At 36.9% G+C, this 144,179-nt stretch overlaps 1 non-coding gene across 1 annotated transcript; it reads left to right on the forward strand.

Moving 5' to 3' along the window:
* The first annotated feature begins 88,034 nt into the window (after window positions 1–88,034).
* Window positions 88,035–88,141, forward strand: LOC118832413. Its single transcript, XR_005009178.1, has one exon. It is a non-coding gene; the product is annotated as a U6 spliceosomal RNA (small nuclear RNA).
* Window positions 88,142–144,179: the final 56,038 nt, after the last annotated feature.

The raw sequence follows: 144,179 nt of genomic DNA on the forward strand, positions 1-144,179 counted from the left end.
TCTTCTACTTCTCTTACTTGATTTTCCAAATCCTTTTTGAGCTCTTCTATGGCCTGAGGCCAAGTCTTATTTTTCTTGGAGGCTTTTGATGTAGGATCTTTGACTTTGTTGTCTTCTTCTGGCTGTATGTTTTGATCTTCTTTTTCACCAAAGTAAGATTCCACCATCTGAGGTTTTCTTTAAGCTGTCTGCTTTTCCCATCCAATTACTTAACTTTTTATCTCTTTGCCAAGGTAGAACTCTGGTTCCAGAGCAAAGAGAATCCCAAGATTCAGGGGTTTTGCACTGCTGTTTTCAGAGCTGCTTAAAGGCAACCATAAATTTTCAGCTCTTCTGATGTGGTATGATCCAATGAGAGGTGTTTACTCCACTTTTGCCCTATGCTCTGGTCTGTGAGTGACCTCAAGCACTCTTTTCAATCTTGTAACTGCCAGGAGGACTCCCTCACCACAAGTACCACAGGCTCTGCCATACCAGTGTTCCTCCTCCCCCCAGGATCACCAACCAGGACTGAGATGCAGATCCAAGCAGGACAAAGAAAGAGAATCCTGCCTCAGTGCCAGCAAAGAGATCCCTGCACTGCTGCTCTTATCAGCTGCTTGATTCCTTCTACCCTTTGTGAGCCAAGAGCTCTGGAAGCAGCTACCTCCACTGCCCTGGGCTGGGACTGGTCTGCACTCTTTTCTCAACCAGGTCCAACAGTTTTCTCACTGACTCACTAAGTTGTCATTGGTGTTTATGTGTTGAGAAGTCTGGAAACCACCACAGCTCAGTGATTCAGGACCGTGAGGCCTGCGCCCTGTCTGCTCTGGCCTAGTCTTTCCTGGTGTGGCCCACACTGGGCTGCAATCCACTCCAGCGACCATCCACCCTGTCTCAGGCTGGAGACTTGTTTCACTCTGTCATTTCATGGATTATGTAGCTCTAGAATTTGTTTAGAGTCATTTTCATAGGTATTTGGAGGGATTTGGGGGATAGCTGAAGGAAGTCCCTGCTATTATGCCACCATATTAGCTCTGCTCCCCTGAGATGCATTTTAAAATATAATTTCATCTGCTACTTTGCCTTCTGTTGGTAATAGGTAGTTATAGAATCTTTTTGAGCAAATAGCGGGGTTACATAACCAAGTTTTACTTTAGGAAGATTCATATGGGTTACAAATTAGTGGATCAATTAAAGAATGGGAAAATGAAAGATAATGAGTCCATTTGTGGACTTCAAAATTTGAGCAGCATCAAGACAGCTATGGAGATGTCTTGCAAGTGGTTTGAAATGCGGGTCTGGAGTTCAAGAGTGGGGTCTGTGTTAAGAATAAAGATTTGAAAGTCATCCACAATGAGATGGCAGTTGAATCTGTGGGGAGTCAGCAAAATCTCAAAAGAAAGATGATGTAATAGGAGTGAAATGAAGGGCAAGAAGGGGAAGGGAAGAGAAGAAAAAGCAAAGAAAGGAAGGAAAGTATAATGTGGTTGAGAGAAACTTAGGGAAAGTTCACATTAAAGTCTGAGAAAAGGAAGAAGAGTCCGTAAATGTTATATGATAAGTAAATTCAATAGAGGTTTAGGGAATTCAAATTCATAGAGACCAAGGTAAGGGAGAGGCTAGAGTCTGAGGTGTTTCATATAGCAACCAGTACAGTGGAAAGAGAGCTGGGCCTGGAGTCAGAACTGAGTTCAAATCAGGAATAAGAAGCTTACTAGCTTCTTACTAGAGTAACACTGGGCAAGTAACTTCATCTCAATTTCCTCAACTGTGAAATGGGGATAATAATAAGAGATTATAGTAGCACCTATCTCACCAGACTGCTATGAGAATAAAGTGAAATAATATTTGTAAAAAACGTGAATGCAATGGAAAACACATAATAGACACTGTAAAAATGTTTATCCCTTTCCCTTCCAGCCATGTTGAATTCAGTTCAGAGTTTAAGGGTGCCAAGGCTGAGGGGGAAAAAGGCAAAATAGTAATTAGAAGGGCATTGGTAATCTTTGAAAGTGAATTTCCATAGAGGACGTTTGGGAGTATGGAAGTCAGAGCATAGAGGGTTCTTCAATGAATCTTGTGTGGAAGTCTTAGAAAATGAGTATATAGCATCCTTTCTAGAAGTATGAGCCCATAGGAGAAAAAAGAGAAGAGAAGTGAGGCCTTCTTGCAAGGCCTAGAAGGTTACTCTATGATAGAAGACACGTGAGAATGTTTATAGGCAGAGGGGAAGGGGCTGGTAGATAGGGAGATACGAGAAGACATAAAAGAGAGGGGATAATTGAAAAATCAAATATATGGAGGAGAAAGGAGCTAACTTCATAATATAAAAAATAGTTACTGCTGTATATTGAAATTTTAAATAACTTTTTCCTCAAAATTTTTCAATAACATTTACAATGAGACTCATGATAAAATAATTCATTATTATATCAAATTGGTCATAAGATTATCATAATATCCCTGGCTTAATCAAATAAAACAAATTAAAACAGAGTAACTGCATAGAATCTAAACAGGCTATATAACTGATGGGCACTGTCACATAGTGGATAGAGGTCAACCTTGAAATTGGGAAGATCTGGGTTCAAGTCTTGTTTCTTGTTTCTGATATACAGTGACTATGTGACCATAGGCACTTCATTTAACATCTTGGTGCTCAGGGCAGCTCTCTAAGGTTATAAATTACATATGAGCTGCCAGTATTCATTGGTGGAAGGATTTTCTATGAAGTCTAGTACAGTGGAAAGAGAACAGGATTTGAAATCAGAAGAAAAAAGTTCAAATCCTTTCTGTACCACCTGCTATCTCTGTGACCTTGGTCAAGTCAATGTACCTAATCAGGCACCTAACTAGGTGCTTAGCCAGGGAAGCTCTAAAGTCTCTTCTAAGTTCAAAATATATAATCTTACATTATTTAATGATCCTATGCTATTGAAATAATTTTGTTGTTGTGCAGTCATCTTAGTCATGTCTGACTCTTTGTGATACTACTTGGGCTTTTGTTTTTTGGCAGAGATACTGAAATGTTTTCCCATTTCCTTCTCCATTTCATTATACTGATGAGGAAACAGAGGCAAACAGGGTTAAGTGACTTGCCCAGGGTCACACAGCTAGTAAGTTCACGTGGCTGGATTTGAACTCAGGAAGATAAGTTTTCCTGACTCTATGACTGGTACTTTATCTAATGAACTACTTAGGGGCCCTGAATTGAAATCACAGATCCAAAACAAAAACAAAAAACAACCAAATGACAACAAGAAGAGGAACTTATGATTAGTTTGTCAGGGGCTGGATGGGGAAGGGTTACAAAAGTTATATCTTCCAACTTGAGTCAAACTTCCTTTAATACCAAACTCAACTTCCAATTTCAGGTTGACCTGTTCTGGTGCTCTTAGATGCAAGGGCCTCTCCATTCCCCCAAACCACATTGTTACTTTTTGTGTTTTGTGTATATCTATATTTGGGCATAATATACCTTTCATAAAACATATAAAATCCTGGGGGAAGGGATAATTTGCTTTGTCTTTGTATCCCCCAGTACATTCAACATGTGTGATCCATCATAAGTGCCTAGTAAATGGTTTTGTATTTATTTTTACTATAGTCAGTCAATCAACAAGCATTATTTAAGTACTTGCTATGTGCTGGTCATTGTGCCTTGAAAATGCAAAGAAAGACAAAAAGCATCCCTGACCTCAATTCTTTACTTTCCCACCTTGAATGTTTGCTTTCTAATACTTTGTTTCTTCCTTCATGACAACTCTTTTATATGCCCTATATAAAAAAGAAGGCCTCTCCTCTGCCACTGCAACCACTCTGCCTCAGCCCCTCATCACCTCAGGTTTGGACAATTAACAAAGGCTGATAGTTGGGTCTCCCTGACTCAAGGCTCTCCCCATTTCTCAAGTCTCTCCCTATTTCAATCCATCCTGCTCTCAGTTGTCAAAATACTCTTCCTAAAATGTAGGTACAACCACATCATCCCATGTTTCAATAAATTCCAAAAGCTCCTTATCACCTGTGGAGTCAATCAATAAACCTTTATTTATTAAGTGCATACTATGCAATCCTCTGGCTTAAAGCCCTTCATATCCTGCCTCCATTTTACTCTCCCATTTTTGTTTTCACTTTACTTCCTTGTATGTTGTCTATAATCCATAGACACTGGCCTATTTTTTTTTTGTTTCCCACACAAGATACTCCATCTTTGAATTCTGGACATTTTCTGTCATTGGAACCCATGCCTGGAATTCTTCTCATCTCTACCACCCAGCTTCTCTGGCTTCCTTCAAGTCTCAGCTATACTTCTGCCTTCTGGAAGAAGCTGCTAGTCCTCCTTAAATTTAGTGCCTTCCATCTGTGATTATCTACCAATTACTCTGTTGTATGTATCTTGTTTTACATACTTTTAAAATAATTTAAATAGTCTTCCAGATTTTTTTGCTTATTGTTTTTCCCATTTGACTGTGAGCTTCTTGAGAAAAGGAATTTATTTTTTTCCTTTCTTTTTATCCATATCATTTAGTATACTGCCTGGCACTTAGTTGTTCCCTAAAAAGCGCTACTTCACTGATATTCCTCAAGTAGTTTGAATTATAATGAGACAGTATGTAAAGAAATAGATATATACAAGATATATGCAGATTAGATAGAAAGTAGACTCCAAGGAGAAGGCATTAGCTGTTGGGATGCCATGGAAGGGAGGAGTGGAGCTGAGTCTTCTGGGAAAGCAGGGACTCGGAGGGAGGGGTGAGGAGGGAGAGCATTTTGGGCAACAGCTCTTGCAAAGGCACAGGAATATGAAACGGACTGTGAGAGGAACAAACAGACCAGTGCAACTGGATCTAGAGTGTGTGAAGAAAGCTAGTAAAGTGTAAGAAAATCCACTTTAAAGGTACGAAGGTTGTGAAGAGCTTTAAATGGCAACTGAGCCCTTAATATTTGACCCTAGAGGTAACACAGAGCTAGTGAAGTTTGTTAAGGATGAGGGTGATGAAAGTAGATTTATGCTTTTGGAAAATGACTTTGACAGCTGAGTGGAAATGTATTGGAGAGGGGAGAGACTTGAGGCAAGGAGGATAGAAGAATATTACAATTCATGTGAGAGCTGATGTGGTTTTAAACCAGGGTGGTGGTTGTAAGAATGGAGAAAAGAGGGGTATATATGAGAGATGTGGTGATAGAAAAAAAATTCTCTTATGTTGAATACGTAGGGAGAGAGTGAGGTTTCAAGCACATTGATAGTGTGAGCCTGGGTACCTAGGATAGTGGTAGACTCCTGATCCATACCTGGAATGGTGGAGTGAGGGAAAGATTTGTGGGTGAGGGGGGAAGGAAATGAATTGATATTGAATTGGATATGCCTGCAGGATATCTATTTTCATATTTCTAAAAGTCATTTTTGTGATGTGCAACTGAAGCTCAGGATAGAGAGGAGAGTTCGATATATAGACAGAAAAAAATAGCACGTATTTGACAACTAAACCCATAGCAGCTGATGAGATCACAAAGCGAGATAGTATCAAGTGAAAAGAGAACAGTGTATCGGACAGCATTGGGGAATACAACTGTTTAGTGGGCATGAAATAGAGGGAAGAGACTGAGAAGGTGAGTCAGGTAGGAGGAGAGCCAGCAGAGAATATTATCAGGAAAACCCAGAGAGAAAAGAGGATTTAAGAGAAAAGGGTGATTGAAAATATTGAATGCTGTGGACAGCTAAAGGAGGATGAGGATTGAGGAAAGACCATAAGATTTGACCATTAAAAGATGATTGGTCACATTGGAGAGGTCAGTTTCATGTTAATGATGAGGTTGAAAGCCATATGATAAAAAGTTTAGAAGCAAGTAAGAGGGAAGAAAATAAAAATAACTAATCTAAATATCTTTTTTCAAGAAATTGAGCCAGGAAAGTTAATAAAGATTTAAGACAATAGCTAGCACGAAGGGTCAGCTCAAGTGAGGAATTTTTTTATAGGATGTGGGGAAAGATAGGCATATTAGTAGGAAGAAGGAACCAGTAGATAAGGGAAATGAAATATTATATGGAAAGTATGGAAGGTCATGGGAGCAATTTTCTGGGGGAAAACAGTAGAGAATATGATTGAGTTCATGTAGAGGTCTTACACATGTGGAGTGCCCTCATAAGAAGTTCAGATTTATAGTAATTTAACTGACTAATTTTGTTACCTAAGAATCAGAAGTAAAAATGAAAGTTAAATTTTTTTTCATGCAACTAGGAAATAAGATAGACAGTCAATGGGTTGCAGAAATCTATCTTGCCCTACAGGAAAATAGAAGGGTATAAGAGAAGGGGGTGAAGTTGATAGAAGGGAAGGCAGATTGGGGGAAGAGGTAATCAGAATGTACACAGTCTTGAGGTGGGCAGAGGGGAGAGATGGGTAGAAATTTTGGAATTCAAAATCTTGTGGAAGTGAATGTTGAAAAGTAAAAATAAATTAAAAAAATAAAAGCTTTTTTTAATTTTAGGGCTGAGTAAGCCCACACAAGAAAAGACCAGTGCTCATTTATTCTGGGACAGGAAAAAGTAAGAACAACAGCTTAAGGCCTTTCGTCCCTCTAAGGCTCCGAAGCCTGTTGTTGCCTGTCCAAAGGGAAGAATCGGGGACTACTCCTACATATCTTAACCTTTAAAATATTCAGTCATGCCCCAGTGGGAGCTGATGGAAAGACAGTGCCTGTGCATTATTGTAAAGAAACAGGAATACATTAGAGGAAAAGTGATAATTAAGTACAACAATTTCCTTTTGTCTTGGATGGGTGTTTTCCAATGATTTAAAATCAGAATATCTCCATGAATATATAAAATAAAACATCGGACTAAAGATGGCTATTGTGGGGAAATACTGATGAGAAGCATTTGTGCTCAGTATCTGTTTCCCAGTTAATGAACTGACATTACCCATCCCACTTGCAGGCTTGTGTACCAGAACAGTAGGAGAGGGTGTGTGTGGTTGGGCGGAGGTGACAATGCAGTGCTCTTAGTAATCTGAGCTCTCCAGCTGTATGCTTCTATTCTAGTGCACTGTGAAGGTCTGGCGCACAGCAGAATGCAAGGACAATTTCTTTCAAATAAAATAATGAATTATGTCAGACTTTGTGATTTTAGGAGTTCAGTAAGGATATGTGAGCCTACTTTGCCTATACTTTCTGGAGAGATTAGGAAAGAATAAAGAGTTGATTATGGCTTCCATTTGCTTTCAGCAATCACTCACACATTTCTTAGGTGTTTTTCTTCTTTTGCTTTTTCTTGGTTTTCAGACTGGAACTTAGCTTTAACAGAACCTGACAGCAGGTGCCACATCAGATTCCTTTCCTGCATTTTGTGGGTTCACACTTCAGAATGTTTTTCTTGTTCTGTCATGAAAGAGCCTTTGTAAACAGTAGTCCTTCCCTGTCTTAAGTGAACAAGAAGGTATTAATAGGGACATGGTCACAGCTGCTAAAATTAAGAGTTTCAATACTTGATCCTCTGAAAGATATTAAAGCCCCAGAGATTAGCCCTAGTTAGAGTCTCATAGTATTAACATTTGCAATTCACTTTACTTGCCACAAATACACAATGCTTTTCAACTCAAATCTGCATTTTTCCCATTTAAAATGATCATAAATTGTAAAATGGACTTCTTTAATTGGGGGTGACTTTGACTAATGAATTCTCATTCTGTAGCTAATCAGTATCAGCAAGTCTTTTTTTTTATTTTTGTTGCTGTTAATCATGCTGCCTACCAGAGTTTTTTCTCTAACTGCCACGAAGAGACACTAGTTGGAGTGCTTCAGTTGTCAACATGAGATCTATGTAGGCCATTCTAGTTCTAGTCCCAAAGACTGAACAAAGAAACTCAACAAAGAAGTGTTGAAGAACAAAGAGAAACCATAGCAACAATAAGGCAAAATAAAATAAAATAAAAAGCTTAAGACCTGAATCTAGATTCAAAAAGGAGTTTGAGAGTCACTGTTATGAAAGCTTTTCCATTTACTTTGGCAGATGTTGACTTGCAGTTCATTTTTGAGAGGGAAAAATATAGTTAGATTAAATTCACATTTGCAAGTGAACCCTGAAAACTTTGGCACACCTTGATCAGGGTAGTGTATGGATGGGACTGAGCAATGGACTTAAAGTCAGAAACTCCTGGTTCTGAATCCTGCTTCTTTCTCTTGCGTTTGGTAGTTATGTCACTTTGGGCAAATCACAACCCCGATGAACCTGGTTTCTCACCCACAAAGGAGGTAGAAAACTGCCTTCACGCCTTTAGCTCTTCACTTTCAGATCACTCTCAGTTGTGCTCCATCTCACCACCGGCTGCTTTAACCTCCTCAGAATTCTTCTGCCCTGAGACCTGCTCACTGATTATTGAGTCCCTACATGGGCTCTCCATGTCATGCCCTCCCCAGCCACATTTCTCACTCCAGTTCCCTATCCACTGCCTTGCCCACTTGCAGATAGCTGTCTTCCTTTCTAATTCATCCCCCTTTCCATCTCCCCTTCATTTGTAGTCTTAACCTAATAAAATGTAATCTCCTTAAGAATAAGAATTATTTTATTTTATTTTTAATTACACCCCACACAGACCCACACGTGGACACATAGTACCTAGGAGAGATTAAGCATTTAATAGATGTTCTATCTATGAAATGATGACATTTTGCTGAAAAACCTAAAGGGCTAAATAGATATCAATTATCAAAACTTATCAAATATAATTTTATTCCTAATTGTATGCCAATATGTGGTATTTTAAAATATTCTGGATTATCAACTCATTCTCTCATGTCTATATTTCTACTTGCCATAACTGGATTAGAAAATCCGTATGTAAAAATAAAAGACAAAAAAACCCCAGCAACTCATCTTCTCATCTTTTTCTTCTCTTGAATCCTCCACCAATCTTCCTGAAGTCCTATGTACTTAGAGGATATACAAACAGGCATAATACCATAAACATAATAAAATAGACACAACACAAAGTGAGCCAGTTTTTACTATGCTTTTCAAAAGCAACTGCCAACCTACAAGTGTCATATTTAATAAAAAAAATCTATGGATAACATGATTCTATTTGATTTAATATCATTACCACAATAATTTATAACTCGTATACATCTGGAAATATCTATTTCTAGTGGGGTGACTATTAATATTGTTCATCTTTTGGGATTTCTTCCATAGTTTTGGAGTGTCAAAAATCCTTTCAGTCTGGGTGGGGGATTTCCTTCTTTTTTACTATTGACATGATCTCATTAATCCTCTTGTTGATATAAAGTACCCACTCTTCTAGTCCCAGCTTAATTTCTTCCTCCTCTTTCCCTTCCCACTCCAATCCACTGTAATCACTCCCTTCTACAAAATTGCTTATCATCTGAACCATTCATTTGGCACTTAAAATACTGCCTGGTGACAGCCTTTGTATCATTATTTCCTATTAAAAATAATAATACCTTGTATTTGTGTAACATTTTAGAATTTTTCAAAACACTTTCATATGCATTACCTCACGTGGATGTGACAATGCTGAAAAATTGTAAAGGCTGTTGTTGTTTAATTCATAATTAGCAAAAAGCAGTTGAGGGGTAAAGCAGTCTGCAAAATATTGGCTTGAGACCTAGCTAGGCCAAACTATCAGAGAGCATTTATGAATTAAACTAAAAAGGAGACAATAAGCCGATGTGAAATGGAACAGATTTGCAATTGTTTCTCTAATGATTGTGAGACTAGCACAATTCAAGCTCCTTGAGGGGAGGGACTATCTAGTTTTTTGTATGTATATTGCCAATTCCTAAGCATAATGCTGGGCTCATGGTAAGCACTTCATACATCCTTTTAGGTTGATTGATTGTTTGCATTTTGATTCTGCTATTTAATGCATCAAGTCAGGAATACTAGCAGGATTGGGCTAAATACTGTACCAGGAAAAAAAAAATTGTGCAGGAGTGGGTGGGGGGGTGGGGGGGAGTGGGGTCATAAACATAGTTTTGAAGGAAAATAGGTCAAAATATCTCAAAAAGGGAAAGATTCTTTTAAAAGATAAGTAATAACCAATAGTAGACATTTTTACCCAAAAAAGTGAGAGATGACAATAACACATTTTGTCACTTTCTCATCTGCAAAAAGTTTTTTTGGTGAAAACATCCTACAGTAAATACTCAAGTAGAATATTGTTAGTGAAAATATGAGAAAGATGAGTAAAAGGCTTTTGCAGGCAATTTCTACAGGTGACCAAATCTTCAGAGGTGCATGATATTTATTCCTTCCATACCCATTTTTTCTACATTTCATAATGGCCTTTGCCCCAGTGGGAAAAAATACAGTCATGAAAGGTTTGCCTTCCTCGCACACGAGTATCATATAAGAGTCTATTAGAGATGAGTCTTTGCATATATTTGAATATTAATGTCAATGCAAGTTGTATAACACAATGTGGTGGAATTCGTTTGTTAAAGTTTCCGTTGCCTTGACTACATGAGATAGCCATATTCAAGCTTTAAGATTTGTTTCTTGATTTAATCTATGCCTTTTAGAAAACATCATTCTTAGGTCCTTCCCATAGCTTTTGCTAGAGATACACAGGAAGATGACCTCATCTTACCCTTATCTGTGGCCCCAGATACCCCTTTGGAAGATATTCTGCACAAGGTCACTTCAGGGAAGTTGAATCATATACTCATGTTGTCAGTGGCAGGTTTTAGGCATTCATACCTGAATAACAACCGTTTATGATCATGAACGGGGTGATGGACATTGCTACTTAATTTTCTTAAAGTTCAGGTTATAATAATTATAAAAGCAGAAATACTTGGCTTCTGTACTCTTCTGTCTACCTACAGCAAAGTGGGCAAAGGAAGAATATACCTTTCCTCAGTGGCCTATGGATCATTATGTGCATCATATAAATGGCCAATAGACAATAATTGAAAGGTCCTGTGTTTGAGGAAGGAATCCATAAATATGTACTACATAGAGTTAAGAGGACCAAGTGATGTTGTGGATAATTCTTTTTTTTTTTTATTCATTTTAAATGCAATTTATTTATTTAACATATTTGGTTTTCAGCATTGATTATCACAACATTTTGAATTACAAATTTTCTCCCCATTTCTACCCTCCCCCCCACTCCAAGATGGCTTATATTCTGGTTGCCCTGTTCCCCAGTCAGCCCTCCCCTCTATCACCCCCCTCCCCTCTCATCCCCTTTTCCCTTCCTTTCTTGTAGGGCAAGATAAATTTCTACGCCCCATTGCCTGTGTATCTTATTTTTTAGTTGCATACAAAAACTTTTTTTGTTTTTGAACATCTGATTTTAAAACTTTGAGTTCCAAATTCTCTTCCCTCTTCCCTTCCCACCCACCCTCCCTAAGAAGCTGAGCAATTCAACCTAGGCCACACATGTATTATTATGTCTAGCCCTTCCACAATACTCATGTTGTGAAAGGCTAACTACATTTTGCTCCTTCCCAACCCATCCCACTTTATTGAATTTTCTCCCTTGACCCTGTCCCCTTTCCAAAGTGTTTGTTTTGATTACCTCCACCCCCATCTGCCCTCCCCTCCATCATCCCCCCACCTTTTATTTTTTTTTTCTTCCTCCCTCTTCTTTCCTGTGGGGTAAGATACCCAACTGAGTATGTATGGTATTCCCCCTCAGGCCAAATCTGATGAGAGCAAGGTTCACTCATTCCCCCCTCACCTGCCCTCTCCCCTCCTCCCATAGAACTGCTTCCTCTTGCCACCTTTATGAGAGATAATCCACCCCATTCTATCTCTCCCTATCTCCCTCTCTCAGTATGTTACTCTCTCATCCCTTAATTTCTTTTTATTTCTTTTAGATATCTTCCCTTCATCTTCAACTCACCCTGTGTCTGCTCTCTCTCTTTTACATATATATATATATATATATATATATATATATACATACATACATACATATATAAACACATATATATATATACACATACATACACATAGATATATACCTACATACACATTCACTTATATATATATACATAAACATATACATATATATACATACATATATACATATATATGCATATTCCCTTCAACTACCCTAATACTGAGGTCTCATGAATCATACTCATCATCTTTCCATGTAGGAATGTAAACAAAACAGTTCAACTTTAGTAAGTCCCTTGCAATTTCCGTTTCTTGATTACCTTTTCATGCTTCTCTTGATTCTTGTGTTTGAAAGTCAAATTTTCTATTCAGTTCTGGTCTTTTCACTGAGAAAGCTTGAAAGTCCTCTATTTTATTGAAACTCCATATTTTGCCTTGGAACATGATACTCAGTTTTGCTGGGTAGGTGATTCTAGGTTTTAATCCTAGCTCCATTGACCTCCGGAATATCGCGTTCCAAGCCCTTCGATCTCTTAATGTAGAAGCTGCCAGATCTTGGGTTATTCTGATTGGGTTTCCACAATACTCAAATTGTTTCTTTCTGGCTGCTTGCAGTATTTTCTCCTTGATCTGCGAACTCTGGAATTTGGCAACAATATTCCTAGGAGATTTCTTTTTGGGATCTATTTGAGGAGGCGATCGATGGATTCTTTCAATTTCTATTTTGCCCTGTGGCTCTAGAATATCAGGGCAGTTCTCCTTGATAATTTCTTGAAAGATGGTATCTAGGCTCTTTTTTTGATCATGGCTTTCAGGTAGTCCAATAATTTTTAAATTATCTCTCCTGGATCTATTTTCCAGGTCAGTGGTTTTTCCAAGGAGATATTTCACATTGTCTTACATTTTTTCATTCCTCTGGTTCTGTTTTATAGTATCCTGATTTCTCATAAAGTCACCAGCTTCCACTTGCTCCAATCTAATTTTTAAAGTAGTATTTTCTTCAGTGGTCTTTTGGACCTCCTTTTCCATTTGGCTAATTCTGCCTTTCAAGGCATTCTTCTCCTCATTGGCTTTTTGGAGCTCTTTTGCCATTTGAGTTAGTCTGTTTTTTAAGGTGTTGTTTTCTTCAGTGTATTTTTCAGTATTTTTTTGGGTCTCCTTTAGCAAGTCATTGACTTGTTTTTCATGGTTTTCTCGCATCCTTCTCATTTCTCTTCCCAATTTTTCCTCTACTTCTCTAACTTGCTTTTCCAAATCCTTTTTGAGTTCTTCTATGGCCTGGGGCCAGTTCATGTTTTTCTTGGAGGCTTTGGTTGTAGGCTCTATGACTTTGTTGTCTTCTTTAGGCTGTATGTTTTGGTCTTCTTTGTCACCAAAGAAAGAATCCAAAGTCTGAGACTGAATCTGGGTGCGTTTTCGCTGCCTGGCCATATTCCCAACCAACTAACTTGACCCTTGAGTTTTTCAGTGGGGTATGACTGCTTGTAGAATAAAGAGTTCTATGTTCTACGTTTGGGGGGGAGGTGCCAGCTCTGCCAGAGCCGCACTCCTCCTTCCCCAACGACCCCCAGTCCAGACTGGGCTTAGATCTTCAGCAGGCTGTTGCACTCCTGCTCTGATCCGCCACTTAATTCCTCCCACCAGGTGGGCCTGGAGCCGGAAGTAACAACAGCTGTAGCTGCCCCACCTCCGCTGCCCCTGGGGCTGGAAGCCGAACCGCGAACTCCTTCCACTCCTGCAGCTTTTCCCACTAACCTTCTCCGCAGTCTTTGGTGTTTGTGGGTCGAGGGGTCTGGTAACTGCCGCAGCTCACATATTCAGGGCTCTAGAGCCCCCTCCGCCCGGCTTCTGGTCTGGATCGTCCACGCCGCTCAGGCTGGGCTCTGCTCCACTCCGTTCCCAGCTCCCAGCTCCGGGTGGAATAGACCTCATCCAGAGACCATCCAGGCTGTCCTGGGCTGGAGCCCTGCTTCCCTCTGCTGTTCTGTGGGTTCTGCCGTTCTAGAATTGGTTCAGAGCCATTTTTATAGGTTTTTGGAGGGAATCGGGTAGGGAGCTCACTCTAGTCCGTGCTTACCAGCCTCCATCTTGGCTCCGCCCCCCCGTGGATAATTCTTTTTAAAAAAAAATTCAGTATTTTTTTTCAAATTTTCATTGAATTTTTAATTTACGCAATAAAACAAAAATTCCCATAATATAGAATATTCAAAAGATTCCATTTGTTTTTTATGTACAGCTTATTATTCCTTTTAAATAAACTATAAAGTTATCAAATAATTTCCCCTTCTTTTCTTTTGTCTGTATGTGTATGTATATGCATATGTGTAAATATATGTAACTATATGTAAATTATTACATATATGTAAATTATTCACTTAAACCTCTTTGCCTCAGTTTTCCCATCTGTAAAATGAGCTGGAGAAAAAATGGCCAATCATTCCCACATCTTTGCCAAGAAAACCCCAAATGGGGTCAATCCAGACTGAAAAATGATTGAACAACAAAAATGTCTAGAAAATTATAGTCTTCTCCATTTGAAGGAATATATCCCCTGGCCTATTAGAATAATGGATTCATGCAATCTTTCTTTATGTAACTTTTCATGTGTATTTGGTACCTCAAATACATTGTATGCTCCCTGAAAGAAGGAATATCATTATAAATCTTTGTATTCCCCATAGCAATTAGTGTAATTTTGGGCACATAGTTGGTATTTGATCATTGAATGACATGAAACAATATTAGACAGTATATAATCTTCCCCATGTTATACATAGATTAACATACAAGCAACAAACAGCTCATTTTCTAATGATTAAGGACTTAGAGAGCATTGTGGGACTGTAACCATTGTTTCTCAGAAAAGAAATTTGACTGATAGCAATCTTTAGTCTTACTCTCTTCTATTTCAACAACTAATTTTATATTATTTTCTTTATATTCTGAGTTCAAAGGCTGAATTCTAATGTCTTAGATATGAATTGTGGTTAAATCTAGCAAATTAGAGACTAAAGGAGCTTTGATTAAGCAGTTTGTCTTGTAGCTGGCCTTGGGTGAAGTACACCATCTCCTAATAGTTACACTGGGATGAGTTTTTAAAGAGCGCATTATTGCTATAGAATCCCTTCAGCCATATCATCCCCTAGAAGCTGATGTGGTCATCATGCCCCAGGTAATCTGCTCTGTGGATTGAGAGAGCTGAAACTTCAACAAGAACACATGTCTTGTGATAAGAATTTTGAAAAAAATGAGTGATTTATCTTCCCACATTGTACAGAGTGTACCAATCTCTTTCCAAATAGAGGTGAAATACACCTGGTTTATATATGCAAAAGTTATTTTTCTTGATTTGGTTCCCTGGAGAGGGGTGACAAGAATTCAACTAGGAATTCCCTGAAATCTCTATTATCTCTGCATTTATTTCTATCAGAAGTCAGACTCTCTTTGAGATGTTTCAGAAGATGTTTCAGCCTGTTGCCTACAATGATTCCATCTTTGTGGCTATTGGAACTAGTTTTGCATTCAAAGTAATGGTATCCAGAAGAATGTCACAAGGGAAACTTCCTGGTTCTTACAGAAGCATTCAGGGCAAATATATCAATGGAAATACTGCCATCATAGCACTATGAAATTAGGAAGTAGTTTGAACAACCACATAACAACTACCTCCAGGTGAGTGGCTTTTTAAAAACTAAATGTAATCATCATCAAAAGTTGTTGGAGTTTGGAGCTCTCCAGCATGCTGAACTAAGCTTTCCTTCACTGATTGCTTTGGACCAAGAATAACTTTTCACTTTAACTTGTCTTCTTTCATCTATGTCCCCAGCATGCCTAGAGAAGATCACCAGCCATCAAATGAAACAATAATTATTTAATTTTATTTCTTTGGCTGTACATAATTCATCACTGAATGAATATAGTATTATAACAAATGGTATCCTATAGGCAAAAATAATGATTAAGAAGTTACCTATTTGCCTAAAATAGAAATCCAAAAGATTTCAGAGTAACAAGAATAATCCCTCCTAAGGTTCTTCCATTTATGAATCTTGATCAGTAGGAAGTTGCAACTGCAAACTAATCATAATTTTGGAACTTGTCCCATTTTTAATTTAACATCATCTCCACACCTGGGTATAAAGTTTACACTGTTGCATCTGTTAATTATGTTGTACAGAATAGACCACCCAGCATTTACACTGAGTGATTTATTGACACCAACAATGCAAATGTTAGGGTTTTTTCCGCAAACATTTTTGGCTACCTTATGTTAAAGCAGATAACCATTCTGCCTAGAATATCCTGACTTCATTTGTACCTCAGTCATGAGCATGTGCATCCACACACACTCTTGGGAACAATGTCACTCATGTTGACAGAATGACTATCATGTTAGTTATATGATTTTCATCATTGATTGACATAAACAGATATATATTTCTGATCAGAGAAAGAGCCAATCAACTTTTGAAGGAGCTTGTCTTGTACATCTAACATAAGTGATATTGAATGGTCAATGATCAGTTCTCCAAAAAATGTATGACATACTTCCAAGTTTTACCTACATCCTTACATTGAGCTACATTATAAGCCTTGAGAATAATCACGTACACAATTTTACTTCTTACCACCAATTACTGCATGTTGAAGCAAAAATGAATTAAGATAGTGGCAATTGCCTTCTTATCAGCAATCAACAAAACCTCATGTATGATTTTCCTTTTAATTTAAAGCATTGAGAAAATAACCCATTTCCTGAAACCAAGGTACAGAAACACAACCATGATACTCCTCTATTATAGGACATATTATTATGATGAAACTGCCAGTGGATTATTCACACAAATAATTATAATGAGAAATATACTTCTGCCTACTCTATAATCAGGTTCCTCTTCTCCTCTGGTGCTAGGAAATAAAGCCACATATGTAAGTAAAGCCAAGGAAATGATCTCTGCCAACAATTCCTAGATGAATTCATAGTGGCTGAAAGCAGTTAGGGGATATAAAAGTGTATAATAAGATAAAGGTTAGTCAGAGATCTAAATACTTACCAAAATGGGGAAATCAGGAAATTGTGATGATCCCATTCATGAGGAGGCTAGATAAACATAAATACGGTGGTAAAAATATTTAATTGTGGAAGACTGTTCTTAGATCAATAATTTTGGTTCTTTTTTGCTTCAATTTCTTTCTTGTCTTCCATTGAGAGAAAGACAAAAGTCTGACCATATATTTCAAGTCAAGTCCTATACTATTTCACAGAATAAAAGAATATCAGAGCTGAAAAGGCACTTGGAACTCATCTAGTCCAACCTGTAGCTCATAAAGAATCCCTTTTCAACATCTCCAAGATGTGGTTATTCAGGCTTTTCTTGAAGACCTCCACGGAGGATAATCATTCCCCCAAAAGCATTCATTCTGCATGGAAGAACTTTAATTATTTGGAAGAGGTTTTTTTTTTCTTCCTATCAACTTCTATCTTTTACTTCTATATAAGATATATGGAGTGAAGCAGAATAAGTCAAGTGCCTCTTTCACAGAATCATCTTCAAATACTTGAATCCAACCATCATATCCTCCTGAAGACTTGTCTCTTCAGTTGGAACACTACTACATTTCTCTCAACCAAACTTCTTATTATGTTTCTTTTGAGAGTTGTTTTCCCCTCCTTATTAAGGATAATAATTTTTTTTTCTCCACAGATAGCCATTTCCCCTTAAATCTGTACTTCTCATTCCTCAATCTATCACATATTTTTCTTTTCAGGACTATTTCATTTCTGTTTTCTTACTCATATTTTCATGTGCAGGAAGGAAATAACTTTGTTGTAATTCTATGATAATGTAGATTGTTTACCTATCAAAAAGAGACATGTATGTATTCCCAAAGAAAGATTCTCCACCAATAATTGTTTCAGTTCCAAGTGGTGAAAGCCAGATATATCATATCTGACATACCTTAACATTTTGTTTTGTTTTGTTTTGTTTTGTTTTTGCTTTTTGGCAGGGCAATTGGGGTTAAGTGACTTGCCCAAGGTCACACAGCTAGTACGTGTGTCAAGTGTCTGAGGCCGGATTTGAACTCAGGTCCTCCTGACTCCAGGGCCAGTGCTCTACTCACTGCGCCACCTAGCTGCCCCACCTTAACGTTTTAAATATTAACTCTACACTCTGCCAAAATCAGCCTTAAGATATTATTCATTAATCTGTTCCAAGATATTTTCAGAAGCATAACAGAGGTGAATTATGCCCTAGATTTTAACTCAGTTGGTCTAATCTAGTGGCACTAGCTACATTTCCACTTGGAACTCAGCAGGCACTCATCTCATAAGCATTGTGGGGAAGCTAACTGGATAGAAGTACTTTACTAATCTATTCATTTCTCAAGGAATATAATCAGATCTCTGATCATCATGGACTTCATCCTGAATGCAATTACAGTGTCAGTTGGAAAGATGTTCCATAAAAAATGGGGCAAAAAAGATGCAAATAAAGTGATTTGATTTTGGAGGCATTTGAGAAAGGGGGCAAATGAGCAATAAGTTTAATCTTGGTTTGGGTTAATATGCCAACTAACAACTTCAACAAGTTTTCATAGGTATATAAATAGTGTAGATACAGAGTAATGATAGTAACAATCATGATAATATTAATAGTCATAACCAGAGTTTATATAGTTCTTTGAAGAGCTATACAGATGTTATTTCATTTGATGCTCAAGTCAAGCTTAAAATATAAGTGATTTTATGGTCATTATTTTCCTGATGAGGAAATAGAGGCTAAGAGAAATTAAGTTCAACTATGATTTTTTTTTATCTCACATACTAGGCAAAGTTAAGTAAATTATTCAGGGTCACAGAGCTGGTAAGTGTTTCAGGTAAGCTTTGAACTCAGGTCTTCTTACCTCCATTTCTGGCACTTGTTTCAATATGCCATCTACCTACATTTAGGGAATAAAATATGGGATCTACTGATAGGTTTGATTCATGGCTTGTATTATTCCTGAAATAAAGTGATCTCTAACCCCCTTCTTCTGATCACTATTAAGGTAAGATGGTAAGATAAGTAGTTATCTCATACCATACTCCTATAGACAACACTCTTGCCCAATTAACACATATGAATATGAGACCACCTACATAACCATTTTTTTTCTTTTTTTTTATTTATTTAACATATTTAGTTTTCAGCATTGATTTTCACAATAGTTTGAATTACAAATTTTCTCCCCATTTCTCCATATATATACATAAACATATATGTATGCATATTCCCTTCAGCTGCCCTAATACTGAGGTCTCATGAATCATACACATCATCTTTCCATGTAGGAATGCCAACAAAACAGTTCACCTTTAGTAAGTCCCTTGCAATTTCTTTTTCTTGTTCCTTTTCTTGATTACCTTTTCATGCTTCTCTTGATTCTTGTGTTGGAAAGTCAAATTTTCTATTCAGTTCTGGTCTTTTCACTGAGAAAGCTTGAAAGTCCTCTATTTTATTGAAAATCCATATTTTGCCTTGGAGCATGATACTCCATTTTGCTGGGTAGGTGATTCTTGGTTTTAATCCTAGCTCCATTGACCTCCAGAATATCATATTCCAAGCCCTTCAATCTCTTAATGTAGAGGCTGCCAGATCTTGGGTTATTCTGATTGGGTTTCCACAATACTCAAATTGTTTCTTTCTGGCTGCTTGCAGTATTTTCTCCTTGATCTGGGAGCTCTGGAATTTGGCGACAATATTCCTGGGAGATTTCTTTTTGGGATCTATTTGATGAGGTGATCGATGGATTCTTTCAATTTCTATTTTGCCCTGTGGCCAAGATGGTGGCTGGTAAGCAGGGAATAGCATGAGCTCCTTACCGAGTCCCTCCAAAAACCTATAAAAAATGGCTCTGAACCAATTCTAGAATGGCAGAACCCACAAAACAGCAGAGGGAAGCAGGGCTCCAGCCCAGGACAGCCTGGATGGTCTCTAGGTGAGGTCTATCCCACAAGGAGCTGGGAGCTGGGAGCTGGGAGCTGGGAGCTGGGAATGGAGTGGAGCAGAGCCCAGCCTGAGTGATGTGGACCAAGAAGACCAGCAACCAGGCAGAGCATGCCCTAGCGCCCTGAATCAGTGGCTTTGGCAGTTACGAGACTTCTCAACCCACAAACACCAAAGACTGCTGAGAAGGTTAGTGGGAAAAGCTGTGGGAGTACAAGGAGTTCGCGGTTCAGCTTCCAGCCCCAGGGGCAGCAGAGGTGGGGCAGGTATGGCTGTTGCTGCTTCCGGCTCCAGGCCCACCTGGTGGGAGGAATTAAGTGGCGGATCAGAGCAGGGGTACACAGCCTGCTGAAGATCTAAGCCCAGTTTGGGTTGGGGGTTCTTGGGGAAGGAGCAGTGCTGGTGTGGCAGAGCTGGCAACTCCCCCCCAAATGTAGAACATAGAACTCTGTAGTCTACAAGTAGTCGTACCCCACTGAAAAACTCAAAGGTCAAGTTAGTTGGCTGGGAATATGGCCAGGCAGCGAAAACGCACTGAGATTCAGTCTCAGACTTTGCATTCTTTCTTTGCTGACAAAGAAGACCAAAACATACAGACAGAAGAATTTAATAAAGTCAAAGATCCTGCAACAGAAACCTCCAAGAAAAACATGAACTGGTCCCAGGCCATGGAAGAGCTCAAAAAGGATTTGGAAAAGCAAGTTAGAGAAGTAGAGGAAAAATTTGGAAGAGAAATGAGAAGGATGCAAGAAAACCATGAAAAACAAGTCAATGACTTGCTAAAGGAGACCCAAAAAATACACTGAAGAAAACAACACCTTAAAAAACAGACTAACTCAAATGACAAAAGAGCTCCAAAAAGCCAATGAGGAGAAGAATGCCTTGAAAGGCAGAATTAGCCAAATGGGAAAGGAGGTCCAAAAGACCACTGAAGAAAATATTACTTTAAAAATTAGATTGGAGCAAGAGTAAGCTAGTGACTTTATGAGAAATCAAGATATTATAAAACAGAACCAAAGGAATGAAGAAATGGAAGACAATGTCAAATATCTCATTGGAAAAACCACTGACCTGGAAAATAGATCCAGGAGAGATAATTTAAAAATTATTGGACTACCTGAAAGCCATGATGAAAAAAAGAGCCTAGATACCATCTTTCAAGAAATTATCAAGGAGTACTGCCCTGATATTCTAGATATTCTACACAACAATTTTTAACTACCAATTATAACATTTGAAGTAAAAGTTGCTTAAGATAGTTAGAAATGTGTGTTGAAGAAGGAATAATGACAAGTTTCATGGATTAGTTTGAGAATGAACTCTGACCTTTGTCCGCAGATGGACTGTCAGATATATCAGACTCCAATTCTAGCACTTCTTCCTTCCAGATGATCCTATCTTTTGCATTAACTTAGTTTTCTGACTATATTTCATCTTCCCCTAAACGTGATCTCTCAGAAGGTGCTCATCACAACTATAAGAACAGAGGGAACTTCTTTTAAAAGGCAATGTTTGCACTTAAAGGGTTGGATTGAATAGAGGTCACACCCTACCACTCCTCCTTGAATGTAGAAAACAATGAACAGGAAAATGCTCAATAAGTTTGAACACATATTTGCAGTTGAGATGAAAGTGTATAAAGAGACATTAAATATTACAAAATTTTAGAGTTGGAATACTCAATGAAGTTATAAAATAAAATTGATGCTCAATTTCAGAGATTAGAAAGATAGAGAGAGATACAGAAATACAAGAAAGAGAAAGACAATGACAGATAGACAGACACAGATAGAGAAGAAATGAAGCTCTACTTGGGTGAATTTCATAACTTTATGGCTGGTTCTGAATTAGAAATATTAGGAACCATATAGTAAAAGCTACCTTGATGTATTAATATTAAACAATTGCTAAGTGCTTTGAAAGTAGTTCTTTTAGATGGCTTTACTGAATTGAGTCTTATTTATCTGTCCCTGGTGTTCGAAGAAAATCTAAGAATTTGAATTATATGTCAAGAGTCTCAAGCCTGTGAGGAAACAATATTGTATTTCCTTCTTTTCAGAAATAAAATTATATTCATATTAAATGTTTATCTGATATTTTCACTTATATGGTAATAAACTGTAAAACTGTTTGAAAGTCATGACTGGTATTTTACTCTACAATTGAACTGATTATACATTTTGTTCTGTTTATTATAGTATTTACTTGATTTTCCCAAAATATATCTGGAAAGGAACTATGCTATTTTATTTTCTCCACATGATTCCCTCTCTCTCTCTCTCTCTCTCTCTCTCTCTCTCTCTCTCTCTCTCTCTCATGTGCACACACACACACACACACAAGTTTGCATGCACAGATACCTCAAGGAGGAATTAGTAGAACGCAAATTAAAGGCAACACCATTTTGTTCAAAGAGAAAGCATTCTCTACCACTATTATTTTTGTAAAGGTTGAGGGGGAAAGAGGGTAAGAAAGAGAGAAAAGGCAGGAGGGATTGAGAGAGATAGAAACAGAGATACAGGACCACAAAACAAAGAAAGATAAAAATAGAGACAGACTGAGAGAAAGAGAAGCTCTACTTGTCTGAATTTCACAGTAAGCCACTCTTTCATTTACTTCTTTGTACAGCAGCCATGAATAACTTCCATTTCTCAGGTCAAAATTTCCTTCTCTATTATAATGAAAAACTATTGGCTGGTGCTATGGTAGGGCAGCTAGGTGGAGCAGTGGACAGAGTACTGGGTCTGGAGTCAGGAAGATCTGAATTCAAAATGGGTCTGAGACACTTATCAGTTGTGTGACCCTGGGCAAGTCACTTAGCCATATTTTGCTTCAGTTTCCTCATCTGCAAAATGAACTTGAGAAGGAAATGGCAAACCACTCCAACATCTTTGCCAAGAAAACCTAAATGAGACCACAGAGAGTTGGACACAACTGAAAAAAAAATGACTAAGTGTTGTGATATGGAAATATGTACAACATTCAGGTATTTCAATAAGTGAATATAGTATGAAGCACATGCTAGGAAAAGGAGCTACATGATATATAAGTATTTGGTCCTAATGCTGCAGTAGGGGACAGCAACAAATCACTTACAATTACTCTGTTATGCCATCATTAGGGGCATATGGGAACACTGTGTAGTGAGTGGAGCATTTAAGTGGAAAGGGCCCATATCTGGATAAGCATAAACTTTCTGGACTATATTGTCCTAAAAAATTGGGACACAACACTATGCTTATTGGAAAAGGGTATTAAAACTCAGGCCCCAAAGACATCTACTGTCTTATACTATAAAAAAGTTTAAAAGAATATGGATAGAATCATATGGGAGAGAGAGAGAGATTGAGATTGTTTCAAGGAACAATGAAACCTGTGCTGATATTTTGTGACACTACCCCAGGTAGTTATTTAATACTACTATATTTATGAGACACTCTAGCCTGTACATCTGTCAGACACTGCCCCACCAACATCAGGGTAAGTTTGAGACTCACAAATATTAAAAGTTAGGATAGCATGGTATAATAGGATCAATTATGCCATCGAATACCTTCCCTTGTCACTATTTCTAATCTGCTGGTATATTTAATAAATATATTTTCTTATAATAATACTTAATATCATGCCATTATCTATGTCAATATAAACTTATTCTTCCAGTTTTATATCAACCCCTTAACTTTGTTTTTCATCAGAAACAAAAAGGCCATTGTTGTTCTCACAGTGCGTCAAACTGACCTAGTCTTTTGTTCGAACTTTGAACTCATCATTCATGTATGTTTTTGAAAAAAAGATTTTAACGATGATTTAATTCCTTTTGGCACACTTGATTTTAAAGGGGTATGAAATCTTTGCTACCCCTCCATAGGGTTCAGGCATTTTCTGTCTTTGAAACACTAGGCTTGTCTCAAGGGCATCTACCAGGAGATCAGATGAGAAATCTGTTTGTCTTTCAAACAGTGAAACTCTCTTCAGTACGATGTTTGTTAAGTTACTTAAAAAGAGTAAAAATGTCAGAAACAATTTGTTAGAAGCTGGTGCAGAAACTTGGAGTTATTTGAAAGTAAGTCTTACATTATATACAATCAAGTAATTGTGTGCAGAATCTAGCTAAATATGTGTGAATAAGTACATATAGACATGTGACTGTATCTATATATCTTTACACATAGATGTAGGCATGCATATATACAAATATATCTCTGTGTGTATATATATGCATGCATATATATACATATACATATTTATATAACTCAATTTATAATATATTTGCATGATTTAAGTATATTTATATATAATATAATAAATATTATACACATATAATATAAATTTCTGACTACTCATAGGGTTAGTAATTAGAGCTCTGATTTCATTGGTATGGGAAACTCCACTAGGAAACTTCCTCTGGCAATTCACACCAGCACTTTTTCTGTAATTTAGACTAAATCTGCAAATTAGATTTTCAGAAAGTTGCCTAGATCACTGAGAGGTTAAGTGCTATGCCTGGACTCACTTAGCCAGTATGGATCAGAGGTAATACTTGAACCTGGGTCTTCTCAGTTCCAAAGCTGCATCTCTATCTGCTATATCACACTCCTTCCCCTGTTTCATGGAAATGTGAAATGTCATTTGTTTGGAGAACACACTGTTGAGTAAATAAAGCTGTTCTCTTGCTTGGGGTAAAATCCTTCAGGAAGATTTCTGTAAGTTTCAACAAGATCTATGCTTAAATAACCCCCAAATTGGCTTATCAGGTGAGAAATAGCATGCAATTAATTTCATCAAATGTTGTCTGTCTCCCTAGTGGAAGGCACTATGCTAAGCACTAGGGAGAGACAGATAGACATAACATAGGTTCTGGGATGTACCTGCAAAACAGGGGGTACTCAATAAATCCTAGTTGATCAATTAGTTGACTCCTTAAGTTTACATGCTATTGGTGAGGAATTAATTGGAGTAGTAGTAGTAGTAGTAGTAGTAGTAGTAGTAGTCAAAGCAATAGTAATAACTATCATTGACACAGTTTTTTATTATTTTCAAAGCCCTCTCCAAATATTATTCCATTTGATTTTTATAACAACAATAACAAGTAGGTGCTATTATTATCTATAATTTACAAATAAAGAAACTGAATCAGAGGTTAAGAGACTCACCCAACATCAAACACATGGTTCTTCTTATGATGAGAATGTGCTTGAAGGATGAGAAAGACTCCAAAAAAAGGAGATGGGAAAAGTCCATTCCAGACATGTGAGGGTGGTCATGAATAATGTCACAAGGACAGAAAAATGGACAATTTCCTGGAAGACCAGACAAGAATAGAAAGATGGAATGGAAGCTGTCAAATACATATAGTTTCCTCCCCAACACACACAGATACACACACACACACACACACACACACACACACACACACAGAGGAGAAGTATCTAATGCCTTCTAATTAAGAAGACTGTATATATGGTTGAATTGAAGCCCAGTCTCTGAAGAATGATAATAGTGTGACTGAGATACTTATCATCTTAGTGCTTCAGAAACCTTTCTAATAGTGTAGGATACAGTTGACACTGATCTGCATTGGAGAAGGCAGTTTGCACATCCTAAAGATTCCTTTGTGAATGAAATCATAAGTCAGTGCCAGAGTGAGACAGCCAGGTGATGCAGTGAACAGGTAGAGTTCTGGAACTTGAACTGGAGTCAGGATGATCTAATTTCAATTTTTTTTCTCAGACACTTACTAACTGTGTGATTCTGGGCAATCATTTAACCTCCTCCATTTATTTTTTTTTCTCATCTGTAAAATTTAGATAGTAGTACCTGCCTCCTGGTGTTGTTAAGATAAAATAAGAATGTATATAAAGTTCTTTGCAAAATTTAAAGTGTTATGCAAATGTAAGTTACTATGAAACATACAGACAGAGAGATAAAGGTGGACAAGCTAGCAGACTACATCAGTGCGATGTCTGTGACAAACTCAGTAATATGAATTCCCCAATTGCTTTTTTTTTCTGGGTGAGTGGCTAAGTTATGGGTTGTTAATCAGTTAAGGGGATTTCCATGGGAAACCCCTATAGTGATCAGAGATTCAAGGTGATCAGCATAAATTCATCCACAAATACAAGCATTGGTAAAGTTTCTCTGATTACAGAGAATTCCATTTTTATTTGGGACATTGAACAAGAAAAAGGAACTAATATCACCTGTGGATTCAGAATGAATTTTGTTCTAAAATACCATTTCACAGATGAGAATATGGGACCCCAATTATTTTAGGTGAATTGTTTAACATTGTACAGATAATGATAAATAGAACTTCATGACATTGACAGACACATTTAGAGAACACATCTTCATAGACAATCCCCAAGTGAGATGGATAGTCAACATCAGCCCTCAGTCTTACAGAAAAGTGGTGACACCTCTGCCAATAGATGTAATAGATTATGAACAGTCATTAGTTTCTCCTGGGATTGCATTTATTCTTTTATATTTCTTGGAGAAACCCGAAGGCAAATGCCACAGTAGAGTTATGTATGAGGTTAAGAAAGGTACATATTTTCTACATATAATGTATGAAGGATGGCATTTAATTTGGCTAGTCATGATGACTTTATCACAATTTTAATGTTGAGTAATAAAGATGAAACATTTTAGAAAAAAAATGGACCAAAACAGTTTCTGAATTGAAAATAAATATAATAACAGAGAGAGAGCAGTGGAGACATTCATGATTGGGAATGAGTCAAGTGTGACATATAAACAAAGAGAGGGCTTAGAGAAGATAGAAGAAAAATAAATCATTAGGGAAATTTGCAAGCTGATAACTCAGTAGGAATTGAGATAATAGATAGAAAAGCTCAAGTCCTCCACTGGTATCCTTGCAAAGCCATGAAAAAGAGAGGAAGGCCTCAAACTTGGTGAATGGATGTCTGTGGGGAACCTACAGGAGGAAATGTATACATTACACAGGATGGGTAAATGTACATCTGCATATTGGAGGAAATATCCAAATTGATGCAATAATACTGAATATTTAGTTTGATATGATATCATATTTTAATTTATTTTTTATTTTTTCTTCAATTACATGTAAAATACATTTTTAACATTCATTTTGGGTTCCAAATTCTCTCCCTCACTCTACAAATCCCTTCATTGAGAAGGCAAGTAATTTAATATAGGTTATACATATGTAGTAATGCAAAACATTTCCATACAAGTCATGTTGTGAAAGAAAATAGACAAAAAACAAGAAAGATAAAGAAGGGTTAAAAAATAGCTTCAGTCTACATTCAGACTCCATCAGCTCTTTCTCTGGAAATGGACATTTTCAGAATTGTCTTTGATCATTGTACTGCTGAGAACAGCTGTCATTTACAATTGATCATCATGCGCTTTGCTGTTACTACTGGTTCTGCCAGTTTCACTTTGCATCAGTTCATGTAAGTCTTTTTTTTTTTTTCTGAGAGCATCCTTGCCATCATTTCCTATAGTACAAAAGTATTCCATCACGACTGTACACCACAACTTGTTCAGCCATTCCCAATTGATGTATATCCCCTCAATTTTCAATTCTTTGCCACCACAAAAAGAGCTGGTATAAATACCATTGTACATGTAGACGCTTTTCCCTTTTTTGTGATTTCTTTGGGATACAGACCTAGTAACAGCATGGCTGGAATAAAAGGTATAGACAATTTGATTGCTCTTTCACTATAGCTCCAAAATGCTTTCCAGAATGGTTGGATCACTTAACAACTCCACCAACAGTGCATTAATGTCACAATTATCCCACATTCAACTATATTTTAAAGCAGTAGTCACCAAAACTACTTGGTACTGGCTAAGAAACAGAGTGGTGGATCAGTGGAATAGGATAGCTACACAAGACACAGTAGTCAATGACTACAGCAATCTACCCTTTGATAAACCCAAAGAATTCAGCTTCCTGGTTAAGAATTCACTATTTCACAAAAGCTGCTGGGAAAATTGGAAAATAGTTTGGCAGAAACTGGGCATAGACCATTATCTTACACCATATACCAAAATAAAGTCAAAATGGGTTCATGATTTAGGAATAAAGGCTGATACCATAATCAATTTGGGAGAGTGAGGAATAGTTTACCTGTCAGATTTATGGAAAAGGGAAGAATTCATGACCCAACAAGACATAGAGAGCATTACAAAATGCAAAATAGATAATTATGACTATGTTAAAATGAAAAGTTTTTGTCTAAACAAAGCCAATGCAACAAAGATTAGAAAGGAAGCTGAAAACTGGGAAAAATCTTTACAACCACTGTCTCTGATAAAGGCCTCCTCTCTAAAATATGCAGTGAATGGAACCAAATTTATAGGAATACAAGTCATTCCCCAATTGAGAAATGGTCAAAGGATACAAACAGGCAATTTTCTGAGGAAGAAATTAAGGATATATATATACATATATATATATATATATATATATATATATATATATATATATATATATATATATACATATATATATATGTATATACATAGTCATATAAAAAATGCTCTAAATCACTATTGATTACAGAAATGCAAATCAAAGCAACTCTTAGGCACCACATCTCTCTTGCCAGATTGACTAACATGACAAAACTGGAAAATGATAAATGTTGGAGAGGATGTGTGAAAATTGGAACATTGCTACATTGTTGGTGGAGTTATAAACTGATCCAGTCATTCTGGAGAGCAATTTGCAACTATGCCCAAAGGGCTATAAAAATGTGCATACCCTTCAACCCAGCCATACCACTTCTAGGGTTATATCCCAAAGAGATCAGACAAGTTGGAAAGGGACCCATATATACAAAAATATTTATAGCAGCTTTTTTGTGGTGGCAAAGAATTGGAAATCAAGGGGATGCCCATCAATTGGGGAATGGCTAAACAAATCATGGTATATGATTGTAATGGAATGCTATTGTGCTACAAGAAATGAGGAGCAGATGGACTTCATTACAACCTGGAATGACTTATATGAACTGATGGTGAGTGGGGGGAGCAGAACCAATATACACAATTACAGACACACATTATCTATAAGGACTAACTTTGATAGACTTGACTCCACTCATCAATGCAAGGTTCAGAGACAGCCCCCAAAAGACTTATGATGGAAATGGCTATGCACATCTAGAGAAAGAATTATTGACTCTGAATGCAGATAGATGTAAATTGTTTACTCTCTTTTTCGGTTTAATTTCTCCATTCTCATTCATTCCATCGGTTATAATTCTTCTTTACAAGTGGACTATTATGTAAATAAGTTCAATGTAAAGGTAAATATAGAAGCTGCATTGGATTACATGCTGTCTTGGTGATAGCGGGGAAGAGAGGGAGTGAAAGAAATTTTGGAACCCAAAAACCTGTGGGACTGAAAGTTGTAAACTAAAAGTAAAAATAATTAGATAAAAAAACAATTATTCCACATTCCCTTGAATATTTATCATTTTTCTTTTCTGTCATATTAGCCAATTTGATAGGTGTGAAGTGGCACCTCAGAGTTATTTTAATTTGCATTTTTCTAATCAACAGTGATTTAGAGCATTTTTTTCATGTGACTATAGCTAGCTTTGATTTCTTTTTCTGGCAACTGTTCATGTCCTTTGACCATTTATTAATTGGGAGATGGTTGTATTCCTGGTGTTTCATTGCGGATTTTTCATTTGTTCTTTTTCAAGGTTTTTTATTGCATGCCAAACTCTTTGATTTGTTTTTATTTTTGTAGTTTATTGATACAAGTGTTTAGGGAAATATATTTTAGATTAAGTACTATTTTGTCTGCATCCAATAAATTTAGGTGTGTTGTTTCATTGGTATTCTCTTTAATGAAATTATCAATTGCTTCTATGATATGTTCTTTGAGTCATTCTTTAGGATTAGATTATTTAATTTCTAATTAATTTTAATCTGTTTCCATGACGTTTTGTTGAATGCATTTTTGTTGTGTTATGATCTGAAAAATGAAAGAAAAGAATGTTCCTGCTTTTCTGCATTTGACTGCAAGATATTTATTTCCTAATACACAATCAATTTTTATAGGTTCCATGTAACACTGAGAAAGAAATGTATATTTCTTTGTATTGTCACTCAATTTTCCCCAGAGTCCTACGATATCTAACCTTCCTAAAATTCTATTCATCTCCTTAACTTTTTTTATTTCCTTTTTTTGTTAGATTTATGTAGTTCTGCTACGGGAAAGTTGAGGTCCCAACTAGTATATTTTTATTGTCTACTTTCTCCTGTAACTCATTTAACTTTTCCTTTAAGAATTTGAATGTTATACTATTTGGTGTACATATTTTTATTATTTTATTCTCTATGATACCTTTTATTAAAATATAGTTTACTTGCTTATCTTTTTTAGTTAAATCTACTCTACTGCTTTGTCTGAGATCATGATCACTACAGCAGCTTTTTTTTTACCCTTCAGCTGAAGCATAATTGATTTGGCACGAGTCCTTTACCTTTACTCTGTTTCTGTCTCTCTGATTCAAGTGCATTTCTTGTAAACAACATATTATATGCTTCTAGCTTTTAATCTATTCTACTATCTGCTTCCATTTTATTGTTGAGTTCATCCCATTCATATTCACAATCATAATTACTAATTATGTATTTCCCAACATCCTGCTTTTTCTCCCCTTCACCCTTTTCTCTCTTTTATTTTACCATGTCCCTCTGCAAAAATGTTTTGCTTCTGACCACCTCCATATCCAATCTGTCTTCCCTTTTATCAGACTCCCCCACCCTGGCTTTGTTTTATTTCTCACCTCTATTATTTCTCTATATGGTAAAATAGAATTATATACTCAAATGAGTGAATATCTTACACCCTCTTTCAGCTAATCTCAATGAAAGTAAAGTTCAAGCATTGCCCTGTCCCCTCATCTTCCCCTCCATTATAAAAAACTTGGTCACTCCTCTTTGTATGTGTGATAATATACTCCATTCTACTTCTCCCTTCCTCCTTCTCCCAGTGCATTCCTCTTCCTCATTAATTAATTTAATTTAATTTTTTTGACTATCCTCCCATGATGGTCAACTCACACCTATACCTTCTGTATGCACTCCTATGTATACTGCTCAAAGAACAAGAAAGTTCTTAGAAGTTGTATCATCTTCCCATGTAATAATATAAATTGTGCAACCTTTTTGAATCCCTTATGCTTTCTCTTTCCTGTTTAACTTTGATATGCTTTGCTTGAGTTTCATGTTTGAAAGTCAAAATTTCTATTCAGCTCTGGTCTTTCCTTTAGAAAGGCTTGAATGTCCTCTATTTCATTAAACATCCATTTCCCCCCAAAGCATTATACTTAGTTTTGCTGGGTATGTGATTCTTGGTTGTAATCCTAGATCTTTTGCTCTCCACAATATAATATCCCAAGCCCTCTCAGCTTTTAACGTAAAAGCTGCTAAACCTTGTTTTATACTGACTGTGGCTCCACAATATTTGAATTGTTTCTTTTTGGCTGTTTGCAATATTTTCTCCTTGACCTGGAGGCTTTGAAATTTGGCTGTAATATTCCTGAAAGCTGTTTTTTTTTTTTCAGAAAATGATCAGTGTTACCTTTCAATTTCTATTTTACCCTTTCGTTTTAAGAAATCAGGGCAGTATTCTTTGAAAATTTCTTCAAACATGATATCTAGGCTCTTTCTTATCATGGCTTTTAGGTAGTCCAAAAATTTTTTAAATCATCTCTCCTAGATCTATTTTCTAGGCCCATTGTTTTTTTTTTTTTTATGAGAAATTTTACATTGATTTTTTCATTTTTTATTATATTTGATTGATTCTTGATGTCTCATAGAATCATTAATTTCCACTTATATAGTCCTAATTTTTAAGGAATTATTTTCTTCAGTAAGCTTTTGAAATTTACATATCATTTGGCGAATTTTGCTTTTTTACATAGTTATTTTCTTCTTTGAATCTTTATACTCTTTTTTCCATTTGGCCAACTCAGCTTTTTAATGAGTTCTTCACTTCTTTGAACTTTGTACATCTTTTTTTTCAATTTGGCTAGTTTTGCTTTTTAAGATATTTTCCCTTTAGTTGATTGTTGTTCTGCTTTTTCTATTTCTTCTATCCTGGTTTTTTAAGGTCTTATTTTCTTAAATATTTTTGTACTTTTTTTAACCAAGCTGTTGATTTTTTTCATTATTTTCTTATATCACTCTCATGTTTTCCTAATTTTCTTCTACTTTTTAAAATTGATTTTTAAGATCTTTTCTGAACTCTTTCAAGGCCTAGACCAATTCACTTTTGTTTTTTCCTGTGAGGATTTGCATGTAGTTGCTTTAGTTTTTTAGCCTTCTCCTGAATTTGTACTTTGAATTTTCTGTCAACATAGTAACTGTCTTTAATGGGTTTTGTAGTTGCTGTTGCTGCTGTTTGCTTGTTTTTCTAGCATATTTCTTGACTTTTAGCAAAGTTGAGCTGTGTTTCAAGGGTGGACAGAGCACTTCCCCAAGCTTCGGGTTGTTCATGCTGCTGTTTTTGGAGTTAGTTCTGGAAGTACGTACATTTTCAGTTATTCCAAGGTGATATGATCCAAGGTCAGATGTGGTCACTGCTGTCCTGGACTCAACTCTCATCTGTAAGTGACCACAAGCACTCTTTTCTTCTCTGGACTTGTAACCAGGGTCCCTGTCTGCCAAATCTCCTTCTTGTCCTGGGACTGTGACACAGACTTGTGTATTGGCAATGCAACATAATCGTGTTCCTAGTTCCAGGAAAGAGTCCCCTATAATCTCCTTCTCATCACTTGTCTGACCCTCTTGCCATTTGACAGCTGAGCCCCAGAAACCTCCACAACTGATTCAGTCACCCTGTGGTCTGCTGCTGGTTTGCAAGAGTGGGGGCCTATGCTATACTGCACTCCACTTTCACCCCAATGAGAATGACCTTTCCTGCTGACTTTCTAAGCTGCCTTGTACTATAAAATGTTTCACTGTGTCCTTCTGTTGATTCAGCTCAACAAGAATTTATTTTGAGCCATTATTTTGAGGGGAATTTGAGAGAGCTTAGGCAAGTGTCTATTGTTACTCCACTATCTTGGCTTTGCCTCCTGACACTCTATTTCTTGACTCCAGTTATTTTCACTGACTCCCCTCATGCCCCTCATCCTCTACACCCTCCTTTTGTCTCCTCAATTCCTCCATTTCTTTTGAGTTTTAGGTAAACTTAAACCTCTGCAGAAAGTTTTTTTTTCCAATTTCAATTCCCCTTAATGGTACTGCATCACCCTCTGTGATGGCCTCCAGTTTAACTTATGTGTGTCTTGTTTTACATAGTTATTTCCATGTTATGTTTCTCATTAGACAGTGAGATTCTTAAGAACAAAATATTATTTTGCCACCTTTCTATATCCAGTGCATGTCCCAGTGCCTGGCACCTAGAAGATACTTAACAAATGCTTGTTAATGGCTTAACGTACCCTTTAATTGATCATGTTGATGCCCACAATTCAGCAGCATAACTACATTTAAGTATTTATGGTACAACATATATTCTATAAATATTTCAACTAAAATTTCGTTTCTTACAAGCTATGGTTTGTTCTTCTTTGGATGAATTTAAAATATAATGAAAATAGTAATGTTCTTTGAAATTCCTGATATTTTTTTCTCTCTTTATCATGCAGCTCATTTTGGAGACAACTGTCAATAGAGGGACCACAAAACTAAATCAAACTATTTTTAATAATAAAATGTCATATGCATGGGTTATACATTAGACTATTCTGTTGTTTTCTAAATGTTGCTTCTTAAATTATCTGTAGAATTTCTAAAATGGAAATTCCATTTCATCTCAATAATGTGGTAGTAGGAAACAAGTTTTGGGCCATTTCCACACAGCAGAAATTTTGCTCTCTCTAGAATATTTTTAATTAATATATGTTATTATACATGATTGAAAATATTACATATGTTTGAATTATTATGCATGAATATTATTTACTGTATTATAACAAAGTATATAATCATAATACATGTAATTGAAAACTGCTTAGCTGGGTCAGGCAAAACAGTTAAAAATCAAATCTGATTATATTCAGTAACTCAACTAAATAATCTTTTTGTCTGTTTGTTATGGATATATCATTTAAGGAACAGACATTTGTTGAATGCCTCCTTGTTCAAAGATTAAGTAGGTAAAAAGTTTACATAAATCAAGTAAAAAGTCTCAGCATACTTAAATCTTTAATACACACACACACACACATATTATGTTTTGTAAGCTTTGAGGAAAGAAATAATTGAGGATCAGACATATAGCTATTATAATAACAACAACTAGAAATTATATAGTGCTTTAAGGATTGCAACATACTTGACATATAGTATCTAATTTGCTTTTAATAACAACCATGGAGAGGAAATATTATTATTAGTTTCATTTTAGAGACAGGAAAATGGAAGCAAACAGAAGCTAAGTGACATACCCAAAGTAACATAACTAGTAAATATCCGAGGCTTGATTTGAACTCAGTTTTTCTAGACTCCAATTCCAGAAATCTTTCTGTGGGGCCTGAGGAAGAAAGCGTAAGGTGATTCTATGTGGCCCCAGAAAACAAACCTAGGAGCAAGAGTTGGAAACAATAGTTTGTGCTCAATGTCAGGAAAATCTACATAGCAGTTATGCTGTACAAAAGGTAGAATGGGTTGTCCCAAGAGTTGTTGGTTTACAACTCCTTTAAGTTCTTGAATCAGAAGCTGGATGACACTTCTCAGCTATGTCAGTTAGAATAACTTTTTTGTATACATTTGACTAGATGGCTGCTGAGCACCTGTTGTACTCCCCAAATTCTGTGATTGGGTGAAATGGTATCAGGAGGAGAAAGAAATGCCAAATACTTGGAAAAGTCCTGAAGAATGAGGCACATATAACAAAGATTAAAAAGCCCATTTGACGTTACACATATTATTCCACAACTTAGTAGTTGAATATCCATGCATAAGTCTTTGGAGCATGTTTCTTCTATAAAATAGAAAACTCTTACATATGCTTAAGAGGGGGGGTTAGTGTTACTAAAATGCTTCACTTTCAGATCTATCCAGGGTCAGTGTCTTATGACATTCTGACTGAAAATGATCAAGAAATGGTTTGGCATGAGAGATATTTAACCATACTAAGTGAAACATAGGAGAAATTCTCAGATCAGTACAAAATTATGCCAATATAATGATAACACAATTATTATCAGAACTACCTAAATGTATAATAAAATAATACAATTATTTTTAAATTTTCTATGGTAAAGGATTAAAAACCCATAGCTATACCAGGTTCATATGGGGCTGGTCTTTCTTCACAGCCATTAATAATCCCAACTCCTAGAAAAGAGAGGGGGAAAAGGAAGAATGGAGGAAGAGGGCAAAAAGAAAGGGAGACTTTTGTCCCCTTTTGGTCTACCAGAAAATGTCTTCCCTACATAGAAGCCAAAATCTCCTATATTCCATCCTCAGGAAGAGAAAACTATCAGTAAAACTAATCTGCATCTTTACATTATGAGAGAGAAAGAGAAAAGGTAGAATAAGCTCAAGAGGCTATTGCATTTATGAAGGGCTGAAAGAGAAGACAGCAAGTTGGTGAGAAAAATTCCAGAAGACATGGGTCTTGAAGCTTCTTCTACTATTTCCAATCTTTAAATTACATGATCCTAGACATGTTTCCTCTTTCCAAGATCCAAGGTTTCTCCAATCCTACTGTTCCAAAGACAGTTCAATATCTAAACTACCTAATTCCAAGTACTTCTAGGTCAGGGAAAGTGTTGTCCCTTTTCTCAGCAAATAATTGGTTTTGAATAACAAGAGTCCTATAGCATTCAGAAAAATAAAATATTTTCTCAAACCAATCCAGTTTTGAAAACCTACAGTCTGGCCCTATTTTTTAAATTTATTTTTAGTTGTCAACATTCACTTTCATAAGATTTTGAGTTCCAAATTTTTTCTACATCTCCCCCCTCCCCCTAGCCCAAGATAGTGTGTATTTTGATATAGGCTCTACATAACATTCATATTGAACCTATTTTCACATTATTCACATTGTAAAGATAAGTTAGAACCAATAGGTGAAACCATCAGAAAGAAGATACAAACAAAAGAAAAAGAAAAAAAGAAGGAGACAGAGCAAATAATATGCTTCAATCTACATTCAGACTCCACAGGTCTTTTTTGTGGATGTAGACAGCATTTTCCATTGTGAGTCCTTTGGAAATGTCTTGGGTCCTTCCGTTGCTAAGACAAGATAAGTTTATCAAAGTCATGGCACGTTGTGGCTATTATTGTGTACAATGTTCCCCTGGTTCTGCTTACTTCACTCAGCATATGTTTATTCAAGTCTTTCCAGGTTTTTCTGAAGTCTGCCTGCTCATCATTTCCTATAGCATAATAGTATTCCATAATGATATACGCCAACTTGTTCAGCCATTCCCCAACTGATGGGAATCTCCACAATTTCCAGTTCTTTGCCACCACAAAAAGAGCTGCTATAAATATTTTTGTCCTTTTCCATTTGTATGATCTCTGTGGGATACAGACCTAAAAGTGGAATTGCTGGATCAAAGGGCATGCACATTTTATAGCCCTTTGGGCAGAGTTCCAAATTGCTCTCCACAATGATTGACTCAGCTTGCAACTCCATCAACAATGTGGCAATTTTCCCACATCTTCTCCAACATTTATCATTTTTCCGTTTTGTCATGTTAGCCAATCTGATAGGTATGATGTGGTATCTCAGAGGTGTTTTGATTCGCATTTAACCTAATCAATAATAATTTAGAGCATTTTAAAAATTAAATTTATTTTTTTTTGTTTGCAACATTCAATTCTGTAAGCTTTTAAGTTTCAAATGTTCTCCCATTCCCTCCCCTCCCCCCTTCCCAAGATGACATGAAATCTGATATAGGCTCTGCATATACATTCACATTAAACATATTTTCACATTAGTCATGATGCAGAGAAGGATTATAACAAAAGTGATGAACTATGAGAAAGAAGAAACAAGACAAAAAAAGAGATCAAATAGTATGCTTCTTTCTGCATTCTGACTCCATAATTCTTTCTCTAGATGTGGATAGCATTTTCTATCATGAGTCTTTTGGAGTTGTCTTAGAACCTTGCATTGCTGAGAAGAGCCAACTCTATCAAAGTTAGTCATCATACAATGTGGCTGCAACTCTGTACAATGTTCTCCTGGTTCTGCTCCCCTCACTCAGCATCAGTTCATATAAATCTTTCCAGTTTTTTTCTGAAGTCTGCCTGCTCATCATTTCTTATAGTCCAATAGTATTCCATTATATTTATATACCATAATGTTCAGCCATTTCCCTATTGATGAGTATCCCCTCAGTTTCCAATTCTTTGCCACTACAAAAAGAACTGCTATAAATATTTTTGTATATGTGGGTCCTTTTCCCATTTGTATGATCTCTTTGGGATACAGACCCAGAAGTGGTACTGCTGGGTCAAAGGGTATGCATATTTATACAGCCCTTTGGGCATAGTGCCAAATTGCTTTTCTGTTTTGTCATGATAGCCAATCTGACAGGTGCTTTGATTTGCATTTCTCTAATCAATAGTGATTATGAGCATTTTTTTCATAACTATAGATATTTTAATTTCTTCCTCTGAAAACTGCCTGTTTATATTCTTTATTGTTTATCAATTCTGTAACAACTTGTATTCTTATGAATTTGACTCAGTTATCTATATATTTTAGAAATAATGCCTTTATCAGAGATACTGGTTGTAAAAATTCTTTCCCAGTTTTCTGCTTCCTTCCTAACCTTGGTTACATTGACTTTGTTTGTACAAAACTTTGCAATTTAATGTAATAAAAATTATCCATTTTGCATTTCATAATGTTCTCTATCTCTTTTTTGGTCCTAAATTCTTCCGTTATCCATAAATCTGACAGGTAAAGTATCCCTTGTTCTCCCAATTTGCTTATAGTATCCATCTTTATATCTAAACCATGTACCTGTTTCAACTTTATTTTCATATAGGGTATAATATGTAGGTCTATGTCTAGTTTCTGTCATACTATTTTTGAGTTTTCCCAGCAGTTTTTTTTTTACTGCTTTATAATACAATTAAAATCTGGTATGGCTAGGCCCCCTTCCTTAACATTTCTTTTCATTAATTCCCTTGATATTCTGGACCTTTTGTTCTTCCAGATGAATTTTCTTATTATTTTTTCTAGTTCTATAAAATATTTTTTGGTAGTCTTGCCCTATTCTTGATAGAAACTTTCCCCTTTAATTCATGATCACTTAAGGATCACCTCTGTATTGGCTAGAACTAAGTGAGGGAGTTGCAAGCTAATCCATGCCTCCTTATTCTAACAGCTGGAAGATGCCAGGCACTAGTGGCCTCAGTAAGGAGGGATGTGCTGAAGAAGCTTTGAAGTAGTTTCTTTCCTCTATCCATTTGGTGGATTTGTGGTATTTCTTTGTTGTGGTTGTTCAGTTATTTCAGTCATGTCCAACTCTTCATGACACCATTTCGGGTTGTCTTGATAAAGATATTGGAGTAGTTTGGCATTTCCTTCTTCAGTTCATTTTTACAGATGAGGAAACTGGGGTAAGTAAAATCAAATTACTTGCCCAGGGTCACACACACATAGTAAGTGTCTGAGGTTAGATTTGAACTCGGGTTTTCCTGCCTCCAGACCCAGTACTCTATCCAAGTGCCACCTAGCTGCCCCTACTATCATATCAGTCTTGTTATGAATAGTAAGTAAGGTTGAACATACTAGCAGGCAGTCTGCTAACAGTGGGATGGAAAGAGAATGGATGAATTTAGATTTTCCTTTTCTTGAAATTCAAGAATTCAAGAAGTTGGAGAACTTTGTGCTTAGAACCTTGTTACCACATAACATGGGTAACTAGTTAATACTGATCCATATATTGCCTTCTCTGTAGCCCTAAAGGATGGAATGTGGAATGAGGAAAATGAGTATCTTGTCATGGAAACAGTTGTTCGTTATTTCACTGTATTCAGGCATTATTGTATTTATCTCTACTCAAAGCTAAAACTTGTCATATTTAGTATATTGGTCTAGGAATGATATTATCATTAATATGAAACAAATATATTAATGTTTTAATAAAACCTAGAGATTTTGATGTGATTTCAAAAACATACTACAGAGGCAATCATGTGTGTATATGTGTGTGTGCGTGTGTGTATCCCTCAAAGATTAAAACAAAAGATTTGTGAGATGAGTGAAGTATGATCCATGGGCCTTTGCTTCTATTTACTTCTCCTGTTGATTTTTGACACCCTCCCTTTTTTCTGTTCATAAACACCAGCATCAGAAGGCAACTACTGGGAGAGAAAGACAATAAAATCCAAAGAGTTAATTCGGTTTTTCTGTAGCTCTGGTAAAAATTTAAAAAAAAATAGTTTGGTGGAGGTAGAAAATGATGGTTAAAATGAAGTTTTTGAAGTTAAATTTGTAGATTTCAATTATCCTTCTTCTCATTCAACATCATAGATCAGCAAGTACCCTCCACATATCTTATGTTCATCATTTCATTGGCTTTTTTTCCCTTTAATTATAGATAAGGAGCATGGTGAAACCTATGGCTATTTTAGTTGCATTATAACTACATTTCTTGTTTAAAAAATGTTTTTATCAGACTATCTTTGGCTTGTGAAAATGATTAACTATTAATGTCAGTCATAAGTGCCAGGAATAACATGTGCATGAGCTGGGCATTCTGCCCTCAAAAGTTGTGTCAATACCATTCATTCCTGAGCTACAGAAGTTCAGAAATTGTAATCAGTGGGGAAAATTAAGACTTGTTCTCAGGTTGTGTAAATGATCAAATTATGCATCGTTTTTTTCCCAAGTCTTGGCCATGCCAGACTTGGAAACAAAATGATGCAATAAAAAGAATGCTTGATTCATTAAGTATATTAATTAAATGCTTTTGTGCACTTGGGAGAGTCACCTAACCTTTTTGAGTTTCAGTTTCTTTTTCTGTAAAATTGGGTGTCAGACTAGATGTGCTTCAAATTTCTGTTTAGGTCTAAATTTATTGTCCTGTAATAATAGTTCCAAAGATCTGTGATTCATCTTTCAGGCACTTACTCTACTGATACAGATTCTTATTCTCTTCATACCTTACTAAAGAATCTCCATGCATTTTTTGCCAGAATAATACAAAATTTTGTTACCTACCAACTTTCTAGTGATAAGACACTTTGAATTTATTTACATTAGTTCTCAGGGTTGTTGCCAGGTTTGTATTAAAAGCATTTCCAGCTTAATAAAAACTCGCAGACCTTTTGCTCCACAACCAGGCTAACCATGCAAACACTGGAGGTGAGCTTGAGGGGCTGCGAATAGACATAAGGGGATTATATTCATTTTTCATGTAAACAGAACAGTCATGTCACTAGAGGATGCTGTATTGTTAATGGAATGCAAAGATCTTTCCCAGCCATTAATAGGCCTGTGTGACCTGCCTGAGTCACACGAGTCTGAGTCACATGGAGCCTGTGTTGGGAAGAGCTTTCTGAATGGGTGGAGCCAGAAGTTGGAGTAGGTCAGAGCTGGGAGGGAGACAGAGGGAGTTGGAGCTTGGAAAGAGAGGAGGCAGGTAGAGAGACACAGATCAAATAGCATGAGTAAGAGAGGGAGTGATTTTGCACAAGGGAGCTTGTTTCTGGGAAAGCCCTAATGGAGGAAAGGCTTGGGGGTGGCAGTGCTTCCTGCATTGGTAATGTGTATAGACTTCTTGGTTACTATGATGGATTTGGCTTTCTGGTGTTTGAATAAATGTTTTGGTTTTATCTTCCATGGAGAAAGTCTGTTATATTTTGTGATTTAGAAACATGCCAACATATTCATAGCAGTCACTGTGGGTATCACATTGGTGCTACAGATGCTGACTAGTGGTATTGTACCCAAGAAACTTTCCACTTGGCTCAAACATCTCAGCACCAAATACCAAGCTTCATTAATTGAGACTGCCTAGCATAATTCTTTGCATGTTATAGGCCCTTGATAAATATTTGCTATAATGAAATGAAATTTATCATTTTTTTTGCTTTGTATCTTCTTTTACCTCCCCTGCTTAATTCTAATGCTAGTTTATCTGAACTGTTTTGCCCTCTCTGACCTTCTTTCCCAATTCCCTGTGCAGGGGCATATGTTTGTAATTTTATGTTATGTTAGAAAAATCCCAATTTAAAAATTTCCATTCAGTGCATGATAAAACAGCAAAAATAAATTTTGATTTGGCACCATGGAAAACCATTTTTTAAAATCTGATCTCAGAAATTCACTAGTTCTGGAAATATAGGAAATTCACTAAACTTCATAGAATCTTAGATCATCTGTCAAAGAGATGAGCAGGGTGGTTGTGACTAAAACATTTTATAAACCATAAATGCTACTTAAATATTTGCTATTCAAACAATCAAGCAAATTTGTGATCATATCTAGTTTTTTAGTTCCCTTCAGTGATGTTTATTGCAAATTATCCATACCCTGAATATTTGTGCACTTCTTGTCAATGACCTATATGTCCTATATACACACGACAGGACATCTGTCAAACATAATGAGGTCTTGTAGTTTTTTCCTGATATGTCACTGATACCACTGGAACACTCCTGTTGTCCACTTGTCATTTCTTATCTTTGATTATCATTGCCTTCTGTTCCTATCATGCAATGCCTTGATGGTACTTTTTACTCCTCATTGCCTTTGAAGATCTTTGGTTATATCTTACATCTTGCTCACATTTTCCATAATCCTCTTCATTGCTTCTGCATGATATTCAATTTGTTGATTCTTAGGAAATTCTTAGGTTCCATGTCTCATAACCAGGTGACAATGCCAGTGGGATATTGATTTCTGTTAGTTGACAACAAGCCCCAAAATCTGAATTTTTTTAAAAATTCGGTCATTTGGCAAAGGAGAGACCTGGAAAATGATGTGGCTCACTCTGTGAGTCTTTGTGAAGTTGAATTTTAAAGTATTCAGATAAGGGTGTAAGGACATTTGCCTGATTGGCCACAGGCAGAAAGGCAGTTAGGGATGTATAGCAGCAAGTAAGTATAGACATTTGATCTAATTCTGGAACCCCAAACTTAAGCTTTAGATGGATCGCAAAAAAGCACTGCATGGGATCGGAGCATTCCTTACAGCCTTCTGCCTTCCTTGGAACATCTCTAAGGCCAGCCTGGTGTCTATGGTAATCTTTCAGGTTAGAAAATCTCTAGCCACATAAATCTAGGTTTGTATGATATTACTAAATAGTAAAATATTTTCCCACATTTTAATGGAAAGTGTGAGGGCATTAAAAGAGCTTTGAAATCTCTTCTTCTTGTTCATTTCTGAGCCCAAAAAATCATACATACATGTATATATGTATGTATAGGTGTGTGTATATGCATGCATATGCATGTGTATGTATATTTTGTATGTGTGTGTATGTATGTATGTGCATATATGTGTGTATACATATATATACACATATATAAGTAGATAGATAGATAGATAGACAGATAGATGGACAATATATAGGTTGTCCACCTGCATGGGGGAATCTGGGCAGTAAGTATTCTTTATCTATTTGGTCTTTCTAGTGTAGGTATTACAGTGGATAGAGTGATAGGCCTGAGTTCAATTTTTTCCCTCAAAAACTTACTAGATCTGTGACTTTGGGCAAGTCATTTCACCTCTGCCTACCTCAGGCTCCTCAACTATAAAATTAGAAAAATAAAGGCATCTACCTTGCAGGGTTGCTACGAGGATCAAATAAGATATTTGTAGAATGCTTGCATAATTCCTTGAACATGGTACATGCTATATGAGTGCTCATTCCCTCCTCTTTGTAGATGGTCTTGAAAAGCTGTTTTGAGTAGTTACTGGTTTCATCCATAGGGCTCTGAAATGATTAGTGCAACTACCAAAATGAAATCTGCAAATGATCTATATAAATATGAATCACTATTATTACTCAGATCAATGTCTTTTCCCCCACAAACCCACACTAACACCTTTCCCATATGACTGATAAATGTGAAGACATATTTTTGAATTACCCAGGTTTGGGTATATCCATATAATATCCAGTTCCAGATATGTTACATGGTAATCTATCCACATGAGTTATTTCATCATTCTAGAAAGGTGGAGACATTTTAAAAAATAATATTTTAACCTACTTATCATGATTTCCAGGTTAATATATCTATGGCTAGGCAATTGTAATAGCTCAAATAAATAAAATTGTGTATAAATCACCATCACATTCACTCATTATATTTCTAATTCAGAGGATCTATGAGATTGCAGATGGGAGTGTTCTTCTCATGGTGCAGATAGAGAACTATTTTTGCTGTTCATATACATTTCATTCCATACATTGTAAATACAGGGCCCATCCATTGGGCTGGCAGCCTTCTTCTAGATCTTTCAATATCTCATGCATATTAAAGAAGGATTAGAGCTCTCTTAGTGTCATCACTAACTTGGCGTTATACGGCCAGTTCACCTATTTTTCCAATTATGTATTTCTTGAATATCTGTTTTACTGATAGATAATATGTATGTGTTTGTGTGTATGTATATGTACATGTATATATGTATGTGTGTATATTATATCATATACACGTATATATGTGTACATATGTATGCATACACACATACACATACATTCACATACACATATGCATATATTATAATATACGAATGACATACATGTATACATATGCACACATATACAAATGTGTATACATGTACACATATAGACATACCTGCATATATACACACACATACATGCATATACATATATATTTATAAATGTATGCATGTATGTGTGTATATGTATGTATGGCAGAAGAAGGTGTTGCTTCAGTGATCAACTTATCTAGAGACTTTTTGACATTATGAAGTTGGTGGTTGGGATAATAGGGGGAGATGGATTTATCCTCACTGTTTTCTCCTTTCTGTTGTAAAACTAGAACTAAGCCTAAAATACTCCTCCTCCACCACCACCACCACCACCACCACCACCCCCAAGACTAGCTTGTAAAAAAAAGTTTGTTAATTTGCAGAACTTAAACTTTTTTTGAAATATTATCTGTTCTTGATGATTCCATTGTCATTATTATTATAATTTCTCATGCTACTCCTTCCTGATACCCTGCAGCATATACTTGTGCCTATGCTTTTGGCATCGCATTCAATTTTGATTGTTTGGAAATTGTGATATTCCATAAGACTGAAGAAATAACATGCATGTATAAGCAGTATGTGTCTTTATAACCATTCACATACATGAGTGAATATACAAAGAAATGTGGTACATTTTATCAGCTACGTGATCAGTATGATATACCGAGCATTTATTCTGCTAACAGGGTAGGGAGAAAAGAAACATTACACTTGAATAAGAGTGAATGAACTGAATAGCTTCTTATTCCCACTTCTAACCGCAGAAGGGGCACATCACTAATCTCCCATTTGTGTTTTTTATTTCATCTGTAAAATGAGGATTATCTGAATTGATATATGATTTTATGATGAAGCATTGATAAACCAAAATGTGAAAGATTAGGCCCATTGATTGATAAGATGGAAATTAACTTCAAAAAGCCAAATTTGAAACTGAACAGATTTTTTCATAAGAAAAGGGAGTTATACCAAGGATGGAAAGATGATATGTTACCAAGCTGTCAGGCTGTTTAGAGTTAAGAAATAATTCTAAAAATAAATAACAGTGGCATCAAGGAGAAACAACTGGATATGACACTTTTGAGAACAAAATTCATGCACAAAATGAAGAAGATGCCTCAAGGAAAACAAAGGGAAAGTGAATCAGAAGAAAAGGACCACTGCAGAGATCTCTGCCATTGTTAAACAAATGAAAGGTACTTATTTAAGTGAGCTCAGGTGAGGAAAAAGCACAAAACAGAAGAAAAAGTTTTATCTGCAGAGAACTAGGAACCACAGAGAAACAATCAGCTGGGGCTTTGAAAGACCAGATGGACAGTTAATACTGGATCAAAAGTCAATTGAAAAATGAAGGTAGTGTGTGCTTCACATTTGTTCAGAAGAAAGGGAAGCGAGGTAACACACAGGAGGAACCCTTGAGGGCTCCCCACAAAGATTTAATTGACAAGAGAGGAAATTGAGGATTTAGAGGGGGAAAAAGTCTGCAGCAGTAGAAATGATGATCCAGCTCTTGAAGAAAACAGAGTACTTCTCGAACTTATGGGTAACCACTGAATTTTCTATACTCTTCACTGATGAAGCCTTTGGCAGGGGATTTGTCTTATATTTTGTAGAAATATCCTATTAACTAAGTGTTGAAGAGTTAAAGAAAGTAGAGAAAAAAACATTAGGGTTTGGAAGCATTAATCCTGCAATTACACTATAAAGTGCACAATGGAATTGTACAGAGAAGTTGAAACTGAAGAAAAAAACACATGGCTTTAAATGAGATTTAATAGCCAGAAAAAGGAAAGATTCAAGTTGCATTGAGAAAAAATGATGCAAAGAGTACAGGGGCAAGTATCAAAGGTCTTATGGATTATAGAGAAAAGTGAGGATGATGGAAGAAACATTACATGTGGCCACTAATTGCAGACAGAAATGGCACACTGGATAATGGCTACATCAATAAATATTTTAAAATCAAAATGACCCAAAAACAAGTCCAAAAAGTGTGCCCATGGAGAGAGATTAGAATTGTTTGGCTTATACCAATCTGCAAAAGTAAGATGAGTGAATGGAAGCTGGAAAGAGGCAAACTGAGGTTTGATGTAAAGAAAGGTCCTTGAAAATCAAGTTGCTCACATTCCAATGAACTTTCTTGGGAGAAGTAGATTTGGGGGCTTTCACGTAGTGTCACTCAAAAAACATTTACTTAAGCATTTATTATGTGGCATTGTGGTGAATGCTTGGGATAGAAAGAAAGAGGAAAATATATCTATCCGTGTGTGTGTGTGTGTGTGTGTGTGTGTGTGTGTGTGTGTGTGTATGTGTGTGTATCTCCTTGAAGACAGCGGATACACACACACACACACACACACACACACACACACATGGATAGATAACATAAATAACCAGCTAAACACAAGATTCGTACAGAGACTATGGAAGGTAATCTCAGAAGGAAAACACCAGTAAACAGAGGAAAGGGACAGCGAAGTCTCTTGCGGAAGAGGGGAGTTGAATTGGGAGGTGAAGGAAGACAAGGCAGCTCAGAGGCAGAGGTGAGGAGGGAGAAAGGCTAAAAGACTACATGTTAGAAGAATTGTAGAAAGAGTTCTTTGGGTCTGAATTGCATCAGATTTCCCCTGACCTCCTTCCTAATCTGATATTCCCTAACTCTTTCATTCTGCAGATATTCTTTACTCAGAGCCAAAGTACAGAAAATGAGGGATTGGGGAAACTGAAGAAAAGGGGGCATCTAATAAAATGTATAATGGTGGTTATTATTTATGTAGCACTTCTTAAGTGTGATGTGGGAAAGGATAGTAAATAATTAAAGACAAGGAAATGTGCTAAGACTGGTGACACAGAGAATATCAAAATAGAACTTTTATATTTTTAAATGCTTTGAAGATTTTTTCTTATCCATTTGTATGCTGTCCTAAGAAAATTGTTCTCATAAAAAATCTCAAAAGATAAATGAGGTAGTAACTAAGGGTGCTATAAAATTCTGAGAGAGGCCTTATTACAATATATGGAATATAATCTATCGTGGCTTGGAATGCTCGGCTGAATAGCAAATTCTGCCCCTAGTACTAGAATCGTAAGACTTCAGTCCATTTTCTATTTAAAACACTGTGTATTCTCTTACTGGAAATACTTTCAGCTTTCATTCAATTGAGCCAAATATCCTCTGCCAATTGGTTACAAAGATTCATTTCTTTGGTACACATTAGGGATTGTCCAAGCATAAGAAAAGTGTCATAAGTAAAGTAGTCATAAAAAAACAAGAACAAGAAGGAAGCTGCATTATATTCATCCAGGAGAAAACACTTGAAGAGAAAACAAAATCAAAATGATAGAATTTTTGAGCTGGAAATGTAGAACCCAGAAGCAAGTAGGGGTGCCAGTGGATTCCATTGTTCTCACATCAACTATCCAGAGGCTGGAAAAAAAATCTTCTGTGATGGAAAAAAACCAAACTAAAGCTGAGAATTGGTTAGGGAAGGGGAAACAAAGTTAACAACCTGGTACTTCTTATATTTTGGATTTTTAATCTTGTAAAGATTCTTCAAGTTCTAAAACTGCTCAACTTTTAATCTTCCTGACCAATTTGGCTCTGGGATGTGTGTTCCATAGGAGTTCTAGCATAAACACGGAGAAGTTTTTGGGTTTACTTTTCCTCTCTTCCCAATGCAAACAGTAGATCTTTGTTCTCAAATAGGAATTGACTTTCCCCTTTCTTGATGGGTTTCGTAATTACTCATATAGGTTTATCTTGCCTTGGTTAGGATGTAACAGTAAAAGACCTTAATGTGATCCAAACCAGGGAGTTTTGAGGAGGAATTAGTTGGGCCAGTATTTAGTGTGCTCTAGGAAGTGTGGCTTAACTAGTGATACTCAAGGTCATGAAGACAGCTTACAAGGGAAGAGGGGCAAAGGATACAACTGGAATCTTCAAGGAATCTGGGGACACAGTATTGGGATCATAGTTATTGATAAGATTAGGATTTAACTAGAATTTTGAGGAGAGAGACTACACAGAATTCATACTTTAGGTCTTTGTTCGGGAGGATCTTCTTCTGTCTGCCCTCTTCTTGCCAGACTCCTTTGCTGGATCTTCATATCTTCACCTGGGCCAAGCATGGTAACCATGAATGTCACCCCAAGGCTCTGTCCTGGGTCCTTTTCTTCTCCTATAATATCTTGCTTTTTGCCAATTTGCCAAGTCTTGTCATTTCTTCCTTTGTAACATCTCTCATATATTCCCTCTTTTCTTCTCTGACACTAACACCATCCTGCTGGGATTATAGCACTACCCTTCTGGTTGGTCTGTCTACCACAAGTCTCTTCCCACTCTGGCTCATCCTTCATTTAGATGTTAAATTGATCTTTTAAAAAATTAACAGTGCCAGAGGGCAGAACCAAGATGGCACTGTGAAAGGAGGGAACTACTGGAGCTCTTTCACAAATTCTGTCAGATATGTCTAGAAAAGTGAATCTGAGCAGATTTGAAAGAGTTAGAAGCCACTAATAGACTGAGAGGGGCAGGAGCACCAGGCATGCACAACAGCACCAGACCACACCAACCAGAAACAGAAGAGAAACCCAGCCAGCATTCCCATCTGGGAGAGCACTGGGTGAGAAAAACACGGGAGCAGGAACAGGCCCAGGGCAGAAGTACCAGCTATGGGCAGTGTTCGAGCCCCAGGCCACTCAGCCCAAGATGGGAGTCTGACAGAGCTACAGGAGACACCAGCCTGTGGCCATGGGAGCAGCTACCCTGGAGGCCTCCAGCCCACATATAGTCTAAAGGTTTGAAACTCGCCTTCTTGAATTTCCAGGAGCCATAATGGCTAGGTAAATCAGCTCTTCTTCCCTCCCTCACCCAGAGAATACTACCTCAGGAGAAACTGAGGAGCCAGAAGTGGGGCTTCAGTAGTCTTTTACTGAGAGAATTTTGGGAGAGGGCCCTTCTTGTGGTGGCGGAAGTTGACTACTACAGGAAGGGTGTTGCAACAGGCTTCATCTCAGCAGAGCTGCAGGGGAGTGGAACTAACAAACATCAACACCAGGACCCCAGATGTGCCTTTGCACATCAAGGAGGAAGTGTCATACACCAGCACAGACAGCAGCTGAGACCACCATTGTGGTAGAACAGTCCCAGGGAAGAGGAGACTCTGAGCAGCCAGACCACCCCTCCCCCACACTTCACAAACCCAGAGGTCATAGCACACAAAGCCAGTGAACAGGCCCACAGATCCCAACACAAGAAGCCTGAGACAGAGCCCCCAGAGCCCCAGAAGCAGAGATCCACTTTAGAAGCCAGGAGGAAAAAAACACCATGAAAAAACATACTAAAAAGCCAATGACCACTGAATCCTATTATGGAGACAGGAAAGATCAAAATACCAATTCAGAAGAGGACAGCATAGATACTATATCCACATCTGAAACCTCAAAAGGGAATGTGAACTAGTCTCAAGCCCAAAAAGCATTCCTGAAAGAACTCAAGGAGGACTTTAAAAACCAAATTAGAGAGGTAAAAGAAAAAAAGTGGAAAAAAATCGCTGATGAAAAGAAATCTTAAAAAAATAAAATTGGGAAAATGGTTAAGGTGATTCAGAATATAAATGAAGAAAATGCCTCATTGAAAAGTAAAATCCACCAAATGGAAAAAGAGATAGAGAAGCTAAAGGAAGAAAACAATACACTAAAAATTAGAACTGGGCAAGTAGAAGCTAATGACTCTATGAGACCTCAACAATCAGTGAAACAAAATCTAAAGAATGAAAAAATAGAACAAAATGTGAAATATCTGATTGGAAAAACAACTGACTATGAAAACTGATCCAGGAGAGACAATCTAAGAATTATTGGTCTACTGCAAAGTCGTGATGAAAAAAAGCCTGGACAGTATCTTCCAAGAAATCATCAAGGTAAACTTCTCTCAGGTCCTAGAATCAGAGGGTAAAATATCCATTGAAAGAATCCATCAATCAACCCCTGAAAGATTGAAAGCAAAGGTATATGTAGAAGATATATTGGATTTCATGCTGTCTTGAGCGGGGGGGAAGAGGGAGAGGATGAAGGAGAAGAAAATCTGGAACTCAAATACGCAGAATTGGATGTTGTAAACTAAAAATAAAAAAAATCTTAATTTAAAAAAAGAAAAAAGTTAACTGTGCCAATTCTTATTTAATAAATTCCATGGTACCCTATCTCATTCCAGATCAAATATATGCTCCTCCACTTTGTATTCAAACCACTACAAAACTGGTCCCCCTTCTCCCTCCTTCCCCTTCTTCACATGTGGCACTCTAACCCCTGACTCCAGGAATTTTCACTAGCTATTCTCATGCCTGGAATTCTGTCCCTCCTCATTTCAATCTCCTGGTGTCACTGGCATTCTTCAAATCTCAGTAAAGTCACCTTCTATGGGAAGCCTTTTCCAATCCCCCTTAATGCTCATGCTTTTCTTTGCCAATTATCTCCAATTTAATCTGTAAATTTCTTATTTGTCCATCACTGCTTAAGTATCCTCTCCCCAATTAGAATATGAGATCCTCTAAGGGCAGTGCCGCCGCCCCCCCCCACTTTGTATCATCAGCTTTTAGCACAGTATTGGAAACATGGATAGTGCTTCAGAGTTTCTCATTCTCTTGACTTGCTTGTTGAGGAGGGTGAAGGAGTTTCAGTGGTCTTTTGGAGAGGCTGCTCTATAATCTTGGTATTCCCAGCTTCTGGTAACTCTTCTCATCCATGAGGATGATCCCTGGTGTCTTGTCTCCTGCAGTTGGATTGTAAGCCAACACCCCATCAAGAGATTGCTCCTTAGGCTGAGGCAGATCACCTACTGGGATGACTAAGACAGCTCATTTCCTTGAACAACAGTGAACCAAAAAGGGTCAAATTCTCTTTAGAATCATAGAATTGTAAACCTAGAGATCAAAGAATCTTACAGGCCATTTAGTCCAACCTCTTCAGGAAACTAAAGCCCAAAGAAGTTAAATATTTTACCCAAAGTCACATCACTAGTAATTGACACAGCCCAGATTCAAACTCCTATCAGGGGATTCTTTGCTTGATGATGCAAGTTCAATGCTGTTTACACTGACCCAAAACGCTTTAGTTTATAAGGCATGTCTTGTTCTAGATCAGAAGCATTTGATTGATTTTGTCTCTTTGATGTGATAGCCAAGACTGTGCTTATCAATTAAGTTAATTGTAGATGCAGTTTTCTAGCACAGACATTTTCCTGAAGATTCCAAAAAAGAAAGAGGGATACCGAGCAGGAGAAAGGAATGTGCCTAATGCAGAGACAATTTGTGTCAAGAAAGAGTAGGTCACAGACTACCACAGAAAAATGAATCAAAGAACATAAGAATATTGGGTCCCACTGAGTTACTTAATGGAAGGGAAGGGGAACAGAGAGAAAAGGAAGGCCAGAATTGGAGACAATTTTCTCCTACTTCAAAATGTTGCCTATGGCCAGCCTTCAAACACAGTATGACTTGTGATTCCTTTATAAAAGCAGTTACAAAGGAAAACATTACATAACCAACATAATAGAAAAGGAGGGTAAAGAGTCATCACACTGTCTTGAATGAACAGTGCCTGAGAGTCATTTCTAATGTGCGTAATAGATTTATACAATGTATGTCATCACTTTAGAGCTAGCGCATTGCAATAACACAAGCAAAAAAAAAAAAAAAGCTTAAGAGTGGCCAAATTGGGTTTCCCTTTCTGGTCTTTTCACATCCTAATTCAGTAACCATTGCCATGCTCTGTGGACACCTATTATGCATGGACAAGGAAAATGACCCTGGCATCTAGTCACAAAATAGCCTTGTTCTGTTCTCTTTGCTAGTTGGTTCTTTATTATGTGTTATCTATTGTGAGGACTCTATTTGGGAGGCAGAAAAGAAAATTCTATTTTAAAAGGTAGGAGAAGGGGAGAAGAGAGGAGAGTATTTTTCATCTGAGGTTGTCAGCTTTGGCTTCTAAGAACATCAGATAAAGAAGAGAATTTTTTTTCCACTTTTGCTAGATAATATATCACTGTCCCAGTGCCCAATTCACCACCATTACAATCCATCTTCAAAAAAAACTATAGGCAAATTAGTTCTTCTTGCTCTGAATTCCAATAGAAATCCTTTGTAAACCATAACAGGTGATATGAGGAATAGAGATTAGTCAATTTATTAAGTCCATTTTATGGGCCAGTCATTGTGCTACACAAAAGGAAATTCAAAGGGATTCAAAGAAAAGAAAAGCATGTTAGCAAGCAAGCAAACAAACAAATAATTTCTCTTCTCAAAGAGCAAACATTCTAATGGGTGAGTTGGGGTAGGGAGAGTTCATTTAGCCTTCCTAAGTTTTCTCATGCTCCCCTCCCTCTCACCTGCATCAAACACCAGTCCAAAGCTTTTATTTATTTATTTTTCCACAAACCCTTTTTCTAACCAATCATTTCATGTCCTGATAACACAGACTCTGAGTTGAAGGTGACATCAATTCATTTGAATTTTCAATTGAATAGACACACTTTCTATTTTGACAGTCTTTAATTGAAGACCTCTAATGAAGGGGAGCCACATTACATAAAGCCCATATTTACTTTATGGAAAATGAGTTCTTCTTTCTCTGAACTCCAGTAACACTTAAGTTGTCCTTTATAATGTCATATTAATTAACTCTTTGTTGTATGAGTTATTGGTTTATTTTTGCCTGTGCACAAGGCTTATCTTCCTGGGTTCCCAAATGGAATGGAAAAGCCTTAATGGAAAGGAACTTATGCTTTCCCTGGTTGAGATAGCTCTCATGGCACCTAGCACAGTGTTTGGCATGTGGTCAATCCTCAGTCAATAAGAAAGGGACAGGGAACAGACCTATGATGGCATTGACAAATGCATCTCCTAGATGAAGATATACTCTCTACCAATACTTTGGTTACTGAGAACCTAAGTTCCACCTCATTTGATTGTGGGTGGTATAAATAGGTTAGGCCCTATATAAACCTTTCACTTCTTTGTCTTCTCACCCTGCCTGCCAAAGAGTAGAGCCATTTCTGACTATACTATATGTGGAAAACTAGCCTGGGTTCAGGGCTATTCTTCATGTAACCTAGATTGTGGTTATAGTTTCAGCTTAGCATTTCCAGAGCCGGAGAGACAGCTTTTCTCCTCTCAGTGCCTAAGATTGTGAGAGGCCTGCAATCACTTAAGCTCAGTGGGAAGACTTGGGGGCACTACTTTTAGACATTAGTTGTAACAACAATACAAATCTCTAACCCCCTGGACTACAGAAGTAGGTGGATGCTAATACACTGGAAGGCATAAACATTATTTGCTCCTGAAAGAATGGCATGCAAAGATCAAAGATAAATATAAGATGTTTTCTGGGCTTTTTAAAAGTTATTTTTTTCATGGACAGTAATTTTGGGCAATTTTATTACATAAGAAGTATCTACTTAAAAATACAAAAATCAAAAAGATTCCTGGAAATAAAGGACAAAATCAACGCAAAAACTAGAAGGTTCCTTCATGTACGCAATAGCACAGTATTTGACATATGCTAAGCATTATATAAAGGTTATGTGTATAAATCTACATTTATATCTAAATTATATACCATAATAATAGTTATCATTTACATAGCACTTTAAGGTTTATAAAGTGCTTTGGAAATGCTATCTTATCTGATTCTCACAATCTGAGGTAAATACTTATTATCTTCCCTATATCAGAGATGAGGAAACTGAGTCTGAGAGGTTAAGTAACTTTTCCAAGAATCACACAGCTAAGCTTCTGGCACAGGTCTTTCTTTGTCAGAATTCACGTCTTCTTGACTCCAACACGTTGTCATCTGTGCCACTTAGATTCCTGTGAAAGTGATGCTGGCCAGCCTCATTGAAGTGGAAGCAAGGCTTCCAGGATATCAGCAAATCTTCTTTGGATGTTTGTGAGATATCAACTTCAATGGAACTCCCTAAAACATATGTCAGCATAAATATGGGGCCAGATAACCTTGCTTAGTAGCCCTCATTAAAAATCATATTCAATAGATTAAGAAGGATCATTTTCCTTTATCAACAAATTCACCTTTTACTTTATGGAGTAAGCTTTTATTTATGGTTTTTATCACTGTTTTAAAAAAAACCACTTTTTTTTTCTTTTTTAAAAGGCACCTGTAGAAGAGGTTGAGTAATTGCTCATACATGGAGATTTGATTTTGCTTTAAAACAAGAGGTAATCTTATAAAGCAATCCTTTGATAATAGAGGAGATGAGAAAATGTGTGTGTCCTTTATATTCAACAATAATGATTCTGCCCTATTCAAAATATTTTTATATAGCTAAGTGCATTAACACTTTTCATTTTTAAAGTTTAATTTATTTAAATTAATGAGCATTTCTTTTCTCTCCTCCCATCCCACCCCAACCCCATAGAGAAAAACAAAAGAAAATTCAACCCCTTCTAACAGATAGGCATCAGCAAGCAAAACAAATTCCCATATCAACCATAAATACTTGTCTCTTTTCTACATCTTGAATACATCATTTCTCTCAGAAAGTTAATCATTACATTATGACTTTTTCCCACATCTTTATCAAAATATGTGATGATAACACATGGGAAAGGTTGACTGAGGTGAATAACTATTGCCGTAAAAAATATGGATGGTAGTACTAAGGGTATAATATCCCAATGCTTTCTTGATGCAGTGAATCCATGATCACATTTATTTGAACATATTCTCCAATGATTCTGTCCAGAGGCCACCCATTTCTGAACAACCTGTACAGCTTTCTACCATGTCCTCCCACAATTCTGGAATAGGATCTCTAGATTTCCTGTGCCTTTCTTTAGATCTCTTGACATTGAACAGCTGCCAAGGACCACATGAGTTGTCCCCTAATTTTTCCATCATTCTTTAAAGACTAGCCATTTGCTTCTTTTCCTGATCATGTATTTCTCACTTATAATGTGTTCTAGCTTGCTAATGCCCACCATGGAAATCTCCATTGCTGTTTCAGTGATCCTCAATTTCATTTTTTTGGAGACTTTAATTTTACATGTGGCACAGTCATACATCACCATCAAAATTATATTGGTGGTAAAAGAAGAAATGGTAAAATAATAAGAAGAATAATACTATTTAGTTTGAAAATGGCTAATTATAGAGAAAGTGATGAAGATAGAAGATGAGTTATAAAACTCAATTCCTAATAATTTTGTTAAGTAATGAATAATAATGAATTAGTGTTTATGGTTACAACTACAAAGAAGGTTTATATGTTATTCCCTGAATAGGCAAAGGAGGATCACATCACTTTGGAAAAGAAGACTATGTCTAAATTTTCAGCAGTAAAGTTCAAACTTTCTAGGGCAATGGGCAATTGAAACCAAGATAACAGGACTCATTTTAGTCAGCTTTCCTGTTATAAGTTAATGCTCTGAGCTGCTGACAAGGGTTATAAACTAAATAATTATATTTTAGGTACAAAACAAACAAACAAAAAAAATCATTAACGAAGTTCATGCTGAATAATGTGGAATAACTAGTATGAAATTACCAGGATAAAAGAAACAGACATAACCATCAATATGGAAAAGCTGATGACAATTCAAATAAAGGATGGTGTGAGAAAGTCATGCCAAATCTATCCATTTGTGCTCTATTTAGCAAAAGTGAGAAAAGAATTGAGAAAATATGCTGTGAGGAATATTTGAACAACAGCAAATGCATCTTTTATCCCTTTGCCTGAATACTGATGATATATCCTTTCCCACTGTTTGTATTTCACAGGGTCAGGTGTATTGTAAAGGCAGTGCCTGCACCTAAGTAATGTGCCAAGAAATCTACTCTAAAAGCAGAAGCAGAGTGCTCATCCTGAATTTCCTCTGGGTGACTCTGATCCTGTGCCAACAATATAGTCCTTGTCTATTGCCCATATTGCTATAATTAATTTAAATAACATGTAAATTTTGAAAAGAAATAAAACACAGGAGCCTTGAGAAATGTCTACCACTTTACCATGGGGCTCAGTGTGAAGTAAAACTAGGCTGACCTATTAATAGATTTAAGTATTTTGAAGAAACATCACTTCTACAAGCTGACTACATTTCCCACTTGGGGAGAGAAACTAGAACTGTCATGCTTTGAAACCTCATGTTTCTTTTTCTTGTCCCAAACTAGATGTTAAATTCCTTGTTATAATCAGAGTCCCAGGACTTAAAACTGCAGGGGCCCTTTGAGATCACTAATGCTTTTGTTGTACAAATAAGGAAACCGGATTGGGGAGAAGGGTTGGGTTAAGTAACTTAACCATATGTACAAGTGGATAAAATTGTTGTTGTGTGATTGTCCTTCGTTTTTGAAGAAGACCATGACATCAGGAAAATGATGACATGACTTGCAGTTGATTTTGATTTAGTGAAGGAGGGCTCTGCAAGGTCACCAGCGTCACTTTCTCCTCCAGCACCATCTGGGTCAGGTGTCCTAATATTCATCAGGATGACTGGAGATGATCCAGGATTCAATGGGAGACCCTGGCCCTTTTAGGCTAAGGTCTTTTCAAGTACTCACTTAGAGTGAGGTAAGGCTCATTCAATGAATAGGCCTCTTTAAGAAGTGAGTCAAGGGATGGCCCCTTTAATTAAAAACAAAAAGGAAAAAAATCAAGCTGGGAGGGGAAGATGCTCAGGGTTGCTGTTTCAAAGAGAAGTAATTACTATTGACACTCACTCCAAGCCAGGAGGGCCCAAAATGCAGCCATTAAGTGGAGCTTGGGGAGGGACCTATTCATAAGATTCTGAGTGAACTGGGTTTAAGGTTTTGTGGAAGAAAAGAAGAAAGGAAGGAAAGAAGGAAGGAAGGAAGGAAGGAAGGGAGGAGGAAGGAAGGAAGGAAGGAAGGAAGGAAGGAAGGAAGGAAGGAAGGAAGGAAGGAAGGAAGGAAGAAAGAAAGGAAGAAAAGAAGGAAGGAAGGAAGGAAGGAAGGAAGGAAGGAAGGAAAGAAGGAATCTAGCCACTAAACCCCAAGTTAAGTGGGCAGTTTCTGGCCATCAAAATTTACCTTCCTTTGAAGAGGACAAGGAAAAGGACAGGGAGAGGAAGAGGGAGAGGACAAGCTGAGTTACCTAAGTAGCTGGGTCCCCTTTCAGGCAGCTCGGTTTACTCACAGATTATGTTTGTCCTTCCTTTTCAAAGAGGACCATGACACTGGATCCAGATGGCTCTAGAAGAGAAAGCGAAGCTGGTGACCTTGCACAGCCCTCCTTCACTCAAATCAAAGTCAACTGCAAGGATAGAATACTGGACTTGGAGACAACTGAGTTCAATTTGAACTTCTGTCACTGGCTATGTGACAATGCAAAAATGACTAAACCTCTCTGAGCCTTAATTTCCTGGTTTATATAATAGAAATAAAAATAGTACCTAGGAGGTGAGACAAAAGCAAAATTATGAGTAGGAAGTGCTTCATAAATGTTACAATGCTATATGAATTTCAGGTATAGGCAGCTAGTGGCATAGTGGACAGAAGAATAGGCCTTGATTCAGAAAGACCCAAGTTCAAATTTGACCTCAGACACTTACCAGATGTGTTAAACTGGGTAATAATGGCACCTATGGTGAGGGGTCGTGGTGAAGATCAAATGAGATAATATTTGTGAAAAGCACTTAGCACAGTGCTTGGCCCATGGTGGGAACAATATAAATGGTGATAAATGTGTATTCCCTTTCTCCTTATTCAGCTAGTAAGTTGTCAGGATTTAAACTCAGGTATTGCAATTCCAAATCCAATCTTCTTTCTCCTACCCCATGATCATTCTCTCCCCATTGTAAACACACACTGTGTATTTTATCTCTTGTATTCCTCATATTGCAAAGTACTATGCTATGCATATAGTAGATTGTCAACAGAAATTTTAGATTGATGGACAGACCATTTTTGTCTCCAAACCAGGCCAATGGCAGTGACATCACAACAATGATGCTTTATGGTTTTGAATGCCTAGAATTTCCATATAGCTATTAAATTTCAAAACCACCTGTAACAAATTGAGGTGTGCGCAAATGTATGTGTACAGTTGATATTGTCAATATTTGAAAAAAGTATTTTATTCTCAATTGAACAAGATCTTTCTAGATGCTTTTTATTTCTCAATTATGCTGAAAAAACCCTTAAGTTGATACACAGTCATTGTCATATAAGTACTAAATTATAAAATGATTACGAGGTGAAATCTTTCTAAGAAATATGATGACTGGAGGTGAGAGCATTCCACCTTTTCAGTATGTGGATGGTATGTAAACAAACAAGGCTTTCCAGCTCAATGTGCATTCTAGAACAATGCCTGTCAGGAATTGTGGAAGAAAGAAGTGAAGTTTGCCCAGCATTAATGCAGTAGAAATTTTTCTGCCAATAAAAACTCATCTGGCCTGATCTTTTCCCTTACCAACCTGGTCAAGTGATGAAGGTCAAGTTAGAACCTATGTCTCCAGACAAAGCTGTTTCTGAACCAAACTCTGCTTAAAGGAAGGCAAACTTCAGGCACAGATAAATAATGGTTAACAAATACTGGCTTTATTTCCTGAATAATTTTGCATAGAAAAGCAAGACAAGTGTTCTTTTGAGTTTCTTATTTGAATAAATGATGCACAGGATACTGACAGATTACACATCTAGGATTTAACTTTAGGTGCATCTTTTATTTTTGTAATTAACAGTATGTTTCTATAATGCATAGTATCAGTAATGATGATGATGATGATGATAAAAAATATGAGCCCATTTAAAATATAACAAAGAAAAAGTTTCCTTCCACCTTTCCTCTCTTCCTCCCTACCTCCCTTCCTTCCTTAACACTTTCCTTTCTTTCTCACTCCTTCTTTTTCCTGTTTTCTTTCTTTCTCTCTGTCTTCCTTTTCTTCCTTCTTTTCATCTTTCCTTCCCCACTTTCTTGCTTCCTTTCCTTTTCTCCTTCCTTCCTTCCTTTTCTCCTTCCTTCCTTTCTTCTTTCCTTCCTTCCTTCCTTCCTCTTTTCCTTCCTTCCTTCCTCCTTTCTCTCTCTCTTTCTTTCTTTCTTTCTTTCTTTCTTTCTTTCTTTCTTTCTTCCTTCTTCCATTTCTTTCTTTCTTTCTTTCTTTCTTTCTTTCTTTCTTTCTTTCTTTCTTTCTTTCCTTCTTTCTTTCTTTCCTTGGCTATTTCTTCCTTTCTCTCTCTTTATTTTTCTTTCTTTCCTTCCTCTCTTCCTTCCTTCTTCCTAACTTCCTTGTCCCTCAGTTTCTTCATCTGTAAAAGGAAAGTACTGGTTGATATGACCTGTATGGCTTCTTCCTGCAATAGATTTATTATCTTATGTTCACGTCAATGATATAATTAGTGTTGAGTATAGATGTTTTTAACAGATTTTTAACAGTTTTTAACACTCCTGTCATTTTTCATCCAATGTGTTTGGTATCATTGAGGAAACATTGCTAGAGCAAAGTCTTATAATTAATCATACAGCATATACCATCAATGCCATGCCTATCACAGATTCTTTAGCTGTATTTAGATTAAAATATGCACCTGGATGAACTATTTTTGTGTTGAACTATGTAGCTTTGCTTTCATAAATATCCATGTTAAGATTGTAAAATAGTAGAACTACAAGAGACCATATGAATCATCCAGTCCAATCCTTTCATTTTATAGATGAGAAAACTGAGGCTCTTAGAGCTCAAGAGAAGAACATTCGGCTAGTTAAGTCGAAGAGGCAGCACTAAGAGTCAGGTTCCCTTGATCTTGTCTAGTAATCTTTGAATTACACCATCTAGGGCAATGTTTATACTTTTTTAGGGAATACATATGTGCACGTGTGTGTATTTTATATTATATATATATATATATGTATATACATAATATACATATACAAATACATACATCCCTATATGTGTGTATATCAGCGTTTTGAAGAATAACTATTTGGTTTTACATTTTATAACTGTACATTTGACAATATCACAAAAGTTTTGTTGAGAAATTTATAGTGAAATAGCTAATTTAAAAACTTGCACAAAATAAAGTCAACATCAACCTCATTCCATTAATGTAAAGATGCCAATTTAATTCATATGCATTATATAAGGCACTACCAAGGAAAACCTTTCAAATAATTTTCTTTCCCATTTACCCAATTAAAATAGCAGGAAAAAAAACTAATACTGATGTGGGTACTGAAGAGTTAAGACACAATCAAATGTCATTTGGGAAGCTTTTAAAATCATTTGAAGCCTTACAAAACTGAAAGTTTGAATAGCATAACAACCATCAGTGTTTAATAAAAACTGATGTATTCAGTCCTAGTATTAGAGTGAATGAATAAAACATTCCATTCCCCCTAAGGTACAGAGTGATCTGAGATATTCGTGAGGACTTAATAAGGTTCTTTAAAGACTAGGTGGCCATGATGGTGAGGGTGAATCTTATATTTGTGAATTTAGAAGTACACTCAATAAATACCAGCTTTAAAGAAAGAAGGTGGAAATTTGTTTCTGTTTTTGCATGCCTTGAATGCCAGGAATTGAAGTGTCTCTAATGAAAACAGGCACACATTTGTCCTACATCATCCAAGTAGTCACTTTCTGATCTCCAAATTCCAACAGAATTATTTATAGCTTTCAGTTATGAAATATTCAGGGAAAATTATCCAAACTATGGAATCTCTCCTAAACAGTAACTCCACTTTTATTTTGGTGGGCTTTGAGGGGGAAGGGCAAGGGAATAGAAGGGTAATTTATTTTGCCTTTGAGGGGGGAAAACAGTGGTACTTCATTTTCAAATGCTTGTTAATGCTGACATGCCATTATTCCTTTTTTTATTTATAGAGAAGTTCCACCAAGTAGTTTTTAGTCCTGCAGCAATTTGTACCAGCCTTCATCATTTCTTCAGAGATCATGATCCCCATTAAGATCATGAACTGAAGTCCTTCAACATCAGTAGATTGAACAAATAAAGGGCTAACCTGTGAGTCATCTTTATGTTATCCATCCTCGTTTTGTTTTCCCCTGAGCTTATTTTCAACCTGGCCTAGTTTCCTTCAAAGCTTACATATTCATTTTGTAATTCTTTCTCATCTTCCTCAGTCCCTTAACGGGGATATAATTACCTTAATCCATTTGTTTATTCCTTCTGATATAGCAACATGATATACATTGTTGTGCTTTCCTCTCCTTCTTCATCCTGTTCTTGTATTCTCTAGCTGGTCTTCAATAATGAGGTAAGGACAGTGTGTGATCCTCTAGCTGCCTGAGCTTATCAAACTTGTAGATGACGTCTTCTTCTCATCCACATATGTATTTTATTCCAATGGATGAAGATTGCCACCATAGCCATGATTGCTCATCCATTGTGACTCTTTTCCATGTCCTCTCAAGTTGTTCAGAAATGCCTAAACATTGTGATTCTTCATACTCTCAGTCCTTTTTTATAACACTTTGCCAACATCTCAGCAGAAGTAAAAGAGGCATACAACATAGTACTGGAGAACATGTTGTATTTTGTTTCTTTTTCTTACTTTCCTGAGTTACCATGAACAAAGGAATCATCACAAGATGGTCAGTCCATTCGTCATGAACTCTAAAACGCTGTTCTTTCCTTGCTTTCAGAAAGCAGACAAGGTTTGTTGCTGGAGTCAAAGTCTTTTGAGCATGGCAGATCAGAACAGAACTTATAATCATCTGGCATAACCTTCAAGAAGCCAGTGACATCATAATGTAGGATTTGCAGAGTGTCAGGCATTCTAAGTGTGTGCTAAAAGGTGTCTGTTCTCTGTATGTGCCACCTATCTAGATCTTCTTTGCCAATATCTATAGAAATGATGTTTAAAGTCTCAGGTGACTTTTAATAGAAGAAATGGTGTAGCTATCTCTTCTGTTCCATCATACATTTTCTTAATGTACAGTGATTCATCACAATATATTTTAAAATGCTATATGCTAAAGGAGGAGTGTAGAAATTATAGCTCCATGCAGAACTCTATGATCAAAGATTGACCTATTCAGAACATCTAACTTGTGCTTCTAACTTAGAACATCTACCTAATTTAAATCACTAGGTAATGGCATACTTTTCTTTTTTTACAATTACAGTTTTCAACTACCACATGTTTCTTTCTTTCTACTCCCACACTGCCCCTCAACTGAGAAAGATAACACAAACTAAACCCTTATAGCAAACATGCAAATCAGATCCCCACATTGGTCATATTAAAAAATGTATGTGTCTGTCTATACTGTGAGTCCCTCAGGAGGTGGGTATAATTCTTCAGCATGGGTCCTCTGGAATTATAGTTCATCATTACCTTGGTTAGAATTCTTAAGTCTTTTAAAGGTGGTTTAGTTTCCATTATATCATCCATTGTTGTATTAATTATTCTTCTGTTTCTACTCACTTTACCCTGTATCACATAAAAAAGTCAGGTTTCACTATCCCTTTTGTCATTTCTTGTGGTCAAATAACATTCCTTCATATTAATTTACCATAATTTGTTAGGCATTTCCCCAAATGAAAGTCACTAACTTAATTTCCCAATTCTTTGCCACTGTGACAAAACTGCTACAAAAATATTTTGTTTATGGGTCCTTATCCTTTTTCTTTGATTTCTTTGGGCTATAAGCATTGTTATGGAATTTCTAGGTCTGCGGTCCTGAACAGGTTGGTAACTTTGGGGACATTGTTCTAACTTGCTTTAGAAAATGATTGGAACAATTCACAACTTTGCCAACAGTGTGTTAATACATATGTTTTCCCAAAGCCCCTCTAAAAATGGATTATGTCCTTTTATTATCAACATTTCCAATCACATGGGTTTGTGGTAGACCCTCAACAGTGCTTTAGTTTACACTTTTTCTAATCATTTATTAATATATTGAAGCATTTTTTTCATGTGGCTGTTAATATCACAGTATTTGACTATTTATAAACAGGTAACAACAAATGACTCTAGTAAATAGTTTTAGATCAAATTTGTCATGCTTATTGATTTCAGAACACAGAATACCTATGATAAAATTGTTCCCCACACATGGAAGGTCCTCCTGCTATACCTAATCACAAAACTCTTGTAAGGCACAACACCATATAGAATAAGCATTTGTACATTTGTTGAATTGAATTAATATAATGTTATTCTTTAAAGTATACTCATCTCTAAATTATAAAATTGTGGTTTAAATCCTGGCACTTAATAGACTTTTGTCCTCAGGTAAATCACTTAATCTTGAGGTGTTCATCTGAAAGTTATCTCCATGATCCCTTCCACCATGAAGAAGTTGTGAACTGAATTAGCATAGTTTCTCTAGGTAATTATTCCTAGTAGCCTCAACTAGACTCTCCTCCCACCACTAGCTATGATAGCACATTATATTCCTCTTCTGTACTTTATTTTTAAACTTCTACTGTATTAAACTTTCTGTATGTCCTATAGTATTCAATTTTTTCTATAGTACCTACTTTATCATAAACTTCTTGTGGTCTCTGTGTTACCCTCTGTACCTAATAAAGACATTGTCCAAAGAAGGAACTTAACATTTGTTAAATGAAAATTCTTTCTGTCATCTATTTGTCCTTTTAACATCTCTGTTATGTGGGTTTTTTATTTCTCACTTTTTTTCATAACCTGTTTCCAGATGAAATTAAATAATGAAGAAAACTATGGGTGCTTCAGAAATGATTCTATTTGACTTTTAAGTATAATCAGATATTTTTACTATTTACCCAAATCAGATTGACTTAATTCAGGTGTTTCATGTCTTTATTGTTTTAAAGTTGAATTCAATTAGAATCCATTTTCTAGTTTATAACTCCCCTATTAAAAAATGGTCAGTTTCCACGTAGATATTTCTAATTTTATTTTTTTATTGTGAATTTAACGACCACAAAAAATCATGACCATTTCAGTTTAAATAAAAATGTTATTTAAGACAAATACTTCAATATATCAAGAATGGTTTAATTCAAACTGACAAATTATTATTTGAGTCACCTATACACAAGGTACCAGCCTAGGTGTTGGGTATACAAGAAACAAAGCCAAAAAGCATTGCCTGTTCTCGAGAAGCTCATGTTCTATAGAACAACTTGTTATTTGGACATTATTTAGAAAGTCAGAGCAACAACAATTCTCTTTCACCAATCTACTAAGACCTTTATTCATTTACTCATCTAATCTCCAGAAACGGTCTCAATCAATCCATTCACACCAAATAGGGCCAGAGAAAGATAGATTTAGAGCTTGAAGGAATCTTTTTTTAAGTAGTTTGACTCCTTCATTTTGACAAGGGGAAACTATAAACTAAAAATTTCTCGTCCAAATTTAAACAGGAGACAAATGGTGGCGCTTGGCATTGAATGTCAGATCTTTGCCTCTAAATAGAGCATTCTTTCCACTGAGCGAGTCTGTTTCTTCCTAGTTTTATTCTGCTTTCACTAACTCAAGAACAGCTAACAGAGGTCAAAGGAGAGAGGAACTGGGACAGCCAGGGGAAATTCTTCAAGTGGGTAATCCATCCACAAGTAAGTGAGAATCCACCAAATTTACCAAATGTAGGGTGCTCAAGGAGAGGAAGATGTGTTAAATAAGTAAAGAACAATCTCTCCTCATTTAACCCCAAGAAGATTTATCAGATATTGGAGATATGAACATACTACTGTTTAACTGCCTGAGATTTCTCAGGTCAGAGGTGATTATCTCAACAATTCAGCCCTCATCCAACCAACTCCCACCCCCACCCCACATACTTCTATCTCAGTCTTCTCTCTGTTCTTCAGTACTAGAGATGTTCCTTTTCCATTAAGGCAGAGACTTCTGTCTATATGAATTACGTGATTTCTCCTGCACTTTGAGATTGATCTCTATGCTCTGACAGTATGTTGTAGGGCTATTGTTGATGCCTGAATAGCACTTCTCCTTAAAGAGCCCATGCTGATTCTCTGCATGAACTCTCTGACTCAAAGCACTTTATTATTGATTGGTTTGTACTATCCAGAGGTTCAGGTGGAGAGTGTTTTATAGCCCATGGTAAAAAACACATGAAATGTTTGTACGCTGACACAAAAATAAGGAAACAGACCAACTCTGACTCATTCCAAAAGCCATGATGGTGTGTGTGCTTTTCTTTTCTTTTGAAACACTGACTTCATTAAATGCTGCTTTTTTCTTACTTTAAGTGCCACATTTTAATTTTCATCCTGAGAAAAGTTTGCACTCTTATGAAAGAAATGGTTTAATGTGTTTGATCAAAATTGTCACTTGCTCAGAATTTCTTGGTGTCTCCCTATTGGCTGGTGAGTAAAATCCAAATTCTTTTTCCTTGTATCTAATGTCCTCCAAATCTGGTAATTGCCTCATTTCTGACTTCATCCTATATTCCTCCCCTCTACACATTCTGCATAGTAATCAAACCATGCTATTTTAGCTCATGCTTTTGGGACAGTGTACAATCTCACTCCTACTGGCACATTGGACTCTCAGAGGGCAGTTTAGGACTCTTCCCCCAGGGGTAACCTTGACATGTTGGGGTTTTTCTAATTCTGTCACTCATCTGGTATGCTCTCCATTGATTTTCAAGTGATTTACATGTCCTCACTATCAAGCCAATTGTTGTCAACCAAAATACACTAAGGGATATTACTGAGAAAGGATTTTTTAAATCGAAGAATATACTGCCTTCTGAGGAGAGTAGACTCAGGCTTAAAATGGTCGGTAAAAAAAACTTTCATTCAACCTATGATCATAACCTACCCTTGTAAACACAAGGTTCATAGGGAGAGTTAGAAAATGTCACCAACAAAGAAACCCATAACCTTTCAATCCCTCTCCAAGCACTTTCTCTGGTCACTTACAAAGCCACAGCAGCTGTCTTTGCCTCCTCCCAGGCCTCTTCCCCACCCCACTCTTACTTTCCAGCTACACACTACTGTCTGGTGCTTTGGTACACCCCTGGTTCGTTATTGTCCTTAGTTCTTAAAGAGTTCTTAAAGATGACCAAAATGATATCATTATGTTATTATCACGGTTGATCAGGCCAACATGAGCTTGGAATGCTCTAGCACAGGTAATGCACAAATACTTCATTTAAACATTTGGGGCAGATTCTCTAAATTTGTGCATCATACATTTATTTTGAGCTATTTCAATTCTGTTTTGCTCATAGAGTGTACCTTCCTTGATTAGGGCACACCATGCTGGATGATTTTGTGCTAGTATCTCTCATGCCAGGGCAATCAATTCTAAAGTTCTTCAGAGAGACCTTGAGGGTGTCCTTAAATCTCTTCTTCTGACTACTATGTGAGTGCTTGCCTTGTGTGATTTCTCTATAAAATAGTCTTTTAGGCAGGCCTACTTTTGCCATTTTAACAATGTGGCCAGCCCATTGGAGTTACTCTCTGTAGTACAGTTTGAATGTTTGGCAGATTAGTTCAATAAAGGATCTCAGTGTTCAGTACCTTATACTGCCAGGTGATCTGCAGAATCTTCCTAAGACAATTCAAGTGGAAGCAATTCAGTTTCCTGGCATGGCACTGGTATACTGTCCAGGTTTCACAGGCATACAACAATGAGGTCAGCGCAGTGGCTCTGTAGACCTTCTAGACAGTCTAATACCTCTTCTCTCCCTCACTTTCCTTTGGAGCCTCACAAACACTGAGCTAGCTCTGGAAATGTATGCAGTAACATCATTACCAATGTGTATATCCCTGGAAAGTATACAGCCAAGATAGGTGAACTCATCCACAGCATTCAAAACTTCTCCATTTGCTGTAACTGATGGTTCCACATATGGATGGTGTGGTGCCAACTGGTGGAGCATCTGTGTTTCCTTGGTTTTAATTGTTACAGTCTTGTTCCACTCCATTGGTGACTGGGAAAGTACATTTTTACTATCTCAAAGTCTTGTAGGACAACTCTGTCCCTAATTTGAACCCTTATTGACAAAAATAACATATCTGAACTAATTCTTTTCTGTTTGACAGTACCAACTATCATTCTCTCCCCATCCCAATGATTCATAATCTCCGGCTAATTTTTTTTCTTTGGTTTCTTTAATTTCTTTAATATATTTAGTTTTCAGCATTGATTTTCACAAGAGTTTGAATTACAAATTTTCTCTCCATTTCAACCCTCCTGCCCACTCCAAGATGGCCTATATTCTGGATACCCTCCCTTCTATTACTCCACTTGTCCTCCCATCCCCTTTTCCCTTACTTTCTTGTAGGGTAAGATAAATTTCTATGCCGCATTGCCTGAGTATCTTATTTTCTAGTTGCATGCAAAAACTTTTTTTTGAACATCTGTTTTTAAAAATTTGAGTTCCAAATTCTCTTCCCTCTTCCCTCCCCGTCCACCCTCCCGAAGAAGGCAAACAATTCAACATAGGCCACATGTGTATCATTATGTAAAACCCTTCCACAATATTCATGTTGTGAAAGACTAACTATATTTTGCTCCTTCTTAACCTATCCCCTTTTATTCAATTTTCTCCCTTGACCCTGTCCCTTTTTAAAAGTGTTTGTTTTTGATTACCTCCTCCCCCTATCTGCCCTCTCTTCTATCATATCCCCTTTTTTATCTTCTTCCTCCTACTTTCCTGTGGGGTAAGATACACAATTGAGTGTGTATGTTATTCCCTCCTAAGGTCAAATCTGATGAGAACAAGATTCACTCATTCCCCTTCACCTGCCCCCTCTTCACTTCCTACAGAACTGCTTTTTCTTGCCACTTTTATGCGAGATAATTTACCCCATTCTATCTCTCCCTTTCTCCCTCTCTCAATATATTCCTCTCTCATCCCTTAATTTGATTTTATTATTTTAGATATCATCCCTTCATATTCAACTCACCCTGTGCCCCCTGTGTATACATACACATATATATACGCATAAATATACACATAGATATACATATACAAATATATACATATACATAAACATATACATATGTATATTCCTTTCAGCTACCCTAATACTGAGGTCTCTTGAATCATACACATCATCTTTCCATGTAGGAATGTAAACAAAACAGTTCAACTTTAGTAAGTCCTTTGTGATTTCGCTTTCTTGTTTACCTTTTCATGCTTCTCTTGTTTCTTGTGTTTGAAAGTCAAATTTTCTATTCAGCTATGGTCTTTTCACTGAGAAAGCTTGAAAGTCCTCTATTTTATTGAAAATTCATATTTTACCTTGGAGCATGATACTCAGTTTTGCTGGGTGGGTGATTCTGTGTTTTAGCCCTAGCTCCATTGACCTCCGGAATATCATATTCTAAGCCCTTCGATCCCTTAATGTAGAAGCTACTAGATCTTGTATTATTCTGATTGTGTTTCCACAATACTCAAATTGTTTCTTTCTGGCTGCTTGGAGTATTTTCTCCTTGATCTGCGAGCTCTGGAATTTAGCAACAACATTCCTAGGACTTTTCTTTTTGGGATCTTTTTCAGGAGGTGATCGGTGGATGCTTTCAATTTCTATTTTACCCTCTGTCTCTAGAATATCAGGGGAGTTCTCCTTGATAATTTTTTTGTGGGTTGAGATATCTGGTAACTGCCACAGCTCACTGATTCAGGACGCTAGGGCCTGTTCCACCCAGCTCGCGGTCTGTTTGGTCCACACCACTCACACTGGGCTCTGCTCCACTCCGCTCCCAGCTCTGTGCATGAAAGATCTTACCCAGCGACCATCCAGGCTGTCCTGGGCTGAAGCTCTCCTCTCCTCTCCTCTCCTCTCCTCTTCTCTCCTCACCTGAGGGTGCTCTGCCCAAAGGAAGGTGCATTTCAATGGCTAAAGACTGCCTCCTTAACTTTGGGTTTACTGGCTAAATTTCTTTCTCAAAAACCAAGACTTAAATTCATTTCACTCTGGAGCTCTCATAGACTGAAACAATAGGTCCCTGCCCTCCTAGCACAGGGTGAATGTAAACAGTAAATAGTAAATAATAATTGTTTCTCTTTTGGCCAGGAACCCTGAGTGTCTTCCCTTCCGAGTTTGATTTTTTTTTGTTATAATTAAAGAGTCCATACCTTGACTCTCTTATTAAAGAAGACTTTTCACTGAATGGCTATTACCTCAGTCTAAGTGAAAACCTGAAAATACTACACCCTAAAAGGGCCAGGGTCTCCCAGTGCATTCTGGGGCACCTCTAGTGATCCTGATGAATATCAGGCCACCTGACCCAGATGGCTCTGGAGGAGAAAGTGAGGCTGGTGACCTTGCACAGCCCTCCCTCACTCAAATTAAAATCAACTGTAAGTCATGTCATCATTTCCCTGATGTCATGGTCCTCTTTGAGAACAAAAAGGAGAAACACAAGATGTTTATTTCCATTATCTTCTCAACACCTATGAATATGTAACTTCTATGTTCATGAATTCTGACATTTCATTGTCTGATCATAATCTATTGTCATTCCATGTTCCCCTTAGCCTTGCAACTCCAAAGCCTATTCTTCCTTCTTAGCCAAGAACTCTAATCCCTCCATACCTCAGTTCTTTGTGGGGTCATCACCCCTGCACTAGCAACAATGTCCATACCTCATCTTAACATCTTGGTAAGCCAGTTCAATTCCACACTCTCCTCTTCTCTAGGGTATCTTATAGTTTCGTTTTACTGGTCATCTTTCCCTGCCAAACACCAGCCTTGGATTTTTCCCATCCTCTGCTGCAGTTGATCCTACTTATAAGCTGCTTAAACTTGGAGAAAATCAAGAAACCATGCTACCTGGGTCCATCGTAAAATTATGTTAAGGGGCATATGGGGTATTAGGGAAAAACTAGTAGCTCTGGGTTGTGGGCTGCTGAGGAATTTCAGGGCTGCTTTTGACCTTTGGTGTCCATCTGCTACCCAGCGCTGACCTCTGGCTCTAAGAAGCTGCACTCTGTGCAGTGGCCACACACTAGTAAAACCCTTTGGGCAGACAGGTTTAACCAGGTTAAGAGTAGTCAATGGGCCTCAAAAACAATGGTGTGTTAGAAGAGTGTCTACCTCAAGCATGTGAAGAATTCCCCAGAAGAATAGGCAGATGTGAACAATTTGTTCCAACGTGCCATGAAGGTGGTGGAAGCACCTGTGGAATGCTTAGAGCTTGTTTAGACATAGAAGACACCAAGGTCATCCACTGCATCCTGAGCCATTGCCAATCATCTTGACTTTTCTTTTGTCACTGGACTTCAATGACTCTGGAAGAGAGAGTGAGGCCAATGACTGTGGAACTCTATCTCACTTAAATTCAATTTATTGCATGAGTCGAAAGACCACCCATACCATTTTGCCATTTTTACCTACCTCAAAGTCCTGTGGCAGCAGGTGTAGATACAGTGGGAGCTGTACCATAACCCTACTCACAAGTGGCCTAGGCCATAGGGTTGTTTTCTCACTAGACCGAAGTATCAGTGGGATTCAACACCCTGCTGGGTGTTCGAGCAGCCTTTTTAGGGATTGTACTTCTCACCTCCTAGCATAAGGAAGGGGTAAGAAAAGGTATCCTAAAAATTGTCTGCTTCACCTAACCTAACCCAGAGCTACTTGCCATGGCAGGTGGGAAGCTACCTTCTGGTACAAAAAATGTACAAAAACTTTTGTGAAGATGATTCCACTAACTATTGGTACAAAGAAGGTGCATACAGTTATGGACAACATGAAAATGTTTGTTTCAGTAGACCTGAAAGATGAGCAATTTTTGTTGTGAGAAAACTCAGCCATTATTACAGCTAAATAGCAGCCCTGAGTGAAAGAAGACTGGCCAGTGAAGGCCAATTTACTGAAGTTGGAATTGGATACACTTTTTCTGGAGTGGAAGCAGTGATGAGGAGCACTATGAAGCTTGTGCAGGTTTTGTAATCAGAACTAACATAGTCAACAAGCTTGTATGTGTCTCCAAAGGAGTGAATGACAGGCTCGTGACAATGTGATTTCCATTTGCAGGAAAGTACCACAACACTATTAAAAGTGTGTATTCTCCCACCATGAAAGACCCTGATGAGGTTAAAGAAAAAAAAGTTCATGAAGACCTAGAGACCCTCATCATCAATGTGCCAAATGAAGACAAGCTTTGAATTCAGGGTGATTTTAATGCCAGAGATTGTCCACAGACAATCAGACACGGCAGGGAGTCTTTGGGAGTGGTAGAACAATAGCAATGCTTAATTCTTACAGAAGACTTATGTGTCTCATGACTTTCTCATCACCAACACTCTTTCCTTTAGCCAAATGCAATAAAACTCCATCACAGCAAACACTGATATTTAATAGACTATGCTATTGTAAGGAGAAAAGACAGGATTCAAGATTTGCAAAGCCTATGAGTAGTGCAGGGTGCTAGACTTATCTCATAGGATTTTCTCCTGCAAGCCAAACATCCACATTCCACAAAAGTGGTGGCTCCATGGTAAGATGACTACTAGAAGACTTAATATCAACAGATTAAAGTGCTTCTCCATGTGTGAACTGTTTGTTGTTAACTGAGAGGGAAAGGTGAGCCAACACAGAGTTGGAAGCAGTGAAGCTGAAAAGGAATGGACAGCACTCAGAGATTTGGTGTATAGTACCACATTTACTCATATGGAGCAGAACACTCCAACATGAGGATTTGTTTGATGAAAATAATGTGGAAATTCTGAAGTTACTAAATGAAAAAAACAAACTAAGTCCACTGGCTTTACTATAGTTCATCCATCCCTAAGAAGGTACCATTTAACTCCATCAAAAGTAAAGTGCAAGTGAAACTTAGAGAGATACAGAATTCTTGGTTCAGTAAGGATGCAGATTAAATTCAGTTTTATGCCAATAGTAACAATCCAATGTTTTTTTTTTACAATGCCCTGAAGGCTATTTATGGTACAAAGACCTATGGTGCATCTCATCTACTAAGCACTAATGAAGTCATGCTGTGTAATGATAAGCATATGATTCAGAGAGAGGTCCGAATACTTCCATAATGTTCTCAATAGACCATTGACCAATGTTAAAGTCGTTGACCATATACCTCATGTTGAAGTCTCTCCCCTCTAACTGAATTTACAACTGAAGAAGAGCTTTTGAATGCCTCTAAATTCCTCTCCTGTGGCAAAGCACCTGGTGCTGATTCTATTCTAACTGATATTTACAAGGCAGGGGGTCGACTGCTTGTACAAAAGCTGACTGAAATTTTGCAGCTTATATAGCAAGAGGATGTTATTCTCCCGGAATTCAAGGATGCCTCCATTTTCCATCTCTATAAAGGAAAAAGAAATATGTTGTCCAGTGACAATCTCAGTGGTGTCTTTTCTTAGTCATTGCTGGCAAGATTCTTCCCAGATTACTCCTTAATAGAATGATTCTTTACGTGGAAGATGGTCATCTACCCAAGAGACAGTATAGCTTCAGAAACGGCTGTGGAAGAGTCAGCATGGTGTTGCTGCCTGACAATTTCAGGAGAAATGGCAGGAGCAGAGGTCTATACACAATGTTTGTTGACCTGACAAATACCTTTGATACTGTCAGGCAAGAAAGCTTGTGGAAGATTATGACAAAATTTGTTTACCCAGAGAAGTTCATCAGTATTGTACACCAGTTCCATGACAGCATGGATTTTGGAAAATGGACTGTGCTCTCACACTTTCCTGGTCATTAATGCAGCAAAGCTTTGCTTTACTTCTGTGTGCTTGTTCCTATGTTTTTTAGCATGATGTTTTGAACAATGATGTAGGATGCCTTTGACAAAGATGAAAACAGCATCAATGCCACCTACTGCACTGACAGCAAATTATTTAACTTGAAAAGGCTATAAGCCAAGACTAAAGTGCAGGAAGAGTTGATGTACAACTTTTAGTTTGCAGATGTTTGTGCACTCAATGCATCATCTAAGTCTGTGATGCAAGGACTATTTCTTTTTCTTTTCTTTGTATACCTAGAATTTTGTAGAGTGCCTGACACAGAGTAGACCCTCAATAAATGCTTGTTGTATTGAATTTCATATCAAATGGAAATGGAAAAATACTACTAACTACCAATGCTTCCTTAGGTTCACTTTTCATTTTCCTATTGATTAACCTCTACTTACTTGCCAGAATAAAGTCATAGCCCACAAGTAACTAGATGTTCCACTATATGGCTAACCATAGACCTTGGCTTTACAATTTATCTGTTTGAGATTGTGATGTAAAGTTTGTTAATCATCTCTGCAGGTTGCTGTGGGGGTGTAAGACCAATAAAATCAACATACAAGAGGGCTACTAGCACAGGTTCTTTGATCTGCTTTTCTAAAGGAAAACAACTTTAAGGGGTTAACAAATTTTTTTTTAATTAAACATTTAGTGCAAGGGAAAAAGTCAGCACCCTGAACTTCAGAGAGAATACAAATGGAAATTACAAGCAGAAATTATAAACAGAGAAAATAACACAAATCAACAGACAGGCTTCTAATTCTCTAACAATAGTAATATACACATAGTTACCAGAGAGAGAAGCACCAAGATATGGGTTTTCAAAGCTGGGGTTGGGGGAGCTCCTTAACAGCTATCCAGAGTCTCATCTGGATACATGACACAAACACTCTTCCAATAATCTAGCCCCCAGAGGAAAACCTCATCTCAGAGTATGTATACTATTTCCAATCAATGGCTCTTGATTCAATCAAAGCCTCGATTCAAACAAAGGTAAGACTCAATCAAAGGCACTTGATGTCCTTAGTGATGAGAAGCACTCCAAAAGAAAAAAAAACAGCAAAAAGTCCCACTTTGCTTCCCCTTACAGCAGGGGAGCCTTGAAATTCAATTATTCCTGGGATAAATCATTACTTCTCTGTTTGGACATTACAGATAGTAGCATGTGACATGCTGCACACCAGCATATGTTTAACAAAGCTTCCTTAGCCTAGTGTTTTAGAGAAAATTGACACATCACTTCTTATAGCACAAAAATATTCTATTACAATCACATACCACAACTTGTTTTGCCACTCAATTGGGGAATTGAGGGGCATTCCCTCAATTTCCAGTTGTTAACCACCACAAAAAGAGATGCTGTAAATAGTTTTGTATGATAGGTTCTTTTTCCTTTTTTAATCTCTTTGGGATACAGAACCAGTGGGGGCATTGGTAGGTCAAAAGATATGCACAAATTTATAACCCTTTGGTCATAGTTTCAAATTGCTCTCCAGAATGGTTGGATCAGTTCACAACTTTACCAGCAGTGCACTAGTGTCCAAATTTTCCACCATCCCCTCCAACATCTCTTATTTTCCTTTTCTGTCATATTAGCCAATCTGATGTGTGTGAGGTGATACCTCAGAGTTGTTTTAATTTGAATTTATTTAAACTATAGTAATTTAGAGCATTTTTTTGTAAACTATAGAGAGCTTTGATTTTTTTTGATATTATATTTGTTCTAAGTTTTCTTTGCTGGTTCTTTATCTAGATCATGCTGACAATCTGTGGGCTTCCCATAAAGTTCTGCCCTAAGCAGAACTCTTCTATTTTTTTTTTTGGTGATTCCAACTCCCAAAGATTCAGTTATCATCTTTATGCAAATTATTCTCAGATCCATCTGTTTATTCCTGCCCTCTCTCCTGACCTCCAGTATAAATGAAGTAGATGTATCATAGAAATGTTAAACTCAATATGTTTCATGATGAACTCATTACATTTCTCCTCAAGATTCTCCATTCTACTTAACTTCCTTATTAATGTGGAGGGCACCACCATCCTACTAGTCTAGTTCAAGTTATCCTTCACTAGTTATCCTTGACTCTTCATCCTCTGTCTCTGCCTCTATCTCCGTCTCTCTCTGTCTGACTGTCTCTATCGCCTTCTCTATCTCTCTGTCTTTCTCTGCCTCTGTCTCTCTCTCTCTGTCTCTTTCTCTCTCTGTCTCTCTGTCTTTCTGTCTCTCTCTCTGTCTCTCTCTCTCTCTGTCTCTCTCTCTTACACGCACACACACACACATACACACACACACACAGAGACATGTACACATCCAATAAGTTGTCATCGTGTCATTTCTAGATTTACAATATCTCTCAAATATTCCCTCTTCTCTCTAATGCCACTGCCACCACCCTGGTGCAGCCTTCATTATCTCATGCCTATACTTTTGCATTTGCCTGCTGTCTGGACACCCTGCCTCAAGTCTCTATCAACCCCAGAACATCCCCCAATCAGGTATCAAGCTGATCATCTTAAAGCCCAAGTCTGACAAATGGCCCAATCCCTACCCACCCTATTTAATTAACCCCCATAGCTTCCTATTGATTTTAAGAGAAAATATAAAATTATTTGGCTTTTAAATCTCTTCATACCCTGGATTCATCTTACATGTTTAATCTTTTTATACCTTTTACCTCTCCACATGCTCTTATCCAGTGATTAGACTCAAATCCTTGCTGTTCCTCTCACAAGACACTGTATCTCTCTATTCTAAGAGCAGGCTGTTTTTCACTGGCTATTCCCCGTGCCTGGAACTCTCTCCGTCCTCCTCTCTCCTTCCTAGCTTCCTTGGATTCCTTTAAGTTTCACCTAATGTGACCATCTACAAAAAGCTTTTTTACAATCCTCCTTAACCTTAATGACTTTCTTCTGGTATTTCTAATTTAGCCTGTATATGTCATGCCTGTGCATCATTTTTGTTTCCATGTCTTTCACTGATTAAGCTTTGATCTCCTTGAAAGCAATACTATATACAAATATACATGTTTACACACATGTGTATATGTATGCTTGTATGCATGCATGCATTCATGTATACACCATACATTCTATTGCTCCAGGGGCCTGGCACATATTAGCCACTTAATAAATGCTTGTTGACTTGATTTTGGATTATTGGAAGTTCTTTTTTCATTTAATGAACTTCTCATGAAATTCGCCTGACATGCAGCCTTCCCCTGGTCTTTAATGATTGGTTCCTTTCTTGAATATATAGCTGCCCTTCTTTCTATCCTGAAGAGGCTCAAACACTTGAAACTGCCTTTCTTCAATGTGTCCAAGTTGTATTCTCTGAGCTCCAAGCAAGATATGTTGATCATTAATGGTCTAGTCTTTCAGATAACATTGTCAATGGTGAGTATGCCATTCCTTCTAGGATCACTACCTCCACCCTGTTGATGTTTGGCATAGATTGTGAAGGGGGGTCTGTCTCCTCAAGATAGGCCCAAAATTTCATTACCAGCTGCTTCAATTCCCTCTAAGAAATATAGGAGGCCAGACATAGCCTATTTCATTCAACTAATCCCAGTATATTATTCCTGTGTAATGTCATTTGATTCAGAAGATGGCTAGAAACACCGATCCTCCCACACTGATTAAGCTTTTATTTACCCCTCATTTATACCTCTGATTATGTCACTGGTTCAATAGTGTTACCTAGGACTTGTTCAAACATCATCTACATCTTAATCTATAACTCAATCAAAAAAGTGCTCTGACATGGTAAAGCTGTGATGTTATAAAATCTATAGTCAGCTAAATTTTTTAGTGTTGTTAGACACCCATTTTGCACTACTCTGAGGCCCCCAGACAAACTACTCTCCTTCATCCATTTTTTGCATTATATTCTATACTTACACTGTCCAATCTTTCTATTACCTTTGTCCACAGAATTTTTTCACATCTGGAAAAGTCCATCTCATCTGAATCATCTTCTATGAAGCTTGTACTGGATCCCCTTTGCAATATTGATCTTTCCATTCAGACTTCACATAACATTTTGCTTTGCAGTTCTCTAATGCATTTATTATGTAACTTATCCACTTGCTGAGGGGTAGGTATTTTGTTTGTCATTTCTCCTCCCAATAAATTATTGAATTATAACAAACTATTTTAAAACTAATATTTATTTTAAAAATAATGTGCTTGTGTAATATCCTCCTATTAGGTTGCACGCTTCCTTAGTCTGAGGCTCTGTCTCATCTAAATTTTTGTCCATCACCACCACCCCAGAACAGTGCTTTGTATATTATATGCACCAATAAATATTAAATGCATGAACCAATGACAGCCAAGCACAGGAATTTTGTAGAATATCTGCAATAACTAATCATTTGGCATCTGATTGATCCCTGTCAATTCTGAACACATTAGGTGCTTTATTTTATTATCATTCCATAAAAAAGTTATGTAGGACACCTTTATTCTTTTTAATGTGGAAATTCTCAGTTTGATCTTTATAAAGCCAGCTTTGGAAAGCCAGAAGCAGCCATTGGGGAAATGAAAATCAGCTCAGAAAAATAAAGATAGATCCTTTGAAGTATCAACTCTTTAAAAATAATTTTATAAACACAAACATGATAGAGATCTTTATTTTGTTTTAATCCCAGTTCTGCTTCTGGCTTGTTTTTCAGGCTTAGGGCAGTCCTGTTACCCATCTATGCCTCAGTTTCTTCAAATGTGGAAAAATGAGAAGGGTTGATTAGATGATTTCTAAGATATATTCCCAGGCACAAATTCAATGATTCTGGGGTTTTATCTATGTTATTCAATAAGGATAGAACAAACATGGAATACTTTGTCAATTAGGCTATTTAAGCACCAGAGCTTTGCAGGTTAAGCAACAGCATGTCATGACCACATCTACATTGAGACTCCCCAAGACTCCCCAACTGTAGCCACTCTCCCTGCTACTACCCTAATTGAATTAATCCAAGTAAATTTAAGTTTTGCCTGCAGGAAAGAGTACTGGATTGTTTTCAGAAAAGTAAGATAGAAAGATTGGTGATTAAGAGGTGGCAAGAATACACAAGAGAACTATACAAGAGAACTTATCACCAATAAGCACAATAGTGTGGTTGCTGATCTAGAGCCAGACATTCTGAAGAATATAGTCAAGTGGGTCTTAGGAAGCACTGCTAACAATAAGGTTAGTGCAGCTGATGAAATTCCAGCAGAGTGATTTAAAACACTAAAAGATGATGTTGTTAAAGTGCCAGCAAATATGCCAATGAATTTGTAAAACTAAACTTTGGTCACTGGATGGGAAAAGATCAGTTTATGCCTAATCCTAAAGAAGGCCAATGTGATGGAATATTTAAATTGCCCCCAAATTGCACTCATTTCATACATCGGTTAGGTTACACTTAAGATTCTGTAAGCTAGGCTTCAGCAATATGTGAACTGAGAATTATCAGAAGAGCAGTCTGATTTTTGAAGAGGCAAAAGAATTAGAGACCAAATTACCAACACTCCCTGGTGTATGGAGAAAGCATGGGAGTTACAGAAAAAAAAATCTACTTCTGCTTAATTGACTGTACTAAAGCCTTTGATGAGAAGGATCAAAACAAAACATGGCAAGTCTTCAAAGAGATGGTAGTACCAGATCATCTTACTTATCTCTTGAGGAATCCATATGTGGGTCAAGAGGTAACAGTTAGAACTGAACATGGTTTAATATTGGTTTAAGTGGTTTACTATTGGCAAAGGAATATGACAAGGCTTTATATTGTCATGTTTTTTATTTAACTTATATTCAGAGTACACCATGCAAAATAACAGGCTAGATGAATGGAAGGCTAAATTAAGGATGCTGGGAAAAATATCAACAATCTCAGATATGCAGATGATAACGTTCTGATGGCAGGAAATACAAAGGAATTAAGAAGTCTCTTGATGAGGGTGAAAGAAGAGAATATAAAAGTTGCCTTGAAGCTTAACATTGAAAAAACTGAGGTCTTGTCAATTGGTACCATCAGTTCCTGGCAAATAGAGGGAGAAAAAATTAAAACAGTATGAAATTTTCCATTTTTGGGTTCAAAGATCACTGAAGATGGCAACTGCAGCAGTAAAATTAAATGATACTTACTCCTTTAGAGGAAAGCTATGGCAAATCTAGATCACATACTAAAAAACAGAGACATCACCTTGCTGACAAAGGTCCATCTATTCAAAGCTATGATTTTTCCAGTAGCAATGTATGACTGTTAGAGTTGGATTGTAAGGAAAGCTGAGCACCACAGAATCAATGCTTTTGAATTGTGGTGGTGGAAAAGGCTTTTGAGAGTGCCTTGGAGAGAAAGGAGATCAAATCAGTCAATACTTAAAGAAATTAATTCAGGCTATTCTCTGGAAGGTCAAGTACTGAAGCTGAAGCTTAAATACTTTGATCATATAATGAGAAGATGGGACTCATTGAAAAAAAAATATACTGATGTTGGGAAAGATTGGAGGCAAAAGGAAAAGGGAACAGCAAAGGATGAGGTAGATAGTATCTTGGTTATTGGATTGGAATGTATTGGAATGGATTTCATCTTTTAAAACTTCTTCCCAGAGAAATCAAACCAAACGATAGCCTAATAGTAAACATGGACTTGGACAGATGCTGAGAGATAGTGGAGAACAGAAGGGCATGGTGTGCTATATTCTATGAAAAGTCAGATACAAATAAATGACTGAAAAACAAGGATAGCTACCTGGCTGGCTAGCTAGGTAAATGAGAGAAACATTTATATTATAACTATTATTATTAGTCAGGGTAATGCTGAGTTCTGGGAATACAAACACAAGAAAACAAGCGGTCCCTGCCATCTTGGAGATTACATGCTAATGAGGGAAAGAGAAAATATAAAAGGGAGGCAGTTAGCAGAAGTTTGAATGCCAACTCTATCTGGGTAGATAAACTACTTGTGTAACATTGGGCAAATTACATAATCTTCCTAGGCTTCAATTTCCTTCTCTGTAAAACGACAGGAATGGATGACTTTCATGGCTCCCTTTAACATCAAATCTAATTATTACAAATAATCAAGGGTATTTCATTGAGTGTTGATGCTATATTACTGAGTTAACCATTATAACAAAGATAATCATGAGAATATAATTAATAGAAAAATTTGAGGTAACAGGGAAAAGGTAACACCCTCTGCTTTTACTTTTCTCCCAACATAAGAGGCTTGTTTTGTTGGAGGTCACCCAGGAGTTATGTTAGTACAAACCAGGCCAAACCTCGGACACCATGCCCATGCATTCACAGGCTACAAATAATTACTGATTTCTCAAATATTACACAGTCCTCAAGATTCTATATTCTTCCAGGTTGCCTTTTTTGCACCTGAATATATTATCATTCTGTTCCATTGCTAGCCATGGCAACATTCTTATCTCTCTGTAAAAGGGAGAGCAGGGAAATGAAACATACATTACGATGGCTTTGAAGATAACTTTAAATGAAAAGTAAATACTTCTAAAGATCAGCACAACCATTATTCAAGGAGGGCATAGATTTCAGAGGTGCATGATTACTTTAGTATAGGAATAGATTTCGTCTTTTAAAACTTCTTCCCAGAGAAACCAAACCAAACCAATCCTTTGTAATAAAGAAACAAACAAAAACTTCCCAGAGCAAGCATAGTTTTAGCAATGGGAATCAGAAGGCCTGAATTTCAGCTCTGGTTCATAGACTTGACCTTGACCTTGAACAAATGACAGCCTCTTTTATGAAATAGGAGGCTCTCAGCTCTAAGTCTAACATGCCAAGATTCTCTAATAATTGGATAGTGGAGGGTGGGGGAGACTGGTAGTTAAAAGTTATCTAAGGAAATCCTCTGATCTCTTACCTGATAGCTATAGTACCCTAGGGGGAAGTCATATCCTCTCCATGAACCTCATTTTCTTCATCTATAAAATATAGAAAATAATAGCATACACCAACCTTGTTCTCATTAAGTTCCAGTGAGATAAGGTATATAATGTGCTTTGCAAACTTTAACATAACAATATTCATTTAGCTCCACATTTATCACCCAACTGAACTTATCCTGGACTTCTCTAACTTCTCTGGCTGTACTTTTTAATTTTTTTTTTTACTTCTCCACCATGTCCCCTGGACAGTATACTTTCCTTACCTAGCAAGGCCTTTAATATACCTTACACACATAGATAAAGATATGCATATATGCATATATATGTAAATATATGTATGTATTAATTTAATATCAAATTGACTTTCACTTTCTCTTCTCTTCAATCTCTTCCTTCCATGTTATTCAGCCACATGATCATATGCCACCAGTACTTAAAAAAATCTTCAACTTTGTCTTTACCTCAATGTCATCTTAGTGTTCTTTTCCCTTTCATTGCTAAGCTCCTAGGAAGTCTGATACCTGCACATACACACTACCCATCTACTCCTCCATCCACTTTAAATTAGGTCCTGACCTCACCACTTTAATGAAATGGCTTTCTCAAAGATTACCAATGATATTTCAGTTATTAAATCTGATTGTCTTTTATAAGACCTCATTCTTTCTTCTCTGGCTTCCAACATGTTTGATGACCTCTTCCTTCTAACTCTTTATTTCAATATTATATATATAATTTTTTATTCATGCATTTTATGCATATATGCATAAATATGCATTTAAATGCATATTCATGCATTTAAATCATTATTCTGAGAAAGGATGCATAACACTCCTCCTATCTATGTGACCACTTCTCAGAGAAAGGACTGGAGAGAAAGTGGAGGGGGGGCGGACAGAGAGAGAGAGAGAGAGAGAGAGACAGACAGACAGACAGACAGACAGACAGACAGAGACAGAAACAGAGTTAAGAATTCCTGTGTTAGATAGTATTTCCTCTTTTGAATTTCATGATCTTGTTCTTTCCTCTTTCTTCTTCTGTCTGGCTTCTCCTTAATCCCTTTTGCTGGTTCATCATCCATTTCTTCCACTTCCTGAGCATCAATGTCTCCAAAAGGGCCTTGTCTTGATGTCTTGGTGTTTTCTCTCTGTCTCTATCTCTCTCTGTCTCTATCTGTCTGTCTGTCTCTCTCTCTCTCTCTCTCTCTCTCTCTCTCTCTCTCTCTCTGTCCACCCCCCCCTTTCTCTCCAGTCCTTTCATGATTTTATCAACTTAGGTTCATCATTTTCAGATCTATCTATTCAGCCTCAACCCTCCGCCCCCTGAAGTCCAAGCTCATATCTACAACTACCTACTAGATACCCCCCTGGACAGTCTCTCTAGGATGTCAAATTTAGAATGCTTAAAACTGAACTCATTTTCTCCCTCCCCCCCCCCCCACCAAAAGGCCAGCTTATTTGCCAAGCTTCCTTCTAGTCACCCAGGTTCAAAATCTCATATGGATTGTGATTCTTTGTTCCTTTTCCCCATTTCCCACTCTATATCCACCATGCTAATTCAAGCCCTCATCATCTCTCACCTGAGCTATTGTAATAGCTTCTTAATGGGTCCCATTTCTTCATTCTCTAATACATAACTCACATACCTGCCAAAATACTCTTAAGGCATTAATCTTAAATTTGCACTATTCCACTTTGAAAAAAAAATCAATACCTTCCCTGTTGCTTATAGGATAAAATGCAAAATCCTTCATTTTTCGTTTAAGGCTGGCTCCAATTTGGCATCAATCTACCTCTCAAGTGTTTTAAAAATATCATCATTATTTCTCTTCATAAATGTTGCTGTTTCCTGAATGCAATGTCTATTACCACAGCCGTGTGAGATATTCCCCCCTGCTGGTAATTCACTTTTTTTGTAGTTTTTCAGAATTCTTATGTTCGTTCATTGAATTCTTCTCCTCTGAAGCCTCCAACTACAATCTTTCTCTGGTGAAAGTGTTCTTAGCTTCTTCAGATTTTCTTAGATGACTTTATCCATGTTGCTCTCTTTACCTCATGACTTTGTGTCTTGCATCATACTCATCTGAACCCAAGCCATTATTCCTCTCAGTTCAGTAATAACAGCAGCAATTATATAGCACTTTAAATTAAAACAAAAAGAATTTTACAAATATTATCTCATTTGATCCTTAGAACAACTCTGTGAGGTAGAGGCTACTGTTATTGCCTTTTTCAGTTAGGGAAACAGAGGCTTAGGAGCGTAAGTGACTTGTCCAGGGTTACATAGCTGTTCTGAAGAGGGATATGAACTCACTTCTTTTTGTCTTGAGGTCCAGCATGCTAGCCACTTCACCACCTAGCTGCAGAGAATGCTCCTTGAGGGAATTAAATAGGGACTAGACCCATGATTATATTGGTGTAGGGAAGTCCCAAGTAAGAAGGCTCCCTCTATCATCTTTTCTTTTTTTTTTTCCTTTTTATTTATTTATTTTTTTTTGCAACTTATAGTCTTAGAGAGTTACATAGACCATTGAGAGTGAAATGACTTCCCCAGGATCACAATCTGTATTAGTAAGAGGACAGAATTTAACATAGCCTAGTTTTGAAACCCACTTTCTAGTCACACACTAAGGCTTTAGGAAGGGACTATCCATTTTATTTTCTTTACTAATGATTAAGTTTTTTTGCACATAATTGTCACTTATTGTCTATTGTTACTCTTCTGTTGAATTAACCAAGAACCTTCTGGAAGTGGCCTGAATGCTACACAGAAGTGTGCAGCTTCATTCTCTCAGGAACATTAACTTTCCAGGAGAGATCCTCCTTAAAAAATCACAAAGTAGACAACATCTTCCTAAAATTAAAAAAAAAAAATTAAAAGGATTAAAAGTTAGGTGGGTCACAGATATCTCTATAGAGGATTTTCCAGAAAGAATGGGAAGTACTCTAGGCTTTTGTTAAGCAGATAACCTAATCTTGTCTATCCACTTGAATGTCAGTAGAGAAAAATAAACCTTGAGACTGTGTGTATTTTTAACAAATCTTCTGTTTCATAAAGTATAAGCAGTCAGTCTAAAAGCTTTTTTATGGGATCTGAAGTGGAAAATTGGCCTTCTTGTATGTCTTCCTCACTGTAAATTAAGGTCAGGAAATATCCCTGGTGATCATGTTAGCAATGCTACATTGGGATGGCTTATTTTATAGACTGCAGCCTTTTAACTACCAGTCAGTAGTTCACACCCGACAGTTTCATCTGGGTAAGAAATGCCCCCACCTTCAACTTTTTTTTTTTATTTTTAAGAAAAACAGAGTTGGTGACATCACTATTTTGTGGGCAGAAACAAAAGAAAAGGCATATGATTGCTTTTCTTTCTCAGCAAAGGATTGTTGTATCTTCCTCCTCCCTTACTATTTATGGCATGATTAGAAGAACATTACAAAGACAGCTTGACATAGTGGATAGAATGCCAGACCAGTAGTGAGAAGGACCGAAGTTGATTCTGACACTTGGGCTCATAAATTCAGAAAGGGACCTCCAAGGCCATCTACTTCAGCTAACAGATCTCCTCCAAGGTCATCTCCTTCTAGATGAAGAAACTGGTGCCATAACATGTGAAATGACTTGAAGGTAGTAAAATTCAGGAATTGAACCTAATCCCTTTGAGTCTATACTCACTTCTATTTCCACTGGGGCATACTCTCTGCCTTGAAATAAATTACTTAAACTCTCTGAGCTTCAGGCAGACCTCTCAAATTGTTCTACTATGTTGTAAGTAGGATGGGATTCTGCTTTAAAGGAGACAGTGTATACACATGTGTGCAATCAGAGATTACATGTATTCATTGTGGTTACATCTCTTAAAAATATTCCTAAAATTTTGGGGACTGATGCTATACCTAGAAAATCATGTGCAAAAGTTTTATCTGGGCTAATTCTATGGTTTTATTATGGTTTATTTATTTCAAAAACATTCTGGGGTCTGGAATTATAAAATGGATTTGTTGCCTGTTAATTTGTGTAGGACAGCTGGCTTTGATGTATAATTCTAACCATTGAATCGTCACTTTTTGTCTAGAAGTGATGTGACACATAATTTCTATGTTTCTTTGGAAAATCTGAAATGATAACTAGGCCAGGCTCCTTAAAGATGTGTCATAGTCAAGATTTATAGGTGTTAGCAATTTCAGAGCCCTTCTAGTCAAACTGCATCATTTTACAGATTAGAAAACTGAGACCCAGATAGTTTAAGTAACTCACACTAGTAGTAAATGGCAGAGGTGAGATCTGATTGTGGGTCCTTCAGTCCAAGCTTCCTAATTTGAAATCCGATGCCCTCTCAATCTGGTAAATTATGTTGCTTCTCACTTTGTACATAATCAGTGATTATATGAAAAATGATTCTGGATTTGCATCAGTCAGTCATATCTATAAAGCATTATGTAAAACTGGCTGGCCAATTCTCATATATCTCCAGGAAGGACTGCTATAGCTTTAGTTGAAGTTTGATTATGTCTACAATCATCATAATCACATCATAGCTGACATTTATATAGCACTGACCAGGTGCCCAGCACTGTTCTAAACACTTAAAAATATATCATTCAATCCTCACAGCAACTGTAGGAGGTAGGTGCAATCATAACTCCTATTTTACAAAGAAGGAAATTGAGACAAATAGCAGTTCAGTGACTTATCCTGGGTCACATGGCTAGTATATCTATGAGTTCAGATTTGAATTCAGTTCTTTCTGACTCCAGGCCTGGTACTTTATCCCCTATACTGCTTAGTCACCTATCATCTCATAGAGATAGGGACTGAACCTATGATTTCATGACAATAGTGAACCCTTAGATCAGGAAACCTCCACTGTAGTTCTGCACATTCTCTGAAACTCATTGTCTTTGAGAGTCACCTAGAGCACTGAGAGGTTAAGTGATTGGACCAATGTCACCCAGCAAGTGTGTATCAGGTGTGTAACTTGAACTCAGGTCCCCCACATCTCGAGTCCAGATCCTTATCTATTAAGGCATTCTACATAGTGTTTAAGGATTACAAGCCTTACAACAACCTTTCTACTTAGTGTATATATTACCACTCCCCACTTTTCAGATGTGAAAACTAAGGCTCTGAAAGCTTATGTGTTTGGATGAGGGTCACAGAACCAATGAATGAGTGAGAATTTAATTTTGGATCTTTCTAATTTGATGTCCAATACACTATCCACTGTACCACCCAGCTGTACCACCACAATTGTTCAAACATTTTATAACCATCAGCTAATTATTAGTATCATCTTCATATTTGGATGGCCTCATAATGGAGTTTTGCCTGCACTGATTATCCATGGAGCAATGGAAGCATGTGACATTTTAAGGTCCTCCACATCTTTAGGATATTCAGAGAGTTTTGAATACGGAGTTGACTGTTCCTGATCGTTATTCATAATCTAAAGTGTTTCTCTGCAGTAATATATTTCAGGATATTAGAGAAGTTTATATTTCAGCTCTGCTATAGCTGACAATAAGCATTTCTTGCGAAGACTCATGGTTATTATGATACTTTGGTATAATAGAATGGGCAGGTAAAATTACAAATATTAATTACCTTCTGACAGAAGTAATTTTGTTGCATCCCAAACTATGCTACAATTCTGAAGCAAGCACTGGACTCCTGGTGCTGGAAGGCAGTGATTGAGCCATTTATTAACAGTCAAGGAACCAGCCACTGAGGAGGCACCCTGAAGGCCTCAAAGATATTGAGCATAGCATAAAGGTTTGAAAAATACATAAGAATGTGTCAAACACCCCTCCTAATTTGCTCACTCATAAATATTCCATCACGAACTACCAAAATAATTTAAGATCAAACACTGTGCACAGTTGGCTCAGCCAATCTGTAAGAAGGATAAAAGTGTTACAAAAAGAAGCAAAAATTCACATCCGATACTCGCTCTGTGTCTTCCTGAAAGCAAATACATTAGGAGTGATGCATAGCTTCCTCTCTTCCCTTACCTGGATTTTCTCTGGCTTAAAATAAAATTGTGCAAAAGGACATATAATTCATTAACTGGGAATAGGAGAATTATTAACTAACTCCCAAATCAAATAATGTTTAAACTAATGCAATAATACATAAAACAATTTGATAATAACAATTATATTTCTATTCTAATACCCAACATTATGTAACATTTTAACTTCATAAAGCACCTTATATGTAGTATTGTATTTTAGCTTTAAAACAGTCCCTGAAGTAGGCAATATAATTATTCCCATTTTACAAATAACAACATTGATTCTCAGAGTAGTTACTTGCCCATAGTCACATTCATATTTTAATAAACATAATTAATAACTTTTAGAAACAAAGACTTAAACCTTGATTTTATGAATCTAAATCTGGTATGCTATCCCCTAAATCAAGAAGGTATCTATACTTACCTTTAAAATACACACATGCATATACACATATAAGTGTGTATATATATACACATACACATATGTACACACACATAAATATATGTACATACATACACACATATTTGAAGAAAAAACTTAGTTTCTCTTGTATACTGATGGCATTGCTTGCATCAAGCCCTAGAATACTAGTGTCACATAAAACGAGATACGTAATCCCATAAAAGATGTCAGTCTTGTCAGCTGTGGAAAGACTCATATTAAATAAAGAAGAGTGAAGTGAGCAGAACCAAGAAAACATTGCACACATTAACAACATTGTTGTAAGAACAACTTTAAACAAATAAACTACTGTGACTCTTATAAATACCCACAGATTGTTGTTATTCATCTTTCATTTTGGAAGAGGACCCATGACGTCAGGAAGGTGATGACTTGCAAGTGAGTTTGATTTAAGTGAGGCAGTGCTGTGAAGACTCATCAGTCTTACTGTCTCCTCCAGAGTCATCTGAGTCTAGTGGCAAGCCATAGGTCAGGACAAATGAAGATGACCCCCAATGAAGTGGGAGACCATGGTCTTTTAGGCTAAGGTTTTTTCCAGGTCTCAGTTTGTCTGAGGCACCACCCATTTGGTGATTTAAGGCTAGGTAAGAAGTGAGGCAAAAAATGGTCCAGTTTACCTACTGTATACTGTATATATATATGTATGTGTATATATGTATGTATATGTACACATATATACATATAGACACACATATACCTCTATACACATAAATATATGCATATATACCTACATATATAGCTCAATGGATAGATGCATATAGATACAAATACAGATATAGATATAAATATAGAAAAGATGTGGATGTGGATGTGGATGTAGATACCTGGGAGGGGAAGACTCTCAGGGCTTCTGGCCAGAACAGAAACAATTGCTATTTATACTCACTCAGACTCATCAAAACCCAAACAATGACCAAGTGAGGCTTGGGCCAGGACCTATTATTGGCCAATCAGTGAGAGTCAGAGTGATTTCGGTTTAAGGAATAGTTAAGTAGCTTTATTTGAATCCCAATGGTTTCATCAAAGCCTGATTTTCCAGAGTTCTATTTCATGAAGTCTGTAAATGAAATTACTCTTTTTTAAGATGGAATAACTAAGTGGGGAAGAGAAAAAAAATCTATCCCCCAACCCGAAGATACCTTGTGAGGTTTAAGTGATAAAAATTTGGGCAGAGCACTCATATGTATAGGTATGATTCCCCATGTGGACAGAGGGAGAGAAAAAGAAAGAAAGAGAAAGGGAAGAAAGGGAGAAAGTAAAGAAGGGAGGAAGAAGCAGGATTGCCCAACTGGAACTGGCTAGTTGGGGCCTCAGTAGAGCAGCTACTACTACTCACAGATTGTTGTTTGTCCTTTGTTCTCGAAGGAGACTAGTGACATTAGGAGGGTGATGTCTTCATTTATAGTTGAGTTAGATTTGCTCACTTCAGCAACACATATACTAAAATTGGAACAATATAGAGAAGATTAGCATGGCCCTTGCACAAGGGTGACACAAATTTGTGAAATGTTTTATATATGTATGTATGTATGTACGTATGAACACACACACATACCTATTTGAATCTAATGGTAGCCATCTCTAGGGTGGGAGGAAGGGGGAGGGAAGAAAAAATGAAATTGCATGATAATTTTGTCATATATTTGAAAGGAAGAGCAAGTTGTGCATAGTAGATTTGCAGTTTCATATGCAATCATATTTTTATTGTACTATGTTATGAAAATGCTTATTTTATTCCATAAAAAAATGAAAAAAAAAGATGTCAGTCTATTGACACAGAGAAAACCTGGTAAGTAAAGAGTGCCTCTTGGGTATACTAGAGCTGATAGATGATTATGATAATGATATAAATATAGGTATGTGTATATATGCATATGTACATGTATAAAGGTATAGATATACACATATATACATATATTACATGTGTATATACCCATATAATATATATTTTTGCTGATTAGATCCATTATAAATTTATATTACATTATCTTGACTAGGCTCTCACTGAATCAACAATTCTTTTACCCTTCCCTGATTGCTTCCTTGCTATCCCACTCATCACAGTGATTTTCCCAACCTTTTTTATTCCTTCTGAAGCCTTTCTCAAGCTCCCCCTTCACCCAAATGAGAGTCTCAGCTAAGAATCTTTCCTTTTATTTCACTGAAAAAAATAAGCATTCACTAAAATCTTCCTCTACTCTCCTCTGCCTCAACACACACACTTCTCAGATTCCTTTTACCACAATCTCAGCTTTCAACTCTGACTCACATGATGAGGTGATGCTTCTTGCCAAGGCAAATCATGCTACATGCTTAACTGAACTTATCTCCTTCTTTTTCTCCAACAAATTCCCCCCAGTATAATCTCCACTTTCTCACTTATCTTCACTTTCTTTGTTTACTAGCTGCTCCCTTACTGCTTACAAACGAGTCAATGTTTCTCCCAACATCAAAAAAGAAACAAAACCCTCAGCTGATCCATCCAATCCTGCTATCCACTTCCCATATCTCTCCTCCTTTCTGTGGCTAAAAACCTTGAGAAGACTATCTAATCAATACTTCTGTTTCCTTTCCTCTCATTCTCTTTTTACTCTTCTAAAGCTTGGCTTCCAACCTCACCATTCAAGTGAAACTGTTCACTCCAAAGTTACTAATATTTCTTAATTACAGATCTAATGGTCCTTTTTAGTCCTTTTTGCCTCTGCAGCTTTTGACATTGTGTATTATCCTCTTCCTTGATACTTTCTCTAGTTTTTAGCACATTACCTTCTCCTGGTTCTCCTCCTGTCTATGTGACCACTTCTCAGTTTCCTTTGTTGAATTTTATCCAGCTCATGTCTTCTTATTCTGGCTATCTCATAGGGTTGACTTGGGCTTCCTCTTTTCTCCCTCTATCCTACTTCACTTGGTCATCTCATCAGCTCATCTCATCATTCAATTGTCATTTCTATGCATATGATTTTCACATCTACTTATCCAGCCCAAACCTCACTGCTAACCTCCAGTCTCACATATCCAATTGCCCATTGGGCATTTAAACTAAACATGTTAAACACTGAACTCATTATATTTCTCCCCCAAATACTCAGAACTTCTTTCTTGCTATCAAAGGCCCCATCAACCTGTCAGTCAGGCAGGTTCAAAACCACAGTGTGATCCTTGATTCTAGATTCTCTCTTACCTCTCAAATACATTCAGTGGCCATTTACTATTGATTCCCCCCCCGACCCCAACAAGGTCTCTTACATACTCTTCTTTTTTCCCCCTCTGGCCCTGCCACCACCCTGGTTCAAGATCTCATTATATCATGTCTGGTCTATTGCAACAGCCTGCTAGACCAATTCATCCTTCACTCAACTAGAAAAGAGAAATTACTAATGAGACGGTCTGACCATATCACTATCTACTCAATAAACTCTGGTGGCTCCCTGTCACTTCTTGAATCAAATAAAAAATCCTCTGTCATTCAAAGCCCTTCAAAATCTACCCTAGTGTGATACAGCGTGTAAAACACTAGGCCTATAGTGAGAAAGTCCTAAGTTCAAATCTAGCCTCAGACACTAACTAGTTGCTTGATTCTGGGTGATTCCCTTACTGTGTCTGTGTTAGTTTCTTGAGCAATAAAATAAGGATAATAATAGCCCTTACCTTCTAAATTTGTTGTGAGAATCAAGTGAGATAATAATTTTTAAAGCACATAACAAAGGGCCTGGCACATACTATGTGATTAGTAAAACTTTGTTCCCTTCTTTTTACCTTTTCAGTCTTCTTATACCTTATACCTACACCCACATTCTCCTTATGCCTTAAACCCATACCCACATTCTTCTTATACCTTACACACCTATACCTACACACACACACACACACACACACACACACACACACACACACACATACACACTGTGATCCAATGACACTGATTTCCTTGCTGTACCTTACACAAGTTATTCCAGTTCTGGACATTTTTATTGACTGTCCCCCATGTCTAGAATTGTCTCCCTCTTCACCCACACCCTTTAGCTTCCCCGGTTTTCATCAATTTCCAACTAAAATCTCACCTTCTTCGGGAAGCCTTTCCCAATACCTCTTACTCCTAGTGCCTTTCTTTTTTTATTTTCTACAATTGCTCCTGCACATTTCTTGTGTGTGTATATATACATATATATATATATATATATATATATACATATATATATATATATATACATAAATACATATGTGTTATCTTCTTAATTAGATCAAGAGCTCCTTGAGAGTATATCTTTTGCTTTTTTTTGTATCCCTAGCTTTTTAGTACATAGTAGGTGCTTAATAAATGGCTATTTCCTCACTGACCTTCTGACTATGGCACTATGAGGAAGTTATTTAATCATTCAGTTTATGCTATGTTTTTGAAAGTGCCCACATGAAAGTGCCCATATGAAAGTTTATGAATGTGCCAAGTTGCAGGGTTCAAGAGAATTTCATGATCAGAGAATTCTATTCATAGTTCCATTCCATCATACTTTCTGTATTTGACATATAAGTATTATTTCTACCTTTGTTTAAACATATATATGCACATACACATAAACACAAATGTTTACATATAACACATATATGTATACACAGGTAGATGACATTTTACATATGGTACTTTAAGTTTTGCCAGGAGCTTTATGTATATTATCCTATGATGCCCCTTTGAATGAAATCTGTTCCATTACAACACTCTCTCTCTCTGTCTCTCTCTCTGTGTCTCTCTGTCTCTTTTTCTGTCTCTCTCTCTCTCTCCTTTCTGTCTATTTATCTTAGACAATATACAGGGATCATCATACAGACTCAGAATTGACAAGAAATAAGAGGGCAGAAGAGTCTATCTTTTGGAAAATGTCCATTTCTTTTAGTGATCCCAGGATTCTGCTGGAAACAAAAGCCCATAATTTTAACAATAATATTCTTCCAGAAGTGCTGCATGGCTACAGGTCATGAAATTGTACAATCTCTCCATTTGTCAATTTCACAGTCACTCAAAAGGAAATAGAGAGAGACTCCTGGTAGGAATGTGTAGGCTGCAACATACTGTTAATCAAGAATTATATTACAGAAAGACCATAAAACATGTCATAAGAGACATTTGTCACCAGAATAAAGATGGGTCTTTCAAGGGATGACCTGTGGACAGCATGAGAGGGCATAGGTCTGTCTGCCTAATTGGTGAAGTTCCTCACAATGATAACACAGGTCCATTAGTGTATCAAACTAAGTAGTATCGACAGTGGAACCAGGTGCTCAAGCCTATTTGAAGTTGACTGTTCTAATTAGATGGAATTCTCAGTGCTCTCTCTCTCTCTCTCTCTACATGAGGGATGGAGTTGGTAAATTTGAGAGAGGTGAGATCTGAATCCTTTGGTTTTCAACTTGAGAAGATCTGAAATTCCATATTCTCTTCAGAGAGAGCTCCATGATGGGAGAAAGAGACTCTAGGAAGAAGCTGACACTTCTATCATGTGCTTATCCTTAGCTTGCTACACTAGTGACTTTGAGAAATGACCCTTTCTGTGAGATCTGGGTCTTTCCCTCTCTTTTTTTAGCAGATAAATGTGTATACACACATATGTATATGCATATATGTGTGTGTATATATATATACATACATACATATACATATATGTGTGTATGTGTGTATACATACATATATATCACTCTCACTGTAAGAGCTTATTTACTCTATTCTTTGCCAAAAGTTCTCTGATGTCTATTATCAACTTGGATAAATGGGTTTGTTTACTAGTCATTAAATATCATTTTTTGTCTAATTGATATTTGGTGAGAGGGAATCAGGCCTTGGATATATAGCTTAGAAACTCCTTCTCCATTGCTGTATGGTTGTCAAGAGTTATGTGGAACCTAAACATTTTTTCCCTACAGTTAATAATAATTTTGAGGAGGGTAGAGAGATATAATTATATAGTCAATACTCTTTCTCTGAGAAGAGCAGAGTGTCCAGCATTTTTGTGCCAATATCCTGCTTCTCATCCTGGCAGGAATCAGTCTCCCTTAGTGAAGGATGGGCAGAGTTGGGGACTTGAAATATTTATTCATACATTCTTAGAGGCTATACTAGACAGAACCATGCAGACACACATAACCTACACAGACCACACACACACGCACACGCACGCACATACACACACACAATAGTGTGTGAAAGTAAAGAAAATGACTGATAAATTTAGCGTTCATGTTTTTCAGTCACTGAACCACAGGTTCCCATGAAGTCCAAATTACTATAAATGATATAGAAGAGGCAAGAGGCCCATTTACTGAGAGATTCCTTATTGGTCATATGCATGTGTGTATTAGGAGGGCAGAGTTTATAATCTCAAAGAGGATCATAAACATGTCTGAAAGGTTCGGAACTGCCGGATATAAGAAACTCTCAAAGTAGAAGGCAGAAGAATCAAAACATATATTTAGGCTCCACAGTAACCAACCCATGAACCAGCAACCCCATTTTGATATATTGATCAAAAGCTTCCAGGCCCAATAAGTACGCCTTGAAAGAGTAACCAGGAGGCTACAGAGAAGCATGATTGCGTAAAGCAAAATCATGCTTCCCCCTCTATGGTAAAAAGATTACCCACTGGCCTGAAGTCTTTGTTCAGCTTCCTCCCGTAGGTCAGCTCTGCTACTGGCAGCTCCTGCTTCGGCTGTGGCTGTGGCTGTGACTGTGGCTGTAGCAGCCTCTGGCTCCAACAGGAGCTGCTTTTAACCATCCAGCTTCTGCGGGGGGGGGGGGGGGGGGGGGGGGGGGGGGGGGGGGGTAAGGTACGCCAGGGAAAGCACAGGTTCTTTCAATCTGCTTAAGCAAGGTGAAGGTGAAGGGGTTGACCGGGAAAGCACAGGTTCTTTCCATCAGCTTAAGCAAGGGAAGCAAGGTGAAGGGGCCAACAAGCTTACTTCAGTCCAACATACAAACAGCATTCAGTTCAGGGGAAAAAGCCAAACTAGTCAAGGGCACTTGTTGACTAAGTGCTAAGGAGCCCATTTTTGGTTGCCGATACAATGTGGTACAGTGATTATTTGGCAGATGTGTGGATTGATCCCAGACAATCATTAGGTTAAATACTTCGTATTGGTATTCATTTGGTATATCTTATAAGTGTTTAAATGAAGACAGCATTGTATGGCAGAAGTAACATTGGACTTCTCATCAGAAGAATTGAGTTGGAGTTCTGTTTTCTACCTGTGTAGGACTCTGTGTAACTGATCAAGTTGCTAAAAAATCCTTGACCATAAAATTCTTTGAGTATGAAATTAAAATTAGAACAAACTCCTCATCTCCATTGTAAGACCATTGCAAGGTTCAAACTGAGAACAAAAGCTTAATATAGTAGACAAAGTGATAAACTTGGAATCAGGCCACCTGATTTCCATTCCTACCTCTGACACTTATTGATCCTGTGGTCTTTGGTAAATTAAACCATCAGAACCACAGTCTCCATATCTATCAAGGGGATATAATAATACCTGAGGATCAAGAGGAATAATAATAATTATTATTGTTGTTATATTATCATATAAATGTGTACACTTAAAAGGACCATATAAAGATCAGCTATTATTGAAATTCACATAAAAATTTTTGCAAACTCTAAGGCATTTTCTCAATGTAAGGTAATTATAAAGCCTGTCCTATGGATGACAGAACCACCCTGGTGAATTCAGGGAAGACTGCCTGGAAAAGGTAGGATAGGGACTGATTCTTGAAGGAGGTGTAGTACTTTTTCAGTTGCTCCCATTCACATTTTATGATTGCTAGAGGGAGGTAAAGCTCTGCTTCCCATTCATGAAGCCAGTATAGAGAGTAATTATGGGGGCATCACGTTGAAGAGCAGCATTTCCTCTTAACACACCCTACCACATAAAAGAATGTTTGAATCCTGAAGCATTCTGACTTCTCATTAGGACTGTCTCATTCCACTCTGCACTACAGAGTTTTAGAAGGGAAAGTGCTTTTTGTTATCAAACATATGAGTGTATTAACTAAAGGAAACAAAGAAATGAGGTTTACATTTTAGAGAACACAAAGGTGAAAACCCCTGACCTCTGGCACAAAACTCTTGATGTCTCCCTTCATTTTACTAACTGCCCTCCTTCTGTGAATTCCATAGAACTACTGGAAAATTATACCCAAGGGAAGAGATGGTTCTGGGAAATGATGATGGGTGGCAGAGCTGAGTCAAATGCAAGGCAGCCAGGAGGCAAAGTTATTGATTTCAGAAAATTGTGCAGCAGCTCCTATAAAATGAGAAGCAGATCCCAGTGGTTTGGGTCTACAGCCAAGTTACTTTCATTGGCAAGTTCTGCCAGTATAGATGTGATCGCTGGTTACAGCCATTGACAGGGATCTTTGTAGGACAAGCTCCTAGGTCGTACATTCCATTGCTACCTGAATTTGTGAGAATAAGGAAATGTTTGTTTCAGGGACTATGCATGTAACACTGTGTAACTCTTTTCAAAGACTTTTAAAAGAACAAAAAGCATCTATTGCAAGCCAAATCTTGACCTCTTTTGGACCTAATAATATTTAGAAAGGGGTAAGAAAAATGATTAAGTTCCTGCACTCCTTATAATTGATTACAAATTAATAGACATAGGCTATTTGTTTTTCCTGTTGGGAGAAATAGTAGAACTTTGAATGGACCAAAACTGGGAAAAAAAAAAAAAACAAACAATGTGAGGCAGTTAAAGTGGTTATTGTAGGTTTCAGAATAAATTTAGAAGGGAAAAAGAAAATAAAAGAAAACATATTTATGATCTGCTTTTGTTCAAACATAGCATTTCAGTGGGGTTAAAGAGCTGGTCTCCAAGCCAGGAAGATTTGCATTCAAGTCCCATCTCTGACATACCATCAACATGAGACCATGGGAGAGATATTTAACCTTTTAGTTCTCTAGGCAGTTGTCTAAGGCAAAAAAGTTGCATATTTGCATTGATAGCAGAAGTAACCTCACCTGAGGGTTCCCTACACCAATGAAATCACAGGTCTAGTTCCTATCTTTTGGACAAGTCAGACTATAAGAATCTTCTGAACATATCACAAAGACAAATAACCATCTATCAAGAAAGCTTTAGAAAGAATTCCAGGCAGGGGGCAGAAGGTGGAATAAGACAATCATTGAAATATTTTCCAACTCAAAAGTTCTAGGATTCTATGTCATATAAAAGGCACAGGGTTAGGTTGTTTGCAGGATATGAAATATGAAAAGCATTATCTTTTCTGGAATAGGGTTTGTGATAAGAGAGGAGTTGTAGAAAGCTTCATCTGGAAGGTGTGGGCAGATCAAATTGAAAGGTCAGAATAGACATGAGGAAGTCACTGTACCTCACTTACAAAAGTCAGGTGAAACAGGAAGTGAAATTGATAGAGTTTTGGAATTGGAATCAGGAAGATATGGCCTCAAATCCTCATTCAGCCACTTAAGAGCCATGTGACCCTGCAGTGGAGATACAAAAACAGGCAAAATCCCAATACCTGCCTCCTATGAGCTCGTAATCAAATGAGGAAGTCAACATGTAAACAACTGTGTTCATACAAGATACACACAGGGACAATGTAAAGGGGAGGTAATCTCAGGGGGAAAGCATTAGGGGCTTTAAAAAGCCTCATTTTACTTACCTTTAATAATAAGCTCCTAGATCAGTTTTATTTTGAAGAAAAATGAGACAATATATGTAACTTGTTCTGCAAACCTTAAATCACTATATAAATATTAGCTATTACATATAATTAGCTATGATATATAATATTATATATTATATATCAATTTTAAAAATCATCAATAAAAAATATGCAGCTCTATGTGGGAAATGATGCCAGGAATTGTGGGAAATATCCTAATAATCATAGACCCTGTCATCTGGAAATTTACAATTTAATATTGACAATATGGCTATGAGAAACACACAACTAAACAGAGTCAGGAATGAATTAAATGGCAATCCAGCAGCTTGCTTAATTCAAGGTTAGGATCTAGGATCAGGAAATCTCTATTGTTTATATTCTTGTGTGTTTAAAGTTTCTCCTGTTTGCTCAGCACAGAACCATGTTACATCAAGAAGTGTAAAATTTTTGTAGAGAAAGGGACATGACATGAAGTAATTCCCCTGAACAAAAAACAGGAGCTCTGCTAGAGTACTTGTGATAGAAATATTCTTTAAAAAATAGAAACCATATCTCTTGTTTCTGATATTGAAGAAAGTAATAAGAAAAAAAAAGCTATTCCTGTCTAAAACTGTTCTCCTTCCCTGTGGGAACCTTGGTGTGATTCAAATAAGGGAGGGGGGCACTTTCTTTCTCTCTCCCACCCCCAGGCTGATTGGGAAATTGAAATGTCACTTCAATTCCTAGTGTTTTGGCTAGAAACCCTGAGGGTCTTCCCCACCCAGATTGATTTTTATTTTATTTTTTTGGACTAGGTAAAAGAGGCCACCCTTTGCCTCATTTCTTACCTAGTCTTAATCACTGAATGGGTATTGCCTTATTCAAACTGATGTCTGGAAAAGACCTTAGAGGCCAAGGTCTCCAACTGCATCTGGGACCCTCTCCAGTTATCCTGATCTAAATCTTGCCACAGGACCCAGATGGTTCTGGTGGAGAAAGTGAGAATGGTGATTCCCCACAGCTGTCCCTCATTTAAATCCAATTCATTTGCAAGTCGTGGCACCACCTTCCTAATATCAAAGCCCACCTTGAGAACAAAGGACAAACAAGGGTTGGGCCTACCAGGGTAAATCCAGCAGCCACAGTGAAATCAAGGGAAGGAGTACTTCTGTGGAACAAGGAGTATCAATGAGTGAATATCAATGAGTGAATATAATCATTGATGAGGGAGGGAGTCTTAGAGAGTAGTAAGGATCTAAAACAAATCATGCTATATATAAGCAATCAACTTCCCTCCCCACCCCACCATCATTTTATTCTGGTGAAATCAGGTTACAATAAGTGTCAAAGAGAGTTATGGGAAAGGAAGACACCAAAAAGTACACTTTGGGACTTAGGTAAATGTTTATGGGGTGGATTGAGTCTCATGGATTCAAGTAAAGGGGCATAATAGCAATCATAAAATGTAAATTAAAAGGCAAGTTTGCATATCGGATATAGAACCAACCTTGGGATCAAAGACACTTAGGTCCAAACTGTGTCCACTAAATTACATTTTGCTTGACCATTGAAAAGTCATTTAATCTTTCAATCCTCTAGGCAATTAAGAATAAATTATAGATGAGTTCTCAATGTGCATTGGAGGAGGGTATTTCCACACTGAGAAGTCTCCATCTAAGTGAAACAAATTTCCATACCAAAAGTAAGACAATAAATCTCAAATTTATACATTTTCCTTTTTTTTTTTTTTAAATCTCAGAAATTCAAGAATGAAAGGTAGGTATCTCATTATCCCAATTCATACTTGAAAAAGTCTACCTTTTACGAGATACTCAACAAAAGGCCATTTAGAATTTTCTTCCAGCTTTCTAAGGAAAGAGAACCTGTTAACTCCCACAGCAGCTCATTCATGCAGAGAACCTTTTAAAATTGTTATTTCCATTTTTCTCACATCATGAAGAAGAAGGGGAAAATTGATTCAAGTTCCATTTTATAGATAGGTAAAGTAAAGCACGTGGTGATTAAATGACTTGCTCAGAGTCACTTAGCAACTAAGTTAGCACATGACCTCTGTCTCCTTTCATCCCCTGTATCACAATAGCCCACTGACTTCCATTGTAATCATCAGAAGCTTCTTAAAAAGGGCAGAAATCAAAGTGCTATAGAACTTGAGAGCAGGAAGAGCCTTTGCAGATACTCTAGTCAAATGCCTTCACTTTATGGATGATGAAGCTGGGACTTGTGAAAGGTCACAAAGCCAATTAAGTGATATAATCAGGATTACTACCAAGGTCCCTTCACTTCTCATTTGGTGTTCTTTCCAATACATCATGATATGAAGCAATATAGAAATGATAGAGAAAAGGAAAGTTGAGAAGGTAAGGCTACTAAAATTTCATTTTAGTGTTTCCATCTTTATTTCAGAAAAAAAGAGAGTTCATGCATTCATTATAGTGTGAGAAGATTTAACATAGAAAAGGAACGTGCAAATCTTCCAGACCAGACCTCAATGATTCTAGGTCCACTTGAACCACTCCCCAGGTAAATTGTCCCTTGTTGCTAAGTAGAAACGACTGGGGCATCAAAACTGGGACATTCAGTTTACATATTCAAGGATGCCATTATCACGGTCCCATGGATGCTAGAATTGCTCAGTAGGGAAATAGTTTTTCTTCTTATTGTTGTTATTAATAGTTGATCTTTTCTGTCCAAAGAGGAATAGTGACACCATAGGGTTATATCTTGATTTGTGAATTAATTAAAGTGAGACAGAGTTACACAAAGTCATCAATCTCACTCTCTCTTCCAGATTCATCAAAATTCAGTGATAAGACAAAAGTCAAGGTGACTGGTGATGGCCCAGGATGCATTAGATGATGTTGGCATCTTTTATATCTGATCAAACTCTAAGAGCTCCACAGCAGTGGGGAAGTCCTAGGACACTGAATATATGTCATGTTGGTATCTAGATGCACAGGCTATATGTACCTACCTTTACATGCTACCTTAATATGCCACTAGTGTCAGAGTCAAGGCTCCCCAGGGGCAAATTTAATTCTTCAGAAATATGTGCCATAATGCCCCTTGAAGTTTCCACACACAGTATCATACTAATAGCCTCTCCAGTTCCATGCAGTTGGGTCACTATTTACCTGCCCTCTCTAATCTCTCCAGATTCAAATAAATCTACCAATTGGGATCAGAACAATGTCCTAATGCTTTTTTATTGTGGTGGAGATGGGGTAAAATTGACAGCTACAGGAAGTTATGAACCTTATTTTTCTGAGAGGCCTCCCCTTCAATTCTGCCATCTGTGTCTTCATCCATATAATCAATGAAAATGTTGAAAGGTGAAAGACAGTGCCCTAAAGGGCATGCCACTAGAGATCTCTTTCCAGATAGATTGTGATCCATTATGTCATATTCTTTAAAAAACATGTTTAAGCTAGTTCTGAATCCTGCTAGGACCTCAAGTATATCCTAATGGAGAGAATACTCCTTCCAGAATCAAAAGACCTACTATCAAATTGGCTCTGTCAGTTACTAACAGTGTGACTGGAGAAAGTCACTTATACTTATGTCTTGGTGTCCTTGTGTGCAAAATGAGGTGGTTAGACTAAATGGCTACTGAGAGGCATCCCAACTCAAGATCTCCAGTTCCATAATCCTAAAATCTTCAGAATTATGATGCCATAGTGAATAGAAAGCTAGCCTCAGAGCCAGGAAGACTTGGGTACAAGTCCCATCTCTGATTTGTATTGACTATATAATCTTGGAGAGGACACTTCAGTTCACAGTACTATAGGCAATTTTCTAAAAGTATAATAATACTATAAGTCACCAAAAATAAATGGCAACTTGAAGTACTGCAGTGTGTTTCCTCACCTGGGAGGTTTTTTTCCTATTATAACTCATCTCTCTTCCTATCCATATGATCCAAAAATGAGCTAGGCTACATCTCTCTATCTTGAACACAAAGACATTTATCAAGTGTCTCACCGAAATCTAGGTATACTGTATTAAGGATATTTCCTTGATCTTCCATTATAGTCACCCTTTCCAAAAAAAGTTTGAAAAATGGTATACTTCAGGCCTGTATGCCTTTTTATAAATTCTTCCCAACAGTATTATTATTTTTATACACATCTTCTAGCTATGCCAAATTTTCATCTCAAACATGAGAGACCTATTTCTTATATAGTTTTTTTTTTAATCTTTAATGATGCTTTTTACAAATTTTTGTTGTTGTTTGGTCATTTCAGTCAAGTCTTTTTGACCTATTTTGGTGTTTTTTTGAAAAAGATACTGGAGTGGTTCACCCTTTCCTTCTTCAGCTCATTTTACAGATGAAGAACTGAGGCAAATGAGCTTAAGTGACTTGCCAAGTCACACAGCTAATAAGTGTCTGAGGCCAGATTTGAACTCACAAAGATGAGTCTTATTGACTCCAGGCCCAGCACTTTATCCAGTGCACCACTGAGCTGCACTTATACAAGTTAGGTTCTCAACATATGGTGGTTGAACAATTGGATATAGAATTCATTCTTTATCATTATTCCTTGGCACATAATAGGCACTCAATAAATACTTGATTGTTCAATGTCATGATCAAAATTAATTATGTTCTAACATTTTAGAAAAGTCATTCAGAGAAAGAATGGATAAATGGAAGTGTGTACATATTGATTCTACATATATATACATATTTGTGTCTAATTATCACCATCTCTAGGGGTGGGGGAGGGAAAAAAGTGGGAAAAAAGTAAGTTACATAATGATTTTATTAAAATTTTAAGATGAATAGCAAGTTATACCTAATAGATTTGAAATTTCATGTATGCTCATCTTTTTTTTTAATCCTACTATGTTGTGGCAATGTTTGTTTTATTTTGTAAATTCAAAATAAAATAAATTAACATTTTTTAAAAGCCTTTAGTAGCCTCTTCTTAACCCCACACTTTCCAAGCCACTATATATGGTATGGCATGTTATCCCAATTTTTCACAAACTGTGGCAGTATACTTCAGAACCCATTTGCACTCTGTGGATGCTCTCTGTTTCCTCATACATAAGGTACTAGGAGATCAGAGATATATTTTTCAATTATCTCACATTTTCCATGCTAAGGTTCTTTAAGCACTCTATGGAGAGATCCCAGGGCCCATTATTTAGACAGTCTCACTATATGGTGGCACAGTTTGAGTATGCCTACATACTGGGCCTGTCATAGATATCCACTTTTCCTAAACACCCCAAACTAAGTGTCACCCATCTAGGCAAACCCAACTCTCTGGTAGTTTGTTCCTTGAGTACCAAAATGGGCCAAGTTGTATCCAGGTGTTTTTTTTTTTGTTTTGTTTCTTTTTTGTTTATTTGTTTAGTTTTGGGTTTTGTATACTAAATACTGTTCAAAGCTTGGTAGAAAGCTAACTAAACAGATGATGGCTCTATTCTCTGGCAATTGATATAAGCAATGTAAAGTCACAAATATACATATGAAAGACATTCAGAGAAGTGAATAGGTGGGTGAAAAGCAATCTCATCATGAGTAATAAAGAAGATAAGGCACAGATAGAGTATTTAATGAATAAGGGAGGTGCCTGCCTGGGCCATGGGAGTAACTGTAATTTCCTGATCTGATAGTGCATAATAAATGCTATCTATTTCAAATCATCTCATGTCACAGGCACATCATTCGGTTGCATAAATGATTATTCAATATTTATGGTTCTAAAATAATTGTTCACCAAATAATTAGACAGTAGTATAAATAATATTACAGGAATGGAACAATTGTTCTTTCTTAATTAAGCCCAATAATTACATTCATCTTAGGAAGGGGAAATTATACCATACATTCATTAACACAAATCATTTAATAGATATTATTTCTAATAATATAGTCGTTTCCCTGATAATAACATTCTTTTAATGTTTCACAGCTAATTTTTAACACTGTACCTTAAACATTGCCTTTGTAGTAACATTTAAATTCTATAGACAGAATCCAGGGATCTGAAGCTGGATCACTCTTTCATCTGTGAAAGTTGAGTTTTTTATCTCAGGAACTCTAAGACCTTGAACAAAAATCATACTATTCTCTCTTTGTTCTTTCATCTTTAAACACCTAACTCTACTATCCATAAGAAATGACATACGGAATTCAAGTAATGATCCATCTTACCTAACATTCTTGTCTCTAACAATATCCAAAAGGATACATTTTGATACAACTCAACTTAACTATTTGTTGAGAAACTATTATGCCTGTACTTTCACCTTGTCTCAACATCTTAGAGACTTAAACCAAATATCTTTAGCATTTCACAATAATTCAACTTTAAAGTATTTATCGAGTACCTACTCTGCTAAGAGCTGCAATTAAATAAAATCATAATTAAAATTCAAAGAGAAAAATAATAAGAGGTAGCATTTATATGACACATTAAATTTTGCAAAAGGCCTTACATATGCTATTTGACCTCATGACAACCCTTCAAGGTAGGTATTTTTACACCATTTAACAGATGAGGAAACTGAGGTGAATAATGGATCACCTAATGTCTCGTAGTTGCTGTCTGTGGCAGGATTTCAACTCAGTTCTTCCCGAGTCTAAATTCAGTCTACTATACTACCCGATGCCTACTACTTTAAATTTAGTGAATATTCTTACATAAAAATTGCATTAAAAGTATAAATATACATACCCTACATATACAATTGCATCTATATGATTTATAACACAATATATTACATACTTTAAGTATATTCAACATTCTATAATGTATTAGTATATATTTATAGGATATAAAATATTTATATTTAAAAAGCTAAAGGTGGTAAATGGTATAAGGGAAGTACAATAAGCTGTAACTATAGAAGGCTAACATTTACCACCCACCCCACTCTCCATTTCAAAATACCTCCTTTGTCTACTCATAAAGCCATGTTTCTATTCATCAAGATTTATCACACACACATCCTTTACTTATACCAACAATTTCATTACCATTTCACTCTTATGGGACTTTGTTCCATCATTGATCAATTTTCATGTACTCCCTTTATTTCTTTACTTCTTTCTGTAAAAATGCATGCACGTATGTCCCCTATCTTGCCAAAGTCTTGGATTTCTTCTGTTGACTCCTGTAGTGACAACTCTACTTCTCTCCTTCCTTGCCCTGGAAACTTTATCTAATAAGTGGTGCATATTCACTGTTATTGTGTCACTCATACATTCCTAAAACTTGAATTTTACACTCAACATTCAAAACTTTTCTCTAGAAAGGCATTTGATGATTTTTGGAGCTCTCTGAAATATTTGCTGCCATTGAGCACCCCTCCCCCACTCCTTCTTAAAACTTTCATTCTTGTATAACACCGTTCTATTTCCCCTAATCTTCTGACTGTTCTTTTTATGTTTCCTTCATTATTTCTTCTTCTAACTCTCATATTTAAATAGGTCTACTCTCAAATTCAGCCCTTATTTCTTTAAGGAAGAATTTTCACGAAAAAAAAACTGGCAAGAATTGTCTTCACTCTTATGACTTCAACTATTACTTACATGGGAATGAATACAGAGTCTCTATTTTTAGTTCAGACTCTGCTTCTCAGCTCCACTTCTATATCACTAATTGCCTGCTGGATATTTCCATTAGGTGTCTTGCACTTGCCTCAAACTCAAGGTAAGATTATCACTTGAGTAGCAGCATTGTACAATGGGGAAAAAATGGTGGAGTTGGAGTCTGAAAACCTGGATTCAAATCTCAGCTCCACCAGTTTTTAGCTGTGATTGTGGGTAACTCAATTAGCTCTTCCAAGACCCCAATCTCCTCACTTATAAGATGAAGGGGGCTACATTAGAACATCTCTGACATATTTTCCATCTTTAGATCTACAATCTTCTCTTCTTCCTAAAAGTAGCTCTTTCATCAGAACATCCCTATTTTTATAAAAAGTGTCTCCACCACTCAAGGTGCCCAGGTTCGAAATCTTCAAATTATCTTTGACTTTTTTCCCTAAAAATGGAGAATTTGTACACCACTCAATAACCCCACTTCTTTTAAGGGACTCCTTTATCATTTCTTACCAGTATCAAACACTAGTCTCTTCTGCCTTTTGTCTTGCCCTCTGTCAGAAACTGAGGACAATTGACATGAAAGGTAGGCAGCCATGCTCTCAAGAAGAAGAGGCTCATAGCTTCCAATAATTGATAATAACTACTGAGGTTGTAGAAGAAGGTCAAAACATGCTTTGCATGCTTTTAACCATGTATTGTTGGCTTCACAGTAGAAAGTGTACACATGAAGTATTTGTGATAAAAAGTAAAGCAGTTTAGGCAATGACTTATCTAGAAGTAGAGTTTTGTTGTGAATTATTGTGAATAGAGATTTAAGTTGTGACTGGTGTGGAGTTCCTAAGTATGGGGGCACTAACATTAGGGAAGACATAAAAATGAATGGTTACTGGAACAACAGAGGACAGTATTCTTCAGTGGAGCTTTGGGCCTAGAGAAAGTAAGCAGCTTTGAAGATTTCAGTACCCTTCATTGTAGCAAAAACAGAATACGAGGAGCAATGGGAAAACATCTTGGCAAGTACAGCCATTTCACTGAAGATATACTTAACCATCTGTACCACCAAATGGAAACTTCAGGCACTTAGGGGCAACCCAAAGTATCCAGAGTCTGAATGTGAGTGAATGCAGGAGGGCTGACAAAAGAGGCAGGAAAATACTTGTCACTCTCTTGTAGTCAAATCTAATATAATAGCTGAAGTTTTTTTTTTTCCAGTTCTCCTGCTAACAAATTTTCAAAGACTCCTCATTGCTTATGATATGGTCAAAGCTCCATAGACTGATAATAATTAACACTCATTTGATTTAGAGCCTTAGAGCAGCCATTCATTAACTTTTTAGTCAGTCAATCAACAAACCTTTAATACACTCCTACTGTGTGCTAGCAACTATGCTTAGCAACAGAAATACAAATTAAGCAAAAAGAAAGACATTTTCTTATTTTAAAGATGAAGACCACACATAACAGTAAGCTAGAATGTGTGGTGGTAGAGTGGAGCTTAGTGGAGTAGGGACATCATGGGGAAGTCCAGAGGAGTATAGACTGGTGAGAAATAAAGAGATTATTGGTGTGGAATTTTAAATGGAAGTTCTAGAAGGACTCTACTTTCTAATCAGAGGAGTAGCCCCAGGGAAAGAGGATACTTTTAAGATTTGATTTCCAGGCCTAAAGTGCTTTTCTAGGAGAAAGAATTTTCTGGGGCCATTATAGAGAAATGTAAGGGGAATGTAGCTTGGTGGGAAATAAAAAGATTAATGTTTAACCTTGAAATATCATATAACAATTCCCAAACTCCTAGACTGAGGCAGCATATATCTCCCCTTAAGAGTTCTAAGAATGCCCTTGAGGGTTTGAATTATTTCTTCTTTAATTTCCCAGTAGATCAAATCTGTATTCTGAATATGTCTCCTTATACTTTTACCAACCCATGACTAGCACCCCAATTTGGTTTAAATAAAATGATAAGCTTTGTTTTTTCAATAGGAAAGCATTTTTTTCTCCCTATTAATCCCTCACTTGTACAGAAAGAAAAGAAAATGAAAGCTTTGTAACAAATAAACATGGTCAAAGAAAACAAATCACCTTATGACCATGTTCAAAAATGTGTGTCATAATCTGTATATCATTCCATCAACTGTCAGGAGGTGAGTGACTGTTGATCATAGATTGAAAGGACTTTTATAATGATGATTGTCTTGATCAGAGCTTTTCAGCCTTTGAAAACTGATAAGCTTTACAATGTTCATGTTAACAGTATGAATTGTTCTCCTTATTCTTCTCATTTGTCAGGCATCTCAGGTGTCTCTGAAAGTTTTCTTTCTTCATGTATGAGAGTGTATGGGATGGAACTTTCAAATAATAGGAGAGACATCTTTAGGTGAAGTAAAGTCAATTTATTTTACAAACCTAGCAAGATTTGGGCACACCTCCGTAATGGAGGAGGCTGCCTTTATTTATACTCTTAATGAAATTCCCTAAAAGGGAAGGCTGCCTTAATTTATACTCTAAATGAAAAGATTCCTGCCTACTTCTATCCTTTCTCACTGCTGGGAGGTGGGCTTACAGTCCAGGCACGAAAACTAGAAAGAGGACCAAGGTTGATGGGTCCATTCAGGTTTTCCCTATCTGGAACTCAACTGGTGGGGGAGGGTGGGGAGGGCAGGGGCACAGTGGCAGCTGAAAGTCTAGGAGAAGAAATGAGGGGGGTGGGGAGAGACCTTCCTTGAGCAGAGAACAAATAGCTCACAGGTAGTCCATTATCTTCCTATTTGGTGCTAACATCTGAGAGAAGGGGAACGGCACGCTCACAGCTAGAGGCTCTGACCTTCCAGAGTCACCACAAGGCCAAATCCCAAAACTCTCCTACTCCCTTAAACATTTCCTATTTCAGAAATATGAGAAGAGTGTAAGCCCTGTATATTACCCTATGAAGTCTTCACAATTATCAATCCATTTAATCCCCGCTCTGATTTCTTATGATTTTGAAGAATTCACACATCATTGCTGATATAAATTGTCCATCAACTTATCTTCACATCATGGTTACATCCCCATTACCCTTTTCTAAGGTTTTCATTCCTCAAATCTCCAATGCATTGACAAATGAAAGGGGGCAGTCACCTTTGTAAATACAGACACAGAAACCCAAAGGAAAACAATTATGCAATTGTCCCTTTAAGATTCAAAAAGTCTTTTCCTATATAGCTGTCTGGCAGGGAGCATCAAAAGTCTTCCGGTCCTTTGTATTTGCTCTGCCATCTTCAGCACAGCATACCAGCATCTTCCTCTTGTCTTCTTATAGGAAGCAGCTTTCTGTCCATTCTCCCACAAAAGTCACCTTAGTACAATTAATCCTTATAACCCTGATCATTTTACAAATTCAAAATTGTAACCTTGACCAGTTGTTCTGTTTAAGAAATTCACATCAGAACCCAGTTTCTTATACTTTACATTAACCCATTATTAATTTCCTCACTAGGAGGATGATATTTCACTAAGGAATTAACAACAGGCTCCAGGACATAAATACATTAAATAATCAATTTTTAACAGAGTACATATAACATCATAAACTTTTAGTCATGCCAAGTTTCTTTCATTGCATTTACAAAATAAACCACAAACCATTCTTCTTTTAACATTACTAATTGTAACAAAGCTTTAGACAAGCTTGATATTAACCCAATAACAAAATAATATTCTCACAAGTCCTTGACCTATTTGTCTCCATACCATTACCAAGAAAAAACCTAACTTATACAAGACCCTATACAAGGCCCTCATAAACTATGCAGGAACCCTAGTTCAAGTCCTATAGTAACCTAAGATGTTCCATAATCAATTATTTTAATAGATTTGTTACTGTACTTAAAAACCTTCTGATTATAGAAATTTGCCACCAAGAGAGTAGGGACTTAGAGTAAGGGACCATATTTTCCCCAGCTTCCTATCAACTCCAGGCAGAACTTATGTCAGATTTCAAGCTTCATTGAGCCAAGCCAAAAGTCTGCCAGGCTTCAGTTAAGGGGATCAAGTCAAGAAGGTCCCACCTCAGCACATGCTGAACAGTTGCCCCCTCAACTTTGCCAAGAAATCATACCAGCAGCTCATGCCTGCCCCACCACAGGGCTGCTGGAATCTTGGGTCAGCTTTCCTTGATACTCACACCTGGAGACAGACTCAGAAAAACAGTCAGTTAACAGTCCCATTAGGTCTTTGAATGGCAAGTTCCAATACTTGGTTTAGGATATGACTGTAATCCCACATTGCTTAAGGAACATTCTTAAACCTAGCTTTAAATAGCTTGTATGCATTTCCTCCCTTGTTCATAAAATATTCCCATTAAGATTGCAAGTTATTACTTTAACACATTTGAATTAGTTTCTCCTCTATTTTTGTATTCTTCTCTAATTATGCCTGATCTGAAAGAATTGAACCATATAACTTTATGTTTTAGATGATGGAATGAATTCGAATCCACATTCAACTTTTCCCATCAATACAGAAATATTCTACAACCTATCTCTCTTAAAGAGACTTACATTGAAATTCCTTTCCCTAAACTGAAGATGTCTCTGATTTAGTTCCAGTAATTAATTACACTGTGTTAAAACCTAATTGCTTTTATATCACTTTAAAACATCTAAGGACCCTATCCCACATAGATACAATATAACTTTAAATCCAAGCCTTAGTCTATGGGATAATGATTCAACCTTACATTTGTATCTTCACTTCAGAAACCTCTCTTTCCCCAGTCCAAATTTCTCCCACCAATATCCAGAAACAACACTATCTTTCATTTGACTACACAAGAGCACCAATGTAACCAGTCATTTGATTAAAACCATAAGATTTCAAATATTTGCATTTATCCAATTTTCCATTTTTCCTCATAAAACCAACTTCTTTTACAATGGTAACAGATTCTGTCAGATACCTTCCCTTTTGTCACTACCTGCTTATTTCTGTTTACAGAGAAATGCCATTATCATCTCCACCTGAGGGTGGGTTCCTTTCCATCAGATGGCAAGCTTTACTAATGAAAACTACCAAACCAAACCCCATCTCAAATCTAACCTTATCAGTTCTGCTGACTTTAAGAAGCCAGGTTCAGAGGCTTCTGACCCCTACTGTTCTCTTTCTTTCAGTAAAAACTCAAATCCCAGTAACTGCTGCTCCTCCCCCTTCCTTCCCTTCTGACAGGTGGGCAAAGGTAAAACTTTTCCTTCTTATCTAAACTAAGGCAGGGGCGGGGGAGGGGGGGTTGGGGGGGGTAGGGAGAAGTAAAGAATGCATGAGCTGTGGTTTCAAAACTCCTTACTCAAAATCTAGAATAAGACATTGAATGGGCCTTTCTTGGGTTACTTAAAACACATCCTTTAACCATCCACCCCAAGGCTTCCATAGATAAGCATTAATTCCCCAAGTATAAGGTTCTCACCCAGAAATTCGGAAAATTCACAGTAGGTTTGGACTGCAACCAATTAGCTTACAAATGGAAATTCAGCAGGATTTCTGAAAATTATACAAAAGATTTTATAAAATATCCTGATATAAAAAGGGATCATCACTAAACTTTCACGAAGAAAAATTATTTGGACAGCTCTAAAATGAGAGGTGTCTCTCTCCTTCTTAAAGCAAAATAACCTTTAAACATTAGGATTCATTCACAAATCCCCAAAGTGCCATCAGAAATTAGTCCATAAACCTCCAGATTAACATACATAAATATATATTTTAGATGATACAGGCTTGAAAAGCACATCCCTATATTTTTCAAAGTATTATAAAAATTCAATTCTTTGTTATTACAGAATTTCTAAATATCACAGTTTCCAAATTTTCTATTCACAAAACCTCTTGCACATAACAATTACAACAGGAGATTCTCACAAAGTCTTAGTTAACAATCTCACAAAGGCTATTAAGTAAAAGCAAAACAATTTTAACTGAACAATAGTATCTTTTTAACCCATTCATCATTTTTACAATTCTTAACATTTAAAGCATACAAATGTACGTTTGAACCATATAAATTTAATGCTTTAAACACTTTTATGTATTTAAAATTTGCATAACCAAATATAACAGTTTCAAACTATCACATTTTAATCACACCCTTTTTTAAAAGATCAATACATATATAACAAAATTCAGACCTCACAAGGGTCTCTCAAATTTTACAGCCTAAGAGAACTCTAAAAATACAATTTAGAAATAACATGACTCCAATTACATTTTCAGATTATCATATATTGAAATTATTGATCCTAATTTGGCACCTCACTTTCTCCAAGCTTCGTCTTATGTATTCCAAACCCTGACTCTAATTCTTTGGAGTTTTTACAAAAAGGTTTGAATTAACAAAAGGCCTAAGGAATTTGAAAAATGTGGGCCACTTCCCTTTCAAGCAAAATGACCAAGCTAAAACATTTTTAGTTTCCTCTCCCTTTGTCTACCTCAGCAAGAGAGGGGGATCCTTTTCACTTTCGGAGGAGGATTGACAAAGGTGACTTGAAGAGGAGCACAGGATTATCCATAATAAAGATCTCACCCTAGGTGAATTACTTTGGGCCTGGCAGTCCCTTTGAGAAGAAAGGAGCCTGCCTTTTAGATATGATAATTTTCAGTGGCCAGCTTCCTCAACTGATTTGGAATGCAGTTTAATTTCCTACTACTAGCCAACAGTAAGATTTCATACTTTTATATAATATCTGTGAAAACAAAATTCAGTCATACCTTACATGGGCAAAGCTTAATGGTTATACAAATCAAAATCTTTCTCATAGTCAATACCCAGATTCAATAAAACCTTTTATCACTAACTAATCAGCCCTATTTTCCAATCAGGTTACAAGTTTCTGTTAACTTCAGCTCCTGATTGACACACCCAATCTTCTAAGGTGGAGTGGGGGGAGGGGGTGGCCAAGAGCACATAGACCCAGAGCCACATGGACTCAGCTGCAGTTCTACCCCCACCCAAATACCTTATCTTTAGCTTCTATTTCTCTTTCTTTCCCAATCTTTACTGAAACCTTTTTTTTATCCTCTGTATCTCCAATTTCAATCTTTCTTTCTTAATCTTGACCCAAACTACATCAAACATTTCAAATAAATAAAAAATAATGTTATACTTACCAGGCTTCTTCTTTAACTGTTTTTTACCTTAAAACTTAAGAATTAAATGACTAGCAATTTAATCACATTCTAAACAGACCACTAAACCTTTTAAAGTGATCATCCAATTATCATACAGACCCATTTACTTATCTTCTACAGCTTAAATACTTGCTTGATGTTATATAGACTGAGTTTAGTGAAAATATACAAAATTTTAACCTTTAGGACCCAATCAGACCTTAATTAAGAGCTCCCAGCTTTCTTCTCTTTCAAATTCAGTCATAACCTCTAAGAGCTCTCTTCCTTTATGTTTTCTTGTCCTCCCTCAACCCTGAAAACTCAACAGATCCAATCCTCACAAGGACTCCCTGTTTCTTGTTGGGGATTTCTTGAGAGCTTGCTCTAGGGTGTAGAGCAGCACTTTCCCTGGGTCAACCCACCAGTGCTTTTCTTCAAAGCACTAGGAGAAATCCATTCTCCCCACCTAGATCAAATATTTTAAGAGCTCTTTTCCTGTTCCAAGCAAATCTTATCTCTCAACTTGGATCGAATCCAGACATGACAAGGCAGGACTCCCCCACCTTGCTCAGGGACTTGACTTGCCCTGTCTATGGACATTTTCCTTCCCTTTTCCCCTTTTGCTCAAGTTCCTGGGTTCCCAAGGATTCCAGAAAAATACTCCCAGGAAATTAGGAGTCTGAAGAAGGAAATTTGCACCTGCAGATACTAGGGCCCACTGCAAAAGAGTGGGGGTGCCACCCATTCTCTGCATGAAACACATCTTTCTTCTGATGCTATATTGATCCTACTTGAAGCCCCCAACTGTTAGAAACATACTCACATTGTCTAGGAATAAGCAAGACTCATCGGGAAGTCAGGAACATTTTAATTATAACTTACATTTGTTCCCCCTGAATAAATGGGTACCTCCCCTGAACAGAGTACAGGAGAAAGCACAAAGGACTCGGACAGAGGCCAGTCCTTTAATAGACTCTCACCTTGAATCTCCCACCAGGCTCTTCATTGGCCAGATACAACCCCTGACTTCCTATGTCATGCCCTCCTCAAATGGCTCATTTAAGCATGCATACAAGCCTCTGACCTTTCACCCGACTGACCTGAGGCCTGGTTTCTGCTAAAGCTGGGGTGGGGAATGGGGAAAGGTACTCCTTCAATTCTGTGGAAACAAAACCCCTCCTCCCATTTCTTACAATAGCATATAGTAATACTCCATTGCATTCATACCAGAATTTGTCTAGCCATTCCCAATTGATGGGCACTGTTCTTAATTTCTGGTTCTTAGCCTTTATACATATGGATTCTTTTCCTCTTTCTTTGGTCTCCTTGGAGTAGAGGCAATTTCTACATTTCATTTTTCCCACCAAATTCACATCCAATCTTGGGATCTGTGCCAAATTAATTTTAATCTCAGGTACAATTGGGCAAAACATGAAAGTTTGTAGCATGGGCCTATAAGCAAGCTATCACTGACCTAGTTTCAGCACTTAGATAGAATTGACTGCCTGACTCTTGAACTCTTGCAACATGTGACTTGCTCTTTAGACCTTTTGAAATACACAAAGTTGTAGCTTCCAATTTCCTTCACCTAAAATAAAAGAACCAATGCTGACACTAAAAACCAAGGCTGTATTATAGCTCTCTTACTAGCCTTTGAGGAGGAGAGCCCAAGGCCTCCCCATTAAAGCATTATTTCTCTTCTCTCACCAAAGCACTGCAGGTACTCTTTTTGTTACACTTATAACTCCATCAATGCCTTGTCCCTGCCAGAGCATCCTCTAGATCTCCTCCCTCCCACACATTCTGGGACAAATTTCCCTGATGTCAAAGACATATGGACAATGGTAACCAACCTGAATTCATTCCTCAATGTTTAACAAACTTCTACCCCATTATATGCACACGATCTGACTCTGAACCCCTGGTTATCATTGCTCAATCCCTCTTTTTCCATTCCCACTGAATGCTCCCTTAATCCCCCCCCCCCCCAACCTCAAGACAATACACCAAGAGTCCTTTCTTTCTCCCTCTGTCTTTTCATACTTACTGATAACTGGCTGCCTCCTGATGACACAGTTTCTAAGTCTACCTTTTCCAGCACTTATTACACTTCCATTCAACTTTCCCACTGTCCAGTCAAGGGGAATTTAAATACTTTTTGCTCCATATTGAAACTTCCTGCCTCTTCCTCTGCAATCATTGCTCACAAAGCTCTTTATATTTGAGGTTCATTCAATTCAAATTTATTACCCAATCAATCATTCTTCACTGCACCATACTTAACCACATAGATGGTTATATCTGTGAACATGCAACCTCATAAAAACTCACTACTCCTGTGTTCATGAATCCTGAAGTTCCTAAATTTGATCATAGATGTTTGTCATTTCTCCTTCTCCTCTGCCTTGTGGACAGCTAAGTGGTGCAGTAGATTAGGTGTCAGGCCTGGATTCAGGAAGACCCAATTTCAAATCTGGCCTCAGACACATAAATTGCTGTGTCACCCTGGCCAAGCCACTTAACCTCTGTTTGTCTTAATCCATTGGAAAAGGAAATGGCAAACCAGACCTGTATCTTTGAATAACCTAATATTTAGCAAACTCAGAGATCCATACTTTTGGGGCAAGAATCCACTTTTTGGCAAAGAATTACAGGGAAAACTGAAAAGCAATTTGGCCAAAATGTATAGACCACTATCTCATATTGTATACCAAGATAAAGTCAAAATGAGTACACGATTTAAATGTAAATGATGATGTCATAAGCAGTTAGGAGGGTAAAGAATAGTTTATTTTCCAGATCTATGGATAAGCAAAAAAATTATAACCAATCAAGAGACAAAGAGCATTATGGTATGTGAATAGATGATTTAGATTACATCAAAAAAAATTTAAAAAGTTTTTGCACGAACAAAAGTAATGCAGCCAAGATTAGAAGTTAAGCAGGAAACTCAGGGGGAAAATACCAAAAGTTTCTCTAATAAAGGTTTCATTTATCAAGTATGGAGAAAACTTGGTCAAATGTACAAGAATAAGAGTCATTTTGCAACTGATAAGTGGTCAAAGGATATGGACAGGCAGTTTTCAGAAGAAGATATCAAAGTTATCTATACTCACATGAAAAAATTTATCTAAATCACAATGGATTACAGAAATGCAAATTAAAACAACTCTGAAATACCACCTCCCAACTATAAGATTGGCTAATGTGACAGAAAAGGAAAATGTCAAATGTTAGGGGGATGTAGAAAAAATGGGAAACTAATTCACTGTTGGTGGAATTGTGATCCACCTGTTTTGGAAAGCAATTTGGAACTACACCCAAAAGACTACAAAACTGTGCATACCCTTTGACTTACTGATACCACAACTGTGTCTATGCCACAAAGAGGTCAAAGGAAAAGGACAAGAAACTATATGTACAAAAATATTTATAGCAATTTTTTGTGATGTCAAAGAAATAGAAATTTGGGGGATGTCCATCAATTAGAGAATGGATGAACAAGTTGTGGTATGTGATTGAATAGAATACTATTGTGCTATAAGAAATGATGAGCATGAAACTTTTGGAAAAAACCTGGGAACACTTACATCAACTGATGCAAAATGAAGTGGGCAGAACTAAGAGAACATTGTACAGCATAACAGTAGTATTGTACAATTGATCAATTGTGAATGACTAAGCTATTCTCAGCAATTCAATGATCCAACCCAATTCTGAAGGACTTATGGTAAAAAATTTGTCCTCCAGAGAAAGACAGAGTCTGATGGAGTCTAAATGCAGATTGAAACATACTTCAGAGAAAAAAAATATTTATTTTTCTTGGTTTTTTAATTTGTTTTCTTTCGCAACATGGATAATATTGAAATATGTTTTTTTTTTTTATAACAGAACATGTGCAATCACTGTCAAATTACTTGTGTTATCAAGGAGGGGTGAGAGACAGGAAAGTGAAAGAATATTTGGAACTCAATTTTTTTTTAAAAAAAGAATGTTAAAATAATTTTTAAATGTTATTGGAAAAAATAAAATATAAGTTATCACTTGAAAGAAAATAAAAAATATGCAAATTTAAAAAATAAAGTTTGGTCTTTTTTTTTAATTTTTGTTTTGCCAAATGCTAGTCTTGGATTACTTTCACCAACCAACCACTGCTTTACTCCTACTTACATGATGCTGAGCAAAGATGGAGAAAAGCATTAAGCCATTTCCTGTCAAGTCCATAAAAAATTTTGTTACATAATTTTTATAGTTTCTTAGTGTGACAGGGCAATCCTCTTATGCATCTCTAATTAATTGACTGTTGCCCTCATCACAACAGCTTTTCCAAACTTTGTCATTCCTCAAACTTCTCCCTCAACTGAGAACCTGGTCTTTTATTTCACTGGAGAAATAAAAACAATTGAGACCATTCACCAAGAGCTTCATCTTCTCCCTTCTTGCTTATCTGATATCACTCAAATGCCCTCTGCAACTATCCCTTCCTTTTCAGGATATACTGTTTACATGCAGACATGATACCATTCAATCTTGTCTTCTACAGCATACTGCTACCTATATATCCTTGCTCATTTACCGTCTTCATTCTCTCTGAGTTGTTTCCCTAATGCCTACAAACATGTCTTTTTTCCATCTTCATCAAAAAGCCTCATTTACCTCTTGACCATTCAACACAGCTTGTTCTCATCTTAGAAATTGTCTCCTTTTTGTTGCTACATTCCTTGAGAAAGCCATCTATAATAAGTACCTCCTCTTCCTTTTATTTCACTCTTTTTTTTTTTTAACTCAGTGTTCTGGTTTGTGATTTGATCGTTTAACCTAAACTGTTTTTTTTCCAGAATTACTAATGACCTTTTAATTACCAAATCTAATGGCTTTTTTCTCATTCTACATTTTTCGTGACCTCACTGAGGCCTTTGGCACCATTATCCTCTTTGTTACACTCTTCTCCCTAGGCTTTCATAATTGCTCTTTCCTCATCTTCCTCCTACCTATTTTCTAGGTCTTTCTTACTCTCCTTGCCTTTTCTTCATTCAGGTTATACCTACTATACGGAGACATCTCCCAAGATTCTTGTCCTGTGGTCTCATCTTGATTTCCTCTATTATATTTCACTTGATTATCTCATCACTTCTCATGGATTCAAATACTATATCCTTGTGGATTATTCTGCGATATATTTATTCAGTTCAGTCCTTATCATTATCTCAATTCTTACATCTCCAATTATCTACAGGGCATCTTGAACTAGAGAGATCTTAGATATCTTAAACTAAATATAACCAAAACTGAAATTATTACCTTTCCCCAGTTAATACCCTCTCTCTAACTTTTCTATTACTTTGGAGAATACTATCATCCTTCCAGTCCCACAGCCTTACAACTTAGGTATCATCTTTGATTCCTCGATTTTTCTCTTTCCCATATATCCAATCAGTTGTCAAGTCCTGCTATTTCTACCTTCATACAATCTCTCATATATGTCCCTTCCTCTCTTCTGATACTGCCCAAAACCTGATTCAGACTAGCCTTACTTCATGCCTTTACTATTGCAGCCCCCTAGGTATGTGTGCAAATATGTATATGTGCGTATACACACAATACATGTTTGTATATCTGTATATACATACTTACATAATACACTTATGTATACATGTACAATGCTCATTAATTGAATAGAGTTTATATTATGTTTCCCTTACCCTACATATTCTGTCAAGATGACCAAAATATTTACTAAGTAAAATTACACAGCAAAAACAAGAAATTATTCATTATTCACAGTTTCATTGAATTCACTAGGATATAATGATGACTTCATGGTTAGGGAAATGTGTATTTGTGTGTGTGTATGTGTGTGTATTTGTGGTGTGTATGTGTGTGTCTGTGTGTGTGTATGAACAGTCAATGCCTCAGTATGCTGCTGTTGGCAAGTTCTCCACATTTTATGCCCTAGAGAAAAGCTCTGGTCTCTATGCCTTAGTTACAACTCTGGTGATAGGGAAGGAGTAGGTGTCATGGGGGCAGTTTATTAGAGATGTTGGCAGTCTCTAGCACTTTAATTATGAAGACTTCTTCATGAAAATCTCACCAAGTATGGGAGGAAAAATCAATTCTAGGCATTGGGGCCATTTGCAAATTCATGCAGACAGTGGGTCTCAGATAAGGGCATGTTTAGAGGATATGGTCATGTAATCAAGTCACTTGGTGTTCTGCATTGATTCTCACCTACTAAATACCCTGGTGTAATTAAAACTAATATTAACACATTTAGCATTAAGAGTCTGTTCCCATGACAACTCATACTCAACATGTCTGAAACAGAACTCATGAACTCATCATTGTTCCCCAAACCTGCTACTCTCGTAGCGTTTCTGTTTCTTTTCAGGACACAAACACCTTGTAGTTTCTTACACAGGTTTGGAATTTTTCTGTTTTAAAACCCATTTCTATAGTTTTTTTGTGACTTTCCAAAGGATGCTGTTCACAACTACCTTGAAAAGTATGTGGTACAAGTATTATCATCCCCATTTCCTTGATACATTAGCTGAATTTCCAAAAAGTTAATGACTTGTCTATGATAATACAGCTTGGAAATACAAAAGGAAGGTTTTCAACTATGTTGCTCTGACTCCAAGTCCAGCTTCCTCTTCATTGTACAGTACTATTTCTAAAAATTATTAATCACTGTAGACTCTTCTCTTTTCTTCCACTGCTGCCATCCAATATGTTTCCAGTATCTGTCAGTTCTACCTTCACAATGCCTCTGACGCCTAGTCCTTGCTTTCCATTCCCACTTCTACTACAGAAGGTGATCTGCTCTCAGCTGAACTATGAAAGAAGAGTTCCCAACTGGTCTTCCTGGATATATTCTCTCTACTCACTCTAATCCATTCTTTATGCCACTATCAGAATAAATGCTCTAGTGTGCATTTCCATGATACTCTCATATTCAAAAACCTTCAGTGATAACTGAGTGAATGTTAAATAAAATGCCAACTTTAATCTCCACATACAGGGCTCTTCACTGTTTGATTCTAAATGATAATTTTACTGTTTGACTTCATGCATTCTGCATTTCACCATTTTTTCCCTCCACGCCTCCATGATTTTGTTCGTGAATCTAATGCCTGGAATTTACCCTTTGTGCCCCTACTCCCCAACCTTCAAGGTATCTAGGAGGCCTGAAAGTACAGTTTGAAATTGCAAGCTTTATAACACTAGATATCTTTAATTAGAGGCTAAAAAAACTAGCTTCTAAGAAATATAGAAGGGTTTTTTCACTGTGGTATGGGTGAGATGATGTTGCTTCTAAATTTCCTTTCAACTTCATGATTCTATGATGTGACTCCTCATACTCTCTATTTTTGTAAGATCTAACTTTAAATACCATGAACTCCTTGACTTTTTTAAATCAATGACCCAACTCATCCACCCTGCAGCCTAGTTAAAAATCTGAATTCTTTTATATCTCTTATTTCACTATTTGACTTCTATTCATTTAGAAAAATCTAAACTGCATTATAATTATTTGTATAAAGTTGTGTCTACACAGTGTTTAAGTTTCTCAAACACTGATTTTTTTTTTTCTCCATCATGGGGATCCTATGTCAATTCACAGTTCCTTGGACATAGGTGCCTCATTCCTTTTTTAAGCACCTGAGTAAAACTTGTTAGGTTGAATTTAATTAGAACACAGATAAAAGTGATTACAATGAGCAAATCACTAGAAGTACTTCAGAAAATTCAGCAACAATTTTATTTTGATAAATATTAATGATCTAATTTTCTGTGGTGAGCTCTTACAATACAACTACAGAAATGAAACACCCCTTCTCCTAGAGCAGCTCCTATTAGGAAAGGGATGTAAGTAGAGTAAAGTAAGTAAGTAAAATATAAGTTAGAATCTGAAGGGAATGAAAAAGAAAGAACATAAAATTAAAGGAAAATTTGAAGAGGGAGAAGGCACAAATTGGGATTGATCCAAAAGGCTTCAAACATGAAATGTTATGTGAGCTTATTGTTGAATGAAAATAAGGATTTTTTTTACTATAAGAGTATTTTTTCCAATTACATGTCAAGAATACTTTTTAGCTTTAATTTTTATAAGATTTTGAATTCCAAATTTTTCTTCCTCCTTCCCTCCCCTCCTCTCTTCTTTAAATGGTAGGCAGTTTGAGATAGGCTATATATGTGCTATCATGTAAAACACATTTCCATATTAGTCACAGCTGTGAAAGAATAAACAGATCAAAAGAAAAGAAAATTTAAAATACCTAATGTAAGTGAAAAAAGCGTGCTTTGTCCTGCATCCAGAGCCCATCAGTCCTTTAACTGGATATGGATAGCACATTCCTTTGTGAGTCCTTCGTACTCATCTTGGATCATTGTGTGGCTGAGAAGAGCTGAGTCATTCAGAGTGGATCAGCACACAATGTTCCTGATAATGTATACAATATTCTCTTGGTTCTGCTCATTTCACTTTGCATCAGTTTGTATAAGTCTTTCCAGGTTTTCTGAAATCTTCCTGTTCAGCATTTCTTATAGCACAACAGTATTCCATTCATATACCACAACTTTTTTAGCCATTCCCCAATTGATGAACATCCCCTCAAGTTCCAATATTTTGCCACCATGAAAAGGGCTACTATAAATATTTTGTACATCGGTCCTTTTCCCTTTTTAAATATCTCTTTGGGATATAGACCTAGTAGTGGTATTGCTGGATTAAAGGGTAAGGACAAGTTTGGTTGTCCTTTAGGTATAGTTCCAAATTGCTCTCCAGAATGGTTAGATCAATCCACATCTCTTCCAACAGTGTATCAGTGTCCCAATTTTCCCACTTCCTCTCCAATGTTGATCATTTTCCTTTTTTGTCTTATTAGGCAATCTGGTAGGTGTGAGGTGGTGCCTCAGAGTTATTTTAATTTGTACTTCTCTAATCAAAAGTGATTTAAAGCACTTCTTCATATGCCTATAGGTAACTTTGACTTCTTCATCTGAAAACTGGCTGTTAATATCTTCTGACTATTTATCAATTGAAGAATGGCTCATATTCTTACAAATTTGATTCAGTTCCTATCTATTTGAGAAATGAAGCATTTATCAGAGTTGCTTGCTATAAAGATTGCTTCCCAGCTTTCTGCTTTCCTTCCAACCTTGGTTGCCTTGGTTTTGTTTGTGCCAAAGCTTTTTTAATTTAATTTAATCAGAATTATGTATTTTACATTTTCCAATGCTCTCAGTCTCTTGTTTGGTCATGAATTTGTCTCTTCTCCATAGATCTGAGAGGTAGACTGTTCCTTGCTCTTCTAATTTGCTTATGGCATCATGCTTCATGCCTAAATCTTTTACCCATTTTGATTTTATTTAGGTATATGGCATGAGATATTAGTCTATACCTAACTTGTATTCTATTGTTTTCCAGTTTTCCCTGCAATTTTTTGTCAAATAGTGAGTACTTATCCCAGAGGCTGGAGTTTTTGGTTCTATGAAATGCTATGTTACTGTGCTTATTTACTGGTATGTCTTTTGTACCTAATCTATTCCACAGATCGATTACTCTATTTCTTAGCCAGCATAGATAGTTTTGATGATTACTGCTTTATAATGTAGTTTGAGATGTGGTACTGCTAGGCCACCTTCTTTACTATTTTTATTTCATTAATTCTCTCAATATTCTTGACCTTTTGTTTATTCAGATGAATTTTGTTGTTATTTATTCGAGCTTTATCAAATAATTTTGAAATGGGACTAAATAAAAAAATTAACTCAGGTATAATTGTCATTTTTTATTATATTGGCTCAGTCTAGCCATGAATAATTGGTTTTTTCCAATTTAGATCTGACCTTATTTGTGTGGAAAGTGTTTTATAACTGTGTTCCTGTAGTCCCTGAGTTTGTCTGGGCAGGCAGACTCCCAAGTATTTTGTACTGTTTACAGTTATGTTAAGAGAAATTTCTCTTTCTATCTCTTGCTGCTCGGATTTGTGGGTCATATAATGAAATACTGATGATTTATATAGTGTTTCTCTTATATCCTGCAACATTGCTAAAGTTGTTAATTATTATTATTACCATTATTAAATAATGTACAATATAATATATAAATTATTATATGATGTTCCTTGGAGTTTTTATTTTAGGATCTTTTTCCTGGAGAAATTTGTGGATTCTTTCAATGCCTACTTTGCCCTCTGGTTCCAGGATATCAGGACAGATTTCCTTGATAATTGAAAGATGCTGTCCAGATCCCCGTTTTCATTATGGCTTTCAGGTAGTCAATGATTTTGACACTGTTGTTTTTTTCCCATGAGGTATTTTACATTTTCTTATTTTTTTTCATTCTTTTGAATTTGTTTGATTGATTCTTGATGTCTCATAGAGTCATTAGCTTTCACTTGCCTAATTCTAACATTTAAGGCATTATTTTCCTAAGTTAGCTTTTGTATTTCCCTTTTGACTGGGCCATTTGTGCTTTTTCAGGAATTGTTTCTGCTGTTGTTGTTTTCTCAGTGAATTTTTGTGCCTTCTTTTCTGTTTGGCCAATTCTACTTTTTAAGCAATTGCTTTCTTTTTCCAAGTTGTTGATTCTTTTTTTTTTCATAATTCTCTCATTTCCCAATTTTTCTTCTATCTTTCTTATATGATATTTAAGCTCCCTTTTGATCTGTTCCATGAGTTCTTTCTGGGCTTGAGACCACTTCCCATCTTTTTTTTTGTTTTTTTTTGGGGGGGGGGGCGGGGCAGTGCTTTGCACAGAAGTGTTTTGACATTGTCCTCCTCTGAGTTTATGTCTTAATCTTTCCTGTCACCATAATAACTTTCTATGATCAGATTTTTGTTGTTCTTTTTTGCTCATTTCTTGGATTTTTTTTCTTTTAAATTTGAGCTTTGCACAAAGGTGGAAGGAATACTGTCTCAGGCTTCTTGCACCAGTACTTGTAGGCCATGGATGCTTGCTTGGCACTTCACTGATGTTGCTCTGAGGACCATGGAGGACCCCAGTGTCTGGTGGTGAACTGCAGGAATAAGGTGTGGGTTTGGCAATGCTGTAGGTTGTAGGGGTCTAGAAGCTTACCTGATTCTGAGCTGAGGTCCTAGTGATGGTGTCTGGCATATGCTGAGGTTAATGGTGTCTTTCTGCATTTTCCCAGGGCTAAACTGAAGCATGTGGCAGGGCCTAGGCTCTTGGCTCCTGTCTACCTAGGGCTATACTAAAGCACATGGAGAGGACTGGGTGCTCATGGCTGGCTGTTTGCTTAGGTACCCACAGAACTAGTGTCTATCTGTTTGCCTGGAGTTTTGCTGAAGCACTTGGCAGTTTTTGGAGCTGGTGTCTGCTGGTTCCCCTTCCTACGCTGAAGCACGGTAGGGGTCATAGTGTTGGATTTTCTCTGCTCCACTGCACGGAGGCTCATGATCTCTCACTGGTTTACTGAGGCAGTGCTTGCTGCTGGCTTGCTGGGACACTTTTCGTCCTGGACTATGCTTCCTTTTGAGCAGACCTTTCCTGACAATCTTCCAAGTTTCTTGGGCTAAAAGATTTTTTTCACTCCATCATTCTGCTGTTCCTTGTATTCAAAGATTTTCTTCATGGTGCTATTTTAATGTTGTTTGGAGATGAATATGGGAGAGTTACAGTGATTTACTGTTCACTCCATCTTGGCTCCTGGAAGTCCAAAAATAAAGATTTTTAAAGGTTAAGATAAGAAAATATTGCATTGCAGTCTTAAGGAAATAAACTGGGTAATTTTTTTGAGTATCAGGCTCTCCTGAACATTTTCTCCACCACAGAGCATCAAGTGTTTTCTACAAAGACTTACCTGTAACCAGTCCCCATCAGAAAGACATGACACCCTAAATGTAAAACTAACAAATCTAAAATCACATATAACAAGGTAAAAGTTTTGGGAGTTGTTGGTTTTCTCTTCATCTCATAAAAATATAGGATCATAATTACTTATTGATCTACTAGGAATTACTTTGGTAAAACAAATTCCACTAAACCTGCTTTTGATCCCACTGGTATAAATGCCAGTATCTGGATTGCAAATCCATGAAGAAGAAAACAGCCCAAGGTTAATGGCTTTCTGGCCTTTCCTTGTCTAAAGGAGAAATCTCAGCCTTGCCATCCCTAACAATTGTCTCTCCTCCTCAGTATTGGATTTTCCATTTATTTGGTTGGTGGCAAAATTAGGAGTTATCTATTTGTATTCCTAAATGTAGGCTTTGGGTATTATAAACACTATAATTGGTTGATGAAAGGAAGAAAGAAAAAAAGGAGAAGGTGGCTTGTTTCACTCAATAACCTTGGGCTAGAGCCTATGAAACATTCTTGTAATGTATTTATAGAACCAAGATGCTCAGATGACCATTATTTATGTAGCTGTAGCATCTTGAAATTTTGGTAATCAGATTTATTGGATCATTACACAAGGACATGAAATAATAAAACAAATCAAAGATATAATTAAATCTGTCCTAAGTATGTGACTAAATTCAAGTCTCTTGAACCAATATCCAAACTTTAAAATATACTTTTGTAAACATTTGCATTTATAAGACTTTTCTAAAAATTTTCTACATTGGATTATATTGCACCTAGGGGCTAGGTCATTAGAAAAATCATATTAAAATATTCTTATTAGGATAAGTTACAGCTAGGTCCCAGTTAGTATGAATCAAGTATCACAAGAAGTGGTCCCTTATTCAAATTTTCCTTGCATATTTCCACTGGACCAGAATCAATTGCCATATTTCACATAATTATGACTCTAAATAGTACCCATCAAAAGTCATGTGATCATTCCTATGGGATTCTTTTTTTGTGCTAACCAAAAAAAAATATGCAGAGACAGAAGATTGATTGTTGAGTGCAGGAAACCTGTATGATCGGGTTTAATTACGAGTGAAAAGAACTGAAGTAGTAAAAAAAAAAGTTGAAGATGACAAATTAAAACAACTCTAAAATACCACCTTACACCACTAAGATTGGCTAATATGACAAAAAAGGAAAATGATAAATGTTGGAGGGGATGAGGGAAAACTGAAAACTAGTTCACCATTGGTGGAGTTGAGAACTGATTCAGCCACTCTAGAGAACAGTTTAAACCTATGTCCAAAGGACTAAAAAACTGTGCATACCTTTTGATCCAGCAATACCATGTTTAGGTCTGTAAGACAAAGAGATCATTAAGAAGGAAAAAAGGACCTACATACACAAAAGTATGTATAGTAGCCCTCCTGGAAACTGAGGGGATGCCCATCAAATGGGGAATGGCTGAATAAACTGTGGCATATGAATGTAAAGGAATGCTATTGTGCAATAAGATATGATGAATAGGCACATTTCAGAAAAACCTGGAAAGACATGTGCAAACTGATGCAAAGTGAAATGAACAGAACCAGGAGAACACTGTACACAGTATCAGCAACATTGGGTGATGACCAACTATGAATGACCCAGCTCTTCTCAGCATCACAATGATCCAAGACAAATACAAAGGACTCATAAAGGAAAATACTATCCATATCCAAATAAAGAAGTAATAGACTCTGAATGCAGATTGAAGCATATTTTTTCACTTACTTTATTCTTTCTCATGTTTTTTTTTTCCTTTTGATCTGTTTCTTCTTCCACAATTATGATGGATATGGAAATATGCTTCACATTATAGCATATGTGTAAACTATATCAAACTGCCTATCATTTTCAGAAGATGGGAGGGCAGGGAGGGAGGCAGAAAAATTTGGAGTTTAAAATCTTGTAAAAATGAATGCTAGAAATTTTCTTCATATGTAATTGTGGGGAAAAGTGTCATTTAAAGCAAAAAAAAGATAGCACTTCAATGTAGAGAATTGCAAGGAATGCAGTACCCTCAAAAGACAGCAACTTTTCAATTAAAGAAAAGAAGTAGAAGAAATAGTCTTGGAAAATTTTTAGAGTAGATGACAGATTACGGAAAAATAGAGCAAATTCCAGGATAGATATTTGAACATGTTAAAAGATATACAATCCATATTTGAGAATGTGTAGAAGGGAGTAGTACTGGTTAGAAGAGAGCTAAGGATTTTTAACAACATGGTATAGGCCTCTCTCAACTAGGCTTCAGATAAATAGTAGAAAATTTACTCTGATCTCTGAAGCCACTTCTAAATCTCAGATATGAAGATGTTATAAGTTGAGATGCAGGACCACAATGAAGGAAAACGGGTGCTTTGCTTTATGAACCAGAGGAATCTATCTACTTCTTAGTGGTAACCAGGCAACTGTCTTTTCAAATCAATTAGATGCAGCATGTGTTTGAGCAGTGAGCAGTGGACACAGAGTCAGAAGACCTGGTTTTCAGTCTAACTCTGTAACTTGGTGATCATGTTATTTTGGGAAGGTCTGTATAACTTTTCTGAGACTCAGCTCCCTTGTTGGCAAAATGTGTATAATGATATTTCCACTATCCAGTTCACAGGGTCATTGTGAGGAATGCACTTTAATGCCAGTATTCTATATAGATGCAAGCTATGATAATTATTAAGGATTGATTAAGTTCCCTCTACATCTAGTTGTATGATCTGGAAGGGTTTATGGGGAATGGGGTTAAGGGAGGAGAGATAAGTTCAAAAGAAATATAATGAACTTAGAATCTAGCTGGGGAGGTAAAATAGATAACATGAAGAAACCAGAGAAGACAAAGCAACCTCTGATTACTAGGATAAGCTAGGGCGAGCAGAATAGACAAAGAAAACTCAGAAACGTCTGAGTGGACTTAGATGTCGAATTTCACAGAGGAAGTGAGACTAGAGCTGAGAATTAAAAGGTGATTAAAAGTTGCCTAGTTAAAGGAATGAGAACAGTTATTCCATATCAGGGGAAACTGTGAGTGATCAGTCAATCAGCAGGTATTTATTAAATGCTCAGTACATGTCAGGCATTGAAGATACCAAAACAAAGAATGAATCAGTTCCTCATCTCAAAGAGCATAAATTCCAAGAAAAAAAGGAAAGTGAGAAAAAATGTGGTGAATGGCTTTACTTAAAGGAAATGGACTTGACTAGAGTTTGCTTTGGGTATAAGTGACCCAGCTCATTAGTCATTCCAAATTTTCTCTGGATATTCAGCAGTGCCTTTCATTTCAGCTCTTCATAAGCTTAAACAAAACTTGACAACTTTTACATAATTTGTTTGTCAGGTGGTACATTGAATTACAAAATGTTGCCATTTAATTTTTTTTAAACAGCGTATAAGAGAGAGTTGGCAACACTTTATGTGATTAAAAAATATAGTTTTTTTTTTAATTGCACTTGGACTAATGATTTAATTGTTGGAGTAATACTCTGTTGAGGAACTTTACCTACATTTGTTAACTAGTAAAAAATTAACATCTTTTTGTAATTTATAGACTTAGAGCATTGCCTGGGACAGTAAGGGACTTACACAGGGTCATGCACCCAGTCAGAGGTAGCATTTGAACCCATGAATTCTTAAACCCAAAGCCGCCTCTTTATGCACTATTCCAAGCTTCCTGTTGGCCAATATGAGCAAGCAGGTAGTAGCAGCTGCTTGAAGAGGGAATATAAACTTAAGTGACCTTCATAATAATTCTGTAAAATCTAGATAACAAAAAGTAATTATATTGTAATTTACACTGGTCAGACCACATCTGGAGCATGGCATTCAATTGTGAGTACCAGATTTTCCTTCAGTGATAAACCAAACTGTGCTTAAGAAAAGATGAATAGGATGGTGAGAGGCTCTGAAATTATGGAATATGAGGAAAAGCTGTATGAGCTGTGTACTTTTTTCCAAAGGAAGAGAAATCAGACACAATAGCTGAGTTCAAGTTTTAGAGCCAACATGAAAAATATGGTTATGCTGCTTTATTAGTACCCCTTCTAAAGCTGCTAGGTCCACTCCCACCATTTCACTCTACAGCGCAGAACTGGTAGCAAAGGGAGGAAGTTGCAGAAGGGGAAATTTTGGATCAATATAAGAGAGAAGTAGAGGGAGGTAACAATCAAATGCTTTGTATATAAGGTAGTGCTTTGTATATAAGGGAGTGAGCTCAGCCCCATTGGAAGTAGTTGCAAAGATGCTGGATGGTTATCTCTCTGTTGGAGATATTATAGAAATGTTTCCTTTTTTAAGAGGTTGCATGGCTCTTAAGAGTCCATTTGCTTCCTTTGTGAATTGCTCTGTCTACAAAACCTTGTAGGTTAATTGCCACAAAAAATCCTGGATTTGGGAGGCTGAGCACAGGTTCTAATACAGGTTCAATCCAAGTTAGCAAGGATTCATTAAATGAGCACTGAGAGACACAAAGGAAAAACAAAAGAGTTCTTGTTCTCAAGAAACTTACATTCTAAATAGAAGAAACAATATGTACACAACAATATTTGGCTCTCTGACTAAGTCATTAACCTCTGTGGGCCTCAATTTTTCCATCTATAAAATAAAGCTTTTAACTAGATGAGCTCTACGGTTCCTTTATGTTCACATTCCCAAGAACTTGATGATTCTAATGTCCATATTAGGGAGATGCTCAAGAACATATCTACAGAGTATCTTAGTATTTCACATAGCTCTGGAACTGGGAGAGATCTTAGAGGCCACCTACCTTAACCTCTCATATTACAAATGAGCAGCTAGTGTCCAGGGAAGATAAATGACTTGCCCAATGTCACGCAGATAATAAATAGTGGAAGAAATTATTAAACCTAGGGCCTATGATTCTAGAGTCAGAATCTCGCCTCCCTCCCCCAACACACACATATAGAAATTGTGAGTTATGCCCAGTTCCACTGTTCCTGTGCTATATTGTCTTTTATTTTCCTTTTCATGTTAATTTTATTGTTTCCTCTTCTCCCTCAAGACCAGCTGCCTACGCTTTCCTCAGCATTCCCCTTTGTTTACTCTATTTACATGTCCATTCCATTTTAATTGGTATCCTAGTACTTGGATTTCTGTCACTTGTTTTGACTTCATCCCTGTCTTCTCATTTCTCATCTCCATTTTCTAGCGCGACTGCCCTTTTTTAATAGTGTCTTATGATGCTTCGGCAAAGATGCTGTCTTGTTCCTGCTAATTTAACACTAGCTAGCTTTCACTTCCTCACCAGGCACTATGTCCAATGACTGACATTTTTTTATTTCCCCATTTCTTATACTCAGACCACAATCTCCAGCTCCAATCCATTGCAAAAAACACTCTGCCACATTACAGAGACTCGTGATTATTTGAACTCTAATTTGCTTAGGGAAATGTCTTTCCCAAAGAATGTGAACTTTATTAAAATAAGAGAAAGACTTCCATTTTTGTTCACCCCAAAGAATTTCATCTTTCAAATTACACACCTTTGTGGCCCTGTCATTTCAAGTGGGGGAGGAAAAGACAGGTTGCCTTCCCACCTCTCTGGCCATTGTGGTTTGATCATGGAGAGACATTTCCCCATTCATTTTTATGTTCACCAACTAGGTCTAGGCTCTGAACAGTGCAGGCCTGTCAGTTTCGAGGGAAGGTAATTTGAAGGTTTCAGCTAAGCTCCCCAGTAGGTAGAAGCCTGCCTTTTACACAGAGCCCTTGCTTTGGCAGAGTGCCCAAGTGGTGAGTAGGAACAACCTCCTTTTATGCACCTGTGACATTGTTACAGAATCATAATTGTGGCATTATGTAAGATGGGGGAAGAGGGATCATTGTATTTAACAGATACTTTTAGACTTCTGGAAATCACACTGACTTTCAAAGGTGTTAGTCTTCTTTGTAGAGAAAAGTGAAATCTTTTTAATCTATGGTTTTTGACAACTTAACCCTGGGGCAGCCTGAAAATTCTAAGGAATAAGTTTATGGGAAAATTAACGGCATAAAATAATGTGAACAGAACTTAATACTGTAAATGAAAATGAGAAACATTTTCATAGAACTTAATTCAACCATGAGGATAGAAAGAATTTACAGGCCTGCCAAGATTTTGTTTGTTTTGCTTCACTGACATCTTTCCTTATCTACATCCTCCCAAGTAGTCAGTTACTGGTCATCCTTTCAATTTCAAATAAATTTTAATCTACTGATTCAACTGCCATAAATTTTAATTCAGTATGCCAGTGTTAGAAGTATCTGTAATTTTGTTTATGTGTGTAGTCCAATCTTCTGTGTCTCAATATATGATCCTCATGAATTAATTAGTTTTTATTTTTTAAGTTTATTTTATTTTTAATTTATGAAATAAAACAAATATTTCCATAACACAATATAATAAAAAGATGATTGCACAGGAAATAGCTGAACAGTTCATCAGCCTATGTACAATGTCATGAAGATCTCCACATTTAACTAGGTCAGTTGGTCCACATGTAATAAATGTATGTACTTCCACCAGGCTCATATAATGGTTCTGTATGTGTCTGATGGAATTTGTTCACCTATCAATCAGTCAGTCAATAAATACATTAAACCCTTACTAGGAGCCAGGTACTTCGATAAGCCCTGGGGAAACAAAGAGGGTGAAAAAAATAGTCCCTGATCTCAAGGACCTCCCAATATAATGAGCAAGAAGATATGCAAGCTAATATGTATAAAAAAGCTATAGGGAGCATAAATAGGAAATAGTCAACAAAAGAAGGCACTAGAAATAAGAGGGATCAAGAAATATTTCCTGTTGAAGGTATGGTTTTAGCTGGTACTTGAAGAAAGTCAAGGGAGCCAAGAAATACAAATGAGGAAGGAGAGCATTCCTGGCATGGAGGTAAGCCACTGCTGATGCCTATCAATGAAATTCATGTCAGTAAATATATATTAAGCATTTACTTTGTTTCAAGCACTCTTCTAAGTCCTGGAGATAAAAGGAGAGGATGAAAACAGTTCCTGCACTCAAGTATCTTATATTCTGAAGGAGATAGGATACAACATGTACACAGATAATTAAATACAAAATATACAGAGTGAATACATAGAAATTCTCCAAGTATTAAAAATTGGGAGTATAATCAAAGGTGTATGACGAAGGTGGGGGTTGAGATGAACCTTGAAATGACCTAGGGATTGCAAGAAGATGAAGTGAGAAGAGTGATCATTCCAAACAGGGGAAATATCCTGTGCAAAGGCAGGAAAACAAGAGACGGATTGGCACAGATTCAAAGCTTTCTAGTTAGAAGGGACAGTGATGCTGTTGTTTAGTTGTTTTAGTTGTGTCCTGCTCTTCATGATCCCATTTGGGGATTTCTTGGCAAAGATACCAAAGGGGTGTGCCATTTCCTTCCTCAGCTTATTCTGCAGTTGAGGAAACTGAAGCAAGCAGAGTTAAGTGACTTGTCCGGGGTCATATAGTTGAAAAGTATCTATGGCCAAATTTGAACTCAGGTCTTTCTGACTCCAGGACCAGTGCTGTATCCACTGTTCCACCTAGCTGCCCATAGAAGAGTCAACAGAAGCCATTTAATCCAACCCCATCATTTTGGAAGCAAGCCAATAAACATCTATGAAGTATCTATAATGTGTATGATCCTGTGCTGAGCACTCAGGTTAAAAAAAAAAAGGCAACATAAGTCCTTATTCTCAAAATATTGACAGCCATAAGAGAGCCAACATGCAAAAAGTTATGTACAAATAGGATATATACATGGTAAATTTTCAATAATCTCAAAGAGAAGATATTAAGATTAAGGACTGTGAAAATCTTCCTATAGATGTCTGAGCTTTAGCTGAGAATTGAAGGAAACCAGGGAATCTAAGAAGAGGTGTATAACAACAAAGCTACTTGCCACTACTGTGGCTGTGTAAGGCCAATAACACCAACACACAGGAGGGCTGCTAGCACAGGTTCTTTGATCTGCTTTTCTAAGGAAAGTAACTTTAAGGGGTGGAAATTAGAAGCATACATTATATAAACAGAGCAAATAAATACAAACCAGTAGACAGGCTTCCAACCATCTAACTATAGCAATACATACAGTTACCACAGAGAGAAGCATCAACAGCTGGGTTTTAAAAGCTGGAGGCTCCATGAGAGCTACCCAGAGTCTTGTCTGGTCAAATCACAGGGTACTCTTCTAGTGAGTGAAAAGCCCCCAAAGCAAAACCTCCCCTCCAGCAGTTCTGAGAGTTCTAGCATAATGCCTATCTTCAGAGTGTGTGTGTGTGTGTGTGTGTGTGTGTGTGTGTGTATACACACACACACACACACACACACACACACACACACACACACCCTTCTTCAAGGCCTGAGGGCTTCACATCTCTCAAGAGTTTCACACCTCTTGAGGCTTTGATTAGCAAAAGGGTGCAGGCCTTCCTACAAACAAAGGCAAGGCTCACTCAAAGGCACTTGATTGCCTTAGTGCTGAGAAGCACTCCAAAAGAAATGACAACAAAATGTCTCATTTTACTTGCCCTTATAAGATGGGAGCAGGGATTGGGGACAACTACTGAAAAAAAGCCAGAGCCAAGAGATGGAATATTCTAAGTGAGGAAGACCATCAAGATCAAAGTCACTGGATCACAAAGAATATGGGAACAGGGTATGGTGCAAACAGATTGGAATGGTAGGAAGGGACTTGGTTATGGAGGAGATTAAAAGTCCAACAGGATTTTATAGATGAACCTAGAGAAAATAAGGAGTTACTAGAGTTGATTGAATTGGGCATTATGGGGATCAGAAATGATAATATTTACACTTCAGAAAGTTCAATTTGAATAGAGGACTGAGTAGAATGGAGAGAGATTTTAAGGAAGGAAACCACGCAGAAAACTATTGCTATAGTCTAGGAGAATAGTGAACAGGATGGTGTACTGCTGTGCTAGAGCAGAGATGGGCCCATATGTGAGAGATATAGTAAGGTAGAAAAGTCAGGACTTGGAAACTAATTGGATATGGGGCTAGGGCATGGGTGGAGAACCTGTGGCCTGGAGGTGACATGTGGCTCTCCAGGCCCTCAAGTGTGGCCCTTTGATTGAATCCAAACCAGTTTCCCACCCCTGGCTAGGGGTTTCAGAGAGTGAGAGTTGAGGATGACACCTAGGTTCTGAGGAATCAGAAGCTAGGTGACCTTAGGTGACATGAATATAATAAATATCAGGAGCAGGGTTTGCACCTGTGTCTTCTAACTCCAAATGCAGCACTGTTTTTTGTCTATATTACAGAAAATTAAGTAGGCCACTATTGGGTATCCTTTCCCCTTTTATTCTTCATTATCTGCTGTCAATTGCCTATTTCTATATTGACAAGATCTGTTGGGACTGAATCCAACCACATGAGCTCCAGAAAATTTCAGCAGCAAGGACAGGCATCTCCCAAAATAATCAAACTGAAATTAATTGAATACCTACTATGTCCAAGGCACTGGGGATGCAAAGATAAATAACACAAAGCCCTAGCCTTCAAGCAATGAAAGAGTTATTTAAAATCCATTTGGTCATATTGACAGAAGGTAACAGGCATATTCTCTATATAACGTGTTCTGTGAGTTTGACAAATCACATATTTGAGGTGAACAATGAAGCACTGAATTAATTTCTGGATATTACAGGTTCAACTTTAGTCCAAGACCCCTTTGGTGTGCCAAATGTTCATCATCTTTCCTTGAACAAAATGACCTACACAGATGAAAACAAAAAAGGAAGACAATGGAAGAATGTCTGTCAGAAATGGAAATATGCCCAACATATTCCTTCTCATTACTGGATTTTATAATGGCTCACAGGGGAGATGAAGATCTTCAGTCATGCCCTGTTCTATATGAATTTACATTTAAAAGTAATTGTGATAGAGCATAATTGGCTGATTAGGTGGACTGAACTCCTCAGGCCCTTCCCAGACCTTAAATACATGTCACACATTAGCCTTTCAGGAGTAATTTATGCAAGTCAGAGGGATAATTTGTCCCTCCTATAAATTATCACAGTGAAAAATTCTATCACCAGCCAAAGTTGCTCCAGGATCCATGTCCTGGCTGCCTGTGACATTAGGAGTCAATGGCATTTTACATACACGTGGAATATTTTATAAGGATGCCATCTGGTGTAGTGAAAGGAACATTGGAGGGCCAGGTTCTGTGTCCTTCTCTGTCATTAACTCACTGACCAACTGTGGACAAGTCCTTGCTCTTCTTTTTTTTTACTTTTTTTTTATTTCTCATCTGTAAAATGAAGGTGTTGAACCAGACAAATCTCTGAGCTCTAACAATCTATTATTGAATATAACAGTGCACAAATAAGGCCAATTGTATGTGGGTGGAATTAAGCTAGTTCTTAGATGGTTTTCTTTGAAGAGCTTTAAGAGTCTGTTAAGGACACCACTTCCCCTCTTCTGTCCCAGTTGATTAGCGTCCAACAGAAGCAGGTATAATGGGGGGGATCTTCCAAGCAATTTTTCTGCCCATGATACCTTCTCCTCCCCACGCTTCTTCTTAGCCCTCCTAAGCCTATTTGTAGTGTCAGTGATTTGCTTTCAGAAGCTGCCGAAGCCAAGTTGTTGGAGTATGTTAGCAAGGTCCACTGCACCCAGACTCAAGAAAATCTATGTAGACATCTTGTCTCAAACACATACTAGTTGTGTGACCCTGCCTAAGTTTTGTAACCACTCACTACCTCAGTTCCCTCTTGTGTTAAATGAAGGGGTTGGACTCAATATCCACTCCCCTGTCTACTTCCCACCTATGCAGATCCTCTACCTCCATTCCTACAGAAGGGAAATCAAAACTCTATTCCACTATGACCTGGAGTCAACAACTCTTTTCTAAGTGGTAATTGGATGGGACCCTTCACTCCTCCCCATCCCCATACGTATATAACCAATCATACAATTTGAATAAGAAATAAACATCACCAACTACAATCCTTTCAATTAGATCCAATCAAATTCATATGCTCTGGCAATCTGTCCTTTAGGCCCTGGAGCACTGCTGTGTTATCTTCTGATGAAAATTGAGGAACCCTAGACCTTGCCATCAGCTCTGCCACCATTTTATGCAGACCATTGGGTCTTCTCTTCTGACTTCTAACTGAAGCCTTATGTGTTCTTTCCCCCAATTAGAGTATGAGTTCCTCAGGAGCAGTGACTATGTTTTCAATTTCTGTCCCCAGGACTTAGAATAGTCTTTGGCACATAGAAAGTGGTTTCTTTATTGAAGGAATGCCCATTAATTGGGGAATGGCTAAATAAGCTGATATATGATTGCAATGGAATATTTTTGTGCTATGAGAAATTACAATTGGGGTGAGTTCAGAAAAGCCAGGAAAGACTCACATGAACTGATGCACAGTGAAATAAAGAGAAACAGGAGAAGAAACATTGTACACAGTAACAGCAATATTTGATGAAGAATTGTGAATGACTTAGCTATTCTCAGCAATACAATGATCCAAGACAACTCCAAAGGATTAATGATGAAGTATATTATCTGCCTCCAGAGAAGAAGTAGTATTGTTTGAATATAGACTGAATCATGTTATTTTCTCTTTCTTTCTTTCTTTCTTTCTTTCTTTCTTTCTTTCTTTCTTTCTTTTTCTTTTGAGTCTTCTTATCAAAAATAATAACCAATATTGAAAAGTTTTAGTTGATTGCAAATATCTAGCCTATGTTTGACTGCTTACCTTCTCAGGGAGGGGGGAGGGAAGAAAGAGTAGGAGGGAGGAAATAGAATTTGGGACTCAAACCTATAAATAAAAATGTTAAAATATTGAAAAAAACTTTTCCTCCCACCCTTCTTCACTCACTCCTTACATTCCTTTCTCCTTCTTTCCTTCCCTCCCTCTCTTCTTTCCTCCCCTCTTTCTTCCTTTTTTAATTTTTCTTCTTTCTTCATCCCTTCTTTTCAGAAAGAAAGATTTATGAAAGGATCTTCTATATGTCCCTATAGGAATGTAGGGAGTACCAATTCCACTAGTGTAACATTCAGTTTGAAAGATGCATATATGCTAAACAGTAGAGATAGGTTTTTGCTTTTGTTTTTATAGTATGTGCATATTTATTCTTTTATTACTGCTTTTTTGTGGAGCACTAGGATGACTTATGGTGTTTCTTCCTATCTCTGGCTTACAAAAACATTTCTGATCTCTCTCTCTCTCCATTTTTATCTCTCTGCCCCGTCTGCTTCTGTCTTTTTCCCTCTCTGTTTCTGTCTGTCTCTTTCTTACTCCATTTCTCCCTCTTTCATTCATAGCTCTTAAACATTTTTTTGAATGTCAAAGGGCTCAGAACCTCTTTGGCTTTTTGTCCTATTTAACCAACAGTTCCATCACACCTCATTAAGAATGGCTTAATGGAACTCATAGAAAAGAATTTTTTAGTACTCTTATTTACAGACATAATCATGTCACTGTACTACTCATTTTGGTCCACAGTGTTCTATTTCTGTGAATGTTGCTCTCTCTCTGATGAACCTTAACCCCTAGTGGTTTCTAGACAGATGGCTTCCTTACCTCACTGTGATAAAAATGATTACTATCAGATATTTTCAAAGTTACATTGGTGAGGTAGTGTTGTTTAGTGTATAGGGCTTTGGATTCAGTTTTAGGAAAACCTGTTCTCATCTTCTGTCTCAAACAATTATTGAGTGACCCTGGACAAGTCACCTATCTTCTATGTATCTCAATGTACTTCTTGATGGATTCAATGTCCTCTAAGGTCCTTCTGGTTCTAAATCTAAGCTCTCAGGTTCTTGATACAAAATAGTTATCTAATTGATCTAAGATTCATCTTGACATATGATGATTTGAATACCTGAATTTGAAATTTTCTCAGTGTGATCAATATATATTCTGATTTTGTGTACTTAACAAATTTACACTTATTTCCAAAGAAAGACTTGTAAGAAAAAAAGTGAGTTGGTGCTCCAAATCTACCAAAGCGTGCTATTCTCAAATTTAGAGATTATGTTCAAGAAACTTGTGAAATATTTATGGAAGAAGCATATGTCCCTGAGAGACAATATTGACAAAGTTTCATTGTGGATAGGGTTCTGGACTGGGAATCAAGGTGTCCCAGTGCCTCAGATCCTCGCTCACTGTATAACCATGGACAAGTCCCTAAACCTCTCTGAGCCTCAATTTCCCCATCTATAAAGTAGGGATAACACCACCTCTATTACCAACCCACCAGGATTGTTGTATCTCAAATGAGATGGTGTATGGAAAGTACTTTCCAAACCATAAAACATTACATAAACATTGGCTACTATAATGAAAGAAGTCCCAAGAACAAGGTATATCTCACTGTTATTATCAAGAGTTATCCATCCAGTTGCTTTCCAAGGTGAGCACTAGTTAAGAAAGAGCAGTATGACAGACAGATAATTGTTGATAAAAGGCAGAGGAGAGTGACTAATCTACAAGAAAAGAGAATGCCTGGTGTAAGAAGGAAGTAAATCTAGAGAAAAGTTTGGAGTTCCTACTTATTAGAAAAAGTGGCTGCCAAGGTGGAAGAGAGATAGAAAGTTGTTATGGTGCTGTGAAAAGAAAGCTGTATCTGGAAGTCAAAGGAAGTGGGTTTAAATTCTGACTTTTCTATTTACTCTATTACCTGTGTGACAGTGGGGAAGATCAATTTGTCTCACTGTACCTTACTCTTCTCAGTTATAAAGTGAAGGGGAATTAGACCAGATGTCCTCTAAGGTCCCTTTCTTCTCAAAAAAGTATGTTAGGAAATAGAATACAGATTCACAGATTTTATGTCTGAGAATAACAATATTCTCATCTAGACAAAGTCTTGCTTTTTAAAGAGAATTTTAAGCCCTTGGAGACAAAGTAATTTCCTCAGAATGCAGAAGTAGGCCGTAACTGAGCTGGAATTTTGAAGTAAGCCCTCTATCTCCAAATCCACTCCTCTGTCTGTAACACCAGGGTGCCTCATGCTTCCCAATTGTTTTCTTGGAGAAAACCAGCTCTCAATACTTGGCTAAAAAAAAAAGCTCTCTTAGTCATATATTGGTATGCATCATGCTACGTACTACTGTCTGTAATGACCAAACAGAGAAGTAATGATCTACCCTGGAAATAATCGAGTTTCAAGGCTCCCCTGCACAGATGATTAATAAACTTTACATCTTAATCCCACATAGATGAATTGGAAAGCCATGCTATATGGTCACCCTTTTAGTGGATCAGCCATTTATCTATAGGCTATGTCTTTATTCTGTCAAATAATAAGAGATTAACCAGTAGGGAAACAAAGAGTGAACCAAAAGGAGCATGGGTAACGACTAGTATTTTTCTCTTTCCCTTTCATATGAATTCCAATGTCAAACCAATTCAAAAAGCATTTAAGTGCCTTCTCTGTGTCAGGCATTCTACAAAGTTCTTGGAATATAAAGAACAGCAAAACAGTCCCTGCCTTCAAGGATTTTGCAATCTAACAAAGGAAATGAAGTGTAAACAACCATGGACAAACAAAATACATGCAGGATGAATTGGAAGTAATTTAAGAGGGAATAAATTAGCTTTGAGGTAGATTATGAAGGGGTTCCTGCAGATGATGGGGTTTTAGCTAAGACAAGAAGGGAGCCAGGGAAGCCAGGTGAGAGGAATAAGGAAGCAGAGCATTGCAAACATGGGGGACAATCAGTGAAAATGGACAGATTCATAGATGACCTCACTTTTATTAAAAGACACAAACATTTTTGGCGTAACAAAGGGTGAATGTGGTCAGAGATTCAGAGCTAGAAGTGACTTCTTAGGTGATATAGAAGAAAGCCATCATTTTACAAATGAGGAAACTGAGGCACAGGGAAGTTAAGGGATTTTCCTAAAATACACAGTTGGTATAACAACAGTTTGGACCTAGGTTCATCACTTCAAATTCAATGTTCCTTCCTTTATACCAAACCCACATCTATCTTATGTCTGAACTTTTCAAAAAACAAAGAGGCAATATACCTTCAATTCATTAATCAATCCATCAGTCAGAATTGATTAAGCAAAAATGCAAGTTTTTGTCCTCAAGGACCTTATGTCCAACAGGGAAGAAAACATGCAAATACAACTATATAGAAAATAAATGAAATAATTTTGTTTTGGGAGACAAGCAGTAGCAGCTATAATAGAAATTAAAACAAACACACAATAGAGGGTTTTTCTATTTTTTGTCTGTTTTTGCAGCAAGTAACACAGTAGTGAATACACTCTAAGTACTTAACAAATATTTTTTCTTGAATTTAATTTATCAAGAGGTGGGCAGATTTAAATTTAATGGAATAGGGAAATGCCACATTTCCCCTTCACTTTCCATAACAACGTACAAGACTAGAAGAAAAAAAAAAACCGTGTTGGCCTACATTCTCAGGAGCATGAAAGATTAACGGGCCAAGAAGATTCTTCAAAAATGAGGCATTTTGTACAGTAATCCCTTTTTTATTGCTTAAGTAAACACTTTGCAGCTAAGACATGAATCATTTCTTTCTTTGCCTTCAGTCAAACAGGTAGTCCCATTCTCAAAGTGACAACATTACTATTGACTCAAAACTGCAGGATCTCATAAAGCTAGTCCAATAGTCAGAACTCCTGGCATTAGGGTGATGACCTTAAGCATGTGAGCAAATGATGAGGTGGGGAGAGTCACTCACAAATGCAGAGCTGGCTAACTCTAGGCAGATTTCTCCCTACCTCCCAAGATAATTGTGAAGGTTAATATAATATTTGTATTTTGCCAACCTTAAAAGCATATAAATTTTAGCTAGTATGAGTAAGACATAAGATTTATGATGCCAAAAGTGATCCTTCATTCATTCAACATTTATTAATCATTTTCTATGCACTCGGCTTTGGTGATACAATAACAAAAAAGAACACGCACATCACCTCAAAGATATTACAATCTATATGGGAAAGCAGTATGTTCACAAATACACATATTTAATCTCTAAATAATAAACACAATGCAACATCAGTGAGGAAGAAAACTAACAAATTGAAGTGGGGCTTATCAGGAAGGGGCTTGTATCACTTCAAATAAAAGTTGAAGGTAATTTGGAATTGTTAGAAACAGAGAGGATGAGAAAATGAGAAGTAATACTCTGGAAATGGGGGACACCCATTCAAATTTATGGAAGTGAAAGAAGGAAGGCTGTGAACAAGTAAAGTCAAGTAGACCCATTTGACCTTAATGTGGAAGGGATGTCAATTAAATCTAGAAAGACAAATTGTAACCAGAGTGTGAAGGTCACCTTTATAAAATTCAAACAAAGCAATCTATATTTTACTCTAGAGGTAAAAGGGAGCCACCAAAGCTTTTGAGCAAGAGAGTGCCACAGTTGGTTCTGTATTTTAGGAATATCAATTTATTGATCCTGAGCAAAGTGAATTGAAGAAGTCCCTCTAATTGAAAGGAGAGAAATTAATTAGGGGCCACTGTGACTGTGTAAATGGAGAGGAGGGGAAAGACCTCATAGATGGAGAGGTAGAATTGAGGAAAGCTTGGCAACTGTTTGTATATGGGTGAGAGTGAAGCACAATAAAACATAGAGAAAAACTCTGGGCTTATAAACTTGGAAGATTGGCAGGAGAGCAACACCTTTGATAAAAATAGAGAAAGTAGAGGAGGGATTGTGAGTAAACTTGAAGCATCGGAAGATAAAGGAGGTGAAATTCAGGGGTGTGCTGGAGCTGGCATTTAGAAGCTGGAAAGAACTGATTCTTGAATTATCACATGAATGCTTTTACCTTGCTGCAAATCAGGGCTTGATTTACTGTTTTGTTGATTATCTAGACTTATGAAAGTAATGGAGAAATGTTCGTAATGCATATTAAACATATGTCCTGTGTACTTTTCTTTCTTTTTGTTTTGCAGAAATGGTTGTTGATCATTTACCAGCACTCCTCTGACTTTTACATCATAAATTCTATGACTGACTAGAGAAGATTATGTGGCAGGCAAAGGCATAGAGAGTCTATAATGTAGTAATAGGTAGTAGAAGTTCCTAGGCTAGGGGTAATCAGACAGCAAGCTTTAGCAGTCAGAGGTTATCCAACAGAAGTTTCCTGGACAAGACAGTTGGAATATTGGTTGGAATACTGCTGCTAAATCTTACTCTTTGAGGAAACTGAGTCTACCTCTAGGAGTAATTCTGTCCCCCAGGGACTGGATTCTGCTACCATTTAAGAAGAGGTTGTCAGATCCAGCCCATCCCTCCACAGTAGTGTGGAAACTTTAATGGGAAATCAGGGAGTCATATCACAAACATATCAGGAAGGAACCTTGGAGGTCATCATGCCCAACCCTTCATTTTACAGAAGAGGAAATGAAAGTCCTGATAAACTGTGTCAAGCCTAAAGTCAAAAAGATCATAAATTTGCAAGCTGGGATTTGAATATAAATCCTCTGATTCCAAATACACCCATCACTTTTTTTTTCCAATGAGGATGGGTATACTCTGTTGATGGTGGTAGAAGGCCCAGTTCATTCCCAAATGAATGAAGCTTGGGAATTGGAACATGGTGCTTCTAATTGTATAACCAGATGAGGCATTTTTTTTCAAAACTCTTCTCAAACTTTAAGGATAACTGCAAGCTGAATAAGCTATTTGTATGCTGTAAGATTGAGTTTTCAAATATATGGAAGCAGTGTGCCACACAGGGTTCTAAAATATAGCTGTGAGCCAACAAAGGGCACTTCATGATTTCAGGTACAGGAAATGTATTGAGGCATATGTTTTACTGTCACTGCTACCAAAAACACATCACAGAAACAAATTGGTCTATTTATTGTGAATTCTGCCTGGTCCAGCTAGCAAGATGTGATTTGCTGAATAGATCTTATTGCTATTAACAACAACAACAAAAGAAAGGTCAGTGGGGAGTAGGAGATGACTAAGTCTCCATTCTAAGATGTGAACTTCCAAAAAAATTAAAGGGAAGAATGGAAAGATCAAGGCTTATCTATTGCTATCTAATCAAGGGCTTTCTTAAAGCTCTGGGAGAAAAAAAAGATTGCTTATTAATAGGTTGCCATTTCCTTCCATCCCCCTCTAGCCAGAAGCTCTCTGATTTAGTAAGATGAAGTGCAAGAGTGGAGAGAGAGGTGGAACCAAAATGGCTGAGTAGAAAAGTACCTAACCAAGTTCTTCCAAATTCCCCCTCAAACAACTCTAAAATAACACCTCAATTCAAACTCAGGAGTGACAGAACCAATGAAAGGTTGGACAAAACAATTTTCCATCCCAAAACAACTTGTGAGTTTAAAAGCAGAGGGCTGTCTCACCTGTGTGTTGGTAGTCCCCAGAAGCACAGAGCAGGCAGTGCAAGCAAGTTGGGGGCAGCTGCATTGGCTTTAATAGCAGCTTCTAAAGATCTCAGTCCAGGGATGGTGAGGTGATGGGGTCAGACAACTGTTTGGAAGAAGATTGCAAGGGACTAATGCTGGTATTGGGAGCAGTACTCTGTTACATTGCCCATATGCAGTTCTGATCCCCATTCCAGGGCCAAAAGGAGCAATCACATTTGTGGTACAGGGGAGCAGGGGCCTTGGCCACAGTTTTAGGATAGAGACAAGTTCTTGTGATTGCTTACAGAGGAGCAAAGACCATCATCTCAACTCCAAGACAGAGGTGAGCACTAGCAATTGAAGCAAGACCTAATTACAGTAGGAGTGCTGGCTGATGTCAATTCCTTGCAAAAACCAGATCACAGACCATGAGAGCAGTGCTTATGTCTCTCCTTAGATCACACCACCTTGGAAGGACCAAAAACCTAGAGGGTCCCCAGAGTTAGCTCTGAAAACAGTATCAAGAAAGGCCCAAAGGTTAGGACAGTTCTCTATCTTGCAAACAAAGCCCAACTTTAACATAAAGTTAATAGCTAATAAATAGGCTGGAAAAATGAGCAGATAACACAGGCAAAATAAAATCTATCCATAATGAGTTACAATGGTGACAGAGAAGATCAAGACACAAACCCAGATGAATACAATGATGTCCAAGTAGCTATGAGCAAATGCTCAAAGAAAAATGTGAATTGGATCACAACAAGAGTTATAGGAAGAACTCAAAAAGCATTTTAAAAATCAAATAAGAAAAAATAGAGCAAAAATGAGGAAGTAAATGAGAATGATAAAAAAATTAAAAGAGAGCCAAAAGCTTGCAGAAAGAGGCACAAAAATCCACTGAAGTAAAGAATGCCTTGAAAAGCAGATAAGGGCAGTTTGGTGGTGCAGTGAGTAGAGAATTGGCCCTGGAGTCAGGAGGATCTGAGTTCAAATCTGGCCTCAGACACTTGACACGTACTAGCTGTTTGACCTTGGGCAAGTCACTTAATCCCAATTGCCCTGCCAAAAAGCAAAAAAAAAATGTAAAAAAAGAAAAGAAAAGAAAAGCAGATGTGCTCAAGTGGAAAAAGAGGTACAAAAGCTCATTGGTGAAAATAACTCTTTAAAAATTTGAATTGGGCAAGTGGAAGCAATTTCATGAAACACCAAGAAACAATAAAACAAAATCAAAAGAATGAAAAAATAGAGAAAAAGAAAAAAAAACTCATTGCAAAAGCAATTGACCTTGAAAATAAATTAAGGAGAGATGATTTAAAAATCATTGGACTACCTGAAAGCCACAATAAATAAAAAGTTCCTAGATATCACCTTTCAATAAACAATCAAGGAAAACTGCCATGATGTTCTAGAATCAGGGGATAACATAGAAATTGAAAAAAAATCCACCAATTACCTTTGGAGAGAAATCCCAAAAGGAAAACCCCTAGGAATACCATGCCAATTTCCAGAGATACCTGATCAAGGACAAAATATTGCATTCAGTCAGAAAGAAACAATTCAAACATCTGGGAGCCACAGTCAGGATTACACAAAACTTAGAAGGTTCCATGAAAGAACTAGAAGGTAAAGGAGCTAGGATTAAAACCAAAGAATTGCCTACCAATCCAAACTAAGTATAATCCTTCTTGGGAAAGAAAGGATATTTAATAAAACAGAGCACTTTCAAGCCTTCCTAATACAAAGAACAGAGACAAATTTAAAATTTGACCTTCAAATATAAGACCCAATGGAAGCATAAAAAGATAAACAGGAAAGATATCAAAATGGGATCATTTTGGGATCACAGGGTGGTGGTAAACACACAGTTAATAATCATAGCTTCATAGCTCTAAGTGTAACGGGGCAATCTTATGCATGAAATGGAAATGAACAGCAAATTTTATACAGAGAGACACACAGACAGTGAAAATAAGGGTTGGAACAGAATCTATTATATTGCAGCTGAGGTTAAAAAAAGGTAAAGGTAGTCATCATGATCTAAAATGAAAAAAAGCAAAAAGAGGTACAATTAAAAGAGATGAGAAGGGAAATTATATCTTAATGAAAGGTACTATAGACAATAAAGTAATATACATACTAAATATCCATGCAGCAAATAGCATAGTATTCACATTATTGCAGGAAAAAGTTAAAGGAGTTAGAAAATAGTGTAGAAGTAGGAAATAGTGAAACTATTCTAGAAGGGGACATCAATTTTCCCTTCTCAGAACTAGATGAATGTAAATAAAAATGAATGTAAATAAAATGAATCTAAATAAAAAATAAGGCAAGGAGATTGAATAGTATTTTAGAAAAGTTGGATATGAAAAACCTCTGGAGAAAATTGAATGGGAATGTAAAAGAAAAATGTTCTTTTCACAGCTATACATGGCACTTTTACAAAAACTGAACGTGTATTAGGGCATAAAAAGCTCACAACCAAATGCAGAAAAGCAGAAATATTAAGTACATTACTTTCAGACTATAATGCTAAAAAATTATATTCAATAAAGGTCTGTGGAAACATATTAAACATTAGTTGGAAACTAAGTAATCTAATCCTAAAGAATTAATGAGTCAAAGAACAGTTAGTAGAAATAATCAATAATTTCATCAAAGAATATGACAACAATGAGATAGCATACCAAAATTTATTTGAGTCGGCCAAAGCAGTACTTAAGGGAAACCTTATTATCTCTCAGTGGTTACCTCAATAAAATAGAGAATGAGCAGACAAAAAATTGAGCATGCAACTAAAAAAAGAAAAAGAAAAAGTTAAAAATTCCTAATTAAACACCAAATTAGAACTGCTGAAAATGAAATGACCGATTAATAAAACTGAACATAAAACAACCCTCATCAGACTAATAAATAAAAGTAGGAGCTGGTTTTCTGGGGAAAATTAATTATTGGATAATTTGATTAAAGGAAGAAATAAGAAAACCAAATTACTAGTTTCATAAATGAAAAGG

The sequence above is a fragment of the Trichosurus vulpecula genome, chromosome 9 (genome assembly GCF_011100635.1).
Source record: "Trichosurus vulpecula isolate mTriVul1 chromosome 9, mTriVul1.pri, whole genome shotgun sequence".
Taxonomy (NCBI): domain Eukaryota; kingdom Metazoa; phylum Chordata; class Mammalia; order Diprotodontia; family Phalangeridae; genus Trichosurus; species Trichosurus vulpecula.